At 44.0% G+C, this 144,179-nt stretch overlaps 1 protein-coding gene across 2 annotated transcripts; it reads right to left on the bottom strand.

The window, feature by feature from the left end:
* Positions 1-54,299: 54,299 nt before the first annotated feature.
* JAG2 (jagged canonical Notch ligand 2) lies at positions 54,300-122,818 on the bottom strand. 2 transcript variants are annotated; one of them, XM_063159803.1, is made up of 26 exons: positions 122,471-122,818; positions 121,861-122,184; positions 96,889-96,943; positions 90,054-90,308; positions 89,032-89,092; positions 78,299-78,429; positions 77,804-77,923; positions 75,785-75,898; positions 74,815-74,928; positions 74,140-74,253; positions 73,575-73,621; positions 73,128-73,301; positions 70,624-70,774; positions 70,189-70,353; positions 69,492-69,605; positions 68,362-68,475; positions 67,884-67,997; positions 66,857-66,973; positions 66,171-66,198; positions 65,230-65,315; positions 62,900-63,013; positions 62,597-62,712; positions 61,179-61,424; positions 60,614-60,745; positions 59,443-59,599; positions 54,300-56,609 (listed from the first exon to the last, which is right to left on the bottom strand). In XM_063159803.1, exons 1-26 carry the CDS (start codon positions 122,816-122,818, stop codon positions 56,137-56,139), a joined length of 3,984 nt encoding a protein of 1,327 aa, XP_063015873.1. In that variant the 3' UTR covers positions 54,300-56,136. The 2 variants fall into 2 exon arrangements, with proteins under 2 accessions (XP_063015873.1, XP_063015874.1); XM_063159804.1 differs by lacking the exon at positions 74,140-74,253 and having other exon boundaries at positions 122,471-122,552.
* Between the last annotated feature and the right edge of the window lie 21,361 nt (positions 122,819-144,179).

The following is a 144,179-nucleotide window of genomic DNA, read 5'->3' as shown; positions in this document are numbered from 1 at the left end:
TCAATAATCCTCTTAGGGTGAGAAAACTTCCTGGTGGTGTCCTCCTCTCTCCTCTGCCACACATGGGACTAAAACAGCTCCTCTGAATGAAGCACTGAGGTTTTTCATGATCCCTGGGAGGGCAGGAAGACAGCGTGATGGTTTTGAGGGTTGCTGGTGCCTGAAGGTAAAGGAGCTCTCAGTGTGTGCCTCTCACATGGGTTAGCAGGCAGATCTCCACTGGGCTGCAGGCAGCTCCTGTCTAGGCAAGAGCTTTATTAATAATCCCTCTTTTCTAGGAACATGCCCAATTTCTTATGTCAGTTGCCTCAGTGTGTTTGCAGTGAGAGAGAAACAATAAAAGGAATTTCTAAAATGCTCCTTCTCAAGAAAAAAACACTTCTCCTAGAAATGCAGCTACAAAAATTCTTCTTCATCTCTTCTGCACAAGTTTTTGTTTTGTTTTGTTTTGTTTTGTTTTTGCTGTTGCATGTCTGGGTCAGGCCTCCCATGGCGTGTGCTGCAGGATGTGCAGGATGTGGCCCAGGGCCCTCCTGTTTCCATGGCCCTGAGCTCACTCTTGTTCCAGTGATAATAACAACACTGCTAATAAGGATAATGACTGCAGAGCTGGAGCAGTATATCTGATGTTTTCACAGGTGATGTAACTTTTCTTGATATGGTGATGCCTCTCAAACCCCTTCAGCTATACTTTTTATTACACTCCATTTTCTTTTATCTTTTTTTTTTTTTTTTTCTCTAAATACATTTTTGATTCTGGTATAAAAACAGCTGATGCATTCATAGACAGGCAAGTTCCCACAAGCAATTAAATTTTGGGTGCAGCCATTGGTGTCCTATAAATGACATTTCTTTTGAGGTAGGGAGGAAACACAATGAAATATAAACTATTTCAACTTTAAAAACAACAACAATAAAAAAATTGAAGTAATTTCCTAGAAGAGAAAATAATTAAGAGCCAAATCACTGCTTTACGCGCAATATGAAGCCTTCATGGGTAGTAAAAATATCTACCAAAATGTCTTGAAAACCCTGCAAGGCTGAAGAGGCCATTAGCTGTGAGGCTGGAGGTGGCACCAGAGGAAAGATGGCACACATGCCTGGTCCTCTCCCAGTGACAAAGGACACTGTGGTGTTGCTATTGAGGCTGTTTGGAAACGTTTTAAGCCAAGGTGTGATATCAGGAGCAGCTCCACTAACTTAATCTCAAAATTAAGTTGCTACTCCAGACTGTGTCATGCTTGTGCATGGTGGGAGTTTGGTCTGTTTGCCCTGGAGTCACTCTGCAGTGTGCATTCCCCTTCCCTGCAGGAGCAGGTCCTGCAATGCACTGCCTGCTGCTGCTACAGGAGCAAGGGGAAAATTGCACTTGTGATTAATGCCTGAAGTTTTTATGGGTGTTCATAAGACATCACTTTCTGTGACCACAGGAATTCAAAGCTTAGTCAAGCTATTAGATCTGAAATGTTTTCACTGAGATATTTTGCTTTGAAAACAGAAACAAAGCAAAATCCTTATTCTTTCATCTTCTCCAAGAAATACGCTACTGAAGGAACTACAGGAAGGTGTAAAACAGAGCAGGTTCCTAGGTTCCCTTCCCATGCCAACACAGGGGCAATGCTGAAATCACCACTCTGGGCTGGCTCCATGTCATCTTGGGATGAAGGAGAGACACTTGGGAGCTGCAGCCTGCCAAGATGTCCACTGGGAAGGCTGCCCTTGGGTACACACCTCTGAGCCACCTCAGGGACACCATGGAGCTTTGCAGAGCTCCCAGGGGATGGCATCCTCTGCTTGGCTCCATTGTTAATGCTTGCAGGAAGCACTCGAGACAGTGTGGGCAGCGTGGGCTGGCACGGGAGGGAAGGCACAGCCACCATGAACGAGGCTGGAAGGTGCCCCAGCACGCCAGGCCTGGGCATGCTGCCGGGCCGGGGCTCACTGGGGCCATGGGGCTGGCTGGGAAAATCCATGGCATGTGCTGCAACCTCACATCAGGATGGACCAAAGCAGCTACACATTTAGCCCCCACCTTGTCTTGGAGGGGGACATCCAACAGCTTCACTTGGTGCTGTGCCCACCTACCAAAGTTTTGCCCAGCTCATTTGGGGTAGGACAGCAATCACAAGTGAAGAGAGGAAGCCACGTCCCTGCCTTGCTGCAGGACCCCGTCCCTTGGCCATCATGCCAGCCTCAGCAGCATGTGGGTGAGCATTGCTTGGATTTCACCCAGAGCAGCCAAATCCGTGCCCTGAGGGTGCCCATTCCTCCTGCCCTGTGTCTCTGAGTAACCCCACAGGAGTCAGGCACCGCAGTGTTGGCCGAGCTGCCGGCACCACCAGCACCATGGTGTGCTGGGCCTCTCCCATCACCCAGCAGCCATGGAGAGTGTGTTCCTGCTGTGAACATTGCTTGGATTTCACCCAGAGCAGCCAAATCCGTGCCCTGAGGGAGCCCATTCCTCCTGCCCTGTGTTCTCTGAGTAACCCCACAGGAATCAGGCACTGTGGTGTCAGCCTAGCTGCCAGCGCCACCACGCCATGGTGTGCAGGGCCTCTCCCAGCACCCAGCAGCCATGGAGAGTCTTCCTGCTGTGAACATTGGTTGGATTTCACCCAGAGCAGCCAAATCCATGCCCTGAGGGTGCCCATTCCCCCTGCCCCTTCTCCAGGCAGCTGAGTAACCCCACAGGAGTCAGGCACCACCAGCACCATGGTGTGCAGGGCCTCTCCCAGCACCCAGCAGCCATGGAGAGTGTGTTCCTGCTGGAGCCAAGAGCAAATACCAGAGGCATGAATCCTGCCCTAACAGCTCAGGGTTTGCAGAGCTAAATTAAAATGATAAAGGGCTGCAAGGCCGGGCAGGCTTGCTGGCACGGGGCTGGCGGCAGCAGCGGAGCCATCAGCTCCGCTGGGTTCGCGCCACCGAGGGTTTGAGCCAGGCAAGGGCTGCTCGTGCCCTCTCCTCTGCTGCTCCTGGTGTCTTGGGAAGGTGTTATCTGCCAGGACAGAGAGGGATTCACCTGGTGCTCAGCTCCCACCCTTGCCTGGAGCTTGGCTGAGCAGCTGTGGTGGGTTGAGCCCTGTTTCTGTACACACCCATTTGGAATACCCACTGTGGTCTGCACCAAGGGACACCAGTGCCATTTTTCTCTTCATCTTGCCTTTTTCTTCAGCTTTTGATGTTGAAGGTTCAGGCTGTTGTTGTGAAGGGCAAAGCATTTAAGGGATTTGCCTTTTTCCAACACCCACTACTGCACTGACTGGAGGGATTCAGCTCATCCTCCCTTGGTTTAGGAAAGCTTCAAGATTCACCTCTTCCCTGCAATCTAACCCAATTTTGACCCATGCAGAGGTCCTACCCTTACACACTGTGTCTCTGGTCCACCTGGAGAGACCCTTTCCCTTTCCTTGGCTTCCACAGCCAGAGGCTGTGGAAATTTGATGGTTTTCCCCAACTTAAACTGATAGGTTGCTGCATGTGCAAATACTTGTGTCCACACAAAATTTCCTCAAAGTAGTCCCAAGGATAAGAAACCCTCCACAGATCTGATTGTACCTTACCACCAGTGCTCTTCTTTCCCACAAGAGCTCCCCTCCCTTCTTGCCATCTACATCCATTTGTGTGTTTAGGTAATCAGGAGTAAATGCCATAGGAAGCATGTTCATATGGAATAATCCTGTGATCCCGGAACAACTCTCTTTGCTGCCTGTCTGTAGGAATAAATGCTGTTAAAATGCAAATGATTTCCAAAGGGCCTGAATTTTTACTCATTTTGTATCAGGATCCTTTGCTGTTCTTAGAAATCTTTTGCCTTTCCAACATCCAGCAAGATGTCACAGGAACACAAAAGCCCAAGATACACACATTTATGTTTCCTGCAGCTCACTGGCTGTTACAGTTCCCTGAGACATTCTCTCTGCTCTTCCTCCTCAGGGACATAGCTGAGCTGCTTCAAGGACAAATATTCCAATTATAGACAATGCAGGGAGCTCTCAGAGGCAGGTGTTAACATTCAGCTTACTGCTCCAGCTTCTCCAGTGCCTCTTTCGAGGTTTCCAGGCAGCAGATGCAATCCCCTCTGCTTCCCTTCACAGCTCTCTCTGTTCTCTGAGTTCACATCACTGTTGTCTCCTGGTAAAATGGGAAACATCTGAATGGCACCTCTGCAACAGCAGAGCAGGGATGGAGGCATGACAGGTGTGTGGAGCACCCTGAGTTCACAGGAGAGCACAAGTGGTCACCCCAAAAGCCACCACCAGATGAACCAAGGGTAGGGTTGCAAAGCTGATGGCTGAGGGGAGCAGCCAGGGGACTTGCTCTTCTTCCCCACTCAGCTGTTGGAGACATCCCTGCCTCACCCACCTCCCCCTCTGCACAGAGGAGTTGGAATACCATGGATACATCACTTGTACACACAGGACAGCAGTGGGATCTGTATCAAGCACTCTTGCAATGAACGTTCCATTCCATCTTCTCTTATCCTAAACTACCCTTTCTCAGTGGAAGAAGAGAGAAAATAAAAATGGTGTTAAAGAAAACCAACCTTTTTTTCATGGACCATGGAATCCTGAGGATTAGTTCCTCTGTAATAACTGCTCCTGTAAATAGGTACCAGGTGAAAGCACCTACATTCATTGGTAATATTCTGTTCTGCCATATTTTTCAGTTAATTTTTTCCATCACCAGGGATAGCAGTGTCAGAATTGAATGGACAAAATACCTGGTAGGGAATGGGGCATGAGGAAAACCAAATCCCAGTTTTAATGCTGTGACCTCAGGCAAATCTCTTATCTGCCCCACTGTTTATGCTTGCACACTTCATGTGTCTTTTCTGTCCAGACTACAGGTGCTTTGGGACAAGCACCATCTCCCAAAATTTGTTTGCAGCAATTCCCCTGGGAGGGCAAAGAAGAACATAATAAGTGCTTAGTGTACCATAAAATTATTTAGTAAATAATAGGCAGTTGTGAGTCACTGCCCTGTAACTCCACGTCTGGTTCTTGGTGAGTATTTTTATACACAACTAAGAGACATAAGGGCTTACACCCTATCTTCAAAAGGAGGAACCTAAGGGTCTTGACTCACATGGAGTTAAAAATGCAGTGGCTGAGGCAGGCAGATATCCTGCCTCCCTGGATGGGGAACATGAAGAGGACAGCTGGGACCAGTCCCTGACTTCAGCTGTCCCACTGTGTAGTGGCAACCACGAGTCCCTGAGCTCCCATTACCTCAATCTTTTTAGTCCCTTCTGAAAACAGCCTCATTTCTTGACACTTAAAATCTACTGGTCTTTTGGCACTAAAATATCTGTTTATTTTGTTGTGTTTGTTTTGCTTGGTTATTTTTTCTGGCCTCTGAGCAGGATTTTCTCATCTGTATGATATAGTTTCATGATATAGAAAGGTTTGTTGAGGAGCAGCTGTGAATGGGTCTGCAGACCACTTGAGAAGCATCCAGCTGTGGGGACAGTTTCATCTGTGGTCACCTTATGAGTGATGTGTCCCACTGCCCCTTCCTTTCTTCACCTGTTGTTCAACTTCATTCAGACTTTGTGATAGCTTGGTGAAAAGTATTGGGTAACCCTGGCAAATGCACACCACAGGAAATGAGATTTTTTTACTGAAGGGCCATTTCCATACCTGGTAATGTTGGTGGGTCTCAAGCTCATGCTGGCTGGTCTCTTCCAGTGGCTGTTTCAGCAGTGCAAGTACAACTGCTGCCAGGTGGGCATATCGATTTTCCAGCTGGGGCAATTTCCAGTTTAATGAATTACTACTAAAGTGAGAAGAAAGAAGGTTTCTCCCACTCATTGCAATCACTCAGGGCTGGTAGCCTGAGGTGGGATAAGGTGGATTTGTCTTGGTGAACATGAAGATCTGGTAAGTGTGGCAGCTGGATCAGCCAGATGTTTCACCAGGTTCTGAGGACTGTTTGGAGGGGTGAGATGTGGAACCAGCATGTTCTTTCTCTCATCAAAGAGCTTTGCATGTATCCCCGCAGATAAGGGAGCAATCTGAAGTGTTTTCATGTGATAATCTTGTCTGACTGATTAAAGCAACCTCCAGATTTTGTGTCCTGTATCAAAATGAGAATGTCTGTGCAATCGTGCCAGCAGGAGGACAAATTAGAAATTGGAGATGCACAGAAACATATGTTACAGTGAAAAAATTGGGGATATTCAGAAGGGGGCTGTGTCCAGGAGAAAGCAAGCAATCAGACCCATTCCTTATCCTCCACATATCCATGCCACCAAAGCAGCACCACAACCTGACTGGCAGGGGTCTGCTTCTATATTGTCACCCCAGAAAAACCCTTTGCAGACAAAACTGGCCATCATGTCCCAGGCCATCAAGTGCCTTTCATTGAGGCAAAAATGGCAGGGCTGTTCATCCTGGGTCTCTGTGCATTCCTCCTGCCACTTCTCCTTAAAAGGCATCACCCACCTGGCCCGATTATGAACATGAACTCAGCAGCCCCACACTCACCCTTGCATAGCAACTGCTGGATAGTGACAGATTTTCAGGGAATTGGTGGTTATCTGATACATAGTTGAGCAGCCACGTTCAAGGCTATAATTGATCCTTGCTCTCTTTTCTTTGTCACAAGCCCACCTGCTAACTGCAGCTCTTTCCATCAGGTTGTCCTCTAAAAAAACCAAGGGATTAATCTTGTGGCGTAGCTCAAGTTACACAGGAGTTATTTGGCAGAATAATATCTGTGCGCTGAGCTAAAGAACCAACCTGGGAGTAAAAAAAGTCAAACAAAGCTGTTCTCTTAATGTTTAAAACCTAGAGAGATGGTGTAACAGGCAACACAGAGGGCAGATTTGCATTTTTATTTTCATTTTGAAGGGGTTCTCTTGTGCTGTGACATGTGCTCCAGGCTAATGCTGCTTTACCTTAAACTGCTCCCCTCGGGTGAATTCTAACAGCTAGCAGCTCTCATGTTATTCCAGCTGTAGGCAGAATGTGTGGCACTGTGCTTTTTATTTGAAAAAGAAAGTCACACTGGTGGAAATAAATGAGACTGGAATCACTGATACTATGGATTATTTGCAGCTTGGGAAGTACATGAGGTTGAAAAAATACCTCATTTATGGGCAGGTCACTGTGGAGGTTAAGACCTGAAATGGAGTCATTAGCTGTGTTCTATAGCTATGTTTGGTAATGTTTCTTAAATTATTCTTTCTACAGAGATAAAATCACTGCTTTCTTTTCTCCCTTTTCTGGTTTTATGATCGCAGAATACATTAACATATATTCATTTTTTGCACTTTTATAGTTGCCTTCACATGTTTGTGAACACAAATGAATTTAGCACAGAGGCACTTGGACACAGACAAGGTTTCACCAGCTTAAAGGTGAGGAAAAAGACCTGGGGGCAAATAGCAGGGAAGCAGAAAGTGGCTGGAGGCAGCTGAGAATGCCAAGGGGAATCCAACATGCTTCACAAAACTGCCACCTGGATCTGCTGGTCACCAGCACACGACCCTGAACTCGGACATCAGCGCAGGGGAAATTCCTTGGGGAAGAAAGGACCATGGAGCCATGGCCTGGGAGTTGTAATTACTGCTTGCTTGACTGCCAGTTCTGCCAAACACTGATGTCAGGACAACACAGTGAAGGGGGAAATCCCCCTGGCCATGGTGCCACCTCGTGCCTCTGTGTCCCCATGTGCAGAATCCCTCTTTTCACAGGTCTGTCTGAGCATCTCAGGGAATTCTCATGAGGAGAACAAGCCTGCAATGACAGTGACCCATCTCCATCACAGGAATAGTGCTTTTAGAAGAAGAAAGTGCTTTTTTTCTGACAGCTCTACCAACAAATTCACTGCCAAAAGAACTGTTTGTTGCACAGGAATTGCAAACATTAAAGCCTGACCTCAGCCACGATTACATGGGACACTGCTGCAGTTGATATCACCTCAGCTCATGGCAATTGGGAGGTAAATTAAACCTCTGTTTGCAGAAGGGGCTGTGCATTCATATGCCCCAATAAGCCAGGGGCATATCGATTTTCCAGCTGGGGTAATTTCCAGTTTAATGAATTACTACTAAAGTGAGGAGAAAAAAGGTTTCTCCCACTCATTGCAATCACGCAGGAGCGCTGGGGCTCAGCTGGCCAGCCAGAATCTGTGAGATGCTGTTAAACAGAGCAGATCTCCAGTTATACAGGGAACTTCTCCAGATTTTGAGCATTATTGCAGGGCAGCTTCTCTCAGGACAAAGCAGAAAGGTGCATGGCCTGAAACCCCAGACTGAACATCTTATCAAACCACCTCCAGTCCACACCTCCCTGCAATGGCACATGGAAAGAGCTGTGCACAGAGCTTCTTGGAAGGGGCAGAGTGACTGGACAGGCTTTAGGTAGCAGAGCACCCCATGGCATTAAATTCCACATGGCATTAATTCCTTAGCCTCAGTTTGTGAATTATTTGGGGTTTTATCTATGCTTCTGTTCTTCCCTTCCCCCCACCTCCCAAGTTTATAAAGTAATTTATGCGTGTGTGGAGAGATTGACATTTAATAGAATGTTGGAAAAATGGAATTAAAAATTTCAGGAAGGAAAATCAGTTGGAAAATTACATTTGATCTTTTAATTGAGACAAATAGGGAGAAATGAAGAGATGTCAAGGGATGATATAGGGCTGACAGGGAAGTGGAGATAGAGGCACTTAAATGTCACATGAAGTTCTACAGATTTGTTTTAATTTGAAAAAGAAGAAAATACTAGAACTTTCTTCAAGTTTTAGATAATTTTCTGGTAAGTTTAATACCTGGTTTGGCTTTATGGCTTTTTTTAGACAATGCACCAGGGCTCCAGATAAAATATGTTTCTGATCCATGTGTTGGGTTCCCCTTTTGTCATTGGAACATCTGTCAGATCACAGAACACATCTGCTCCCTGGTCAGTGACAAATCTGCTCATAGCTGCTAGAAGATTGTTCTGGCTTAAAACATTCTCTCACCTTTCATGAAGTATTCAACTACATGCTGGGAAGGTTTAGAGAAATAATGTCTATAATTTTACGAAATCTGGTTTGTACTTTTCTGCTTAAAATGCCCTTTTTGCTCTAAATTTTGAATATATGTGAAAAGTTTTGGATTTTCCTAAACATAGCATTCCTTAAAAAAAATAAATCTCCTTTTCTGACAAGTGGAGAGTTGTGATGTTCTACTTTTTTTCTTTCAAATTACGTCATGTCTTTTTTTTTATTCCTCCTTCTGTCCTTGTGAGCCCAGTAACATGCAGTTATTGGAAAGTCACAGATGACAGGGCTTGTCACCCTCTTTCTCTCTCTCAGATTTAGATGTCCAGTGAAAGCTAAGCTCAGCCTTTGGCCCCTTCCTAGAGAGCGTGGGATAAACTGCCAGCTGGGTCTCCCTCTGCCCTCTGTAAATGGAGCCCAGAGGAGCAGCCTGGGTGAGTACCTGACTCTCAAATGGCTGAAATTGTGTCAGATGATTTGCACCCAGAGTGACTGAAGAGAAACAAGACACGGGCAAACAGATGATTTCAAGAAAGCTGAAAAGAAAATGCAGATTATCACAAAATCTATGTGATGTTGAGTGACAAGTGAAGAACAAAGGGAATTGGAATGAAGAGTAAAAAGGGTAAAGATAAGGAAGAGAATTGCAATTTCGAGTGCTTTAATAGATCAATATCAATAGCTTAAATTATTGATGTTTTTTGGTAAAAAATTCATGATTTCTCACAAGTCTACCTTCGTCATTATAGGATTTGTTTCTAGTTTTTCCCAATTTCTATATTGCAAAATAAATGAAACCCCTGCATCTACCAAAATAGATTCTGGCATTACTAACAGCTTCCTCTGTCTTTCTCTGCTTCTCCTTTCCAGCTTCAGCTGTTGTCATCTGCCTTCACACACGCTTTGTGCTGCTCCCCCTGGTTCCAGATGGCCAGAGGAAGACAGACAGATATCCCAGTGCAGGCACTATGGAGCAGCCCCAGCAGCCTGGAGAAGAGGCAATCCATTATTCCCTTTCTGGGATCATCCTATTGTGTGTGTCCTGACTATGCAGGACATGGTGTAGCTGGCAGAATGACCCTTATATAAGTGATTATATAGATAAACCTGTCCAGCTGCTGATTCCTGCCGCATGGAGTGTGGCCCTGTGTTCTTCCATCTTCCCAGAGCTTCTCTCCAGGACACACATTGCAAACCCTCCATTTCAACCATTCTGACTGGAGACAGGATGGCCTCAGTGTTCATTTCATCTGCAATAATAGGTAAAAAATATTAATGTTGGAGGGTCATCTCATGGGGCCCAATGAAGACCTGCTCCCAAATACTATGGAGCATGGACACAGTCAATTTTTGTCGTTTGGTGCCCATGACTCATCACACTCAGAGCCAAGAATTTCTTCCCAATATCTATTCTAAACCTGCCCTCTGTCAGTTTCAAGCTATATATCCCTTTCAAGCTATTATCCCACTACACACCCTGTAAAAAGTCCCTCTCCAGCCTTCTTGTATCTCCCTTTAGGCACTGTAAGGCTGCTGTCATTGCAACCACTGCTTCAGTGGTTCCCATTCTTGCTTTTCCTAAGGCTGTAGTAGATTTTCAGGAAGTTGCATTATCTGAAAGGGTCACTGGATGAAAGGTTCAACTTGTAAATGCATATTCAAATCTGGAAGACTGAGTGCAAAGCAGACCCCTAGACTTGTAAGGGGAAATGAGCAGGATATACATGATTTCAGGCTGCAACAAAAAATCCAATCCCTGTCAGCATTATGACTTGCCATCCTTCATAGTACTATGAATTTGGAAGCTGAAAGAAAAATAGGGAACTTTGGAAGTTCTCTAGTAGCTATTACGGGAAGTGGTATAGCTCTATTCAAATAAATGTGTCCCACTTCCAACATTCTAATGTATTTTGTCATTTTTCTGGAAGAGGAGAGAGAATATAATGGAAATTAGGTTTCATTTTCCATTATTCATTTCTAGCAGTTCTAGTAATATCTGCAGAAAACCTGCTAATCCCAGCTACACACCCACAGGGAGACTCATATTAGAAGCATGACTTAAAATATTTCCAGCCAGCCCACAGGTTATATTAGCATTATGATACCTCCTACAGATGCTAAGATTGGGCACATTGGGGTAGTCCTTGAACAAACATATGCTGAGAAATGGTGTTTGTGCCACACCACTGGCAGAGCCAGTGCCCAGGAGAGTGTAAAGGTGGGCAAGGATTAAGAAGCAGTGCCCAAACTGGAGTCAGACTCCTTAGAGTTGAAGATAAAACCCAGTCCTAAATGCACTTCTCCTCTGGTACACTGGGCCAAGTTGCCTACTCTCTTACATTCATAAATGCTTTACGTCAGTCAGCCATAAAGAGCTTTACCCATATCTTCTTCCCTTTGAAATGGATATAAACCCAAATACCAGTGGATCCCTGCAAAGGCTCTTTGGCCATTTCTGCTGGCTTTGTAACTTCTGATGTCCCGCTGAGATCAGCCATGACCAATCTGATTTGGTGCTAACACGCAGCGTTGCCATGACTCTTCCTCTTGCAAACTCTTTTCTTCTTTTCCCAAAGTCAAATATGGAAAAGCTGTGACAGCAGCATGAGCAAAAGGATATTGGAAGTAATCCTCTTCATTCAGCCTGCATGCAAGATTTAGTGGCGCAGTAGCATTGCAAGGATGATTTCCACGCATCTGATAACACGGTGACACCCTGTAATAAAACATATACCTTCTGTTTCATTTTATCCATTTAAGCCCTTTGAGCAACCAGCAGTTGTTGAGTTCCCCACTCCTGCTATTAATAGTCGGGGCAGACCACTCTGCCTACTTAGATTTATTACATTTTAACTAATCTTGATTGAAGTCTTCACATGTAAGGGCTCCAGGGCAGTCACTCACCAGGGTTACACACAACACACACACACACAGAGTTAGCCCTGAAATTAGCTCATTGGATGTCACATAATAACCATTTAATGTGAAAAAAGCAGGTTTTGGTTTCCCCTTTTTCATATGAAACCTGGACAAGTAAACAGAAGGATTCCTTCTTTCACCATGATGGATGTATTCTGGACTTTTACCCATGCAAAAATCCCTCTGAAGTCTGTGGGGAGATTTCCCTGAGCAGGGAAACTTATGCAACTCCACAAGTTTTGCCTGTAGTGGGTAGCCATGATTCAAAAGATATCACAAACAGGGAAGCAGAGAAATTCCTCCCCATTATTTTTTGCTGAATATTTTCTATGATTGATTTTATGTTGTGGGATTTGCTAATGACATGTGAAAACCTGCTCAGGGGAAAATTTGTGGTGCAGTTTCTCAGCTGCAAGATGAGATCAAACAAGCCCATGTACATATTGTACAAGGATGATGAATTGATGCTTTCCCCATGGCAAAGGAGGTTTGGAGGCTGCCGTGTCCCTCTGTCCCTCCTTCCTCCCCCAGGACAGCACAAGCAAGCTGAGTACCTGGCTGAGAAAGGACACCTGAATGCACACTGAACACTTTGCTTTAAATGCAGCTTTGCAGTTCCTTTCCTGTAGACAAAATATTTTATTGAATGTTCATGTTTCAGTTTCTATTACTCCAGTAAAAAGTCATTCATGCTCATTTTCTAGGTGATAGACCAGTTTTAAATGTTTTTCCGAGAAGCATCCGAAACCTGAAATTAAAATTAAAATAAAATAAATAAAATAAAATAAAATAAAATAAAATAAAATAAAATAAAATAAAATAAAATAAAATAAAATAAAATAAAATAAAATAAAATAAAATAAAATAAAATAAAATAAAATACTTCCCATTCTGGTCAGGAACATCACCATTCTTAGATTCAAACCACCACTAGTCTTTCCAGGAACTGAATTTGCTGGTGAAGAGGCAACACACCAGCAATGCACCCTGACTGCTCACAGCCCTCTCTAAGTGAGCTAGGCAATCTTGGGAGCTCCTGCCCCAGGAGAATAGGCTGCCAACCTTTAAAAACCATCAAGATGCAGATTATTTTGCCTGAAGCTGATTTTCTCTGGATGTCTGCTGCAACTGGTACTGGGGGCAGGCATGGATGCAGCAGCATCGAGGCTGGGTTAGTAAATGCTCCTATTGCAAGAACAGGATGAATCTCTTGGGTTTTTAAAGATTGGCTTCAAAGTGCAGCTGGTGATCTGCAGCTCAGGCAGGGCAGTGGGTTTGTCCCAGCTGAGAGTTGCCTGGGGAAGGTGCAGTGGGTATGCACTGAGAAATTGCACAGCGCAGGGAGGTCCAGCAGTGGGGCTGGAGGCAGTCAGCTCCTGGAAAAGGCTCTGTACAGGAAATCTGATGGGTTCAGAACACATGGAGCTTCCTGACCACACACAAACCTCCTCCACCTTTGTGCACAGCCGGTCTGAGGCATGCAGGGTGCATTCAATGCATTCACCACGTGCTGCATGTACAGCCTGAAGGTGACCAAGGCTGGCCTGTGGGATCTGGGGTGCTGTCAGCACTCTGCAGGCTCCTGTGGGAGAGTGCATGTGAACTGCAGAGACATTCCCATGTGCTCCTGGAAGCTGTGAAGAAACTTGGCTGTTGCCAAAATTCTGCATTTCGGGGAGGAGTGGCAAGAGGCTGATAAGAAACTCTTTTCTTGAGAGTTCAGCAAAAATACCAGGGGGAATGATAACCAGGGAGGGGTTTGTTCTGTCTGAGGTTTGGCAATGACTTTTGGGTCAAACCCAAAACCCACTAGTCTGACTTTCAACCCATAAAGCCCTCCTACTGTGTGGGGCCAGGACAGAGGTGACAACTTGTTTCCTCTTGCTTTCTGCCTCTGGCACACCAGGGTTTCTGGCTTTTCACTGGAAGCCTTTTAGGTGTTGTGCACAGCCCTGATCCTGCACTGCATGGTGGTGACATGCAGAGGCATCACTGGAGAGCTGAGTGATGCTCACAGGATTGGTGGGGCTGGACTGGATGGCCCCAAAGGTCTTCCCACCCTGCTTTGGGTGGTATCTTCTGCTTTGAACAACTGCTCTGACCCACAAGCTGAAGGATGATCATTCATGCTGCTCAGATGTGGGAAACAGGTACAAATGTCACCCTTTTACTGATCTTTCTGTCCCTGGTAGTGCCTCTGCCTGCCTGGTCAGAGAACAAGCCTTTCATGTAAAGCTGGTAACTGGTGAGATTTGTTGTCAAGAACAAAGCAGAAGGGAGATGTGGGAATCAGTGTTAGATGTGGAAAGGTGATGTGGACACTGCTTCAGTGCTTGCATGGGTGCTTTAAATAGAGCAAACTCTGTGTTTCAGTGATGTCTGCTGGGAGTAGCCCAGTGTGTTTGGTTTGTGACACTGGCACACACCACATATAGCTAAAGGGACCTCTGCATACCCACTTGAATCATAAAAACATCTGCTGCAGGGGATTTGCATCTAATGTCTTTCTTGGCACAAACAGGACCTCCCCACCCCCAGCATCCAAATAATCCATCCCCTATCAGCTTTTGCCATAACATGTAATGCAGATCAGCATTCCCATCAGGGAAACCTGAACACTTTTATAAGCACTTTCATAAAGAGGTGTTTCTCTGTGCCCACATAAAGCAGAATCTGGAATAAAAGAGACAATACAGTCATGAATCCATCCATCCACTGCCAGCAATGTATTTGGGAAATTTTCTGCCTTTTTCTGTCTCACCTATTGCAAAACTCTGTATCTTATCAGTTGTTCTAAACAGTGTCCAGATTTCCTTTGTAAATAATTTTTAATTCACAGCCATCACTTTGTGACTGTTAATGACACTCTTCACAAGATATTTTTGCAGTCACCAGCAGCTTGATATATGTATATATTCCAGTGAAAAAAATAATGGAGCAGCCAAGCAAAACACAAATATTAAAATGTTGTTTTAGGACTATTGAGGCACAACAGGAATGGAAGAAAGTTTTGGTGGGAGGAAGAGAGAAATCTCAGTTGACATTTTGGAGCAAAGACCTGAGCCATGACTGTGATTTCTGCTGTTTTCTTCCAGCTGGGAAACCCTCTCCTTTTCCCTGGGTGCAGATTTTCCTTAAACATTGTGTCTGCAATGTGTTTTCCTAGGGTTTTGCACAGAAGGCAGGAGCCCATGGAGCAGTGCAGGGGGGCAGCTGCTGTTGCTGCACCCCTTCCCCAGCTGATGGGGTGCCCTGGTTTGGGATGGAGAACTTACCCCCATCCCAGCCTGCAGGGGCTTCCAGCAGTGCTGAACCCACAGGAGAACCAGACCTTGCCAAGGGCTGAGGGCAGCAAAATCCCTCCCTGAAGTTCATTCCTGGGCTGACCTCAGCATGAAGTTGGCCCATAGCAAGGAAATGTGTGTGGGAGAGCAGGCAGGGAAGGGAGGTAGGAAGGGGAGATGATGGGATGGAATATCCATGATCATCAAAAGCCTGAAGGAAAAGCTCCAGGGGTAAGCAGTGGCTACTGGGGCAGGACTGAATCCTCCAAATGCTGAGGGAAAGCTTTTGCAATCCTAGAGAAAGAGCAATCAAGACCTGGCAGAAGTGTTTGTTCAAGCTGTACTTCTTTGATGCTGCTGTGGCCAAAGTACATTGAAAAGAAAAACCCTGTTTAAAAGAAAATAAAGAGCTTAACAGAGCGTATCAATTATACAATGACAATACTTATAAAACCATCTGCTGGTCTCTGGATCCTCACTTAGTCATGAGCAATTGCCTGGTGCATTTAATTTCTAAGGGGCAAGAAGTTCCCTGCAGAAACCAAACTCAGAGCTACTTGTTGGGAGAAGCTTCTGTGAAGTGAAGCAACATCCCAGTTGTTGAAACCCCTGCTGCAAGCCAGCACATCAAGGAAAAAGAGCATTTCCCTCAGCTTTTCCTCCAGGGAAACATTTTGGAGGAAGCCTTCACCATGAAGCCAGCGCGTGCCCCCAGCTCTGGCCCACTCTTTTTAAACGTCACCCCAGGCTTTGCAGCAGGCTTGGGTAGGCTCAGCCAAGCCTGGCATGACAGGAATTCCTTAAAAAATGATCTGCATGCTCCCCTTGAGCCTCCTCATGCTTGTGCTCCCCCCGCCCTGGGGAGGCAGGAGGACTTTGTGAGGCTGCCCTGGTCCAGCCAGACTCGGAGCAGCCCCACGGGGGTGATTGATGGGCACTGTGCTGCTGAGAGCACTGAAAATAATCCATCCCAACACATGTTTCCCAGCACCTGGCAGCCAACCAGAAGACAAGCACTAGCATTTCCTAAATACTGGAAAAACGACTGTCATTGCAGATGCCTCGCTAAATATAACCTGGGTGATGTGGCAGCCTGTGAGAGGCTGGAGAGGGGCAGCTACCCAGGACATGGTAAGCTCTGGTCCCATCTGAGCCCTGGCTGCCATCCCTGCACTGCAAGATCTCCAGCACTGCTTGTGGAACAGGCTTTGAAGCCACAGACCTGATGGGGAAGTGTCACTCAAAGCACAGGTGCCAAGAAGATACTGGAAAGTAGAAATACAGAGCTCTCTGAGCAAAGCAGGCTCTTGCTGTCCATGGGTGGGAGGGATGATTTAGGATGTCCCTCCGTGTTTTGGTCTCTCTGGGAGGGGTTTTTCCTCCTTGGGACCATGGGGTCCTCCATGGTGCCTGCACAGGACACAGGCAAGGCTCTACATGAAGCACACACACAGCTTGCACACCTCAAGTTTCCTGGCTCTTGTGAGTGTTTTCACAGAGAAAACTGCTATCCAGTGATGAAACATAGTGTTTAATTTTTAAAGGAGGTGGGGATTATCCTCCTCAGTGAGCCCCTCTCCCCTTTGCCCCCTGGCCTCACCACAAGGATTAATTTTCCAGCAGAGTCCAGTGGTTCCTTGGGTGACTGCCCAGCATCAGTGCTGGGAGCTCTCTGTATTGTGTTACAGGACAAGCCAAGGGGTAGTGCTTGCTGCCTGTGTTTGCTTTAGCAGCTTGCTGGGCCACCAGATGCATCCAAACACATGGTTCTGACTCTGATATCTAGGTCTCATTTTCCCAAGCTGGCTTTTGTAGGAGGGAGTAGAGTTGAAGGGGCCTCTTGGGTCATTTGTGAAATCTGGGCTCTGGGACAAGCCCTGGTCAAGGTGTTTCATGCTTCTGAGACTCAGAAGTATCACTTTAACAGCCAAAATGTTAAATAACATTTAGGTTTATGCTTCTAAGACAGAAGAGTTTGTTTGCAGAAGCTTCATTTGCTCTCAGCCTGCTGTCATCCCCCAGCAAGAAGTGTCAGCCCTGAGCTGCTCAGCTGCAGACACAGCCCTAAGGAGCTGTGCCATGAACCCTACCAGGTGAGAGCAGAAATCAGAATTTTAAATGAATTGTACTTTTCTTTGCTGATTACTCCCTCCATGGGGCTCAGGAGTGACAAGAAAGGTGGTGGAGGAGAGCATTCCAGTCTGAGAGCACAGAAAGCCCCAGTGAGGAGGAGTTTCTAGCTAAGAGGTGAAACACTGGGGGAGGCTGCAGAGCAAAGTGGTCATTGCAAAATGTCCCATCTGCCTTCATCTACCTCACAGCAGCAATGGGAAAACGCAAAAGCATCCTGACCCTGCTTTCACCTGACTTACTCAGGTCTCCAGCAGGGTTTATCTCCTGTTACCTGTGCTTGATAAAGCTCCTGTCATGACATCCTTCTAGAGATGTGCTGGCAGTGTTCTAACATGTGGAAAATGCCACAAACAAGGAAAAAAAATCTAAAAGTGTTTTCCTGGTTTTGTACTCTAGGAAATTATGGAAATATCTTTGGCCTCAGTTTAATTTCAGCAATGCAGAAGGAACGTCTCAGTGGGAGATTTGTTTTTCTGGATTTGGCCTTGTCACAGAATCACAGAACCTGAGCTGTGTGAAGCTGCAAGTCACCTTTTCACAGCTCTAATTAATGAGCAGAATTAAAAAAAAAAAAAAAAAAAAAAAAGAAAGGAAAAAGAGCAGAATAGAATGAAAATGTAAACTCTGGACTATGTCCTTTCTATATGTTTGCAGAGTGTGTGCTAGAGCAAGCTCAGGGATCCTGAAAAGTTTATCATCACACAGTTAACAAAGGAAGGCAACTGCAGAAGTCCATCTCAAATCCATCACCTAATATACTGGCAGAGGGTAATTTTGGAAATCATTATCTGGAGCTGCCATCTTTTAGATGCAGCTCCCCATATGCAGTTCTGTCCACTCTTTGGAAATTCTCATTTCTCCCTTTTTTAAATGATTCAGGCTTCAGCCCATAGAGATGAACAATTAATTTCCAAGCCAAGGGGCACAGGGTTTGAGACTTGCAGGTGTTCCCTCTAACAGGAGCTGTCATAGGAACGGTTCCTACAGCAGAGTAGGTAAACAAACGGATATAGAACACAGTCCTGCAAAGGACAGCTGCTGAGAAAAGCTGGAAGGGCAGAAGTGTCATTTAAACAAAAATAGCTAATTTGGGATCTCCTGTACAGGATCCTTATGAGTTGCCAGTGTTTGACCATATTTGAGCATATGGTGATGGCTGATCCATTTTTGTCTCCAGCACTATCTGTACAACCCAGAATGCAGTGTGTGAATTTTTTGATGCAATGAAATGGGCAGAAGCAATCTCAATACAGGGATGTGCAGCTTCAGAAGCACCTCCTGAACTTTTGGATTTCCTTTTTTGCTGAGTGCTTCCCAACAGCCTGGCTGTCTGTGCCCACCTGTTGCCTCTGCTCTTATGTTTCCATTGTAAGTGCTTTGGGATGGGAAGGGTTATCTTCATGTGGGGCACTTGTGCAGGGTCTCAAAGCACTGACCTGATATTTAATGGTCTCCTATAGCACTATGGGAAGATTTAGGGGTTTTTTGGTTCGATAAACCTGAAAAGCTCTGTCTGTAGATATGTAGGAAGCCCTGTGCTCACACACAGGTGCAGACTGCCTGGTGTGGCATTTTGTGACCCCTGGAAGATGGGAAGCCTTGGGGTGTGACCAGCAGGCAGGGAGCTGGATATGGGGGCTGCTGAGGCACCTGCACCCCAGCTGGGGGAAGGGACACAACCTGTCCACAGTGCCTGTCCCAGGGCTCAGCTGTGTGTCCATCCCTGGAGCTTGGTGTGGTGCTCCTGGCAGGGTCTCATGGCATGGGGCAGCAAGGGGCTGTGGTGTGTGGAAGCAGCAGCTCCTGATCCAGAGGGGAGAGTAGGGGTTTGGGAGTGAAGAACTCAGCTGAAGTGTGAGTGATGGAGTTTTGTCCTCTTCCCAGCACTCCACAGGGTAAATCACCCTCCCAGGGCCTTGCTCCCACACTCACGTTTGTCCTGCCATCCTCCACCTCATCTCCTGCCTGTGTCCTGCAGAGCTGTTTGTGTTTCACACCCCTGTTTAGGGCATGTGGTGGAGTTGGACTGGATCCTTGCGGGTCCCTTTCAACTCAGGAGACTCTATGATAGAGCAGTGAGTGCAGACATGGGTTCCTCAGGCCTGCTTTCTGGTTCTTCCCTGCCTCCTGCACAGCTGTCCTGCAGGCAATGGGACCAAAAATCTCCAGTCAAATCAGCTGATCTGGGACTTCATCACTGCTAATCTCATATCCTAGAAGAAGATTTCCCAGGATTCCCCCTCCCTCACTTCAGCATGCTTGAGGATGTTCTCAGGTGGTTTTGGGGAGCAGCCCTCCATGACTGAGACTCAGCTCTGGGTCCCTCTGCTTCAGCTCCCCTCCAGTGGGATGCTGGCTCCCAAAAGGCATCAGAGGGCATGAAGAAAAATCAGCAGACAAAAAAGCTCCCTTTACCTTCATACTCATCCTCAGAAGGCCCATTCTGTGTCTTCCCTTGCGTTCAGGTTTTAGCAAAGTTAACAGGCACCTCAGGAGCCATTAGGATTTTAATATTCATCCACTTTCCTAATTGTTTGCTTCCCAGTGCCTTCTCTTCCTGCCAGGAGATGGAAATGTTCCTTGCCTAGAGCCAGATTCCTCCAGCTCCCTGACTAATTTCCCTACAAATTTTGCAGCCAAAGCAGTTGGCTGGTAGACCTGTTCAACACCTTAATTGTACCTAGGGTGAAATTCATCTCCCTAGCTCCAGGTGCCTCCATCTATCTGGTTACCATCTAACCTGCTGTTGTCTTTTTAGAATCAATGGCTTCAAGAAGGATCTATCTCATGCCGAAATTGGTGCCCAAAATAATTCCAGCCATCCTTTAGTCTGTGTTACAGGGCTGTGGAGGGAGCTCTGATAGGACAGCAGTGGTGTGAACATCTGAAATGCTGTGAGGTGGATCCTACTCTCATGCCACAATCACAGACACTCTCATGTTCTCAGGTAATTAAAACTGCTTAAAAAGAATATAAGGATTTATGGAAAATCCCCAGCTGCATTAAGAAAAGTCATCAAAGGATCTGTCTTCTTTCTCATTGCTCTGATTGAAGAGTTCTTATTTCCTCCTAATTCCAAACATCCTCTTGAACCTCCCAGCTCCACTGGCAGCCCCAAGAAATTTATGGAGTCTCTGTATCCATTTTCTGGGGCTATGCACACAGATTGTTATCTTATCTGTAATGAAGTGTCCTTTTCTCTAGCAGAACTGCAGGTTTGCATGCCTGAAACAGCAGCTGTTCTGGTCTGTAGCCATGAATTCAGGGCAGGCTGATGAGCTGTACCTGCGCTTTGCACACCCATGTCCACACCAGGACAAACACAGGCAAAAAGGGCGTCAAAGAACCTCAGAATGCTTTGGATTGAAGGGAACCTTAAAGTTCATCCAGCTCCAACCCCCCTGCCATGGGCAGGGACAGCTTTCACCAGAGCAGATTGCTCAAAACCCCATCCAACCTGGCCTTGAGCTCTTCCATGGATGGGGCAGCCACAGCTGCTCTGGGCAACCTGTGCCAGGGCCTCAGCACCCTCACAGGGAAGAATTTCTTTCCAATATCTAATCTAAATCTGCCCTCTGTCAGCTTAAGGCCATTCTCCCTCGTTCCCCTTTTCCTATCATTCCATATTCAAATTTCTCCTGACAGCCTCTACAGGTGGGGAGGAGAGAAAATTTCACTTGTCGTGAATCCTGCATTTTCAGTCTTCTCAGTGTCTATAAAACCTTGCAGAGTCTTTAAATTAGTGGGACTTTGACACATGTTAAAAGTCAGCCACTTAGTGGACCTCCCTCCTGAATGAGACACTAAACACCTGGGCCCTTTGAATGGAGCATTAGTGTTTATTTTAGGTATTCAGGTTATGCTCTTGCTATATGTATGTCCAATGGACTGGAGGCTGTGAGCCTGCAGATGCACATGGGCACAGACACACAGCTGGACCCCAAAGTATCAATTACAGCACCAAAAAGAAAGTTTGATATCTGCTAAGACACTCAGCTGAAGAAGAAAAAAATAAAAGAAAATAAAAGAAAATGGGAAAAAAGGAGAAAAGAAAAGAAAAAAAAGGAAAAAAAAACAACGTAAGCACAGAAGTGGCTAGAGAACTGTCCAGAAGTAATAAGTGAAGTTTTTAAGCTAAGTTTGAAGACTAGCTGCAGCTTGCCACACAGGAAAAAACAGAAGACAAAAGCACCATTATGCTGTCTTAAAAATGTAAGAGTACAGCACACACATTCCCTGACAAGGTCATTAAACATGGGTTCAGAGACCCACAGCAGCATATGCTGGGCACAATGGGTGTTTACTCTCTGACTGAGCAAGGTGCTGGTATGCATAGGGGTTACTGTCACCTGAAGAATATAGTTTTTGGCCCCATGTGGATCATAACTGCTTGGTTTGGTTAGTGCACAGAAATGCAGCTAAACCCTCCCCCTTCAGATATCTAATTTGTTTGGAATGACAGGCATGTCCTGACTAAAAATTAATTCTGCCAGGTGATATAACTTGTTTGAATTCGCAGGAATTTGCCATTTGGAAAAAGGAAAAAGGAAAGACATTTAATTAGGGATGGAGCTAAAGCAGCTAATTTGATCTTTCTATGGAAAAAAAAATAAAACAACCAACTAAATTACAGGTTAAATATGAAGACTGTGTGCTCTGGGTGAAGCATGCTCCCTGCTTGAAGGTATGCTTTGATGAGGCTTCTCCAGCTAAGAAATGCAGCACACATTTCTGTGAAGCAATAACTTTATCTTGCTGTTTGTTGTCTTCCTGCCTGCCTCTGAGCAGATGGGCCAGCCATGCCAGGTGTTTATCCAGGGGGCTTCACTCTGGCACTTTGTGGCATGTGGCACAGCACCCACAAGGAGGGGAAAGGCAAAGCTGGCTGCTGCGTCAGGAGGAGCCCAGCTGCCTCTCCAGAGCTCCCCACCCATGCACTGCCTCAGCTCAGCCTGTCCCCTCGCCTTCCCAGGGGATGGGGACTCCCTACTCCCCTTCCTTTTCCCTGGAGCTGGGCAATCCCTTTTACCCACAGTGTTTTATCACTCCAAAATGCTGTGGCACAGCTCCTGAGACAGAAATGGTGCGGTGGGGAGTTGGAGGCAGGTGGGCACAGCGCCACCATGGTCAGGGCTGGCCCAAGCTTGGCCATGAGACCACTGCCCACAGCTTTGCTGTGCCCTGGAGAGCCTCAGGACAGCCTTGGAGCAGCATCTGTGTTTGCCACATCCTCAAGGATATCTCAGCCCCTGCCCAGGTGCAGAATGAGACTTGCAGATTGGTTTGACCTCCGGCCCACAGAAACCCAGGAAAATTTCCTGTTGACTTCCAGCACCACAGATCATTAATAGCACCAAGGACATATCCCAGCAGCAGTGGCTTTTGGGCTTCCTCCTCCTCAGGAAGGTCTAGGACTCCATTGCTACTTCTGCCTCCCCTGGGACACCCACTCCAGGAGCATGATTCAAGAGAGCTTCGTCACCCGTCACATCAGAGTGCTTCAAATGCAGATGGCTTCAGACTCACTTCCCCTGGCCATGACAAGATGGTCTAGACCACTAAAACCACATTTTCTGGAAGTAGATTCTCAGATGGAGTCACTTCCTGACGGGGGTCTTTGTCTTTTATCAGGAGTAGCGAAATCAGAAAAAAAATCTAATTATTTACTGGAGGGAGATTTTTTATTTAAATCTTTTCTCTTTTCTTATTAGTGTTCTTCCAGTTTATTACTCATCTGTGGCTTTTTTACAAGTTGTCTTTCAGGTGAGGCGCAGTGAAGTGGTGTTACATTCCATACATGTAGGGGCTTAGCTGCCGTTTCGTTGTGTATTCAACCCTGTAATTAAGACTCAGATGGAAGACTTTATGCCTCTAAAGCAAAGAAATTCTAGGTTTCTTGGCAAAACATTTGGCTGAGTACATAGAGAGCACCTTAAGTACTTAAATGGTCTCTACGTGAGGAAACCTGATGCCAGAAATGATGTACCTTAAAGGCAGGCTGTTGGGAAAAGGCAAACAAACCAGCGCTAAAACGCTTGATGGCTCAAGGTACATTCTTCCTGAGTATTATTTTTTTCTTGGAAGATGCTCTTTGAGAGGAACTGTATTCCCAACAATGACTTGTTGCTGGCACCGGGTTGATGTGAGCCACATAAGGAGTGGGAGTCAGCAAAAAGCACCCGGCTGCTTTTCAATAAATTATGAGGGACTCGACCGTCGCCTTCAAGCAAATCAGTGCAGGGCTGCTGTGGAGTGCCAAGAGCAGGAACACTCATGGGAGGCAGCCAGCATCTTCCCCAGGGCATGTCCGTGCATGGCTGCAGTGCCTGGTCCCTTCAAGGGGAAGGAGGAGGGCCATGGGACTGCAGGATGAGTGCATGGCAGGGTGGGTGCTTCAGTGTGGGGCGTTGGTACAGGAGGACTTTACCCAGAGAAAACCCCCACAGGGAAAAGGGGAACCGTGTCTCCTTCAGCCCAAAGCTCTGCACCGGACAGCCAAGGTCTGTGCTCCTGTCTGGGGATGGGCTGGGGCAGTCCCAGGGGGGAGGAGATGCTCTGTACACAGTGGTGTTTTCCACCTGGGCGTGCACTCATCATCTTCCGCTGCCTCTCCTCTCTGTGTGCCACCCTGCAGCCTTCCTGCATCCCCCAGGGCCTGCTGATGGGCAAACCACTGCTGGAAGAAAGGCTTTGGAGAGGGGTCAGCAGAGCAGCCCCGTGACCCACCTCTCCAGTTAACCTGCTCTTTTACTTGTTGTCTCCTGCTGGAAGGCAGTGCCACTCAGTGCACACTGAGAAGCTGGAATTGATAGGTGGAAAGAAGGACACAGTCACTGGACTCAGGAATATCACCCACCTTGTGCTCAGACTCCTGGGTAGAGCAACATGGGCTCACAGCCTTAGAAGCCACCACTGGGGCAATAAAAGGCAGCAATAATATTAATGCTAACGGTAATGGTGTCTGATTCACACAGATCTTCCAGCAGTTGGTTTCAAAATACTATAAAAAGGGATCAATAACTTTGTTTTACAAGATGGAGAAACAGTGGCAGACAGCAGTGACCTTGTCACTGTCATCCAGCTGGCTGCCACAGAGCCAGAAGCAGAATTAAATTCTTAGCCCACGCTTTCCTCAGCCTAAAACCAACTCAGCTTTGCCAATTTGACTTTTCACAGTGCCATTCTAAAATCTGGCAGAGAAAGATCCATGTATCTTCCACTCACCTCCCCTGTGTTTGGAGCCTATAAAATGCTAAATGAAACAGCAAAACCAGAGCAATAAAGATTTCTATCAATGGGGACCTCCCACTGCACAAGGAATGTATTTAGTTTGACCTTCAAAAGTAAGCATTTTGTCAAAAGCCTGCCTGAGTTTTTAGGGGTATCTGTGCTTTCAAGGAGATGGTCTGCCTATCAGATGAGCCAGAATTTTTTGGGATGTGCAAATTACAACAGCTTTTTTTTTTTTTTTTTTTTTTTTTTGTTATTAAGCATCAGAGTAAATAAGTATAAGGCCTACATGGAGCATCTTGTTGGGGCATACAATGTATATGCTCCAGGGCGCAAATATTTTACACACCCTCCCCTTTGATTTTTTTTTTTTTAATGGAATATGCAAATCGTGCATGTTTCAGCTGGGATTGTCTCTCTTTGATCTGACTGTTCTCCATCCTGGAAATTCTTGCAGCAGGGATAAACTGAACTGAGCTGTGCAGCTAAAGGGAATTTCACTCTGTACTTTCTCCAAGCTTGTCAGGAGCAGCAAATCCACTGCAGAGACCTTGGAGGGTGGCAAGAGGTTCAAAATAAAGTCTCTGCAAAGGGAAGGCCAGGGAGCACTGCTCCAGGCCTTTGCAAAGGATGAGCAAAAGGGCTTGGATACCATCCATGTGAGGATTTACCAACAAATGGGGCAGTCACATGACAAAAAAGCCATGATTTCCTTTGAATTGCAATACCTGTTAGCAGCATGAGGTGGTGGAGGCACCGATAGCAGGTCACGATGTGCGGAGAGCAACATTTGACTCTCCTGCCCAAGCCAAGACCTACACCAGTCAAATCCCTGTCAGCACCTGCTCTGAGTGCTGTTATAAATGTGTTATGTTAATGGTTCAGTTTGCTGCCTTTGCACAATTGGCCCCACAGGGTCTTAAAAATAATTGAGGGTGTGAACTGTCCCATGACAGCACCTTCAGGTGTCCTACTAAGCAGGGCAGGAGCTGCTCCATCCCCAAGTGAGTCACGGGAAAATGGTTTTAGGAAGCACAGCAGGGGCAAAGGCTGGGCTGAGAGCCACCTGCACCCAGCCAGGAGGGCAGGCAGGGCTGCAGAGAGAGGTCAGCTGGAGCAAGGAGCAGTGCCTTGGCTACGCTGCCAAAACAGCTCCCGCCAGGGCTTGAATTACCGCCTTTGTGCAAACAGCGCTCGCCACCGCCACCAGCTCCGTCTGATGGAGCAGATAGGGCTGAAAGGAAAACACAGCAGCAGAGAAAGCAACATATGGTGATAGGGGTGGGTGTGCTGGGTGAAACCTGCTCCAGCACCCGCTGCAGCCAGGGGAAGTTTTGCCTCTGACCACAGCGACAGCAAAAGTGGAGCTCAGGGCACTGGACTGGACTGGACTGGACTGGACTGGAGGGGTGTTCTGGCACACAGAGAAATGTGTGATGAAGGGACATACCCATGGTCAGGATGACCATCCAGCAGTATTCCAGGCTGTGCTGCAGTGAAGTGACCAGGAATTTAGAAGTTTTCAGAGATAACCATTTGAGTTGTCTGCAGAAAAATCTACTTATACTGGGGAAATGAGGGAGGGAAGGAGGAAGGGAAGGAGGGAGGATGCCCTTCCTGAATTTGGAAAGCATTCCTGTTTATTTCTGCTTGCCTGTGGGGGAGAGGGAAGCTCAATGAATCATCCCAGCCACATAAAGAGCACAACTAAGATTTTACCTGAGCGAGAAGAAAGCTTTTTCATGGCTCATAAAGGCTTATTGATTTGTCCTTTTCTATTTATGTGCCTCTGCATTTCCAGGAGCACAAGTGGAAAGAAAACATCCCTGAAAAAAGCTCACAACACTATTAGCAAGGTCTGACCCTCAGCCCCTTGACAGAGATGTTGCCTCCAGCAATGGGTTTGGTCCATCCTCTGCTGACAAAAACAAACCAGCCCTGTCATGTGGAGTGCCTGGCGTGTGGAGCCCCTGGCCTGCAGCAGTGCCCTGTGCTCCCCAGTCTCTCCCCTGCACACATTTGCCTTTCAGGCAAGTGCAGGACATTGCCAGGGGTCAGCTGGGGGGTAGCCAAGAGTTTGGCCTGCAGTGTCTTGGGGCTTATCAATGGGCTGTTGTTCAGCTTGGGATTCCTGAGCTCCTTAGTCACATCTTTGCAGGTAACTATAAATCACCTTCTGCAGAACCTGGGGTTTTGCAATACTTGGCCCTCTGCAATTTTGCCTCTTCTGCAAATAACAAGAGAGGCCATTTTTGCTCTGCTTCAGACAGGCCTTCCAGTTACAGGCTCTGGGTTCACAAAAAATTACTTGGGCTGATTCTGCTTCCTTGCTGAAGTTATTAAATTTCATTAAAAGCAGCTAGAAATACATTAAGTTTGTCTATGCTCTTGCTTTTCCATATAAGGAAGAGTTGCCAGTGGGCTGGAAAATTGGCAAAAGCATCCATAAAAACATCACTAAACAGGCTCAGGGAAAGACTGGGACGAGATTGCATACCTGCCCAACAGTACATGGCTGATCCAGGCCTTTCCCCTCAGGTGGGCTCAGTGGTGGCTGCTGCTTGAAGCCCTCCTGAAGCCCCCAGTGCTGTGACACTGATCAGTGCTGCAGAAGCAGGTGAATTTTGGGGTCTCCTTTTCACCCCACATCAGATCCCATCCACCTCTATGGGTGATGGAGTCCCAGAGGGCAAACCCTGCATCCACACCCTTCCTCTGTACTTCACACTGTGCAGTTTCACAGGGCAGCAGCTTGGCTGGGAGCAGGCAAATGTGTGTCCCAGGCAGTTTCAGCAGATGGTTTAGGAGTGCTGTGGCCATGGTAGGGCTCTGCCAGGGACAGGGGCCCTGCCACCATTCCCACGTATGCTTTGGGACCGAGGGGATGTGCTGACCATCCATAGTGTCCAGCAGCCTTGGGTGACAGCAGTGCCACCCCATGTCTGTGGGGCTTGGATTTGGAGCAGCTCATGCAATAGCAAAGTATTCCCGCTCCCTCAGCACTGAGCAAATTAGGACAGAAACAAGTGTATGACAGACTTTAGCATTTACTGCCTCATTTTTCACACAGGCTACAAATTGGCTAAAACCATGGAAAAACCCCAGGCTACTGCAGCAAACCATCAGCATGGCTGTCATGTCCCTGTGCCTGCTCTGCCCTGCCCGTGGGAGCAGCTGCCGCAACGGCTGCTGAGGGGCTGGATTTATTTTTAAATTTTTTTTTTTTTTATTACGGGGATAGTTTTGACTTTTCCACTTTTCAGGTTCACTCACCCTCTCATCGTCGGTGTCTCTCCCTCTCTGAGCTCACTTAATAATGCATGACAAGGGCTCTCTCTGCCGCAGCAGCAATAATGCAGCGCGTCCCCGCTCCGTGCGGGGTCGGGTTTCTGCCGCTCGGGAATTCGACAGATGGAAACGCTGGGATTCTTTCCATGGCCCTCCTGCCTCCCAGGCCCCCAGGATAGCAGAAGATTATCGAGGGCATATCCCAGCATGGTCACAGGCATGGGAGAGGGAGGACCTGTGGCGAGGGTGGTGGGGAGGAAGAGGGGGTATGAGTCATTATTTTAATGAAATTGGTGAAGATGAGAACCTTTCCTATGCCTGGGAAGGCAGTGCACTCATAATCATATTGCTAATTAAATCAGTTTGGCTTCCTTAAACTGATTTTCTTTCACTCTCATGACTCAACTAATTTGAAAACTCAGACACAAGGCCCTCTCACCTCTGTCCCCAAAATGATGCTGGTGTTTCCTTTCCTTTGTTTTTCCTTCATCTTATCAGAAGCAGTCCTCTGTTCCAAGGGAGTGTGAAGATGATGTCCAATGTTTCAGCCAGCAGGGATGAGGCCATTATTAGAAGCTCTAATGCTTCTGCAGAACACTGTGCTGCCACCCTTGAGTCTCTGCTGCTTTTAGATATGCACTTCTGGAGATGCAGGGACTGGTCCATATGATCAGGTTCTTACCCTGACTATGCAGGGATGCTGCTTCCACATCAGCCCTTTTTGAGCCAGTTGCCCCACAGGTGCCAGCCTGATGCAGTAGAGGAGGAAAGGGAATTTCAGAAGCTGGTCTGATGCTAGAGCAATGTGTACCTTATTTCCCAACCTATAATCTGTGAGAGCTGGGGTCTTCAGATGATCAAAGACAGGACAGAAAAAGGTGCATTAGGAAAAGCAGAAATGAACATGAGGTCGCTGAAAAGAGGAGCAACTGGGAGGATGTCACAGCCAAAGTTAAAAAATATCAAAAAGCTCATTTGAGCAGGCTTGTCATACAAAAACAAAGCACTAATGACAATTTCATTGTCATATGTCTTTGTTTCTTTATACTGAGAAGTATGGGTGGGAGCAGCAGCATGCACAGAGCAGGGATATTGGGATTTAAGGATAAAGTGTCAGCACATGCTTGAGTATGCACTGGTGAGGCCATTCTGAAACATGGGTTGAAACCACACTCATCCTTCAGCCCTGAGGCTGCCTCCCATCACCTCTCACATTCATTGACACCAGGACATGATAGTTTCTGACTTCAGCCCCAATCCTTTCTATATGTGGAGAGACCTGGGCTTCTTTGTCCCCAGAAGTCATCTTTCCTTCCAAAAAACCAAAATCCCAGCTACCTTCTGGATTTCATCCCAGATGGAATAGCTGCTTGTTTCAGCAAGAGTCATCTGCACAGTAACAAAAATATTCATTTTAGATCAGGAAACATTGAAAAAGCCAAAGCTGGTTATACTTTGTGGTTATGTCAGCTGGCTGAAGCCATCTCACCAAAATAATGTTGCTGTCAGAAATAATTGCTGGGATATAGAAACACCAGTGGGTCAGAGTTTTGGGGACCATTCCACTGCTTCTGCAGCTGCTTTCAGTGGAGAAAAGGTTGAACAGGAACCCATTACTCAATGCCATGCAGTGCCAGTGCCTACCTGGGATGCCCAGTTATGGCTGAGAGAGCACAAGGACAGCAGGTTGCTGCCTAGGCTGGGTGCATTCCCTCAGCCTTCTGCAGCTGCAGCTCACATTTTACTGCCTAATTCTGCCCCACACAGCAACAAAGCTGCTGAACATGGGACTTAGACACATCCATAGCGTGAATTCATTCATTTTTGTCTTGGCCAGGACACACAGAATGCTCTGGCAGCCATAGGAGCTGAGCAGGCAGGAGCAGGAGCAATGATGCTGTGGACACTGGCATAGCTCTGGTGCTCCATGGCCAGCAAAGCTGGCAGGGGAAGGAGGATATGTGCTGAATTTTTGCATCCTCAGGTCCCAGTCAGTGCTTGGGGTGGCAGGGAAGATGTGGTGTGGCACAGCAGAGCTGCTTCAGTGCCTCTGGCTGGAGAGGGACAGCTGGCAGCTGGCAGGGACATCACCACGGGCACAGTGAGCCTCCCCTCAGCTCAGGGGACGAGAGGCAGGGTGTAACATGGAACATCAGGCAGCCATATCATCTAACTTTATCCCTTTATGAGGCCACTTTGCAGTCTCTGTCAGTCCTGGATGACAGGATATGTAGATGGAAGCCAGCATTTGCTCTGTGTCTCAGTTTGCCTGCTCCAGCCAGGCTTAAAGTGCCTTGAGAGCAGGGACAGAGACAGGTCCTGCACCAAAATATGTCACTGCTGGCTGACGCAATCCAGGCAAGAGACAAGGGGACTTAAGACAGCTCATGAAAAATATGCCATGAGAGTCTCCTTTAAACCTTGCCTTCAGGCTTCTGGACTTAAAAATAACACACACACCGTTGGCCATTTATGTTTAGCTCACTGGGGGCTTTCTTTCCTGCAGGAATGCAAGGATTAGATGGTCTCCTCTGCTTGTGCAGTGACTCCAGCAGCTCCCCTGAAGTGATCATGTTCTTCTCTCCTAAAGCCCGACTGGATTGGCAGCAGTGGTGCTACAGCAGATGCATGAATGAGATTCCAGCGCTCCCAGCACCGGCCTGGCGGGAAGGAGGGCACTGCTTGAAATAAATAGGGCAAGAGACCTTTCTTCTTTTAATGCCTTTATTAAAATCAGCTCAGGTGGGAAGAATCAACAGGTCACGCTCATGCTGCTGCTGCCGCTGCTTCCAGGAGTGGCACGGAGGAGGAGGAAAAGTGCAGCTTTGTCCGCTGGTCTGCAGACAGAGCTGGGGCTTCTGTCCTCACGAGAGCATCAGGAGATTTCCAGTGTTTCATTCAAGGTCCTCTTTCCTAGGTTAGGGTGAGGCGTAAAAAGGGTTTTAGCGGATACTGGATTCTGTTCCTCACGTTCTAGATATCACTTTGATCCCTCAATTCCGTGTTGGCTCGTTGTTTTTAGGGGCTTTTGCTAGGTTTGGCGAGGGGTTTCTTCATTTGCATGCCACCCTGATGTCCCCTCCTCTTCACCGTCCTGGGTGCCATCCTCCAGGAAGCAGCAGGGTGCCACTCCACCAAAATGGGGAATTCCCAACCATCAACAGCAGGTAGTTAAAGAAAAACTATTAACAACAGGTGATTACAACCAGCTAGAACTCTATTGTGGCAGCAACTGGCCTAAACTGTGAACTCTGCAACCTTTCAAAAAAATGGGCAACTTTTTTACTAATGACACTGCTGGGCAGGACAGGCCCCGGGCCAGCCTGGAACAGGGCCTGCCAGCCAAGGAAAGGCTCCCAGAGGAATGTGGGTGACATCCAGGTCTGTTTTGTAGGCAACAACCCCTCCTCATTGCCATGCCCCTGTTTCTGAGGGTCAGAGCCAGCTGCGTGGCTGAAATTGGGATGGGTTGCCAGCAGGTTTCAGTGCACTGAAGTGGGAATGATGGCAGGATGAAGCTGCAGAGTTTTGTTAATCAGGGAAGTGTTAGAGAGGCAGGTTTGATTAACAGGATGCAGCAAAATCATCAGAGTAGAGAGTGTAACACTGGCTGGAATATTGGCTGTGGCTGGGGGTGCTGGGGACACATAAACCTCAGTTTGCCCTCAGAGATGAGCTCCCCTCACTACATCAAAACAGCAAAACAAGCAACGGGCCCAGTGCTGGCTCTGCTCCAGTTTGCTTGATTAAGCATTTTTTAGTCATGTAACAATTTGGGGGTGGTGGGGAAGATAGAAATAAAAGAGGAGTTTTACTAGGAGAGGCCTAGAATGAGCATCCACACAACCTAAGAGCAGGTTTACATCTCAGAGCACACCTGAGGTGTGGGCTCTGCATCACAGCAGAAGGCAGCTTGGTCACAGGGAGACACACTTGTGTTTCCATCCCTCAGATGGAAACAGATGAGTGATGGAGCAGAGTAACAGACCAAGCCTGACTTGCCTGGAGATTCTCTTGTAAAAATCTTGTTCAGAAGGAGTTTCATTACCAGGGACAGTGAGGTTGGACCATGGCTGCCCTGCTGGGTGTTGATGTGCTTTCCCTGGGTGGTTCCAGCCCTCTGTCCTCCCTCAGGAACAGTCCAGAGGGATGTGGCAGCAGGCGCTGCTGAGCTCTGGTCTGTGCCCTTCAGAAGATGATTCACAGAGGATCTGGGGAAGTGGTTTGTGCCCAGATAACACAGCACTTCCCCATTTACCCCACATCAGCTCAGGGAATCAGTGCTGTCAGAGGCTGCTGAGATTGCCATGACTTTCTCCTGCAGTTTCAGGCCTTCCTAGTGCCTCCTTCTTGTGTCAGCTCACCCATTTTGTGGTCTAGTCAAAACTCCTTCACACTAGTGCCTCTTAACACACTTCACCTCCAACAGGTAGGAGCTGCTGCTGTTCCTTTGGGTCACAGGCCTCCTAAGGCACTGCTTTTGGAAGCTCTGTCACAATATCACTGCTACACATGGGGAATATCATCCTCCAGCTCAATGGGCTGCTTTGAGATAAGCAGCCTTCCTCCAAACTGCTCCAGCCTCCTATGATCTTTATGGAGCAATTTGTTATGTCAAGTGTAGGATGTAGCATGGGACACCAGGGCAGTGGTCCTTAAAATGTGCTTGTTGGAGAAGGAACATTTTGAGAAGGTGAGCTTGATGTGAGAGGAGCACATAGCTCAGATGTCAAATGCTGTGCTGAAGAAGTGTTTGGTGATGAAATAAAGATTGGTAAACTCTGTTGTGGTGGCTAGTTTGAGAGATCAAGTATTGCCTTCAGGCTAACTGTAAAAATGTGGAGAATCTAAAGGCACATGGGGCTGGGAAAAGAGAAAAGTGGTGGATCATCATTCATACCAATCTAATAGTGCTGGAAATAATTTGAAACAAATTAGAGGTGGAAAACAAAGAGGCAAATTAAAAAAAAAAAAAAAGAAGAAGATAGGAAAGAGCAACCTGTAGGTATTGCTAATATTTCTTGTCCTGTATGAGAGAAAAATTTTCCTTGTGGATAATTGGACTCTCCAGCCAAGTAAGAATGTGTAATTGTAATTAATGTGGAGAAGAAATTGTTGGTTGTCATCATTAGTGATAATATATTAGTACTGGATGTTCTGATGAGGGCCTTCTGTGGTCAAGTAAACATGCCTGCAAGGCTTAGCAATAGTCCCTTCCTTTGAGGGAGCACTTAATTACATCTAGAGAGACCTATTGCACCTTCAAACATGATAAATTACCATTGCTAAGCTTCTGACACTGGAGTTGCTTATCTGCTGAGCAGTGGTAGGGATCAGGAAACTCAGTTGGTGGTTCCTCAGTAAAGTAGAAATCATTGCCACCATCTGAGTCTTTCCTTAATGTGTTTTACTTCTACACACCTCCTCATCTCCTAGGTCTGAGCTGGCCAAATGACACACACGATTTTCTTCTCTTCCGACCTCCCAGCCCCTTGCCAAGGTGCAATTCCCAAGAGACAAAACACCAGGAGAAGGTCTACCACCATTGCTGACCCAGCTCTCAGGGTGAAAGGAGGTACCTCACCCAGCAGGTGTTCACAGGACTAAGCAACCCATGGGGATTCATGACAAAGCCTGTGTTCAACCATTTCATCTCAGGACAGCTGCAGAGGTATTTAGCAGAGAACTTTCACTGCTGCTGAGGGGAAGAGATTGCCTCTGCCTCATGAGTCCCTTGCAGAAGTCGGCTTGAGGAACAGCAGAAACCCCTGGTGATCCCTCTGTATGCAAATCAGCTCTTAATGGGAGAAAAAACAACTTCAGGGTGTTTTTTCTGGTCACCTTTCTGACTTGCCAAGTGTTACCCAGTGGTCCCTATTAAAACATTCCTGGGGAGCTGTTGGGGTGGCACTGTTCAGGCAGGCCAGGAAGAGTTCAGAGGAGGAAACCAGCTCTCCCCATGCAAATGAGCCCTCTGAGATAGCTGGAAAGCTCTTTCTTGTGGGCTTTGCTAAATTCCATGGTCTTACGGGTCCCTGTGTGCTCCTTTGTCCTGGCTGCCCACCTGGCATGACGTGGTGCTGTTTGTCCAGGATGCAGCATGGGCACCCAAATTAAATCAGCACAGACTCACTGGGCCTGTGAGAACAAGAGGTTCCTAAACCACCTTCAGCTGTACACCGAGTCACACAGGCATGGGTCTTGTTCGGGCTGTGTTTGCATTGGTTTCATAAAGTCGTAAAATCATTAAAGTTGGGAAAAACTTTTAACATCATCAAGTCCAACCACTAATCCAGCACTTCTAAGGCCACCACTAAAATGTCTCCAGCTGCCACATCTACATGTGTCCTAAATTCTTTCTGGGATGGTGACTCCACCACTTCCCTGGGCAGTCTGTTCCAATGCTCAACTGCCCTTAAAGTGAAGAAATTTCCCCTAATATCCAATCTAAACCTCCCCTATGGAACTTTGAGGCCATGTCCTCTCACACTATCCCTTGTCAAATGGGAGACGAGACTCTTCCCCCATCTACAACCTTTCAGGTAGTTGTAGGGAGCAATAATCTCCCCCTTTAGCCTTCTTTTCTTCAGGTGGAACAACTCCAGATTCCACAGCTGCTCCTCATCAGACTTGTGCTCCAGTTCCCAACTGCCTTAGCCCCGATGGCCTCACTGCCATATAAACATGATAAGGATCCCATGGTAAGTGTCTGTGTGATTACTTGAATATACAACAGTGGCACAAGAGGTCTGCCCCTAAAATCAAACCTGTTTACTTCAAGTAACTGTATAGACAAAAACAGAGGCACAGTCCTGAGCAGGTCTGGGGCTCTCTGCTTCAGTCTGCTGCTGGGTCACGCTATGAATTCATGCTATGAATTACCAGAAACCCCTGTGATCACTTAAAAGGAGAGTGATGATTTCCCTCAATGACTCAAGGGAAATCAGGCAAAGCCCCGTGAGTGGGGTCCTAATTCATCAAAGTCTTTCCCCACAGGTCAGCATATGATCTACCCTAAAATACCAATACCAGCCTGACAGTGATGTGTCTAATGTTGAGTAAGAACATTTTCCCAGCTCAGTGCCCATGCAAATGGACAGTCCATCTCTGAGAACTTCCCAGCCCTGCTTGTCCTGAGACAGCAGGAGCCGCAGTGACAGAGCTTGATCCATTTTGCCATTTTTTTTCCCCTGGAAGCCAAGCCAGCAAAGCCCACAGCACACTTGCAAAGCTGCAGAGAGCTTTCCTGGACTAGGTGGTCAGGCCATAGTGGTTTGGAGCTATTTGGGGTGTGCTGGACCACCCCAATGGTGCAGTCATAGCATCCCTGGAGGAGAAGGGAAGAGCTGATGGAGTGAAGAACATTTGCATGGCTGTAAGCCTCAGCTCCCCTGTGGCACCCAACTGCAAACTGCTGCTGTGTAATCTTAGCTGCTTTTTGTCATACTTTCCACATTGGTTCACATCCTGTTCTCTTTTCACTGAGGCTCTCCTCTCCCTGTCTCTTCCAAGCCTGATGCCCTGCCAGGCTGTTTCCCCTGGAAATCTCCCTGCCTGAGTCCCTGAGCCTGCACCCTGCCCGGGATGAGGGCACACCGTGATGTTTGTTTGCCATGGGGCATCAGGGCTTGCAGCTCTGGTTTGCTCCTGCTTGCCTGCACATTCCCTGCTGGGATAACAGTATTGTCTCAAGGAGTGGCTGCTCTAGGTATGGGATCAGGAAACTTGTTTGGTCATGCTGTAATCAGAGCAGGAACTCTCTTATCTGCTCTTATCACGCAGCGCTGCCGTGCAGCTTCCCCAGCACAGCGGATCCTCGGGGACCCTGCCAGCGTGGGACCAGGGACTCCAGCATCACTACCCAGAAATGGATCAGGCTCTCCTCCCTGTGCTGACAGCCGTGTTCTGCTTCCCTGAGGATCCCACGAAAGCATGGAGAGAAGGGAGAAGTGCAGGGGAAATCCTGTGCATTCATTGCAGCTCCAAATCTGAGGCCAGCTGCTCCCTTCAAGCAGCACATTATACAAAAACTGGACTTGGTCATGTTGTAAACCCCAGGGAAGGGGGTTTTGGCCACCCGTGAGCCTGCCCAGGGAGCATCAACACACCTTGGCATGAGGCACTTTATAGAGCACCCATCAGCCAGGATCTGCCTGTGCTGCCTTATCCTACAGCCAGCTTTCTTGTCATCTGCTGAGGAGTGAGCTTGGAGAAAGCTGAGCCAAAGTTTTGGACTGCTTGAAGGATCCAAGATAAGATAAAAACTTCATCACAGTGTTTTCTACCCCTCCAAATCCTGCCTGGTGCTGCCTGCCCAGTTTCTGATCAGGAGTGAGGGCAAGTGCCAGGTCTGCTCTGTACTCAGCCCTTGTCACAGAGGGTGGCCTCTGGTTCCAGGCAGTGGCAACCAGGAGCAGCTAATTAACCTTGGCCATATTTGAAATAATTGCTATTCAAAGCAGAGGCACACCAAGCTGGTTAATGCATACCCCACTTTGTCAGTTGTCTCCTGGTGCTCCTGGGCAGCCAGGCTTTGGTGGTGCTTCATCTGGACTCTCCTTTCCATCTGGAGGGGTTGTGAAGGTGGAAACTCCCACTCTGAGATATGCCCAGTGCTTCTCTGCTGTCAGCTCCATGCACATGTGACGTGATGAGGCAAGAAAATGAAAGAGGAGTGGGAATTTCTGGTGGTATTTGAGCAGAAGGAGAGGTTGGTCTTTAAAAACTCTGGGTTCAGGCTTGTTTCTGCACTGCCTCTTCAGAGGAAATGCTTCCAGATTTTTCCAAGCCTCTCAGAAAAAAAGCTGTTGAGCTCAGCAAATGTATTTCAGTGTTTTGCCTCAGACCTTTCTCACCATGAAAATACTGTGATATTCAAAAACACAGGGACAAGCCAGCAGTTGCAAGTGCTGGGTCCAAGTATGGATGAACTGACCCAAGACTGTTGCTGTCACAGCACCAACTTCATCTTCCTCCCTTTGGTACCCCTGGGGCTGCTGTGGCTGGCAGCATCTTTATGGACCTCCCCCAAATCAAAAAACAAACAGTTTTCCATCATCAGTGAGGACTGCTGTGATTTATTGCAGAATAATCAGAATAATCAGCAGAAAATGGGTGGAAGAACTGTCAGGTTGGGGAGAGGGGGTCACAGTGTCCTGGACAGAGACTGAAAACAAATGGGGCAGGAGGTTTTAGTGCAGAGCTGGGACATTGGAGCAGTACAGATGCAAGGAATAAGCCTTAGATTCAGCAAAGCAAGCTGCTGGCTTCAGGTTTGGGCTGCAGGATTGAACCCAGTAAAGCAAAAGAGAAAGAGAAGCACCACTGCTGGTTTGCCCCCCTCTCAGTGTGCTGCAAGGAGCATCAACAGCTAAGCAGCATCCCATGGGCTGGTCCTGCCTCTGAGGCATTGTCAGCATCCACAGGTCCATCTTGTCTATTATTTGACAATAAATCACAGCAGCCCTTCCCCTGGAAACTCTCTGTTTGTTCTTGGATTTAGGGGCAGAGGCACGCTGGGGGCTGGCCGGGCTGAGATTGAATGTGTTTGCTCAGTGCCTCCCCTTGTGGGACTGAATCCCTGTCAGCCCAGTGATGGATGCACTGCTGAGCCAGTGTATCTGATAACCACAATCATTAACCAAGTTGTTGGAGGGTCAGGGGTTGCAGGGCCAAACACCATCCCTGCTCCAGCTTTTATAAGGTTCCTTTGAGGCATTGTGTGTGAGCACAAGCCATGTGGGCAGGGAGAGCCACTGCCAAGCCCTGCCATGGTGGCTGAGCCACAGGGGGACGTGCTGAGCAAGGGCCAAGCTGTTTGCACAAAGGTGGGGAGACAATTGCAGGGCTTGGGTCGCTCAGGCACTGGGTCTGCCCTGTCTTTGGGAATGAAAGCAGAGTTTCACATCTTCCTTTGCTTTTCCTTTCTGCAGGAGGAGGAAGGGCACTGTGGTTGAACTGGCTTCCACTTCTCCACCGCCCTCCCCTCCTCGTTCTCTGGAAAAGGTCATTCATGGGCCTCTCTCCTCGCTTCATCAGGGCCTCCCTGCAATTTCTTTCTCTCACACACATGCCCAGGATCTTTTCTGGAGAATTGCCCTCCATTGACTTACATCTGGTGCACAAACACGTGCAGAGCCCAGGGAGGCAGTCGCTTTCCCAGGCAGATGTGTCCAAGTGTTAAAAAAATAATCAGCTGCAAGCTGGGATGCTCCCATTCATCCTGGAGGGCAAACTGCAGTGGAAAGAAAGGGATGTGCCTGTCCCCTGGCTCTTTATGGAGGGTCTGTTTCTTAAGAGGCTATTGAACCACATTCAATGCACCACTGAGGCATCTAAGAGGGGATTTAGGGACTTAAAATTTGCCTGTGGGCACCAATACATACTTTGTGAACAAATGACTGGGATCCTGAAAAGGTTATCAGGCTGACAAAAGAGGGGGAAGAAGCAATCAACTCACATAGGGGCAGAAAAGAGAGAATGAGAATAGGACAATTTGGCAGCAGGATGCTCAGGTGGGAAAGAAAAATCCCTGTGATGAAATTCCTGAGCAGAGACATGTGCTGCCCAGTAGCTTTGGGAAATACACTGGAAAAAGCGTGGAGGGAAAATGTGTGATATTAAGTACATCCACTTCAGTGACTAAAAATACTTTTGCTCATTCTTCAGTGTCACAAGAAGACATTTTTGTCATAGCTTATTTAGACAGCTGCCTGCAAATAATCAGGTTGAGTCCTAATCTGTCAGTAACATAAAAAAAAAGGAAAGGAAAAGAAAATGCCATTCCTTAAATAAATTCAAACTTTCTGTGGGAACATGTAGCTTTCAAACAAAAGTGACTTTGCAGGAAGTTGCACTGGCATTTTCTTGCCAAGGTCAAGATATTATCTTGATTATCAAGAAGAGCCTTCTTTTTTTTTTTTTTTGAAACAACTTTTCATTAATTTTTAATGCAGATTCTATTACAAACAGCAGTGTACTTCAGAAAACACTAAGCCTGGAATAAGGAGCATTGATTGTATTGATGGAAAATGTTCTTCTGACATCTGAAGTCCCACTTGTACCTTTCCAAGGAGATTTCAAACTTTTTTTTTTTTTTAATAATGCTTTGGTTTGGAAACAAGATTTCAAACTCCTATAAGTTTGAAAACCAAGTAAATTGTGTCCCTCTATATCATCAGCAAAGGAAATTCTTGTCCTGTATAATTTTACTCACTTCTCCCACAGACCTGTGAAGTGTGTCATCACTTCTGCTGCCAGGCAGAGGGACAAGGAGTGGCAGAGCTGAGAGAAGCCACTTGTGGGCTGGGAGGAATGGGAAAGCCTGAGAGAAAGAAACAAGCACCACCCACCCCCTTCATGGACATTCTTAAACTAAAAGGCCACAGGTATCCATACTGAGGACACAGGGCTGCAAATATGTGCATCCACTTGACTTATCATCAATATGATTGCAGGGAGAACTCCTTGGGGAACATGTGTGAGAAGAGTGGGAGGCAGGAGGGTGCAGAGACCCTGTGAGCATCCCTTGGTGCCTTCTCCAAGTTCTCTCCAAACAGTGCCCCAAACAGGCTCTTTGGGGTCTGGGCTCAGGCTCAGGAGGGCTGTGCCACAGATGTGTGGCTGTATTAGCCCTGCTGTTGGTGACCTCTGACAGGAGACAACCTGGCTGCCATCCCTGGGGAGTGCAGGCAGAAATGGAAGCAGAGGATGGCTGGAGAGTGAAGCAGGGGATATCAATTTTCATGGCACAACACAATAGGGAGGAAAGAACTCCTGAAAAGCAGAATATTCTGAGGAACTTTTCTTCAGCTGCTCCTGGAGTGGCTGCACTCCCAGAAATGCCAGACTGGCACTGGGAGGACTCACTGCAGGCTGACCAGTACAAACTGGAAGGAAGGAGACTCTGCAGAGAGGATAACAGCTGAAGGACCAGTGCAGGCACACAGGGGAGATCTGATTAGAGGGGATCCAAATTCCATGGAACACTTGCTAGACAGGTTCTCTCATTTGCACCTCCAGAATTTGAGGGCTTTCCATGAATACAGCATCTGCACACCACAATGTTTGTGGAAAGCAGTGCCCATGGGGGCTGGCCCACATCAGCAGCACAGAGCTGGGGTGCTGGGCATGCTCTGAGGTCAAAGGCAGGCTGGCCATCCCTCCCTCACAGCTGTCCCACACCCAAACCCCAGCCCAGGCCCAGGGAGCAAGCCTGGGAATGTTTCTGTGCATGGGCAGATGCCAAGCAGGTGCTCTCAGAAGTTCTCATTAACTCTCCATCAAGAACTCAGATTCTGGACAGAATGGGGAAGGTGGAGAAAGGACCTGCTCTAAAAGCTGGCCTTATGCAGTAAGTTTTTAACACATGTTCCTCTCCTGGGCCTTTCTGTCCTGCATAGAGAGCCCTTTAGCCCTGACTCACCAGCTGGATGGTGTCCCAGTGCCACTGCAGATGTGTGGGCTCCAAAGCCTCTGCACTCAACTCCCCATTTGGGAAACCACTCTGAGGTCACTTGGGAAACTTCACACTCTGAGGTTTCAAAGCTGTGTCTGACTCAGAGGTGCAGGAGCTGCTGCCACGAGCCTGGTTTGTGAGATGACTGCACACAGCATCTCTGACAGGAGAGCTGATTAATGCCACCCAGGCCATTGCTGAAGTGCTTGCTGAATCACCTCCATCCTTTACCCGAGAGAGGTATTTTTTTATTATTTATTACTCATAAGGAAGACAATTTTGTCATGTTTGTAAGCCATGGGCTGCTCTGTGGCATCCCAACAGCTTTGCAGGAGAAGGTTTCTTGGTCTCCTGTCCAGACTGAAAGCAACAAATATTAAATGTTTCTTTTTCTGAAAGCCAAAGGATTCACAGCAAGGTAAGTGTGAGTATTTCTGTGCAAAGGCTTTATATTTTAAAGGAGGAATGATTTGATAACCCAACAGACCCCATACAATGCCTCCTTTCAGTGACATTGTTTTGTGGGTTGGTGGATGAAATGGTGAAATGTTCTTCACTGGAACAAATGGTGAAATGTTCTTTCTTAGGATTCAGAGGATTCTTAAATTGTCACCTGAGACCCAACACTGCACAGAGGCAAAGAAAACACTTCCAACCGAGCTAACAATTCCCAGGAAGAATTTGTTTGGTGATTGTGAGCAAGGTCTCTCAGAATTCCTTGGAGTTATTGACTATGGCCTTGGGTTTCTCTTCGCAAGTTGTGGGTGGAGAGATTTTTTGGGGCTTTTGATTTTTTGGCCTTGAGATTTTTTTCCCTTTTTTTTTACTTGTTTGTTTTTTTGTTTATTGTCAGAATTTCAGGTGCATTCTGATGAGAAATCCAGCATGTGGCCTAAGTTTGAACTGAATAAAACTTCACAAAGGACCTGACAGAGGACTTTCTGTAGCAGGAAGGACAATTCAGTGAGGATCAATAATTGTGTCCAGGGAATAGAAATGGGAGATGAGCTGAGCTGCTATTTGTTCTGTCCTAGTGGATACCAGTACCTAGCCAGGGAGCAAGGGGGCTTTTCTCCCTGTCCCTGGTGCACATCACCAGTATTCCTGGCACTTCTCCACCCCAGGCAAAGCCAAAGGCACAGTGAGGTGAGTGCAGCACTTGGGTTTTGCTTGGGGTGGAAGGGAGCTGGAAGGTGTCTGCCTGCCCACTCTGCACACCAAAATTGAACACAGAATGAAGGCTGCATGGAATGCTTCCTTTTGGTGTTGAGCTAAGAAACACATGGAGAGGAGACCTCTTTCTCCAGTGAGCAGCACTGGCTGTCAAGTCCTACATCTTGAACTTTCTCACCCCAGTCTCCTCTCAGAGATTTAGGCCCTAAAAGCACTGCTATAACTGTGCACAAATAGTCAGATTCTAGATGGAGAGACATTGTTCCTCCAGCATTCAGATGCTGTTGGTGTTTTTATCCTTTTCCTTTCTGATGGCATTAGAAAAGCCCTCACAGTAATGCTTAGAGCCTGCTCCACCTTCAGTGTTGAGTCAATGCCTGTCCTTCCAGCATGGACTCAAAACACCACAGGCTGCTCCCCACAGCACTGCCTTCAAACCTGTCCTGGCTGGTCAGGGATAACGTCTGAGATGCCAACACCCATATCCAGAGCAGTGCTGGGCCCTGAGTTGTTTCTCTGCCCTCATGTTGTATTTTCATCACATTTATCAAGTCATGCCATCTCCCAACAGCACACGGGTTTTTTTTCAGGCTCCACATAGATAAAAAAACTATCTTTTCTTTCCATCTTTTGAAACCCATTGCTTGTTCTTTATTCATTTCCTTTTGCTGATTTAATCTGCTGCAGAAATGAGCCGTTGCATGGTGGCTCCTCTGAGCTCCTGGAGGAACCCTGCACTTGGGCACCATCCCACAGAAACCATCCTGGCTCCTTGTCCAGGGTGGCCACTGACCCTGGAGATGCCTGCCCAGCCCCTGCTGCCCATAGGATCTCAGCCACAGGAGGGTTTTACCCCAAAGTTTGGTGACAGGTCTGAGGAAAGGATGAACCATCCCGAGTTTTGGAAATCATTTGTGGGAGACCAGGTTTCTGGTGCTGATTGGCAGGGATATATGCTATCTATCATGGAGGTAAGAGGCAGAGGAGAAAGGCACACCTTAGGGGCTCATAGCCTCCTTAATTTTAGCAAAGAGGATTGAGAGACAGCCTGATACATATGCTTTGAAGAGGTGACTATATTCCCAGCTCTTCATGGGTCTGCAACATTGCCAAGGCAGAGAAGGAGAAGGATTTTTGAGCCAGAAGGAAAGCACATGAGTGAACAATGATGATGACCAGTTTGTGGGACAAAGAGAAAGAGGTGCTCCATCTCCCACTGCCTTCAGAGCAACAGGAGCTTCAGTGAAACAAGCTGCTGGGTTTGAGTGACTGAGCTCAGAGATCGGTGTAAATCCAGATTTAGCAATTGCTTCTGGCCATAAACACCACGACCCTGCTGGTTCTCACAGTTTACCAGTGGGAAAGGGCCGAATTTGGTAAACTCAGACATCCATGTCACGTACTATATTTATACAAACAGTGCAGCTCTCTCCTTGTAGGGGAGCAGCCCTGTCCCCATGTGGCAGCAGTCACTCATCAAAGGCCAGCAGCGAGTCTGGGATGGGGGGACAGTCCCTGGGAGCGTGGCTGGAAGCTGTCCACAGCTGTCTGTGGTGTGCTGGCATCCCAGCCTGGCCTCTCCACTCCCAAGGAAGCTCAAAAGCAGAGAGGGAGGGTTCTGTGCTCCCAGAAAGGCACTTGCAATAGGTCTGGTGTTGGCAGCATCCCGGAGCACCCAGCCAGGAGCCTAACACAGAGGGCAGTGCTGTTTCTGAAGGCAGTAGACAAACAGCATTCACATGGCTGTGACCAGATCTGATGTTGCTCTGCTTCATCTCGCATTGATATAAATGCAGTTCTTAGAAAACCCAGAGAAACCTAAGCTTTACCAGCCTACTGATCCCTGTAATAGCAAAAGAATCCAAATGAGGTAAAACCCTGCAAGAAATATAAACTTTATAACTCCCTAAACCCACTTTGATTCCAGACTGTTGCTCTTGCAAGACAGAAGAGATTTTCCAGGTTTTGTCTGGAATTCAGGTTCACCTCCTGTGCAGGAGTCCCAGGCACCAGCCCTCTCTGTTCCCTGCAGGTAATACACATGTGCAGACAGAAATGCTGCTAACTCACCTGAGTTTCAGCACTAGTTTTTTGTGAGACTCTTGGTATTAACCAGGCCTCCTCTGAAAGGATCTTGAGTGTGAAGAGTAATGCAGGAGCAGTGTGAAACCCACTGGGGAGAGTAACCAGAGCAGCAGCATTGCTATGGCCACGGAGATAAGGGGCAGCTCTCACACCACAGCTGATGAGTGACATGATTTCTAGCCCTTTCAATGCCTTCAAGTGTTTTCCTTCTTGACTCAAACTAGAAGTAGCACAACTTAAAAACAATGTCCCCTTGGAGGGGAGAAAGAAAAAAAAAAAAAGAAAAAGCGGCAATTTTTCCTTCTATTTTTAAGTCTCCCTTCACCACAATAGCTCCAATATTTCACTCCTGACTCAAAGGCAAGGTCCGAGGGAGCAGGATATGCTGTAGGGTATCTCTCTTGCCACACTATTCGTGTTATTTTCAAGTTCCTCTCTGCAGGGTTGATCTTGGCAGCAGATCACAGCGCCGGCGCTGCACAATGTAAACTGGAGCCATTGTTACTCCATCTCCCGCTCCTCATCGCTGCAACAACATTTCCCCACACGCCTCCCTGCAAATTGCTGCGTGTCCCATCCTGCTTCCCACCCCCCTCCAAAGGCCATTAGGCTGCTGCAGTTCAGCTATTCATCCAGCCCCCTCGGAGGCACTGAAATAAAGTGGTTTTTCTTTGGGGCAGGGTTTTGAGAGCTGGTCTCAGTGACAGCAGTGAGGGGCTGTGCTCTGGGCTGCCCAATGTTTCATGTCATGTGCACCAAGCAGGCAGAAGAGGGTGGTAGGGCAGAGGGCAGCTGTTAAAATGGCCTTAAATGGCTTCATTTTCTTCCATCACCTGCTGAAGGCACAGTTGTGGGTCTCGTACAGGGCTGAGGAGGGGATCCCTCTGCATGGGATCAGCCTATGGTGCTGTCTGAGGAGTGCACCAGGGCCTGGATTCATACAGCCAGGGGGCTTTGGCTGATGGAGCCAGAGCTGAGGATGAGGATTATCAAGGGTCTCAGTCTTCATCACTGGGTTCTGCTAAATGGCAGCTGTTTCTGGGATTTTTCCATACAGCTTTGAGGCCCTGATATACATAAACATGATGTAAATACGTGTGTGCATCTGTGCTCACTCTGCCAACAGCACAAAGCCAGAGGGCACTGCACAGAGCCAGCATGATGCTGAACCTCAGCTGACCCACATTGCTTCATGAGGGTGCTTGGCACCCTGGACCAGCAGCTGCAGCAGGAGGAGGCTCCACCAGCAAACCCAGCCCCAGCCCCATCCCCAGAGAGCTGTCCTAGTGGATACCAGTAGCTGGCCAGGGAGCAAGGGGGCTGACAGCCCCACTCTGCCCAGGCTGCCGGGGATGGCACCCAGGATGGGCTGGGAGCAGCGACAAACGTGACATCCATGGGAGTGCACCGCCAGCCTCAGCGAAACAGGATCAAGCCTTCAGTCACTTGGCAACCTGCTTTATCAACCTGAACTTGTATCTCTCTCTGCTGCTGTTTTTCCAAGGGCTATTCGTGGTTCAAAGCTGTAGACAATGCTGTTCCTTTCTTCACTCACTGCCACCTAGTTATCTTTGGCAGAGTGTGACTCTGGAGAGAAGCAATTTGAGAGAGGAAATACATTGGAGATGGAAATAGCATGGAAGATACAACAAGGACTTGACTTTCTTGTTTCTATCTTATTCAAGATTATGTTTCCTGACTGAATCCCTGAAGACATTTGAGTTGTTCTAAAAATTATGAAAGGAACAAAAGAAATTTTTTCATGCACATTGCAGAGAATCCAGAATGATTCTGCTGATTTCCAAAGTGTAGAAGTTGGGGAAATTGGGGTTGACATTTGGCCCTTGGCTAAAGCATGAAATATAGTGAAGGCCCAGGGGTCTGGAGGAAAGAAATGTGTGTCCCAATCAGATACATACATGGGAACATTTGTTTCAGCATCCCAGTCTGTAGTCCTTTGGAAAATTCCTCTTGGTCTCTGCAAACATTCTATTTCATAAAAATTCAGTAGATGGACAAAAAGTTATAGAAAAAGATAATTCTACAAATAATTCCATGACAGGATAGGATTTTGTTGAAAGGGATGACTGATGGAACCCAAAGCCACAGGTTTCAAACGTTGGGCATGATCCTGTTCCTTGGAAAGTTGCTGGATCAGCTCATCTGCATGGTGAGGAAGGTTTGTCTTCTCGTCCTGGGCTTACCCTGAGTTTCCTAACTTTAAACCAGAATTTGGCTCAGGAGCTCTCACACATTTCATCCACGTAAAGGTGCAGTTAAACAAGTGCACACACCCAGTACAATTTTTACAGCAAGGGTTTTGCAATCTGGACAAAACTTTCCTTGAAAGACTAAAGTTGTCCTCCCATGGGTGAATCTGATCAGATCGATTTGATATTGTGAAAAAAGGTATACATAGACATCAGTTATATGATAAGTTTGCAATGAATTAACAAAATTAATGAAGAATGAACAAAATAAAAAAAAAATACAGGAAAATTTAAAAAACAATAACCTTGAGGAAAAAAATTTTAAATCCTATTTTTCCTTATTTAGCTGACCTGTAGAAATTAAGGCTAACAGGTCACATACACCCCAGTGGGATGGTGGCTCTGCCTGGAGCAGTTCCCTGAGGATGGAGGGTGCTCAGGGAAGCATTCCATGGGCAGAGCTCCTGCCCTGTCCCACCTCCTGGGACACCTGTGCTGGCCAGGACAATAGAGGACAAAATGGCACCAGGACATGAACTCATCCCCTCCATACCATGGGGCTGTGTGTTGGAAAGCCTCACTGAGAGTTCCTCTGAAGAGATCCAGGGCTGCCCAAATGCCCAAACTGAAACTTTCTGTCTATTTTAATCTAATCCAGCATGATTGCAAAGCTTTTTTCCTGCCTGATCCCAAATGGATTTTCAGGCAGAGAGATTTATGAGAAGTAAACAGCTAGAGTTAAATAAACACTTGCAGGCCTCTGGCTATCCTGGCAGGGGACTAAAAAAAAAAAAAATAAAACCTGACGGCAAATATTAGCAACAGATTTTTAACAGGTGGAGGAATTATCGTATGTATCTAGGAAAGAAAACAAAACAGGCACTCCTAAATCACCAGTGCTGATTTAAACATGAGCTTTTAAATATAGTGTGTGAGCAGCAAATGAGTTCTAATTGAGGAGAGCTTGTAAACAAACAACAGCTTTCATCTGCAGCATCACACACAGGCCCTGTGCTGGGGCTGGACCATGATGCCACAGCCCAGGCCTGGCAGTGGAGAGGGGAATGAGCTCTGATGTCCTCAAGGAATGCCAAGGCATCCTGGAGCAATGAGGAACAAACCTGGGCTCACACTTGGCAGGATCTGGATGGGCAAAAGGAGCAGCTCAGTGAACCAGGAGTGCACCAGGATCCTGGCACTTCTCCTCATCCAGCGGCTGCAGGCACCCAGAACAACACCTGGAGCAGTCAGCCTGCCATGAGGGCCACTTTTAAAGCCGCCTCTGAGTGACCTCGTTTGTCTTGCAATAAGAGAAGTGAGGGCCCTTTCCAGCAGCTGTGTGGGCATCTGATCCGTGCCACAGTCACTCATCATTCCTGCTCTGCTCCAAGGTCCATCCAGCACCATGAGGAGTCTGAGGAGCAATGTGGGAGCTGGACAAAGGAGGGGATGTGCCTGGAGCAAGGCTGTGAGAGGCAGCTGTGGTCAGAAAGGAAAGGTCTGCTGCAGCAAAGCATGCACAGTTAATGCTCAGCCTGTGATGCAAGAGCGGGGGAGATGCAGCATGTCAGGAAACATCCACAGAGCGCAGATACAATCAGGCTGAAAACACACAGAGCATGCCAAGGAAGTAACCTTGGATGTCTGCTGGTATTTTTTCTCTGGAAAGCAACAACAGGATATTACAAAGGGACAGAAGCATGGACATGGTTGCCAGTTCTTACCAAGATACATAAATTACCTGCCCTGGAAATGAGCATGAAAGGGAAAAGTGTTTATGCCCATTCCCAGACCAGGGCTCCTTAAAAGGCCACTTGTAGCAGTGTCCCACTGAGCTGTCACAGCCAGCTGGAGGTTTTGACATCAGGGTGGTCACACTCAGCATCAGAGCTCAGCCTTTCCACTGGTGTGCAGGGAACAGGCCTTGGAAAATGCTCCCACTGCATGAGGGATGTCCTGCACCAGACACACGTGTGTGTGTGAGCAGGCATCTGCTGCTGGGAAGAAGCAGCTAGCCATATTCAGATTTTATTTCTATAAGTTTTAATCTCTCTGTGCTCTGAAAAACGATTAATGGCTCAGATGAGCTGAACCAGAAACTGGCAAATCAAAGCCACCCTTGTTTTGAAAACACATTGCCCACAAACCCCAGATTAGCACCGTGCCCCGCAGCAGGAGAAACACAAACCCCAGCAGAATATAGCACCCGCAGCTCCAAGCCTTAGTACCCAAATTTAGGCATGCAGAGGGAGCAGCTGAACCCCGAGCCTCACTGGGACCCATATAGACCACCAGAGTCCCTGGGAGCAGCAGGTGCTGGGGAGCACTGCGAATCAAAGCACTGCTTTGGGACACTAAATATAGAGCAAAATCCAAACAGCCAGGCTGGGAAATGTCTGCCATGTGCTGCCTGCACTGCCCTGTGCTGGGGGTCCCACACAGCCAGGATGCCCCTAGAAGGTGCTGCCTCCCTGCTCCCACCACCCCTGCCCACTAACAGGCTTGATCCAGGGTGACACGGTGCAAAGAGGGTTCTCCTCCTCACTTTTGCAGAGGATATTGCTGCACTTGAGATAACCTCACTGCTTTATCTGCACTGAAAGCGATGTCAGCAGACAGTCAGAACCCCCCTGGGGACCTGCCCTGTCCTAGGGCCTCGGGGCCATGCAGGAGGGATGTCCCTGTGCCACCATGCCAGGGAGCCTCACCAGGCTGAGGGTGGCATCCAGGCACATCCCAGTGGGCCAGGGAGCCCAGGCAGCACCCCTGCACTTCCCAGTGCATGTCTTGAGAGAGCAGAGCTCTTCACTGTTCAATTTTTTCTCTTCTTTCTTTTTTTGGTTATCATAGAATCACAGAATTTTTAGGTTGGAGAAGACCTTTAAGGTCATAGAGTCCAACCCATGTTCTAACGCTTCAACTAGATCATGGCACCAAGTGCCACATCATTTAATTAAAAAAAAAAAAAAAAAAAAAGGAAGAGAAACCGAGACTCAGCACACCTCACCACACTCACCTTTTAATGAGCCCAAGTGTTCAACTCCAGCAGTTTTACCTCCCATTGAGAAGCTGCTGCACTCACCATTTGTTTTCTTTTGGGAGGTGGGGATGAGAAAATGCAGCAGCCATTGAGCTGCAGTGCCCTGTGGAGGGACAGCCCTGCCTGGGGGAGTTTCAGCCCCACAGAAGGCAGAGCAGGACAGGGACACCAGCTCAGCCAGAAAAAGGGCTGTTTGCACATTCCCTGCCCAGGCTGAGTGGGGGTCCGGCACTGAGCAGCCCTTTCTCCCAGCCCTTTCCACCTCCTTGTAAGTAACACACGGGGATCTTGGAGTGGAGCCCAGCCATGCAGACACATCAGTAGGGGACCACCAAAGAGGGAAGCACTCAGACAAGCCACATGGCAAAAAGAGAAACAGATACAAACTGTCCCAGAATTTCTAACCCACAGAGAGGTCAGGCCTGGGGCCCACAGCTAAAAAAGATACAGAAGAGGGACAACCCCCTCTTCCCAACAGCTATCATGCACTATTTTGAAATGATGCTACACCTACATGTTTATTTGAAAAGAGATACACAAAACTAATCTTGAGCTGCTTTTCGCAGCACTTGCAGGTATCAGGATCTAGAAAAGCCCTGCCAGAGGATTCCTTCTGCTCCTAAAGCAATGAGCTGTCTGAAGCAGCTGTCACACGTGGGTAAGCTTTCCACAAGAGGCAGCCCAGTGATGAACCAGAGCTGATAGATAATGGTGGGGAGGAGCCTCTGGGCTGTGCTCCTCCAGCTTGAGCAGCCACAGGTCTGACAGGGCTGGGCACAGGGCAGTGGCCACCAGCCACCCACCCCTTCCTCCTCCTCCCTGCTGCCTCCCCAGCAGCAAACCACACATGGTGATGGTGGTGCAGCATTATTGTGGCCCTTTCAGCCTCACCTGGAAGGGTGAAGGGCTGGGGGTTCACCATGTGGGGACAGGCTGTGCCAGCTGTCACTTGTGGCACAGCTCCTCAGCAGCAGGGAAATTGAAGAGGGATGAACCAGTGCAGTGTGGTACCCATGTAACCCTCACCTCTAGATCTTACTGATGTAGCATTCCCGAAAACACAGTCTTCTTCCACACTCACTGAGGCCCACATCCTTTTCAGCCTCCTGGCTGCTGGGGAGGCTGCAGGGCTTGTTCCTCTACTGCCTGGTGTGCACAAATCCTTGTCATTGGCATATCCACCCACTCCAGCCCTGCCCCAGATAAACAGGATCACAATTCCCAGGCCCACTGTGGACCCCCACATCCCAGTGCTGCTCCTTGCAGACAGACATGGCAGAGAGAGCTTCTCAAGGGATCCCAGCACTCACAACACTGGGATTCAGACAGCTTTGCTCTAACAAGAACCACGAGCATGCAGAGCCAAGGCATGAAACAATCACCTCTTCTTCATCATCAGCCTTGAGGCCAACATGGATCAAAAAGAAACCATTGCACCAGGGATGGTCAAGAAAGGATGTGAGCAGAGTATAAAACAGTGCTGGCCTTTGTGGGGTGCCCACACATCAGATACTGGTCAGTTTGGTCAACCTGACTCTAAAGGGACAGAGAATAATTTAGAAGGGCACAGAGGTCATATAGGAAAACCAGCCAGAGACCTGGAACAGGCCTGCAAGTGGAAAGAGAACAGACTGTGAGTTTGAACTCCAAGACTTAGGGAGAAAGTGGTGTCTGCACTGTAGGCTCCCAAATGTTCTGGAGATGGAGAGGGAACAACTGCTTTCTGGTTTTACATCACTTTATTGAGGAGCAGGTTCACAACAAACAGAATGAAGTGCTTTTCCACCCAATTCATGGTGCAGTTGTGGAACTCAATGCCACATGATAAAAGAGCACAAAAAGGATAACATAATGCTACAGAGGAGAGATGCCTATCAAATATGACCCTGAACTACTAACTGAAAGAGCTGGATGGGTGTGAGAAGGGCTCATGCTGCAATTTGCTGCTGCCTTGCACTTTCTGTGTAAGCATCTTCCACTGGCCACTGCAGGACAGAGGATGCTACAGCAGATGGACCTTTGATGTGCACCAGTGCAGCTGTTGGCTGAGCACCTTCCACCCACAGGTGGGGCTGCACTAATGAGCAGGTGGGGTTATGCCCAGAGTTATGCCTGCAGGCTGATGGCCAAGCCTTCAAAGGCCTTCTGAGACCGCTGCCACAGCACTTTCCAAACCTGCTCCACTGCTCCTGCCCAGCCTCCTTTCACAGCCTATCAGCACAGCACATCTGCCACAGGGAGAATCCCCTCCAACCAAGCCTCCTTCAGATGGGTGGGAGAAAAGATAGGATAGCAGCTGAGAAAGACTCACAGCTTAACAAGTCTCTGCCTACCAACAGGGCTGAATGATTTGCCTTTGGCTGGCTTGCTGGTTCTTCTTTTTGCCAGAATATGTGAAAGCAACAGCCTCTCTTGGGAACCCAGAGGTCAGAAAACATGGTGCCTCCCTAATCATAGTCTTGTATCCTTACAGAATATCACATTTACACCTGCAAAGTGATCCTTCTGCCTTATCCACCACTGCAAACCAAGAAGTCTTAGTTTGACTTCAGCAAAGTACATTCATTCCTTGTGTCTCAGTGCTTATAAAGAGTAATATGGATGGAGTACAGTAATATGAGCAAAAACATGACATCTCCTCAATATTGCATAAGTTTTCCCTGTTTTTTTTTTTTCCCATCTAGAACAAAACCTGAAGCAGCTTTGTTGCCAGGGAAAAATAAACAGAGCTTTTCTTCTGAGCTTCTAAAGACTGGCTCATTGGTCCCTCAAGGCAGTTGATTTATGTACTCCTTTCATAAAGACAGTGCAAAGTATCCTTTGAGAAGGGTTTCTACAAAATGATGCTGGATGTCTGCAGGAAACCCCAGATTATTAACTTTGAAGCAGGACAGGTGGGTCTCTGTTCAGCTCATTTGTAATGTACACTGCCCTGTACATTGTCTGTTTCTTCTTGCTCTAGAAATAGTAAATACAATATAAAAAGGAGATTTGTATAAACCATCCAGATTTCCTAGATGGATGCAATCTAGCTTTTCCAAGGGAAAAGGTGACCCAATGAACCATGAAACCTAATGATTCTCATAAAACCCCCAAAACTTCCGACTTCAGAATATTGTCTATGACAATTAATCTATAAACTTTTGATTGCAAGCACATGTTTACAATCAAGTGGTTGAAGAAGAGACACTTTTGCACTTAGATTAGGTCTCTGTCACACTGAAAAATATACATAGTTTCATTTATACAACGCAAAAGCAAAGAGTTCCACATATTCATAGAAAAACAAGGATGGACTTGGGAAGGATTTAGTCATCTCTTAAGGGGACCTTTGTTCCTTTACTGTTTTCTAAGCCCATTCTATACCTCACCACCTGTGAGGTAAAGTAAGAACACAGGGCTAGTCAGAGACTGCTTTGCAGCACTGAACAGAGCAGGTCAGAGAGTCACATAATTTTTTCACAGCAAGAGCAATAATCTAAGCTTGATACAAACACCAGCCTTAGTGTTGAGGATAGAGGAAGAGCAAAGACAACCTCTACTCCCCTCAGACACAAGAAACCTCCTAAAGGTCACTACTAGGCTTCCCAGGACAGCTCACAAGCTACTTGGACTGTTGTTCTTCAGGCTCATCCTTTCTCCAGTGCATCCAAAGCACCAGGGCAGCCCACCAGCACTCAATGACAATGAGAGTTCAATTCAGTCACACACATCATATCTCTAAAACAAATTCCTCTGCAAATTTGTTACATGCTAACCCCATCCCTTTAAGTTTCCCCATATCTAGAAGTACAGCTGATGTCCTCTGCAGCTTTCAGGGCAGTGACTGAAATGCCTTCCAACCCTTAGCTTGTTCTTGGAAAGGTATGGGCAGAGTGAGTTGTTTTGCTGGATAAATTAACTTGCCATGCAAGCACAGTCTGATCTGAAGAGCAATAATTACGTGGCCTGCTGGAGAACAAACCAGACAACAGCAAATGGCCAAAAGAAAAATTGAGCTCAGCAGGTGTTTCAGGTTAACATCAGGTCTTGGAAAGAGCATCAGGGAAGAAAAATTAACCCAGAACTACTCATGGCTTAGAAAAATCACAAGAGTGCATTTATTAGTGTGCCTCATTATGTAGTTCTTGTAACAGAGAGGATTCTGGCAGCACCATAATGCTTAGCACATGTGCATCAGCAAGAAGTTGAGATGCAAGAGCAACATCTGTAAAAATAAATCAAGATGAAACAAAACTACTGAATAAGGTGAGATGAGGCATGTGGAGACATACAAGTAATTTAAGAGCAGCATAGAAATAAGATCTGCATAAAATTGATCAAGGTTAATTTGTGGAAGTCAGAAAGTTTACTTTTTGTTTGTTTATCCTCCTAAACTTATTAATCGTGTTTCACGTATCTCAGTGCACATAACTCACTCATCACATCAAGGAGGCGTCAAATCATTCTTGGTTTTGGCACGGAAAGAGCACTACAAAATTGAACATTTGCCTGTGTTTTTTTTTTTGAGAATCCACAGAGGAACAACTCCTGGACATGGGATCAGTCCCTTTGTTTAAACAGTGGGTGATGACCACTGGTGTGCCCCCTTGCTACTTCAGTACTGGCAAGAAGCAGAATTAGCACCTTTGGGAGCAGTCAGACAGCTCATGACCAGATGACAGAACAGCAGTGACCTTATTCCAAACATATATAAACTTATTTCTTCTTTTGAGAAAGGTAACAGAATTAGATTTTGAGGACTGAGTTAGCTGAGAGTTGTTTCTGTAACAATGAAGACAAGCAAATACTCCAAGAAAAAGCAATAAAAAGTAGCTGTATGATGACTAAAATAAAACCTTTGCTAGAATCTAGAATTCTTTCTCAAATGCTGATAGCTACTAGGAAAAATTAATCTTTTATATTCCATATTATCTTACAGGAATTCATCTTTTAATTTGTAAAATATCATATACAAAGGAATTGTTAGAGAAACAGGAATAGACCTCAACTGAGATTGGAGCATGACATGTAAAAACTCAGAATGGCTGCACAGTAGAGAAAGGAATTACTTCAAAATCCAACTCAGTTGGGCAAGGACACCTCCTCAGGCCCCTGCACGCTCAGCCAGCCCTCTTCTCACCCAGGAGGCCAAGCCCTGCTCAGAGAAGGCTTCACTGAGCAGCCAGGAGGAGAATCACTGCAGAACAGGCACGTGGAACACACAGAGCATCCCGAGCTGGGTGGGACCCACAGGGATCATCCACAATTCCACTGCTGGCAGCCAAACACAGCCCTGTGCTCTGCAGGGAGAGCTGGAGGTGTCCCTGAGGCCCAGGGGACAGCACCTCCTCCACAGGCTGGCTGCGGCTCAGGAAATGTTGGAGATCAGTGCTGCACACTCGGGTTATGGGAAATACTGGGAATTAAACCTGGACTTTCACTCCTCCTCTCTTTAGCCTGGTCACATCTGAGCTCCAAGCGCTTAGAAAGCAAACAACAATCTGAAGTATCTTACACACAATGAGGGAATCATTTTATTAGATTATGGAAGACAGCAGCATTACAGTACAAAAAGTTACAAGAGTAGCAGAAAAAAAGTGTTTTTGGTTTAAATACTCAGGATTATACTGGGGAACATGAGAAGGATAGTACCCTTTTCTAAACTAACTCCTAACCAGGTTATCAAAATAAGTTTTGAATATTTAGCACAAGTAAAAAAGTTACAACAAACATCATTATAAAATGCTTTAATAAATAGTTTCTTTTCTGAAAGGTTTTTTTTTTTTAAGAACATGTCAAAAAAATGTACTAAAACAGATGATCCTGCAAAGCAAATCCTGCATTCCTGTATAAAATAACTGGTTTCAAAACATTCATGTTTACATTGTTCGTGGGCCAGAGTTTACACTCTCAGACATCCGTTCCTCTCATTGGTAGGGTAACTAGGTGTATGTAGTGTTATGCTTCTTCAGTAATTAAAATAAACTTATAGTCTGCCCAGATAACAGCAATAATAAAAGCCTTAAAAAAAAAAAAAAAAGCATAAGCCTTCCAAAACATTTAACCATTTCTACTGAGGTACTCCCATCCTCTGAGCTTGCCAGCCTTTTTCCTTTAGAGCGAAAGATGAATAAAGCACAACAGAAACAAGACTGAGGAAAATATTGTTCCCTTCATTAGGCCTGTATTTAAACGCAAAAAAAGTAATACCACATGTAATTAACATATTCACAAAAGAAAAAACAATGCCTCTCTATGTTGGTACTGTACAGTAGATGCACCCGTTAGTGTTCTTGAGATGGGCTGAACATGGGGATAAACAAACATTTCTGGATCTATTTACACGTAAGTGGTTATGCTCCTATGTAAATACAAATGACCAACAGATTCCTAACATTGATTGTATTAACATCATTTTCTAATCTGGACATAATACCAAAAAAAAGTCTTATAAACTGCCATAGAACCTCCTTTTCTGCAACATAAATTAAAAGGAATGACATGTAAAAAAAAAAAAAAAAAAAGACCAAAATATTTAACTTATTAAATCAAATATACAGAGTGATTCATTTAATATGTACATATTTACAAAAAAGCACTTTCACTATTAGAAAATAAACTGTGTCAGTTGGGGAACCTAGAGTTCTCACAATTTTACTATATTGATATGGCAGTCTTTGACAGTTGCTATAGAAAAAGTTTAATCTCAAGGCACTTGTCACATGCTTCAATACTGCAATTCTAAAGTAATTCAACAGAAATAAAAAGGCCACTTTTAAACCACAGTTGAAAGATCTCTATAATTTTTTTTTTGTTCCTATTACAAAGTGTGTAAGGCAAATTTGGAAAAAATCTTACAGAAGCTACTAACGTAACAAGTGCAGTGAGCTGCCATTAATAGAGATTCAAAGTCAAGAAAGCAGTTTAAAGTTCACACAATTTCCTCAACCAGGAGGTTTTAAAGCCACCATTAAATTAGAGCAAGTAATAAAAAGAAATACATTCTGTAAACAGTGTACAGTCTTTTGTAATAAACTTTACACATATTGAAAATACAACCTCTCCTCTGCCACACAGCGAGTGTATTATAAGTAAACTTTACAAAAATAGCAACTATCAAAGATTACTCATTTTTTTTCATCTGACAGTCATTGAATAATTTATACAAGGCTAAAGAAACAAAATAAATTTTATTTATTATTTTTATTTATTTTTTTTACGCAAAATAAAGAAACTATGAACATTTGACTCCAGATATTTTTAGTCCTTGATGCAAAGTGGAGATGTCAATTTTTCCCCTCCCCAGCAAGCGCAGGCGCAGTCTGCCTACATCCCAAATACAGGTTAGTCTCTACTGCCTTCAAAGTTTGATGCATTCACATTTTTTACAGATCTGTTGTCCATTTTGCCTATTTGGTGGGATTTCTTTACTGGACTGCTCTCTGATGTGTCAGACACCTTTGTCGGCAAAGGCTTTGCGAGTTTGTGAGAGAGGAATTTGTCCATTTCCTCATCTCTTTCCTCCTCTTCATCCTCCTCTTCCTCATACTCTACATACTCCTCCACCGCATCACAAGTTCTCTTTTGAGGAGATATGAAGTTTTTGCATTCATAACGAATGTCTTTGTTACTGTAAGATCTGTCTATAGGATTTCTTATGGGATTTAAAGGTGCCCACTGGTTATTGGCACCCTCTTCTCTGGGAGGACGGCTTCTCTCTCTCTCTTTTCTCCTCTTCCGAGTCCACCACACGCAGATGATGATACAAGTCAGCCACACAATGCTAAACACCGCACAAAGAATTGGAACCAAATAATCTGGAGGGCAAATGGAAAGAAATAAAAGTCTTGTGTTAACAGAACAAGATATATAGCACTGGACATTTGCAAGAGAAGGAGCCATACTTGGCTACAGGTGATCACCTGAACCATTTTTAGGAGAAAAGAATTAAGATGTTTTTACAGCACAATAACTACCTGAATGTACCAGGTCCATTTGAAAGTGCTCTTTACTAGTTTAGTTTTACATGATTAATGATGAGGGAGGAAAGCTCCATTTGAGATCTATTGTCCCCTCCAACAGACAAACTGGTTTTCTTAAGTAGCATCTTTCTCTAGCATCTATGCAAAGTTGTCTGAGAAAACCTGAGTAATCCTGCTAATTTCTGCTAAGAAAAACCTTATCCTAGCAGCAGGCAGACAATGGAGTACTGTGCACCTAGAAGTACTGGCACTTGCACCTGCATTTATCATCAGAAAGAACAGTCCTTTACCATCAGTGTCTACAGACATTTATGTATCAATAATCTCCAAAAACATCCAGGTTAGGGCTATGTAACCGAACTGGTCATGAATTCTTCAGCAAACTCCTGTTCTACCTCAGGAAGAAATACCAGAATATTTGCCCTAGGGAGAAGAGTCTTCACTGCTCCATGAACAAACAAAAGTTGTTGAGGCAATTGCTTTTCTCCATTCTCTCAATCCAAATCTCACTATAGTGCTCTCCCACATAGACACAGATTATTTCTCTAGGAAAATATTTCTGAAAATTTTATGCATATTTGGATTTCTTCTGCCCCCCTTCCTCAAGAGCTGTACAGCTAGGAGAGTAAAACAGCTTTTTTCTGTTCTTGATAAGCAAAAACTCACACATGGTAAGGGGCAACAACAGATGAGGTGCTTTGTTTTTGTAGAGAGAAACAGGGCTGTTCAACAGCTCTGCAGACAAATGCTGTCAACCCACCACTCCAATGCCTCATCCAAACAAATTCCCTCAGCAGTTTTACGATATCTGCTTACAGAATAACCTGGAAATGACTATACAAAAACAACCAATGTTTCAACACCACAGTCCTCCCCTCCAGTGTTCAAATGCCTTCTGAGCACATTCTTATGTAGAATGTGACACATTCTCAAACATTTCCTTTTGCTACAGGAAGGTGAGTACACTGCCAACATGGCTGGGGATCCCTCAAGGGATGTCAAAATTGTATTTTAACAGTTATGGGAAGGGTTGCACTCACATGAGTAACTGCTATTCTCTCCTGATTTTTCATAAGCAACCTAACATTAAATCATGAATGGGAGAAATACTTCAAAGAAAAAGAAGCTCTTTATTACAGCTTCTCCAAGATTAGAACACAAAGCTTGCATTCTCACTGCTATCACATCTATTATTTCATCATATGACCATAGATCCAAGTTCACTTAATAACAGGTTCTTTATACAGAATTTTTGGCATACAGATTCTAAATTCAGACTACTTTTTCTTAAAGCTAGAGAAGCCAATGAAGCATCTAAATTATCAGCTCCACCTAGACACTTGAGCACTCCACAGAAATGAGATTCTCGACACATAGGGCTCTCAAGCACATTTTCTGATAGCTTTTCACCCACCTTGACCAATTAAGGGGCAGCAGTAAAACAAATAAAAACCAAAACCAGGTTATAAACCAAACCAAAAATAACAACTTCACTTAAGAACTACGGGCCAGTGGTCAATACTGAACACCCATATTAAAATGAGGAGTCTGGAAACCATTTTGCAAGAGAACCCAAATTAAATCACTATTTTGGGAGACTCTTTAAATCTCATTGAGGTGGGAGGCAAAGTAATCTGTAGCCCTTTAGCCCTAGAATTTAATAAGCAATCAGAAAAGCCAGAGGGCTGAGGCATGCCAAAATCCCAGCTCAAATCCTTATCTCCTACACAACTGCTGTTTAAGGCAAGCACACTCCTTCAGGAGAGCCGAGGAAACAGTGCATTTGCCAAGACTTTAACAGATGAAAGGCATTTCCTAGAAGGAAAATGCAAGGGAAGTGGAACCAGGCAATTGTTTAGGCTATGGATGGAAGATCTTCCAGAAGATTATGTTGGGGAGGTCTAGGAAAAAGCTGGGAGAGCCTCCTACCATTGTAAGATTTTCACTCTGGGGCTTGGTTGAACTTGAGCCTACCAGCGGTCTTCCACAAGCCCATCTCCTGCCTCCCCAGGCAGGAACACAGGCATGCAAAACCTGCAACAACTCAGTTTGGCACAGCTCTTGGAGATAAAGCTCTCCAATCACACCATATCCTCCTGAAGAGGAATGAATGCTACATTTCAAACCAGCTGTGCACTAGTGAGAAACACATGTTGAAAAAGAGAGCAAAGTTTTACATCATGGCCAAGTATTGGAAGAAACTAGACATCTTTAACTCTGGTTGAGGTAAATAAATAGCACATGAGCACTTCAGAAGAGATTGGGATCACACCACACCTTCTCTCTCCCTGAAATTTTCATTTCCTCACAGCCTCAGTGCAGCAGCATCAAGGGCTGAGGCTGGTTTAAGGTTAATGTAGGAGAATTGGACAGGCTTGGAACTGCACACAACAACTCCTGATCTTATGAAAGGTGTGCTTGGGCTGGAAGCCAAAGCCAAAACCATGGCAAGAGTATCTGAGCATGTCACTTAGGGATGAGGTCAAGTTTAAATGAGCACACAGGCACAGAATCTTGATCTCAAAGGCGCTTTCTCTTCAGTTAGTAACAGCAACTAAAAACACAACTCAGTGGATAATTTTCTCCAATATGTAAAGAAAGATAAGAAAAGTCTGAGAGCAGGGGAACAAAAAACACACCACAGAGGAGGTATGCACTGGAACCTTACCTGATGATGAATTCCCAACAACGATGGTCTCCACTTTGACCTCAGTTACTGCCAGCATGACCGTGCTGTTCTGTCGCTTGGTGATGGCATTGACTATTGTGTTAGCAGCATTCTGAATGAGGCTGTTATCTTGTTCATCTCGGTGTGGGACAAAGGACTAAAGGGAGTGAAGGGGGAAAGCAACAAGTTATTGCAGTCACCTAACCATGGAAATGTACTTTTAAAATCTAGCAATATCTTAATTGAGTTCACTCAATTTGCCTGACAGTAGCTACAAACAGTTCTGTAAAAGCTTACCACAGCAACAGCATGGCTGGCTCTACCCAAACTGCAGATGCAGTGTCAGACTTGGTGGGTAGCACACCTACTAGTTAATTTAATATACCTCAAAGCATAAGCAGTGACTTCCATGTTACTCAAACTGATGAGCTAAACTTAGTCATAGTTTGGAGCAGTTCAAGACATGTGGATTATCTAGATAGAAGCTTGGACTAATAACAGTCTGCTCTATTTATACCATACACTCTGGTCCCTGCATCATGGCTCAGCATGTTCTTTACAGTACTAGCAGAGACATACAGTCCAGCTTCTGCCTGGATAAACATTTACCATGAAGATTAACTCTTTCTTGAAAACTAAGCTATACACAGGCATGGAAAGATTGAGCTGTAAATGCATCTAAAATAAGTCTTTAGTTCATTAGGGCAAAAGTTACTTTCATCTACTTGACTTGCACCTTCTTTCACTTCTCACTTAGTACCTTGTGTTTAAAGAACGTCCCTGAAGCAGTCATACACTAAATGCACAGCAGAAACCTCTTCACAAGAACAATCCAGCCACCTGTAAGCATATCTCCTTACTGAGAAGGTCAAGAGCCCAAGATTTCTGACAGAACAAGTAGGCACCTGTTCACTAATTTGGGCTGAACTGGTCCTTAAAGTAATTTATCATGAGCTTGTAGTAGCCATCTGTCATTAACAAAACCTGCAGTTTCAGCTCTCTGGCAGTGTAGGAAATTGTGAGATCATAAAATTGCTTTGCAGACAAGACTAGGCCACAGATTGGTCCACCTGCATTCAAGTGAAACAAGCTTGAACAACGTCTTCCCCAGTAAAAACTAATAAGAAAACATTTATATATATATATATATACACACAGATCTCATACTTACAATAGCAACTTCCACTGCATTCTCTGTGGAGTAAGATGGATCACACAATATTATCAGAGTTCTGTCCCTAGAAACAGTCCTTGTAGCTGGTAAATACCGGATTTCAGAACAGATATTTTCTGTTGTAGTGCCCTGTTAGAAGCAAGGGAGATTGTGGGATTTTAGTTCAAGTAAAAAATAGCACGTAAAAATAAGGATCTTCAGAGTTCTTACAGTTGCTAAGAACTGATGAAGACAGCAAAGAAGGGAGCAAGAAAGGGCAGAAAAGTGAAGAACAGGGTTTTGACTGAAGGGCAAAAAACTGAGCTTGCTTAATATGTTAGTACAGTCTGAGCTTGAAATGTGAATAGTTCTTCAAGACTCAAGAAGATGGAATATTCAGTACAAACCCAAATTTCGCCTCACCCTTTAGAAAAAGCTCAATTAAAAGCAACAGGAGTCTAGTAATAAAATTTCCAAGCTTATAATAGCAAGGGTTCATACTAGAAACCTTAATCTTGCATGCTGTGACATAGAATAGATCCCTACATATATTGCCACACTTCATTAAGAATTCCATTCTCACCTGGGGGACTTTGTCTCCATTAAAAATTAAAGTAATTCTAGCACAGTCATTGTCCAAGTACCCAGAATTAGGCAGACACTTGATATTGATAGGCAGAGGTTCAGAGGCACTGCATTCTCCCCAGTCTGTGCATGGTGGCTGAAAGCATTTCATATACTTCTCCTGGCATTCTTGACCCATGGGACACTGGTTATTGGAATTATCCCAGTATTTGTGTAACAGACAAGGCTTTTTTCCACACCACACCTAGGAAATAAAAAGAATGAAGCACTGTTACAGGTAGTTGCTCTCGTGCATCAAATCCAAATCAACAATTCACACAGAAAAATATCTCTTTTGATACTGCTGTAGTTCCATTAGCAGATGGATCTGCTCTTCCACAAAATGAGGATATTTAGTACAGACACAAGAGTAAAAATCTGTGTAAAGATAATATGAGAAACCACTGACTGGGCATATCTCCTTGAAGTTTATAGATTTGTCCCACTTAACTGAGTTATACAGAAATTAAAGCATTTATTCTAATTTAGTCCTCTAGGCTTCTACAATATAGAAAGAGCAATATCAACATGAAGATTAATTTCCTCGATATTCACAACTGAGACCCTGCCAGAGAATGCAGAATATGTTGAGAGCTGATGCACACTGGTGATAAGCACAACCACTCCAACCATGCTCCCAAATGGTAACAGTTTGCTGGTACCCACAAATTACTGGGGTGCAGCAATTTCCCAACACAGCTCCATTCCAGGAACTGGACTTGGATGATCCCTGGGGATCCCTTCAAACTCAAGATATTCTACAATTCCACAAAGCTTTTAAGAGCCTACATAGTACTGCACAGCTACTAGCACAATTGTCTGCAAGTGTTCCATTACACATGGAAGAAATCAAATACCACACATGGATGAGTTGAATTTAAGGCACATGTTCAAACTGCATTTAGGTCTTTTCCTCAGTCACAAAACCACTAGGATCTAGTTCACACTAAACATACAAAGGTTGAAAGCTCTCAATTCATAAAGCTAATGAAGAACAATACAAAAAGGCAGTTAATACTCAGTGAAAAATTTCTTCCTACATGTCCCCCACCTATGGAACTCACTCAATTTCACAGAATTAGGAGTTCTAAAACTGTGTTTGCAAAGCTTCAGCAGTGTGATTTATTTATTCTTTATTCCAGCTCATATTTTATTTTCTACAAGTGGTCTAGAGAGCCTGTTCTAGCAGGTTGACAGCAGGACAGTAACTCATGATACTAAGGACAATCCATAACTGCTTTTACAGGAAGCAACTTAAAAAAAAAAAAAAAAACCAAAAAAAAAAACAAGGGAAATTTAGAGGAGACAAAGACTAACTTGTGCATCAAGAACAATGAGTTTGTTTTAGCTTTTAAGAAAATAGGCCAAAATGCCTACCTTGGTGCAGTCAATACGTCCATCCAAACAGTGGCAGCTGTTGCACTCCTGCTCCCACCGGCTGCCATGGGGAAAGGTCATTCCTTTAAGCCAGCAAGGCTTTCCAATTCCAATCACTAAAGAGAAAAAACAACCCAAAAAGCACATTCAGACACTTCAAGTTATATAATAAATACTATACAAATTTAAATTAAAAATATTAGCTACTATTCCTTACATATCAGACTATTGTATAAACTTTATACTGGCTACATTGTGCTCTATTGTGTTTTGGGTAAAGGTTGATAGCAGATATCAGAATACCTTCTTGGCATCTAGGACCAATTCTTCCAGGAGGACAAGTGCATCGGTATCCATTTATTTCATCTATACAGGTGGCACCATACCCACAAGGAGAAGACTGGCATTCATCAATATCTGGACAGAAAATAGGTAAAACTCAGTGACAAGGACACAGGACATTGTAATTAATAATTTACTGAGGTGTAATCTAACAGTACCTCCTTTTCTTTAAAAGCAGGGGACAGTGTGGCTACAGAATTAATGTTGTAATTGAACAGTCCTGCCATTTCAGCAATACCCTGCAACAGATTTCTCATAATTGCACTCTAATTGAAGTTCTGGTAATCAAAACAGCAGTCATATGCTGACTGATCTCACAGAGCAGAGGTGTTGGACAGCTGAAGGTGTTAATGCCTTGTCCACATTCAGCTACAGAACAAGTCCCACATCCTGTTCTGGCACTAATCTCAGACATTTAGGCTTCACACAAAAAAAAGCATGTGTTTTCATGAAGTTATCAGAGTGCAAGAGCTGAACAATGATCTTGCTCAACAATGCTCAAAGAAGTGACTTGCTGTAATACAAGTGACCAAAAGGCAGAAGAGTAACAGTTTAGTTTGTAACACACGTTTGATGAACATTAATGACCTTGAAATAGTGAGTAGATTAATTTAATACATAGATACTTAGCATAAAGCCCTCTTTAAAAAACCTTCAGACTCAGAGGCTTAGCCACAGAAACCAATGGAAAAAGGCAGGGAAGCATGGTCCATTCAGTGGACAGCAATGTGTCATTTGTTATCCTGGGGAAGTGACCAATACTGATTTATGCAACAGAAACCAGCACATCAAGTTGTGAGCTACAGGCACCAACTGCTTCATTTTCAACCAGAAACATCTCTCTTCCAAAGCATCTTTTGAAAGTTTTCTTCCATTGAGTATGAATGCCCTTTCCAACCCCAGAGAAAACTGTTTAAACACCAGTTCTGGTCCAATACATGGTATCAGCTCATTTTAAAGTACAGGACTTTGAAAATGAACATGAAAAATGGCAATAGTGAGATTGCTACACTTGTAGGCAATGTACAACAATCCAACAGATATGGGAGGGCTTTTGGTTCTATTTTAACTTCCTTCAAAAGTGATCTAAACTTCTAAGATCTTCTAACTAAGATCTAAACTTCAACAGGGTTCAATTACTCTTTCCTCCTGTCTTCACACTATATAAGTTTAAGATTCTCCAGCCTCTGTATGCTGAAAAAGGTGATTTAACTCTGTTTTTGAATCAGTCACAAAAGGCATTTTTTCTCAAAGCTACTCCTTCCATCTATACCAGTCTAAACAAGTAAAAAAATGTCTGCAGCTCCATTACAAATGCAAAGTATTTGTATTTGTGACATCCTAGCCTTAAGGGGAAAAGGAGCAGGCAAGGAGAATTCAATATCCTTTTCTGGGTATCTGGATTTAGACACACAATGATTGCCATGCCTGGTTCTGAACTGAGACAACACTGAGCTGATGCTTCCACAAGTGCTGCCTTCCACCCAGAAGTGCTGGCTTGTTTGCTCTATGCCAGAATGAGAATGAACTTGAAAGCACATCATCATACTGAAGGAGTGGAAGGACCAAGCCCAGAAGCCTTGAGGCTACAGAATATACAAAGTCTGAGCTTCCAAAGCAGAAAGTAAAAAAAAAAATAAAAAAGGTATATATCCATTAAAGTTAAAATGATAAAATTCCTTTAAAAAGACAAAACCAAAACTATGCAAAAAACCAACCAAACAACAAAAATCCCCCACCAGCTTGCTCTACAACACTTCAAGATACTTCAGGGTCTGTTTTTCTCCTTCTTTTTGGCCTCTACCCTTCAGAATAATTGCAGTGTAACAGGTTTGTTTTCTAGCCTTGAAAGACCTTTATCATACTTCTGTTATTCATGTGCCAGCACTACACTCAATGTTTTTGTTTCCATTTGGAATGTCTCAGTGCATTCTGGTTTCTTACATTAGGTGGAACACATTCAGATATATGACATCTTTACCAACAAGATATTTATCAACAGAGAAATATTTAAAATTTAAGTTTCTATGAAGCCAGCACCCCAGAAACCTCAGAATTATCCAGGAAAATCTAGCAATCAAGTCTTTAAGCATGATTTAAGCCAACTCATTTCAGTGCCAATTAATGAAATGAGTAACAGACCATAACCTGCTATTATTTACAAGGTATCAATACCTGGCTAACAGGTGGCTTCTGCTTCATTATTTGGAATTCAGCTGAGCTAATGCAAAAAGGCTCACCAGGTGTTCTTTCCAATTTGTGCACAGTGGCACAACCAGCCAGGTACTTACTGATTCTGCAGTCAGGACCAGCAAAGCCAGGGGCGCATTCACATCGGAACCAGTTCACTCCATCGACACAGATCCCTCCGTTGTAACTGTGAATAAAAAAGGTGCTTAAAAAGCCATCTACACTGCTCCACTGGTCAATTAAAGCTCTGTTAATTAAAGTTTCTGCTGCTCTTTAGGGGGACAATGTATTTCTGTCAAGAGCAAAAGCATAAAGCTAGATAAACAATATTGCTTAGCAAGTCTGCAGCTAAACAGCAACATCCTACAGATGCATGAGGAAGCACATGCACAGAATTCAGAGAGGTAGAACAGCACTTTCAAGGGAATACAAAGAAAGTCCAAGGCTTTCTAAATTTGGTTGCTTTTTTAATACATGAAGCACAGATGATGGCATCAGAGCAGATAACTGAGAAAGATAAGGCAGATTGTTTCATCCACATCAGTTTTTTCCCTCTTCAATCATAAATAGCAGCCTCTGTATTTAAAATATTCCCATTTCTCTCCCAAAAATTCAGTTTTGTTTTTAAAAATGTTTATACATAGTAATTGGTCCAACAGGACATTTTTATATTATTTAAAATTATTTACAGTAAACTAACAGGTTTTGATTTCTCATTTTTTACTCTACCCAATTACAAATGCTTCAAATGTTATTGCATGTGATTCACTTCCTATCATTGTAATTTATTGGTCAGTTCCACCATGGAGACTACACTAAAATACTTTATTTGTTCATACATGAATCAACTCAGCTTGTTTTGTGGTCTTTGGTGCTGTCAAGGAATATGGCACAGCAAAAAAAAAATGGTTATAAGATATTTTACAGAGGCTGGCTTCAATTATTTTAGAGTAAAATTAGTTCCAATCTGTAATGTAAATCCATATTACTGTGCTCATTTGTATTTTCACAATAGGTACAGGACTGGAGTTCATGTACTTACCATGGATGAGGGTTGCAGTCATTGGTATCTAGAAAAAAGAATATTGGCTAGTGTAAATAGTGGCACAATTTATTTTCTAAAATATAACACTATAGTTCAGAAGCCACTATATTTGATAAATAAAGAAATAGACAGAAATGAGTGTTTTCTTCCACACTTGAAAAAAAAAAAGTTCAATTATCATATCAACAGTAGGCAGCATAAAAACAGAACTCAAATTTAGAGTTTCCCTCCCACTCCCAAAGTCACACCTTGGGGGAAAAAATAAAAATCGAGGTTGCAGGCTTTACTCCACCTAGCCAATTCATTGTCTTGGTATGCCAAAGTACTTAACTGCTATCCTCAGAGAAAACAGCTTATACACTACTGCCTGCCTTCCAGATACTCTTCATTATTAAAATTATTATTTCTGTGAGGATTTTTTCTGCTCTGCACACATTTCCAAAATTATAATTTTTATAGAATGTCGAGAGTCTTATTTTGGCAGAGACTGGATGCAAAAAGCAGCACAACAAACTCTCCATTCATTACTCGAGCATCGTCTTCTTTACCTACCTCCCACTCTGAATGATTCAGATATTTTGGCACATGAACCCCATAAACTTGCTTTGTTTCAGTTAACAGCTCTCTGCCAGACACTCCCAATATCCCAGGGGGATGCAGGGGAAGAAGGAGAAAAGCCTCACTCTGTGTGCATGTGCGTCCTTCCCATCCTTCCTTGCAGATGCACGAGAAGGAATCCCCGCTGCCAACACACGTTCCGCCATTCATGCAAGGGTTCAGAATACAGCTGCTGTTTTTAGCTTTGAAAACAGAAAAAGTGCCTGTTAGCCCAGAAAACAAAGAGTACCTATCATCTGGGTATGTCAGTGTCACAGTCCTAAACAGCATTTAAGTCAACAGTTAAAAACTTTCAAAAAACCTTCAGAAATACTCAATCACATGACAGTCTCTCACCCACCTTCACCATGGTCCCAATTCAATTGTTTAACTGAACCATGAAATTTTAATAAGAAGGAATTACCTCCTTTCTGCCCCATTTGTGTAAGCATTCTTCAAGTACTGCTAAATTATTACTTTGGCAGTGAGTTACCCAGGCTGTGAGGTGTTCTTTGCAATAAAATACAAGTACTTAAAGCTCAGGTTTTGGTTAAAAGCTGCAATTGTATCTAAAAAAGTAGAAAAACTCCATTAAATGATCTTCATTCGACTTTCTGATCATAATGGAAGTTTCATTTTCAGAAAGATGCACCACAGATACTACATTCAGTCTCCAAAGGGAAAAAAAAAAATCAAGTAGTTCCCTACAGCAGGCATTAACTCTGCAAATCCCTCAGGAAGAACTGCTTAATTTTTCCTGGTATACCTGCTTATACACCTCACGGTCACAAACCTGGGGACTCTGCAATAAATTCCCAGGAAAATCTTTATATAGGGCCTCTAAAGACCAAGAGAAAAGTCAATACACAAGTCCAAGTTTTATAAAACTGCTTAGGAAAGAAGCTATGGAAAAGACCATATAAGAAGCCAGAGAAGAACTGCTTCCTAAAAATCAGTATCATGTCAGGTGAGTGGAAGAAATTATTTAAATTTCAGTCACCACCCAACTGGAACAGCTTTGAACTGGCCAGCCTGAACAGTGTGTCTGTTTACTAAACAGTTGTTTAAATAAACATTTCTCTGCTTCATATGTAGAAAATTTTAAAAGCTTACCAGTGTTGCAAGTACTTCCTATCCACTCTGGAGGACATGAGCAGCGGAATGTGTCCCCATCATCATAGCACGTCCCACCATTACTGCAAGTGTTCGCATCACACTGGTATTCACCTACACAGCACAACAAAGCAGTTTTAATTTCCACTGGTCTTGCTGAAGGTACTTTTAAATCACAAAATTAAAGAGACTTTGTATTTAAATGCACCAGTATCAGAAACACATTGTTCTGCTCACTGTATTACAATAAACAACCCAAAGAATGGAAGCTAAGGACATCTCTCACAAAACTGTTTCACTGCATGAAGGAATACATTTTTTAAATGTTCCATTTTGTGACTGGGAAACTGGAAGGGGTAAGGAAAGTGCACCTATTTTTTCCACTGTGATTGTTTTATTTTAAATTTCAGGAACTCCAGTCCCACGAGAAGAAAATAAATCTTTGGGTACTCTAAAGATCAAAGCAAGGAACACTTACGTGAGTGACAAGTTTTGCCTTTCCAGTCATTCTTGCACTCACAATAGAAGTCATTTACCAAATCAATGCATCGGCCACCGTTGTGACATGGGTTAGGAGAACAGTCATTGAAATCTAAAAAAAATCCAGTTATTCAAATTAGATGATCTAGCTCAGCCAAGGCCATGAGAAAACAGAAAAAAAAATCTCTTTATAAAGAAAATACATTTTGTACTACCTAGGAAGACAGCAATCCTCATTATTATGAGGTTATCTTTATACAAGCACGGAAAATACTTTGATTTAATACAGAACAACATGAATTATGACTTTCTGACAGCTTAGGAACATTCAGTATGGCTTCCCAGTAAAGCACCAAAAGTAGCTTGGTTTTTACAAACAGCTGTATTCTGAACTTCAGAAAGAGCTTTCTACTAGGGACCACAAAGTCCTGAAAAGGAGCCCCAGCACAGGACATGCTGGGAGATGAGAGAGCCAGCTAAGGCTCCTTTGTTCTGTTTTAAAATACAGATTTACAGCCATTAGAGGCGGCTTAACCACATACATACATATGTGCACACATTAGACATACTTACACAATTATGGATTTTAGAGAAAGCTCCTTTCACTTGAAATAAACATTTTAATAGGGGGAACATAACTATTCCAGAACAAACTTCATCTAGACCACACAAAAGGCTCTTCTGACAGCAATAGCTGCCAAAAGCTGCTCAGAAAGTATTTCACATCTTAATTGATGCATGTCCTGTAATAAGTCTCAGCAAGTCCTTGCCATCATGTTTTAGAACAGGCTTCGTTCAGAGCAGAAAAAGAAACAACTGCAGTTTCCTCTGAGGTGTCTTAACCATGAACTGGCCCAGTTCACTTCCTGGCCAGCACTCTTGCCTGTCCCCAGGACAAAAAGTTTTCTCCTCCTGAAATAAATGCTGAACTATACCAAAGAATCAGATTCTGCTCCTAGTAAAGGAGCTGAGGCTTTTAGAGCAGCTACCTAAAGGTATTTCTGAAAATGCTTCTGCAAATAAAACAATTATGGAACAGAGAAACTACCCCATTATTAAGCACATGCCAACCATCTCTGTTACAACAAGGCCGCATCATTTGGCCCTGCAACACTGAGCAGTACTCACTTGTGTCACACAGCTCTCCTTCCCAGCCACTTGAGCAGAAACATCTAAATGAATCAACTTCATCAATGCATGTCCCACCATTCTTGCAAGGTTTCCCAAGACAGTCATTGATATCTGCAACAAAAAGTCAACAATTATTGCTCAAAGCTGTTTTCACCTACTCAGAGGATTGATCTACATTTTTGTCTCTAGGAAAAGCAGCACAGAGTTATTGCTGCATTTGTACATGCAAAAAAAAAAAAAAAAGTTCAAACATCTGTTTTCAAGCCTGATAGGGTTTCTGGCTGTATTGTCTCACATATAACAAGTCAAGTCCAACCAGAGCATTACACTTACCTGGCAAGAATATTCAGGGGTTTAAAAACACCCAGACCAGCAATACAAGTTCTGCTCCCCTCTTTGTGTTCTCATTTTGGAGAAATCTGTAGCTTGTAAGATTGTGCATAAAGGCAGTGGCTACAAACACATTTACACTGAAGCTGGACTAAAACCAGTTTTCTATCACAGAGGAAATGCAAACCACTACTCTACAAAGACTGCTACCAGAAGAAACAATTTCAAGCAGTACATCTGAAACAGCACCTTCTGCAACTTTACTGACATCTAAATGTTTTATTTTATGTTGTAAACCTTCATAACACTAACTTTCAAATAAATTTATAGCAAAAAGAATAATCTTTTACGAGCTCCTACTTACTTTCATGACAGTATGTTCCAGTAAAGCCTCTGTCACAGGCACAAGTGAAATTCCCTCCTGGCTGACTAATGCACCGTCCATGAGGCCCACAAACATTGGATGAAATGAAACGGATTCCTTCCTGGGTAGCATTAGTGAAGACTTCTATTGTACAGCTGTCTATTACTGAAAAAGAAGTGAGGTCTTTAGACTAATGATCTCTATCACCAACCAGATTTTAGTTTTAAAAGAAGTTTTACAAGAATTAAAACTAATTATGATTTTATAAGTCACCATCAAGCTCTTCATAAATGAAGAGCACTTCCTCTCACTGCCTCACTATTTTATGAAGTCTAAGTGAGTGAAATAAAACCATTTCTGCATTATACTATTCCCCAAAATGCCTTTTTTTAAATGTACCACCACCAAGACAGATTTATGGACAACAGCAGTTACCTTTACAAGAATTGTTCTTGCAGTGGTCCTTGAGATGAGAACAATTTTTTCCATCATAGTCATCAGGGCAGGCACAGTAATAATCTCCTCCCAGATCATAACATTTAGCCCCATTCTGGCAAGGGTTAGGCTCACAGAGATCAATATCCATCTGTAAGAGAGAGACCACAGTTAGCAGCAGCTGCTTCATTTCCCAGGAGTAAGCAGCATTATCTGCTTTGCCAGAGACACAGATGAATGTACAAGGAACCTCAAGTTTTAAGGTTTATGAATCATAAATATTGCATTCCACCCTGCAAGACAGAAACTTCAGCTTACTTTAGTCTATCCTAATACAAAGCATGTCTGACACTGCTAAAAAAGTACTCCTTTGGAGGAGGCTGAATAAGCACATTTGCAATAACTCAGTGAATAATTACTTAAGCCATTAGGAGACACCTTACTGCAACTTCTCAGGATCATTATAAGTCACTTGTCTGTCCTTCACACCCACATACCAAGTGCCACAAGGCAAGTTAAACACAAGTGCACTTGTCAGCTTTCTGTCTGCAAGAGACTTAAAATGCACAGAACCTGAATAAAATCCCATCCCCTAGAGCAAATTCTCTTCCCATCTCAATTAACACATAGAATTTATTATAAAACCACACAGCTTGGAAGGGACCTCTAGAGGTCAGCTACTCCCCACCTCCTGCTCTAAGTAGGTCTAGTTAGACTCAGCTTCTCAAGGCCTTATTTTAAAAAGTACCATCACTACACCACTTTACACAGTTACATGAAATGCACTTTGAAATCTGACCATCTGATCCAGAGAGCAAAATTTAAACTTTGCCTTCATAATACAACATTTAACATGAACATTGCTGTGGCAAAACCATTCTGCTGCTTTCTCCTTTAGACTGACACACAAGATCACTGATTCGTGATGCCCTAAATTGGTCTCAAAATCCACAAGGCAGCCTCAAAAGGGACATTTTTACATCACATATCTTTCCTCCAAAATATTTTTCTTTAGGACTACTTTTCTCCCCCTCCAGTTAGTTTTTCCTTCTTCACATCTCTCTCTTGGGAGAAAGATAATTTCATGTCTGTAAAGTTGAAAAGCTAAGGCCAATAGAGGTTTTAATCCCTATTTTTAGCAGTTCAGTACCTAAATAGGAGAAAAATGCCAAACTAGCCAAAGGAGAAGGAACACAAATGGTGTTAAGTATTTAATTCAGAGAAGCACATACAATTCCAGTCACAACAGAAAATTTTTAGCAAACCATTTCGTGCTCCCACACAACATTCAAAGCAAGCTATAAAAATATAGCTATGGTCTGAGAAAGATTCTCAGATCTCCTCTATCAGATGTCTCCATTTGTTTCCTTCCATTAGTGTAAATTTCCCCTTCCCAATGCAAGTTCAGTAGCTGGTACTTTAGCATCTGGAATCAATGGTAGATATTTCCTGCAGCACACAAGGCAAGCAGCCAACTCCCCCCTATTATTCAAGCACATTTGCTAAAACTTTAATTACACAGTATTGTATGAATCAGCCCAGAGTACAGCACTGAAGTTATGATCCTTATGCAGAAACAGTTTATGAGCTATTAGGTGCTGCACCAGTTTGATTAAACTGGTTGGTATCTAAATTTTGACTAAAATGAGGGCCCTACTTCTTTAATAATGCAAATAACATAGAATAAAATTAGTTCAGTGTTTAAGAGAGATCACTCCAATATCCTCTACAAAAAATTTCTGGAGCTAATCCAACAAAATTCTAGCCTAGTGCCTCCACTTGATACTAAGCATAACATCCAGATGAATGTGACTATCAGCAAAAGCCAGAAAGTGAATACTTCATGCAAAATAATTTTACCCTGAAAAGCCTAATGTCCTCCCAAGAAAAGAGGAATATCTTTACCATGAATTACTTCAGGAATTACCACTAAGACTTCAATATTTCAGATCTGAGTCCTTAAGCACTAGAACTCCATGTTCCTATAATGATCTCAGACAGAGTTCTGAGAGCTAATACTTGTCTATCTGCCTGCCTTTAGTAATTATGTTAATCATCACCATTATATATAATACAAATAATTGATATATAATTATTCTACTCCTGCCAATAGCAGTAGGATTAGTTGAAGGGTAATTCAATTATGTGCCTCAGCATTATTAGGATGAGAACCTAAAGCACTCCAGTGTAACAAAAGGATAAAAGGTCCTGAAAATTGCAAAAGAAAACATTTCAAGCTTAAGGAATACTTGCACAGCCTTAAAGCCCTTAGGAAGGCCAACACCTACATACAACAACTTGCAGTTTATCAGGCTGCAAATTCAAGTGTTCCAGCTACTATGACAGCGCTGCACAACAAATTTGCTTATTCAGAGTATCAGGTAACAGCTACGGCAGGCAGTGACGCTCCAGCTCTGGGTTACTCCCATTTAAACCCAGAGATATATTTCTTTCAGGAATTCAGTCCATGACAAGCATTGCAGTAATGTCTGCACTGGCCTCACCTCGCAGAAGACTCCTGAGAATCCCTGGGAACACAGGCAAGTGAATCCATTCACCAGGTCTTTGCAGCGGCCCCCGTTCTGGCAGGGATTGCTCTCACACTCGTTGGTTTCTATCTCACAGTTTTTTCCTGTGAAACCACGAGGGCACAAGCAGTGGTATCCGTTCACTTCATCCTTCACAGAGCAGGGAAAAGAAGCAAAAAGAAGGATATGTTTATTGACAAAATTGGCACACAAAAATGCAAGTTACTTCTGTATTCTGGATTTGTGAACAGCAGTAGCACCACAGAATTTTATTATGTGAAATGGGTGCAAGACTCTACAAGTACAGTGTTACATCTTTAACATTTGAACTTATTTAACCAAACTTTAATTGCAAACTATAAAACTCATAACCAGTCAGACAAAGATTAATTTTCAACATGGAATGTATTGAACAAGAGTTACCTTGCAAGTCCCTCCATGCTGGCACTGTCCATGACAGTCATTTATATCTATGGATAAAATATGCAAAGCATTAGAATTTAGACTGCAAGACTAAGCTGTAAAGTATAGGTTTAGCATAAAAATGGAGAACAAGTGATTTTCAAAAAGGCTTCTTTTCTACATGTTCCAATGGAAAGGAAAGATTCTTGATGTCTTAAAAAGATCCTTATTTTTTGAGAATAACCAATAGAAAACAACATTCTATACTTCTACTAGATGACATATCAATATAATTTAATATAAAACATTTCAGCCTTAAAGTATTTTAAATGGAATCAGTATATATTATTCTGAAACATGTAAGAGTCAAAATATTTATTAAAGTGTATCTCTAAGATCACTTTAATACCAATTACCTTTCAAAATACATTTTCAAACACTATTTTCAATTTACATTGCTATAAGTTAGAAAAATCCTGAGAACAGGTATTTTTTCTTGTTAAAGTACGTAAACTATCACTTATAATATTTTTTTCTAAAGAACAAAGCATCCTACTGTCAACATACATACTAAAGAAATACTAACTGATATGACAATTTACTCCTGTCCATCCTGGAATGCAGTCACAGTAATATCCACCAATGAGATTTTTGCAAGAGTAAGCATTAACACAGGGTTTCCCCTCACACTCATTAGCATCTGTGAAAGAAGAGAAAATAAAGAATAGAATAAAGAACAAACCCAGAAACAGATTACCACAGCACCAAGCAAAGTGTCCATGCAATCCCAGCATCAGAAGCTCACATTAAACATTGGTAGGGCACTAAAACCATTTACATACCACAGGATTTTAATGCACGCTTGCCCATAGTAGCACATGCATGTTATCTTACTCTTCCCTTGGCCAAACTCAAAAAGACAATTTGTTAGTCAGGGAAAATCCCTCTCTGGCCTCCACAAGCTTAGTCACTGTTCTGCCACCATGGAAAAGGAGTTACCATCACCAGTGCTGCATTTTGCAACAGAAAAGTTATGGGGCATTCTAAAAGACCTATTACAAGTAAGCTTAAATTGGGGCTTAAATATTTACAGATCCACTTGAAACTTCTGGCTTTGAGATCTGCTAAAGAGAAGCTAAAATACCAATAACAACACACATATTCTACATTTTCTTCAACAAAACCCATGCCAGAAACACACAGAGTTATTAATTGTTTAGGAATAATCTCCAGTGGTCTCCAAAGCTGTAGAATTACTTACCAAGCTGGCAAGTTGCTCCAATCCACTGCTGTGGACAGATGCACTCGAAGGCATTGACACCATCAATGCAGGTCCCTCCCTGAGCACAGGGGTTCGAGGCACACTCATCAATATCTGCAAAGGCAAAGGGGGACTCCATCACACAGCCCAAAGCTTGGCTTCACAGGCTCTGCTTCAAAGTTAGCTTGAGATGAAGGGGGAGAACGTGCAAAGAAGCCTAGGCACAGACTAACACAGCTAACCCAATTTTTTAGTTAGGATTTCTCACATTTTTGTGACAGAAAAGATGAGCAAACATCTTCAAACAAGAATCAGATAACCTAATAACCTACCTATGATTTGCATGATCATTGAAAGTCATGTCTTTAGATTGTGACACATATTTAGCTAGTTTTGGTTCAGTGGTTGGTAATTTTCAGGGTTTTGGTTTGGTTTTTGGGGTTGGTTTTTTTTTTTTTTTGAGGACAGTTGCTGTTTGAAAACAGGTAAGCCACCTGTGTTCAAATTACAGGCAACATGCAAACCTAATGCAGCCCCACAATACATTTCAACCACTTCTCTGTCCTCTGAACCAGACACTTAAGCATTTAAGTGTGCAAATCTACTTTTCTGTGATTAAAGAAAGGGAGAACCTTTGACCTTCACATTTATATTTCTCAAAATGAAACTATTCTGTATTTTGCTTCAGACTGGCTAAGTCAGGAATTGACAAACAAGCTTTGGCAAAAGGCATTTCTTTGGATAGAGTCCAGCTATTCTTCTGATAACTTTTTGATAACAAATCTCAACTGCATTGAGTCAATACTGTGGGCTGCACAGAACCCTCCTCTTTTCACTCTGCCAATGCTCAGCTGTTAAAAGACAGGGAAAGTGAAAGACTACCACCAAATTCCACACCCACAGAGCATGTTATCACCAAGCATCAACCCTTCCAACCCAACAGGTCAGTCACCAGCAAACCCATACCCACCAATAGCACATGTTGGTCCACTCCACCCCGATGGGCAGTGACACTTGAAGCCTGACGAAATTTCGTGACAAATTCCACCATTAGCACAGGGATTAGATACACAAGCATGCTCAGCTGGGGAGAAAGGAGGAAAGAAATTCTTGCTAAATACTCTTCCAGTACCAATTAAGGAGAACTTGCAGTTAAAAGTTGCATTGGGTAAAAGTAACCTAGATAAATAACAGTGGAGAGATACCAGTACAGAAGTTTGGAGCCTTCCTCTTCCACCTGCAGAGAGTTAAGATTCCCAGGATGAAAATGAAGCAGGATTTCACTGAAGATGTATCATCCTTCCCACCTAATGACTTGAAGGCCTAAGCACAGATAGCTCACTCTATTTCAATTCCAGTTAAGTTCCCCACTGACACTCTGCTTCTAGCCATGCACTTCCACCTCCAGAGCACTCCAGCACTTCTTTTAAATTCAGTGAGGAAAAACAGACCTGTATGCAGAGGTCTGTTGCAGAGGTCTGAGCTGTAGTAGTTTAAGGTCTGTTTAGCTTCATTCTAGCACTGCTCTTGGAAACAGCAGGGAATAGAAGTGCTCACAGGCAGTGATGCTGCTTGTCACTCCATGTAGGGCTGTAACAGTACAGAGGCTCCACAAAACCATCAGGTCGAGGAGGGACAAGCTTTTTGTAACTTCTTTTTGGTAACTTCCCCTCTCAGAAGCCAAGGAAGTCTTTTTGTACCAGTACCTAATGCAGCTCACACACCAACCTACTGTTAAAAATCACTGTAGATCTCAACAAGTATATGGCTCCCTTTTCACTGTCTCCTCACTAAAAAAACAAGTTACTCCCCCACAGCTTTCAGGACAGGCTATGGCAAGATTTCCTCCATTTTAGCCTAAACTTACATCATGATCTACCAGCTGAAGCAAAATTTAAGTTTTGATGGTATCTTTAATACCACATAGAGCTCTAGGAAGTTCAAAGATTTGTATCCTGATTAACTCCAAAAACCTTCTGCTTATAATAGTTTAGTGAACTTAAGGCCAAGCAATGAAGTGGAAAAAAAAAGGTTCTTTCCACCTAAAATTTTAACTATCAAGAACAGCAAAATTCATAGTGAGAAGCTGTGAACATCACATTTCAAAAAAGGATTAAACAATGCATCATGACAAAGAAAAAGAGCACCCAACTAACCACTATATGAAGCAAAATATGAAAGAACTAGAAACTGCACACTGTCCATTTATCTCCAAAGTGAGAATAACCAAGAAAAGTCTCCAGAGACCAAAACTGTCCCTAGAACATGAACATTTTGGTCTTTGTGTAACACAGTAACACATACACAGATAGAAAAAAGCAACATGCTATCTTTGTATGTGGTTGAGATAGGAAGCAGTTTTTCAAGACACAGATCTGTTAAAGGCAAAGCCATACTTCCTCATAAATGTGGTCTAAATGCTCTCCTCCATTTTGCCAATAGGCACAAGGAAGACACTTTTTGTTCAGACTGCTCAAGGTGACTCTGTAAGAGAGTTTGAGCACATTTCCATAGGAGTTAACATTTCATTACTAATCTAAATATATTAGAAGTCCCACATTAAAAGATTGAGTTTCAGTTGATTAAAAAGCATAGTCAACACATTCAGCAAACTAAAAATGGGGCCAAAGCTCCACATCAGAGTAGGAGCTGAGGTGTCCATCACCACCACCTTTCTTAGTCCCCAGCTTGGAAAAGATGCATGCCTGCCAGCAAGGCAGAAGACAAGAAAATGGGCAGCAGGGAGTAAGGCAACAGGTTAGACACATGGCTTTCCCTATTGCATGAGACTACAGCCCAACTGCATATTTGGATTAAGGAAGAGAAGTCAAAGGGAAGAAATAGTCTCAGTCTTATCTAAAGGGAAACTGGTGCAGCATCTCTGTTGTGTTTGGTGATATTTTGAACAGCCATGCTCAGGCCCCAGAAAGGAGAGGCAATGCAGCAGTGCTGGGGCAGTGCAGGTGTCCCAGGGAGGTGTGCCACGTACCGATCTCGCAGTTCTTGCCCGAGTAGCCGTCGGGGCAGGCGCAGCGATACTCGTCCGGCTCCGTGTTCATGCAGGTGCCGCCGTTCAGGCACGGGTGGTGATTCCCACAGTAATTCAGATCTGCACAGAGAACAGGCTCAGTCAGCAGGGAACACACATCACACCATTCCAGACACACAGATGCCTTTCTGGCTCGAACATCCTTCACCCACATCATCCCCATATTCCAGTGCCTAGCCTGTGATCTGGTAACTATCCACAGAACAGGGAAAAATGAACAAGAGACAATTGCAGGAGTTAGAAGAGTCAGGACAATTCCGAGCCTTTTGTCTTGAACTTCCTATATTTCTGATGCCTAGGCACCATCTGCCACACAAGAATTAAGGCACAGAAACACTCGGGTAGTTGCACACTGGCAGAAAAGAAAAGGGGTTAATGAGTTATCAGTTAATCATGCAATTTAACTTATTTTTCCTGTACATTAATGTTAAGTACCTTTGTTACAGAGCAGGCCACCCCAGTTGGTTTCACAATTACACTGCCATGGTTCATTACAGCTCCCATGAGCACAGCCTGGGTAGCGGACACACTCATCACAGAACTGTCCTTGCCAACCATAATGACACCTAAGATGTAAGTTCACATGTTAAAAGTTAGCAACATGATGCTTCATCATCAGCATTACATGTATTTACAACACTACACTTACCATTCTCAAGAACAAGGCCAACTGGTCAATGTGCAACAGATAACAACACTTTATCCTGTTTAGAAGGGACACAACTAGTCCTGTTGAACATCCTTTATGGGAACTCATCCTGCTCAGATGGGTTACACACAATGGCAACAAACACCACCAAGCACTACACGTTATGAGAACTGGACATGAATTAGTTGGTCTTTCACAAGAAGTCCCATCTTCACATAATCATCTCACACTAGGACAAAACTTGTGATTGATACAAGAAAGCTGAAATTGATTTTCAGGAGACTGCTGGCTTACTGCATTGAGCACCACAGTGTTTTTCTGTAAAGAGAGATTTCAAGATAATAGCCAATTTGCTATAGAGTGCTACAGCCTTAAAAGGCCAGGGCAGCCAGAAAAGCAGCAGTCTTGATAATTTTCTCAATGCCTGGTTTCTCAAGAAAACCTTTTTTCACAGATTTATTCTATTATATACTCAGTGTTCTCTACTGGCACTATGGAAAAAGTACTTTTTGGAGAAAGGAGGAGTGAGAACAGAAACAAAAGCCATTAATAATTCATTTGGTTTAGAGTTGAAATTTCCCCACAAGATTTCTTCTGAGACTGGTATCTTTATGTTAATCTGCATCAGAACTCCATTAAAAGAAGCAACTGTTTATGCTACAGGGGGGAAGGGCATAGGGTAATGATTTTTAAAAACATATTTATATTTCACATATATTTAAATTACCAAGAAATATTAAGCTTGCTCTTTTGGGCCAACAAAAGAAATGCTCTGTCTGTTAAGAGTGTATTTCTTATACAGAATTCAAAAAACATACTAGCAATAAAGAGATCACATTGAATGAGAGTTGAGCACATGCACAACAGTGCAGTCCTATTGCCTAGAGGAAAAAAAAATTAGAAATGAAACTACATTTTTTAGATTTGACATGACCATTTTATTTTCCACATAATTTATTTTATGCTCTTTTATACTATTTAAATCAAGTCTTTGGGGGGGCAGTGAGAGAAGACAAGGAAGAGAAGTGTAAATGAGGAGTCTTGGTTCCTTGTGAATCAATCCCCTTCCACTGTTTCAGTATCCTGGATCAATCCCCAGAGGAGCAGAACAAGCTGTGATGGAAGTACAGTATTTAAACCCTTACTGTTTGCATTGGAAGTAAGGACTCTAGATGCAGAATCTCTGCAAGACCATTCTTTTCATACAAGTTCTAGAGCTACTTTGAGCTCCTGTCCCAGTACCTGCTCCTGCCCTGAAAAGCTCCAAGATCTCAGCTGAGAACCCAGCCCAGAGGCCTTGATGCTCCTCTGAGCAGGGCTGGCAGAAGCCTGGAGAACACTCACATTTTAGAAGCCTCTTTCTTTGGCTGCAGCAGCAGCAAGAGGAAACAAATACTGCTCTTGCTAAATTTGATCTCTTCCTTCCTCCTCAAGGACAGAAAAATCTTTTCAGAGGATGGTAATAATAAAAAAAGCACTGCAACTTACTTTACTGGCCCCGACCCAAATCTTCATCCATGCCAAACCTGGCACTACTGCCAGTGATTCACCATGACTATCCCAGCCAGAGCCAACTCCCCACCCACATACAACAAGCATTTTCAAGAGCTGAAAGTCTGCATCACAAAGCAAATAATCACAGTAACTCAATTTATTCTCCATAGCCCATGGATAACAAGTTTCTTTGTTTGACAGTGCAGCAGTGCTTAAGAATGCAAAGAAAAATACAGCCACCTTCGAGAACTTGAAGGCATCTTAAGCACCTACTTGAGTTTCTAGCTATGCTTGGTGACATTAAAGTTACTTCAGCAGAAAAAAAGTTGCTGCTTTTTCATGATATTCAACACAGTCAAAGTTTACTGTTAGAGTTACCACCATGCCTGAGGGAAATGATTTCTAGAGGCTAAAAGCAGTCCAAAAGAACATAATGTTTACAAGTCAAAAGGTTACTATGTGGTAAGCTGATCAGCCTTCAGTATACAAGGAAGAGTAAATTAGGATTTCCTCTTGAACAGGAAGTCTGGTCGCATCCTACATTAACAGGTGCTAGAGCAGCATTAATTCCACTTCCTTCTGAAAAGTTAGAGCTGATATGGATCTCAGCCCACCCCAAGAGCAAGATGGGATCAATAAAGGTAAACCTACCCAGAAATTGGTATGTTCTATGTCATTTATGGGTATGAACGTGTCATTTATGACAAAAATATCAAGAAAAAAAAACAGATAAAATTATTAATGATTTACTATGAGAAGTCCAAATGGTACAAACACAAATTCAACATCATTTAGGAAAAAAAAACAAACAAAAAAATTCAAACCAGAATTCCTTTTCAAGTACCAACTACTTGTGCAAAAGCCAAAAGGAAACAGTCAGTGCAGCTAATAGTGGGCTAAAGTTACTTCTTCCCTGCCCTCCCATCCCAGTCAAGAATCAACTAAAAAGCAATTCTAAATTCTTCACATCTGACAAAATAAGAAAGCCAAATATAGAGAATCTATAAGGATTCTCATTGTTCAACAGACAAAGAAAATTCTTATTGGAATCAAGATTCTACTTCCTTTGTCCTTCCCCTCTGCTGACTTCATCAGCTCAAAGTTGTCTTCACAGTCCAGCACACGCAAAACAAAAATCAGACCTGGCTTAATCTTAGCCCTTGCTGGGTTATTAGCAGTACAAAGAAGCTACCATAAATAGATTGTTACAGTTTAGTAACTTCCTGATGGAAGGCTGAAGCACAGGCATCTGCTCCCAGACTAAAGCATCCCCTTGGGTCACAACAGAGTGTAATTGGGAGAGAAGAACAATTGTTGGTTATCTCAAAACCAACAACTTGGAGAAGAGATCTGGTAATTCTACAGGCACACTTCACAGCATCCATTTTCCTTAGATGAGAGTCTGGAGGCAAAAGAAAAATGAGAATTCAAACAAAAGGCTGGAGGTGGGGGTGGGCAGGAGTTAACATGAGCAAAAATTCTAGACAACCCTTCAATAGGCAGATCAGAAAAACTGCAACTGTGCAGAAAAAATACTACTGTCATTGTCAAGCAGAAAAAGCCACAATAATTCAGCTCAGTGGGGCTTCAAACAGCTAAATTTCAGGAGAAAGGACTTTCTACAGTAAATTTCAGTGCATTTAAAGAGGTAAATTTGACATCAGGGAATCCTACAAAAGCACTCATCACTACACACAGTTCAAAGTCAGAACTTTGAACACACAGTTCACAGTCACATCTGTACTCAGAGGTGGGGAAAGTGGGGAAAAAAAGCATGAAACAGAACATTTGGTGTTTTTATTTTTCCTGGGGTCATTCAAAACCAAAACTTATCAAGTCTAATAGAGAATTTTTCTATAGAAATATGCTTTCCTTATGTTCTTCTCAAAGAGATCTAATTAAGGAAAAAGCTGACAGTGGCCTTTGCTTTCCTTTGAGGAAGTTTGTTTTAACAACAACTCTTATTTAGTAAGAGCTAGGTTGAAACTGAACGTTTCCAAATCAGATGGAACTAACTAGATAGGAATAACTAGACCTCCTTGGGGAAAGAGGGGACTACATGACCCTGGAGATGTTGTCCAGACTCCATAAATTTATGTCAAATCCTACAGTGGCAATTATAGAAGTGATATGGAAAGGTGAAGAGATGTACTCAGATTCTGAAGGTCTGTGAACCACGGCTCCTCAGCACCTTGAATGATTAACTCCTCCTCATCCAAAAGGAGGATGCTTCTGCCACCACAGCAGAAAATCCGGGTGCCCTCAGTGGTCAGCTTAAACTCAGCTCTTCTGTACTATCTTCATATGTGGTTTATTCTCCTGGTTATTTGAGAATCCTGATCCTTCTGTGCAGAAAGTTCAACTGAGAAACTTTGTATTGCACACCTCATCCCATGACTAATCTATGCTTGTTAACCTTAAAAAAAAAGCTCTGTAAATTCTGTTCTACACCTACTTACAGAGTTTTGTCAGCACTTCATGCAGAAATACACCTGAACCACCAAACTGAAGTCTATTCCTGAAGTCATTGCAAGAATATGGGGCCTAAAAATAAATTTTAAAAAAATCTTAGGGAGGATGTAGGCAATGTGGTTCAAACCATTAAATATCACAGGTTACACCTCACTGATATGTTGCTCATCATACAAAGAGTGAAGACAACATCATTGTGAGGTATTCTTACACCTTTTGATAAGCAGACTTTTTGGAAGGAGCCTCTTCCCAATCATGTTTCAAGTGGAAGCTGGGGCCAAAAAACTCAATACAGGAAAACAAAGCAAAAACAGTGACATTAAGAGCAGAAGCAAAATGCATCATTCAGGGGTGGGGGAGAAATAGCCCTCTTAAATAGAAAACCACTAAATTTTCTAGTGACGTGAACAGGATGGTGTTGCATAGGCCAGAACAATAGCTTTATATTAGTTATTTACTTAAAATAACCATAAGAAAGTCTGTTTAAACTTTTAGGAGATTACTTGTTGCACAGCAGGCAGCAATATTGCCCAGCTGTTAGATCCTACAACTCTGAGCATCTGGATTCAATGTTAATAAGCAGTACAGTACTCATTCACTAAAACTTGTCACAAAAACACTTTGCCCACTTTCCTACCTTCAAAATAGGCAAGATAATTTTGTGAATAGCAAAGGAAAACATACTCATTAATGAGCTCAAATAATTTAATTACCTGAAAGCTTGTTATCTTTTCCTCTCACCCCCAGCCTTCTTATCACACCAAAAGATACAAACCTTTCCCTACAAACATTTTTCTCCTCTAATAAAGGAAGTTATTGAAAGCTAACAGTCTCACTCCAGTACTTTGTAGAACTCCAGTATTTTGAGAACAAGTTAAAAGAGGGGATGGTTCAAAAGTTTTTAGCCAAAACATCGCTCAGTTAAGTTACATAAGTGGCTCTAAGGGTGTGCCTGTATTTGCATTGGTTCACACCAGGAACATGCTTTTTACGTGAACTGCCCGATCATTCCTGTTGCTGGTGTGTTAGTTCACATCACAGAGCTGTTCTGGAACAAAGGAATTGGATTCCTCTTAGGTTAAACTAAGGTAACATCAGACAATGTATGCCAGGAGCACACCCAATGTGTTCCAGCTGCAAACAGGCACTCAGGCCACAAGAACAGACTAGAGAGTCTAAAATTAAAAGTCCTGAAGTGTTTGGAGTGTGATATTGAGTTCTCTGCACTGCTTTGATCTGCTGTTCTAGTTCAGCTGCTCTCCTCCACACTGCTGCAGACACAAGTTCAAGCACTACATGTTTTTCCTTCCTGCACACCCACTCACCTCTCCTGGATGCAGATCCACCTTTAGGATATGTTCTATACCCTCCAACCCACTCATGCAGAGCATGCCTCAGTTCCTTGACCAATAAAGAAGCAAAACATGAGATTCTTTATGTAACTTAAGGTGTCTACTTGTGAAAGGCTTGCCAACATTCCCTAAGGGCTCACCATTAGGACATAAAAGAAAAAAAAAAAAGCACACTAGTTGTAACACCAGGCAGGAGAACTCAACATGTGCAAAGACACAGCAATGGTAAGACTTTTACAAGATCTTGGAGACCTGAAGTTGTGATAGGATATCTTACACCAAAAAGGAGACAGGAGATGTCCCAGTCATGGTACCAAGTGCAGGGCCAAACAGCAGCCTCACACTTTTTAGGGATCATGGGCAGTGCAGCATTGCTGGAATTGAGCTGGTCAGATGCCAAAGCAGCTAAGCACACTGCTCCAACCAAGTTTTTTTTCTAGTTTACTGCTCAGAGCAGCCTATGAGATTTCTAATAATTCCATTCAGGAACACCAGTGAAAGATCCCCATCTCTTACCTTCTCCCAATTGTTAGAAGCTGGAATTTTATTTCCTTTTTCTTTCAGCTCTATAGGACCTTCTGCTAGTCCTCTACAGTCTTTCAATAACAACCTGTTTTGAAAAGCCTCACCAGATCACTTTATACCCAAGAAGGAATTTACAAGAATCCAGATGTTGGGTTTTTTTTTTAATAAAATGTTTAGACATAGTTCCCCAGGATTGATGTTAAACATGTTATCCACCCAACTATTACAAACCACAAGTGAGACATCAGTGATATTGGATAGCCTCTGAGAAGTCTAAGATTTAACAAAGACTCACTAGAACACTTTTTACACCACCAATACTCCAGGTAGTTGTAGCTCATTTTGCAGCTCCAGCTTTTCTGCATCTCTAAAGAAAGTACTGGATAACAGCTGAGCAGGGTGTGTAAAGTGACAGATGAAGGGAGCAAAATCACTTGGGAGATGCCTACAGCCTTTGCAGGCACTGCAGGACTGCTGAAGGGGAACACAAGGACTACAAAAGGCATGGCATGGGCAGAAAGCTTGAGAAAACTTTTTCCATGGGGCAAAGATAAGGTACATGTTCTAGAACTATCTGTGACAGTTTTAGTTTTACAGTTTTGGTGATTTTATGTTTGTTTGGTTTTGTTTAAACAAGTCAGTTCAAACCACACAAACCTTAATTTATATTAAAAGTTCTTTTAAAAATAGTACCCTTGCTTGGTCCACCTTGCACAGAATTCACATTAGAGTACTATTAATGACCCCATTTCTAATTCATTTCAGTTAGTCTGCACACTCTAAAGAAGTTTTCATATCAGTTGTGGAAAGTAAGACTGGCATTTCCCAGGACAAAACCTGGCTCTTACCATGGCTGCAGAACACAAGCTGAGCAGTGTTAGGGATTCAACTTCTCTTGTTTTGTTTTCAGATGAGAAACCAACATTCAAAGGCAATAAGAAAAGTAGAAAGACTTCTGAAAATGCCACATCCTGGCAGGGCTATGACAATGTAAGCCAGATATGAGGCCTATCTGGACCTCAACCAAAGCCATAGCACTCTGGATAACAAGGAAGTGAAAGATTGAGCTGTTAAGCCTAGTGACAGCTTATGAGTGGTACCAAACATACCCAGGTCAGCAGTTTTAATCAAGGAAAGAGACTGTCACTGGTGGTTTCTTTACATTCAACTCTGCTAATTTCATGAGGTCATTGAACCCAAGCCAGATATGAGCCATTAGATCAAACTTCATTATCCTCTAGACAGCTTAATGGGATTTAACAAAGTACTTTAAATGATGCAAAAACATACAAAGAGTATCAGCATCAAGGCTCTGCAATGTTGTGTCTTTGATAATCCCTCCTATTTCTTTGGCCTGGTGAAGTCAATAAAAAAGAAAGACCATTTATCCTGCCACTACAGACCAAAGTTTATTGTCTTTCTTTATGCACTGTGGTAAAGACTGGTTTGTTTTCTCTTTGGGATGGTGGCATTCTTCCATCCTTGCAACATCAGCTAAGTTGCTTTTGATTTCCTCAAGGGTGTATTTTTTCATCTTTATTCAGGAAACTTTTATTTTTGCTGAATTGCCTCTACAATGACAAAAATACAACACCTAGACCCAGCCACACCACAAAATCATTTCCTACATCAGGTCATTTTGAGATTTCTGGTCATCCCTAGTTATTTTCCATTTGATGGAAACAAAGAAGAAATGGAAAAGCATTTCAACACTGTAACTTTGTCAAAGCATATGGGTACATGAACTTGACCAACAGATAATGCACACCCAGAACCAGTGACACAGCCTCTATTAACAGTCTCAGGTCATTCAGCTACTTCTGATTGTAGTGTAACTTTTAATCAAAGAATTACTCTAAATTACACTGGAACATAAAAGATGGAGGACACATCTTTTCTTGAGACCTTGGTTGAAGCCTTGGAACCTCTAAGTTAACTCCACATTTATGCAAGTTGAAGATGGAAGCCATTTTCCAGCTTTTCTATTTACTAATAGCACTGTAAGTTTTGGCAATGAAGTAGCTTTTGGCACCAGCTGGTTCCCAACTACCTCACACCCATATTTTTTCTCACATTTTCATTTTCTTTCTGAATTAAAAAAGGACATTGTTTTCACCTGTTAAATTACAGTGGCAGCTGTCCAGAAACCAGGATGAAGGAATCTAGATTAAAATTCAATAGCACCAAACATAGCAGTTTCTTTTAAATAACAGCTTCCTTTGTACAGCTGAAGATAAAGGTCATGTCTGTAAGCCTTGTTTATTTTTAGGCCAGCATCATTTTTCTACAGAAAATATTATCCATTTTGGTTAAAAGCAACATTTCCAATATAGTCTAATAACTATGACAGAGTACTATTTAAAAACACAATTTAAAGCCTGTGTGTGAACACACTCAAGCTACCAAATCACCATTAAAAATATAGCTAAGACCTTTCTGCAATATTACAAAGAGTAGCCACACAGAGAAAAGCCATTGTTTTCCTTCAGTTTGCTGATCACAGCTCTGACTTGAGCAGACAGGCATCAAGAAATGAGATAAACTGCACACAATAATCCACTATTCCTTCCCTCTGTGCTTTCTTCCAGGTGAGAGAATCACCCATGACAATAGCAAGATACCTGGACAGAGTCCTTCAGTAGATTCAGGGTTATTTTTGTGGGCTCAGTTTAACTGGGTGGATTGCAGGGGAACACCTGGATTTACAACCCCAAATGCTTCTTCCCATCAGCTCCAGGCTGCAAGGAAAGGCTTTGCCATGTGAGATCACCTGTTGACAGCCCCCTTGAAAAGGTAACAGCACCCAGGTTTTATATTCCCTTCTTGAAACCTCCCTCCTCCTTCTCCAGCTTCTGCCTTCTCACATCCAGCTGGTATCACAGAGAAAAGGAAGTTAAAAAGGAAACTACACCAACCCCCATTAAAAAAAAAACAAAACAAAAAAAAAAAAAAAAAAAAAAACCAAAAAAAAAAAAACGCAACCAAAAGTACTGCTTTGTACTTGTTTAAATCTGTTTCTTTTACATATTTAGTCAAAGACTTCTTGCATTCAAAAAGCAAATATTCACAGGCTCCTAGGATGCTACTTTGACACCTACAGGACACCAGAAACCCCTACATGAATCAAGATTCATTAAAATAGGCTCAAGGGGAACAAATGCATTCTTGGAAGGCTCAAGGGAAGGAGTGTTTCTTCTTCAGGCAGAAATGATACTGGTCCAGCTCTCAACAACAATCTCTACTTCTAACAAAAAATGCCCAACAGCAGTAGGAGCACCCAATAGTTGAAATCACAAGGAAGATACTTAGTGAAATTGAAAAATGACAAATAACTTTATATATAAATATTCTTACACAAAAGGGAACCCATCATTTAAACATCTTCCTTGAAAAAAAAATTTAAGCCATTTTTATAGCTTGAGAAGTGAAACCACACACAAACTGAAGTCCTGCACTTGAAATTTACACTTCTCAGTCAGACCAGAGGGCTACAACACAACAAACCTTCCAAGAAGTCAGCAGCATCTGATGCAAGTTTCAGGGCAGTAAGAAACCACTCTGTGCTGCAAGGATTTAAGGTTTGCTTTGTTATCTGCCATCCCCCAGTGTTAAAAACATGAGGTTCTGCAGCAGGATGAGACTTGTCTTCGTGTCACCTACCACAGTTCATGAACTGGCAGCTCAAGCCCAGCTAAGCTGGACTATCTGCATCCCATTTCTGCCACTTCTGTGGAGGCTGCAGTAGCCAGAGGGATGAAGCCAAATTGCCTTAAACTGTCACAGCTTGTCACAAAGTGGTATTTGTCAGCTCTCAGGGGTTCTGGCAGCCACAGCTCAGTTTCGCATCGTTCCAATCAAGCAGGTTCAACACAGCTCAATCAGGAACCACCATGTGAATCCACCCTTACAATGGTGCATACCACTCTAACCACAAATAAACTCAACTTCACACAGGATCCCAAACTTGCAAGTGGACCTGTCCCATTTCTTCAACAGCCAGAGTAAAAATAACACCCACTTCCCCTTGACCTACTACATTGAATGCCTGAACCTTTACAGGAAAACAATCAACTGCCCTTGCTATCACAGCCTGCTTCAGCTGCACCACAAAGTTAAGGGAACATTTCACTCTGTTCTCTCACATTTAGGGACCAAAAAAATTTACCTGGCGGAGAAAGTTTAGGCTGGGGTTGCTACTGTGTCTCTATTTTACCAAACCTCTTTTGTTCTTGAAACAGCAACATTTATATTTTGGCCATCAAAATGTAATTGAGTGCTCTAGGACTGTGAGCATTTGCTCCTCTAACAGTCCAAAGAGCAAGCTTTCCCTTTCCATTTGAGAGGAACAAATATATAGAGATTAAACATCCTAAAGATTTTGAAAATAATAATAAAAATATTGATTTTCTCATTCAATAAGTTTTGAACTACATGAAGCAAATCTGTTTAGTCCTATAGAGGCAAAAAATAGCATAGCATCACAAAACAGTTCAGAGTATATGCAGTTCTTAGACACAAGACCTCTACTTCAAATCCATTTCTATCCATGTTCTTGTACAGAATTTTTCCATTTCAAAGTAGACTTATTGAGAAGTAGCAATATACAACGAGGATACTTGAGAGATCAGTGCTTCCCCCCCCCCCCCAAAAAAAGATACTCAAGCATGCAGACTTACTTGCATTCCCCAGGTACACTGCAGCCCCCATGGAGCAAATTACATCCTTGTTTACACACAGCTGTAGACACAAAAAGATCTGGGCATCAGTCTGGGCAGCCAGGTATCCATTAGTGCAGCAGCAATCTGGAGCTCCTCAGGCAGGGCTCCTGTCATTTAGCCTGTCTGTTATGTGTGCAAAGCAGATTGCCTTTGCCATGTTCCAATAGTTGTTCCTTCCAGACAGTTATTTCACAGAACACAGCAGCATTACAGCCAAAAAGCTTTGCAGCAGGAGTGTCAGCACTCAAACTTTTATGAAATGCAGCTGTTTTTAAAACCTGGGGTAAGACTGGTATTATGCTGGAAATCCCAAACTTTAAGTGATACCTGACCTTGAGTAAGCTGTAAAAACAGTCCTTCCCATCATTAACAAGCATTTTATTGAAAAGGAACAGAAAACAAAACCAAAAAGCCCTCAGCAGAAAGAAGACTATATCAAATAATTTTAGCCCTAATTACTGAAGGTAAAATGCAGAGCTATTTGATTGAGTGGTACATTAAAAGACACAACTACACTTTAATTTCTGTTCCCATTAAGAGCTATCAAAAAGCTTTCAGCTTTGCACACTTTTCACTTAAAATTGTTTCATTTGCAGAAACAGTGTTATGGGTGCATTGTTACAGCATTGAAGTCTACTGTGTAAGTGATGATATCACTTCAATAAAATCTTACATTAACAGATGTAATGCATCATTTTGCTTTGAAAGAACACCACCATTGAATAAAGTCAATTAGTAAATGGATGTTTCCCTGAATACTAGATTTGTTCAGGTATATTCACAGCATACATCAGAAGCACTGTATCCTGTGCTCCACTTTTCACTGAGAATGTTTAAATTAAAGATTTGTATTGATAGGACGAAGCCTGTAAGTCCTAAAATTAATATGCTACAGTACTGACACCACAGAAGTACCTACTGCAGTTTACACCTATTCTACCTACACCAGGGCTAATCCAAGACAAAACAAACATATTTACCTTGTTTGCATTCTTCTCCCATCCAACCTTCCATGCAGGCTTTGTTTCCATTTTGATCACAAGTGTAGTGACCAACAAAGTCATCTCGAGGGCCACAGAACTTGTTGCACAGAGCACTGTAGTAATTTTCATCACATTTCACCCTTATTTGCACTTCAAAGTGAGCAACAGGACCATTGATCTGCAGGGTCTTCCATCGATCTTCTGGGTTGATCATGCCAGCATGTGCCACTCGCTCTATCAACAAGTTTTCACCTTTTTGGAAAGAAAGGTAAATTCAACAGGGGGTTAAGTTTGACAGCACACAAGGACATATGGAATCCAATCAGAAGTACTCAACTGGTTAAGGGAAAACCAAGCAAAGAAAATGTTAAGATGATAAAGATCTACTGTATAACTGAATTTTCCTTTGCCTTGCAAAGTTCATTACAGGAAGGCCAATTTAAAAAAGTGTCCCAAAGGAAATATTAAAAAACCCTGGAACATAATCCATAGGAAATAGCTTATTTTTCAAGGCAGCCAAACATACCACACCCACATGCTGACAACTAGCAGCTTTATCTTGATCTGAGGCTCTTCTTGCCTCCTTTTTGTTCTTATAAAATTGCAAGATCTGCATAATTTCATAGCTGAGATAAAGTTCTCTGCTGTGAGCTTAATTTAAAAAAATAAAGCAAACCACAATCTATTAAATTTGCTGCAAAATTACTGAGCATTAGTGAATGCTCCTTTAGGCTTGCATTATATACATAAACTAGCTTGTTCCCATTTTATTATTCACTTTAAAATAAAGGCAAAACATCTTTAACAACCATGCCATAGAACACTAGACAGCTAATGTTTGACATTTTGAGAAGAAATAAACAAGTGAACTCAGGATTGTCAAGGGCCATTCTCAGCTCTGCATCCTCCTTATCCTCAGCCCCAGGGGAACTCCTGATAACTGTGATCCCTGTTGCAGCACACTCTGTGAGCATCCTGCCTTGTCCCCATGGAAAGCAGCAGCTCTGCTACTGCCAGGCTCCTCTCACTGAGGCCAAACCTGCACAAAGAATTACACATCCCAGGGGAAAAGAGGATTCTAGGCTGTAACACTACAGAAACTGCCAACACTAAGTATTGTCATTTACATAAATATCCATTTTGTATCTTTATCCATGTAATTCTTTGTATAGAAGCTTCAATACCAGGAGGTGAGACAATTATAGCCAGTACAATGAAATGACAAAATTGCTTCAGCAAATATTAAGAATAAGCAAAGCTTGGGGATTGAGGTAAAGGCAGACAGTGAGCAACTCCAGTGGCAGGAGTTTTCGAATGGGTTCACCATTCAAATCTGGTACCACCCTGCTGTAGAGCTTTTCTGGGTGACTGCAAATTGCATCTGAACTACAAATGCTATTCAAGGATGAGAAAAAGTTACACAAGCTTCACTTGAACATATTAATTTCATACACATTTATGAAATAGCTGTAATATTGCCAGCTTAGAGCTTCAGCACTCATTTTCTTTATTTAAAGACTCTGTAAAATACATGTTAAAAGAAATGAATAATCAAAAACTTGCACACAGCAAGAGGCTGAGATGATAGTGAGATAAAGCCTGAATTTCAAATTATTAACAGTATAGAACAAGCCAAGCTGGTAGCAAGCATTTCTAAGCTATTACCTTTAGCAAACTCATTTTACCTACCCAGTTGCTTTCTAGAACTCATTAACCTCATATGTTTAGAAAACAAAACCCAAGGAGTGACTGTTTCTCAACCAGAACATTATTGACAGTTTAGAGGAATCCTGTGCATTTCTTAGTAAAGTGTTTTCAGCTGCTCCAATATTAAGAGAAAAGAATAATTACAGAAGTATCAGACTCTCCAAAGTATCTTCCCTTCTTGGCATCTTTTCCAAGCTTGTTTCTATAAAAATGCTTCCTCTTGAAATTAAAAAACATTGAACTTAAAAAGAATCCCTTTTAACTAAGCATTGAAAGGTACTCCAGTTTTTAAGATCTCACAGTATCTCTCTGCTTTATTATTAAAAGTGGTATTGCAATGTATAAGCTGTAAGTCATGCTTGCTTGGACTAGACTGCATGAAACATTTTATGGCTGGCCAAGACACACTGAAGCCTATCCCCCTTCTTTAACTCCCATTCCTGTGCAGAAGCTGCTCTGTCATCCAGCAGCATGTGCAAGATAGAAAAGGCTGCCTGCATTTTATTTTTGATCAACAGAATATTTACCACACCAGTCACCACTACAAGTTGAATTATTAGATAGAATCACAGAATTTTTTAGGTTGGAAAAGACCTTTAAGGTCATCAAAGCCCAACCATTAACCCAGGACTGCCAAGGCTAACACTAAACCATGTCCCCAAATGCCACATCCACACGTGTTTCAAATACCCCCAGGGATGGTGACACCACCACTTCCCCAGGCAGATCTCAGCATCCTTTAATAATCTTGTTTTCCTCCATTGACTATGGAGAAACTATAAAGGAAAACATGCTGAATCACTGGATGGTCAAGGAAAATTGAACCAAATACACATTGTGGAGCTGCTTCTCTGCTGTAAAAGCAACATAGGCTCCTTATAAACAGCTGCAGCATCCACTGCTGTGAAAGCATTTCCTCTAAGTGCATCAGATGGACTGAAGAACAGATCCTGAGATTAAAGAAGTGGCTCATATAATAAAATTCTTATCAGGCATCTTCAGGCTAATGGAGATTCATCAGACCCAGTTAACTGGAACAAGCATTACAGCTACTGCAAATATACCTATGCAGAACAGACCTCTTGATACCAGGGGTCAAGAACAAGGGAAATAACCCAAGAGTGCTCTTTTTATCTTTTTGAACACTCCAACTTTATCTTCACAAGCTCCTCTGAAAAGGAATGTATTCAGAGTCTTAAGGGTTTTTCCTCAAGCTTGTATCAGTACAGGTAGGGTTTAACAGCCTAAATAAGCAAGCCAGGTAATTTACCCTGAGCCACAAAAGGCATGAGGGAAGCAGCTCCAAATCATTTCATTTCTAATGCTAAATTCTTAAGTATCAGAGTAAGTATGAGAGTTCTGTTTAACTTCAAATTTAACACTGATCCTTGTTAGAAGGTGCATCTTCCTGAGAGATCTGTAAACACTGGGAGGAACATGTTTGTCAAGGTTTCTCCTTCCTCCCCCACAATACCAGAGCGTGTCTGAAGAGATCCAGCCTCTCACACCTAACTGTTTTGATGAGACAAGTTTGCTCCCTGCATCTGACTCTGCCATAGAAGTTCACCTAAGAGGTTCACACTTCTTATTTTAGCTCTCAGTAAAGGCACAACTGAATTTCTCTGTTTATTGGTCAAAAAAGCATCATTCATTACTCAAATTTACATACACACAAACAGCCCGCAAGCAATTTCCTTGATTAACAGGTTTTCTACAAGCCTCTCTAGAAAAGCAGATACTGGTACAGATGTTTGCATAAAAGGAGATAATGCCTAAAAGCTATTTCTTTAATTAATATTCCCAGAGAACCTGATTTTTGGAATAGAAAGCCTTGTCTGAAGAGTATTTAACTGTGCAGTACACAAATAAGAACACTGCCCATCAGCACCCCAACCCTTTGCAGAGGTCAGACATTCCCAACAGGGCTGTACAAAAGGGGATGCTGGCAGTTGTTTGTAAGGGAACACAGTGACATCACATCAGCTTCACACCCAAAGGAGCAGGAGGTGCCCCTCTCAGGAAGCACATTCTCTTCAGCAATATCTTTTGAGCACTATGGACAGACGAGTCTCCTACAGGTTAATGGGAAGGACCAAAGCAACCACTGCATGCCTGCAGCAGACACAGAGTCAAATGGAAAGTTACTTCCCATGTGAAGATGCCAGCTTGCCTTGTCAAGGCAGGGCTGGGTTGGGCATTGCCCAGAGCTCTGCTGAAGTCTGCCAGGTCAAGTGACTTACCTGGGAAGTGGAGCTGCTGTGACAGATGACAGTGAGCAGGCCCTCTGCAGTGACTTTGTATCTAAGCCAGCTTCCTCTCCCACTCTTCCACCCTCCCAAAGCAAACAAGTGGTAACGCTACACTGCCACAAGGTTACCCCTGAGCCAACCCTGCTGCACACAGGAGGAGAAAAACACACCAGCAGTTCAGGAACTGGGGGTGAAAGACCCTCTAGGAATTTGTACAGGGGAAACATTTGCTGTGGCAGACTTGCTCTTGAGATGGTACTTTACAGGTCAGCTCTGAGTCCCCCTCCCCTCACTGAGTGCAAGAAGAATGCAGGATGCTTGGACACAGGGAGGGAACAATGACAAATGCTCTAGAACCCTCAAGTTGTTCAGTGAAAGCCTCTCTGGGTTTTAGGGGAGGTTTTTTGTTTGCTTGTTGTCTTGTTTGGGTTTTGTTGTTTACTTTTGTAGTTGCTGTTGTTTTGGTTTTTAATACCCACTTTAGAATCCAAGCTGGAGCACAGACCCTACTTTTAACTTTCAGCCTTACTCATCCCCATTAAAGGAAAGCAAAACCTGACTCTAGAACTAATTAATCAGTTTATAAACAGACTCTGGCAATTACTTTGATTAATCTATCTTACAGTAGCAACAGAAGATCCATGTAATCTGATCCCCAGATCAGCACAGCACTCAGGATTGACAGGGAGTTAAGCTTTCCACAGACATTCACTTCACCCCTCCAGGACCAGATATGGTCTTTTCTCTGGAGGAGCTGCTGTATTCCCTTTAACATGTGAATTTTTAGTGATCTGTGCCTGTTTGGCAGTTGGGTGGTGCTTGCAAAAATACATCTTTGAATTGAAGCATCTTTGTGTCTCGACAGATTCACAAGGCAAAACCTACTGCCAAGATCCTTCAAAAAAGAGAAAACCTTCAGCATTAAGGAATTCTTCCTAGGAATCCTATATGCAAATCTAAATTGAAGCACAGCTAAGAAACACATCTCTATCACAAAATCAGAAAACTGACTACAGAAACATTAAACCAAGACAAGCACTTCGCTAGTCTTCTGCCAAATTACAGGCCAAGAAAGCCTTCCTAAATTCACCTGACAAGCCTTCAAGCTTTCAGCTGCAATACAGCTTTGCAGTACCTCTCTCTGGCAGCCTAAATTAAAGGGAAGTTCACTTTCCATCAGCAGTTTCTCATAGAGCTAAACTGTAATCTGACACTTATATACTCTCCCACAGTTCATAGAAACTGTTAATTTAAGGAGATGGCACACTGGGCCTCCAGAAAACACTCTATATCCTGTTGGCCTCAAGTTCAGGGAAAAAAAAAATGCAAGTAAAGAGATTTGTCAGAGCTTGTTAAACTAAAAAGCATAACAAAGACCTAACACAAGCCTGAGATGACTGTCTTCTTATCAAGTGTATTCAAAAGAAATCTGGGGTTTAAAGCTACAGATTTGCAAGAGGATTCAGCAAATTCTAAGAAATTAACAATACTATTATTTATTACAAAGCTAAATAAAAAATTAAATCCAGCACTTGAATGCATACAGATGATTTACAGGATAGGCTGTCTCTATGTTCAGTCCTTTCTACAACATCTCATGACTTGATTTGCCCTCTGTAACAAGACATGAATATTCTAATATTTGCTGTACTAGCTGTACCCAGATAAATTATTCCCAAGCTGGAAACCATTTATATTAATTAACACCACATAGTATATTTTAAACAAAGCATTCAAGAGGATTCCTCCAATCTGTTACTATGTAGGATGTCTAAATTTATTCAAGATTTGGGCTCAGTCTGCTCAGCACACAAGATCTCATTTTGAATACCACACCCAGCTTTAGGAAGTGCCATTCAAGAAGGCTGTGGACAAGCTCAACTGAAGGGCTGCAGCAACATTAATCAGAGATGTAAAGAAAACACAGCCAATAGACAAAGGCCAAAGGAGCTGTTAAACAAGACAAGTTTAACTCCAACAGAAAAAGGGTTCAGGTAGCAGTTAAACTAAATACTTATCATTACTAATACAGAATCTGATGATGATTTGGGACATATGTAACCTTTTCACTATCTTAATGCTCAAACACCTTCCCCTACACTGATCCCAATTGAAATGAAACAGTCCATCAATAACCACAATGCAAGCCTGAGGTTCATGTCTATCTTGTAGCCAGAAGTATTGGTTATTTTAGGACATATTTGTAAACCATTTACAGAGTGTAGGTTCAAGCTGGAGTCCTGCTTTAGCAGCATTCTGGCAATCAGCACCTTGATCTGACTTTGAAATATTTATAAAATAATCTTGCTTTCACTTCAGATCAATAACCCTGCCTTGACAATGAGTATTACCTTGCATTTTCAGTCTGCAAATGCTAAGCTCCAGTACTTGAGAAGAAACAGAGAAGGGATCATACCATTATTTAGAACAATTTCAACAAAAACATCAAGTACTTTTCTTATGGGGAGCAAGAACGTTTAATTGCTCACATGATCATGGAAATTATTGCATAGCTTGATCACAAGCAGACTGAGGAGAATTTGAAGTGCAACTCTACAGATTATCTTCCTTTTTCTAAAAAATAAAGGGTCTACCATGATCTGTAAACATTTTTAGAACTAATTATCAAGAGTCATTGTAATTACATCCTTTTTTACAACTGTCCTTCTTTTTCCTATACTGCAATAATTTTTCACAGTTCCTAACCCAATACTCACTGTTTGGATTTGTACATGCCCTTTACTCTGACATCAGCTTTGCCTAGAGCTGATCTGGAGGGATGGCTGATTGCAGCAGGATACAATTTCCCCCCTCCCCAGTCTGCACACATACAGCACAGAATAAGTACAAACTCCAAGCTTTACATAAATACTCACCAGCTTTTGTATCATTATCCCAATCCCATGCTTCTAATATTAATGTGAACGACCTCTGAAAAAAAACAAGACACCAATTAGACAGTAATAAAAAACTGTTATAAGCAGACAAACTGATTTGAAATAAGCAGATATTACTGCTACAAGAAAGCCAACTGAAAGCAGTACCAAATTTCACTTCTCTCTTGTCATGTGAAAGCCCTTGAAAGCATCTTCTCAAAAGCATGAAATATAACAGCATTAAACATTGTGGGACAAGCCATGCTACCAGCAAAACAAAAAAACATTCCATGCACAAACACACACATATTGAGGACTGAATTATTATTACTCTCCTCCCACTGCATCTAATTCTCAGCTTTGCTTAGCCACAGAAATGCTCTTCAGAAGGAGCCCTAAAAGGTTTAAATGAAATGAGGTTCTGAACCTTGGGAAACAGCTGGGATATTTAAGAATTAAACAACTGAACCACCTCCCCTAAAATGGAATGAGAGCCATTCTTTAGAAAGCACATGAAAGACTAAGTCTGTACCAGATCTGTTTTACAGAAAAACATATCAAAAGAAGAAATACACAATTCACCCTGCATCCATCAAAAATTTAGACTTCTTTCTCATGAAAGGGTAGCATAAAAAACAGAACTACAAAAGACACAGGAGAAACAATTATTACAGTAAGCACACCTGGCACTGTACTTTTCCCTGAGGAAAGAAAAAACCCATGATTTCAGACAGTTCTTAAATGATTTAGAAAAAACAAGAAGCCTTTACTTCACTAAACCAAGGCTTCAGGCATTTTTCTTGGTTTATGATCAAAAACGTAGGACAGATGTTAATATTCAAATACTAAACTTATTTAGAAAAAAGTTATGCATACAGGTAAATTTTAACTGCTTTGAGTTGAACAAGAATAGCTGTCAAACCATTCAGCTTTGATAGTTTCCAAGTGCTACAAGTAACATTGAGAGCCTCACATACATTCAAAATCAAGGTAAAACCATCAAGAACAGAAAAGAGTCATTGCAGCACTATCCTAAAATCCTCCTATACACATCTTCATACAGAGCCAAGCCCTGATGTGTGCACAGTTCACAGCCTAATGCTCTATAAATCTACATGGGTATGGGGACATTCAGCCAAGAAATTGCAAGAACCCTCTTTGGAAGAGGATTCTGTAAGAATTCAGCCATCTTTCACAGGGTCATTAGGACTATTTTAGTGCTACATCAAGAGATGTGTGTTTTAATTTTGAGATAGCTCCTTATGTGCTTTACACACCCCTCAGCTCCACACCAAGGAGGGTTGATCATAACACTGAAACCTCCCCATTTTAGAGCAGCAGCAGCAATAGGATCAGTGCAGCACCCCAAGCAGAAGGGCTCCCTGTTTGAGGTCCTCCATGACTGCAGCACAATCATTCTACTCAGAACTAATGCACTTAAGTGTTTATTTTCCACTGCTCAGTTACATTAACATACAAACCACAACTCAGCCTTAGAAAACAAGTCTTTCTACTGTGTTTTAAGCTTCAGACATATACTAGGGAAGATAATTTTACATCACTGAAACAGAAACAGGTTTAGTGGTGATTATTTAGATTAGACTAAAGAAAGGAAGGAGAAAGGGAGCTCAGCAGTGACCATACTGGACAGAGACATACTTGAGCTTGCACTGCCCTTGGAAATGGAGAACTGAGAGAGATCAGTTGAGAAAGCAAAGGGCAAAAGAAAGCAAAAGACAGCACAGCTCAACTCCATCCAACTTCTAAAGATAAACACTAGCAGAACATTTTAGTAGCTTCACCCTCCAAATCCCTGCACTCCCCAGTCTCAGCACTTAGGAAAGCAGACAGGATTCTACTGTACTCTGAAAACATTACCTGCAACCCCTCTTCCTAATTGCTACCTGAAAAAAAACACCCACAGATTGAATAGTTGAAAAAATAAGTTCTATATAATACTGCCCTAACATCATCTTCTGGCAACAGCATGTCTCCTTATGTTGTATCAAAATTATTAACTAATCCAAAATTCTGCAAATCAATACAAAGTCCAAAGTTATCCACATCTTCCACTTTTAACTACTCACCTTCTAACATTTCCCTCAGTTTTCCTTGTTCCATTGATTTGTATTGGAAGTATAGACCAGTGCTCAAGTGCTTCCAAGATGTCCATTTACTTATGTAAGGGCTGGTCTTTCCTACTGCAAATTGGCTGTTACATCTGACTGCCCACAAAAGGCAGCAAAAATTTAACATGGATGTGCTGTCTTAAGAAACAGACCAGTCATCTATGCTTTCCCATCATACCATTTGAAAGCAGAGTTGTATCTGTACTCAGGATGCTAAGGAATTTTGATGGGTAAAGAGCTGCATGCAATGCACTGTTTCAGCACGATTGTGCTGGACAGTGTGAATGAGGATAAATAAGCATTTTAAGACGCTTAAGACAAGAAATCCCACAGCTCTGCTGGCAAACCTCATGGTCTAAGTTGGCACAGTCTCTGGAGCAGAAAATACTGCTTTATGATCTAACAAAAACTTAATAGCACATCATGAGCAGCTATGGCTCTGGTGCAGAGCTGCTCCTCCAAAATGTGGAGGAGCCCACACAGCTCATGCTGCCTCCTCGTGGCTTTGCAAGCCCCAGGTCCCACAGGCCTGGTCCCCAGCATTTGCTTTGACCTTCTTCCCAACTGGTCAAGAACCACAGCCCAGCTGTAATAAGTTTAAAGAACCTACACAGCAAAGAGAAGACAAAGCCTTTTAAATCCTTTCACTTCCCTGTGCCTACTTTTATGGGTGACCAGGCTGGCACTTGGCTGTTCACACATGAGCAAGAATTTGGGGTGTAAGCTTTCAGGAAGGCTTGCAGTCACACTTGCAGGAGATTAGAGATGTTAATCAAATGACATTACACAGTATTGATAGACAAATCTGTATTTACTGGACTGTCAGTTTCAGCTGGGACAGTTCTCAGTTGTGCAACTTCTGCTCTCTGCTGAGTTTACACAGCCACCCATTAAAAGCCCCAAACAGACACAGCAAGAATGCAACTGTAAAACTGATTTTTATGGCTATTTTACCTGTGGAGAAGATAGTTAAGGTTACCAACCCAACCTGTCACCCTTCCTCATCTCCAGCTGGCCAATAACTTGAAAGAGGAATTCCTCCCTGTGGTAGTGCAATGGATCATCACATAACTACTGCACCTCAAAAGAGAAAACTGGTCCTTAACCCACTTGTTCAAAAAACTCAGTCTTCCCACTACCACATGTACCAAGTCTTGCACTAGATCTGCTTACATGTCTTTGAATTTTGCACTTCACTGTAAAACAACAGCTGAAAACTTACAAAAAAGAATCTGTGTTACTAAATATGTTCATAAAATGCAGCACTGAGAGCTTCCCAGTTATGGCTCAATTATCAGAAACACATTTTACTACCAAAATGATTTATTAGTGGAAATTTTAACATACATACATTCACCCTGAGTGTAAACCTACCTAATAACCAGAATAAGAACAGAAGTTTAATAACACTAATGGATATAAGTTTTAAAGGATATTTTCAGCTTCACACTGGCCATACTCATTTTATGAAAACTCTACCATCAGCTGACATTAGTCACATCTGCACTCTTCTACAGCAAGTCTTAACACAAACTAACCAACACATCCACTGACACCAGCTGCAAGTAACTCCTCTATAGCAGACACATTGACACCTGATATCTTTCTTAAATTGTGCTTACAGAAATCAGCAACTGAACTTGCATTAATTTAGCTCTTGTCCAGAACCTAAGGAGTACCTATACAGCAAATATTTAACCCCTCACATCATCCAGCAGTGTCTTGGCTTTTTGATGTATCTTAAATATGAATAGACCTGCTTGAAAGTTATTTAAGAACATGTTTTCCACAGAGATGTAAGTGTGCTCAAGTTCATGCATAAATCTAACAAAAAACACTACAAAAGTATCCTAAAAATGTCCCAAAATCATGAGCCTGACACATAATACACACACACCACCACACCTTCTGCTTTAACTTGCACACAACTCTTGCTGTAGGCTAATAGAACAGCAGGACATGTATATTCCAGTCTGCTCTGATCTCTACAAAAAGCTTTGTGAAGTATTATCTGTTGCTCATTTCAACCAGTACTAGCAAAATATTTAGAAAATATTGTTAAAGTGGCCATGGCACTGATTTGAGGGGGAGGGGATGGGGGTATGGAACATACAGCACTGGAAACAGACTTGATTCTACTGACTCTGGTGATTAAGTTTATTTCTTAAAAGAATTAAACACACAATATCATCATTTGTGCTCATCACATCAAAACTCAGAAGATGTTAAAGGCTACAAGTCAGAAGAGCATCAGTGCACTTCTGCAGGAGAGCAGAGCTTATGCAAGAGCCACTCCGTAGGAGTTAGCTAAACAGATATGCCAAGTAGCTTGGAAAGATACAAATTAAGTCTGTTGATCCTGGTGATGCTGCCTCAGTTGTGTTTTTTTTTTCCTCAGGATTGGTGTTGACACAAGCAACTTCAAAGCATTATTCCTCTGTTTACACTAAACAAAACACTCCCCATACTATCCCAGAGACCTCCTTTCTGGGGAGGGGGGAAACAAGACCTGTAATATTGGTTTGGCACTGTCTTTTCATGAACTGTTACTATCACCTTGGTATCTGCAAATCAACATTCAAAAGGTAGGGGCTTTTTCTGGCAAACCAGTCACGTCAGAATTTTCATCCCAAGAGAGATGATCAATCTGATGGCAGCATTTTCAGTCAGGTATAGAACTTAAGAGTCTCCAACCCACAATGTGAAAAATGCCAAAGGTGAAGCGTGAGATGAAATCAATACTTGAAGTTTTCTGCATCAATAACATTCTACTGTCACTTTTATGCTAACAGGCAAGAAGTTATTAACTTCACATAAATAAAAGGACTGATTGGATTGTCTACACAGCAAAATTATTTAGGAACCAGCTATGAAGCAGAAAAAAGTGTTGCTCCTAAACAAATCCCAAGCCCACCTTATCTTCCTGATCTGCAGTCACACAGTAAATGCAGGGTCTCACCTCCAGAAAATACTGTTTCTTTTCAAACCTCAATGGAAACATTTGTACTCAAACATTTCAACTGCCCAAACACTGGATAGCCTAGTCTTACTGCAGGTTAATTTCTGTGACTTCTGGAACAAGCCACCACCAATATCTCTCACAGCCAAGACCATTAAGTCTTGATCAGCACAGTCAATTCTCACACTTGCTTTCATAAGAAACTTTGAGCCAAGTGAGACAAGCACAGGTCTAAGGGCTTGCCCCCTCTTTTTTTTTTTTTTTTTTGTTTCAGCACCTCTCCCCTCCCCCAGGCAGCCTGCTTGCCATGGAAAAAGCTGACTTCAAGGCAAGCATATTCCATTTCCTTCCCCAGGAACTCTGCAGCAAGTTCATACAACTTCCTCATGAATAACCCAGAGGTGGAAAATGAATAAGGAAAAAAATGAAGAAAAATTCTGAGATGATCTAGGACTCATAGTCAATCCAAGTCTAAGGGATGCAGGTTTATCTTTTAGAAACAGACATTATAAAGCCATAATAGGGACCTTTACTGAAGGAGTAAATCATCCCCATTTGGGGTGAACATGGGGGTTGGGGGACAGGGTAGAGGGCTTTTTCTGAAACTTGAAGGATATTTCAGCCACTTGCATGCAAGAAGCTTGTTTGCTGAATTCAGAGACCATCCGCCACCCAAAATCAGAAAGATGATCATCCTTTACATCTTCATTTTTCTTTTAAGGAGTGAGCATAGTGAGTCCTAAACCTTCCCATTGCAAATCAGGGCCAAACAACCCCATTTTATTAGGAGTGGAAAGCTGGGTTAGAGTCCTTCAAACATCAGCAGCAGATAGCAGAAAGCAGTTGAGCAAGTTCAAGTTTTCTATTTGAGAGCAATTAGTGCAGTTATACTCCTCTTGGCCCAGTCACAAAAGCAAGATGATGTTTACAAACTCTGGAGCCCTACTGTTGTGTGAGGGGAACTCTTTGTGAATTAGCCCCACCTGACAATCTTTAGGAAGTCTGCAAAACCAGGGAGGGCTGAGAGGGGCTATTTTTTGCCATGGTTAACAGACAACAGGCTGATATCACCTCCCACATGAGTCTGAACACTCATTCCACTCCTCCACCAAACTAAGCAAAACCTAAGCTGGAGGAGTGTGTGTGTGTGTGTGTGTGTGTGTGCATGTGGGGGTGGCAGAGGGAAATCTAGACTATTAAGATAATTTCATTGCAAAAAGAGCACAAATAAAAACAACAGGTGAATAAGAGTCAGTCCTGGAGTTAATATATTAAGTTTAACACCCAGGTAGAGACTCACTTCAGGTAAAGAAAATTACCCAGCAACTAGGTGGAGGTAATCCTATCAACAACCAGCTGCATGCATCTGAAAGATAAAACAACTTGAAGGAGGAACGCAAAGGGGTATTACAACATCTATTTGGCAGTGCCTAGTGTTTTACAAAACAGGAGCAGTGTGCTTCTCTCCAGGGTGATCAAACCACCAGGATCCTGACATATCTTACCAGAGAACACATTTGTAGTAAGATCTTTAGAAGTCTGAATATACTCTGATCCTCCTGCAGTGGCAGAATGCAGCAGGAGTTTCCCAGTGTGAAGGGGGTCTTTATATACCAAGGAACATCAAACATTTTGGCTGTGGAACTCTTAAAATCATCTCAGGTCACATACAAGCTTTAGCTAATGCCTGTAGGAAACAGAACCATTTTCACAAAAGCCCAAAATGCCATGACAGACTGGAGCTCCTCAAGGCAGGACATTAATGCAGTCACCTCAGACCACATAAAAGCAAAGTGAGAGCCCTCAGGAGATCCATCTGCATATGGGAAACTAAACCATGGGAATAAAGACTCCACAGCTTTCCTGTAACTTAGCACCCTAGACAGAAACTCAAAGCACATCTCAGCCAAGTCAACCTTGTGACAAATGGCAAGTCAGAGATGGCACATTTGGTTCAGCACTGGCCCTGACCTCTGATAGCACCTGTCAGAGAGCTGCTGCAGCCAGGGCAGCAGCATCCCTGAGGAAAAAGGAAACAGGCACCCCAGGAACAGTTTTCACAGCACCAGAAACAAGAAATCAGCTTCTCATTTAAAAAACCTGCAGGAGATGTGACCAGGCAGCAGTCATGGGAGGATTTCATCTGAAGAGGAGCTCATCTGCTGACTCCTCTCAGCTCCTGGAAGAGCCCCTCCCTGTTTTAAAGCAGTGCCTTTCACCATTACACACATAGCAGTAATGCTAGTCCAAGGGAACAGCAGTAATGCTTGCCTCTGCTTTTTATAGCTGTCTGCTGTTCATCCCCACCCTATCCATCCCCCATCCCCTGATTCCAGCATGTACACATCTCTGCTGTGTTCAGGGAGATTAAGTTCCAACTATGAAGTCTGAGCTGCCAACTGTGGCCACTTAAATTTCAGCAAACACCATAGGATTGACTTAGAAGTCATCTGTTTGCCATATACTTTCAGAACAACAAAAAAGACGCCATCAGTGAAAAATCAGCTACTCAGGACTCCATGATAACTTGCCTTTCTTGAGATTTTCCAGCAAGAAACAAGAATATCAATGTTTAATACCAACCCATGCTATAAGCTGTCAGTTTTCTTGAAACACTTCTATTGTACTGCAAATGCCTTCTGCCTATGCCACTCCTAGGCACCTCCTCTGTGACACAAGTCTCAACAAAAGTATTGGCTCATAAAAATAATCAATACATGAAGGAGAAAAGATGATTTTTCCCAAATGAATAAGCAAGTTTAATGCTTATGAAAAAATAACTAATTTCATCTTAGATGAATGACCAGTAACTTAATTCTAGTTACTAGAACAATTTAATTCTAGGTGGTCTTTCAAAAACTTCTTATCCTCATCTCTTTCCATGGTGTCTTTCACAATTCTTGTTGAATTCTGCTTTAGTAGGAGTACAGCATTGCAAATCTCATTTTAACTTCCAACCTTGTTGAATGTAAACTAATTTTCATAGAGCCCATCACAATCCTGGCTTAATGACACCTGTGACCTTGTTCTTCTGTGCAAATGTGTACTGATAAGCAAGGTTTCACTAAATAGATCTTTTGATAACCATAACCAGCTAGTCCTTCAATCCACCAAAGCCATGCAGCTTCTCCCAGCTAAGCGAGTTCCCTTCACAAACTCAAGTTCTTTGATCACAGAAAGAGATCTACCTCCCACTCTTTTCTGTGTCTTGACTACTTAGTATTTAGAAGTCTGTTGAAAAGAGCACCTTGGATAGGAAAAGAAGTTAGAGAAAAACAAAAATCTTCTAGGAGGGGGATTGTAGTACAGAGAAATGCACAAAGAAGTAACAAAGAATCAAGTTATTTCCATGAAAAAAAATGAAAGAATTGGCCAAAACTCCTCAGCCTGGAAAAGACACAACAGGAGTATGTGACCAAAGCTGAAATGCTTCAAATAGGCACCAGGGATGGGTCAGGAATAGATAATCTATTTCCATGGTCTTGGCAAGAACTAAAAGATAAGAAAGGAAGCTAACAGGAGTCATGGCCAGAAGCAATGAAGTCAGAGAAGACTTTTAGGCAGAACTTGGCAAAATCTACACACAGGTGGCCCAAGGGAAAAGTGGTTTTAAGAGTTTTGTGGGTCCAAGGGCAAACTGGCACAAATACTTTGGAGAGAGCAACCACAACTATTTCTGGAGGCTCTCATGTTGAAAACAAAGCTAGGGACAATGACAAGCAGTTTTCTATATTCTTGCCCTTGACATCCTATGAACATTGTTTTACATTCCCTGAACTCCAGTTCCAGTACAGGTGTGGTTTTGAAGCAATCATTTCACTTTTTCTGATGGCTGACATTAAAACAAGACAGTGCTAAAATTAATAAAACAATTACACTGTGCAACCTTGCACACTTGCCTGAGCCATTACCATCTATCCAGGATAATCAAAATTGTGACCAAGCAGTGCTTGAGGGAGAAAAGGAAGCCAGGAGACACAAAGCACAATTCTAAATCAAATTTATAATTTTATCTTGGAACTTCTATTTGAAAACCATGACAGAAAAAGACATAATAGAAAAATCTAATCATGATTCTCCTTTCTGCAACATTGAAATGTCACATGAAATAGAAGAAATGCAGAAATCACCAACCTATGCATGCTATTCAGTCAGGTACCTGTTGCAGTGAATGCAACAAATGCTATTCAGATAAAAGAGACAAGCTGAGCTAAATCTACTAACTCAGAGATCTTATTATTTAGAATAAAGGTTTAGAAGACTGTAGGCTTCTGAAACTTCCCCTGAGGAAATGGTAATCCAGACAGCCTTTTAATAGTGATTAAGTCAGGTGACACAAAGCAGAACATACTGTCATTCAAGGCAAGACAACAGAAATGCTCAAATACAGCAAGCACTTACTGCACTACAAGAAGATTGACAAGTGTCAAGTGAAAATAAAGCTTAATGATTTCATAGCAATTTTCACACAAAAATTCATCAGCACACTTGTGACAAAAAATCCTGGTTTAACTATAAGAAAAAAAAAAAACACTGCTTGTTTTGGAGAAGACTGGTATACCAAGGTTTACACAGAAAAATAACTGAAATAACTTCATAATTCCTCTCCAAACTTTAGCTATTCTATTGACACTAGCCAAAACCAATCCCTACAGGCTTCCACATGGCACAGATGAAGGGTAGTGCTATTCCTAATTAACCTTCCTCCACTGAGAAAGTGATTCTGCACTGTCTACGTGTGTCACTGAGCCAAGTGTCACACCAGCCACACATGTTATTCCATACCAGCTGAAGAGTAAGCAAGAAATACTTCCCCCATTAAAAGCTGGGCCTCTCAGCCACTCAGGAACCAGCCTAAGGAACAAAACAGCATCTTTATTCTCCAGAGAGAAATAGGGGAAGAATAGAATAGAAAAGGCAAAGATTGGTTTAGCATGACTGGCACAGAAGGCAAGAGCATCCTAGACAGTCTGGAAATTACAGCTAAAAATTGTTAGGAGTTAAAAGATGAAAGGGAATAAAAAGTAAAAAACACTCAAAGACTTGCTGCAGGACTTCCCTTACTTCATTGAACCACCCCAAATACAACACTATTCTCCATAAAACACAGCTTAAAATCACACATGGAATCCTTCTCATTACACAAGACCCCAGACAAACCAATCTCTTCAGAGCAAACCAGGTTAATTAGCCAGATTTCCAAAAGATGCTTCCAGATACTCTGCCTGGACCCCTGTAGCACTCCTGATAAATGGAAACAGTAGATACATCCTTTTAGCCATTTGGGTGGGCCTCAATATCTGCGTGCCTGGCAGTTGCTACAGGCTCAGCCCAGGCCTCAGACAACACAAATTTGGAATTTGAGCAGAGATCTGAATCCTTAGTGACCTCAGGAACTGCATTTTAGACCAAAATAAACAGGAGTAGAGAATCAGGAATTAAGACATTACAGGTCTTCGGGAGCCATATCTATATACAGGTAAACCAACTGCTGGTAATGTTTCTCATTTGAACTTTTTCACACTCTCCAGTAAGGCAAAAATGCCTTTAAATTTTTTGTCAAGTAAGCACATAAGACCTTCTCCTGCAGGTCTCCAACAAGTCCTGACAAAAGACTTGCAGAAACTCAATAACCTTTGAAAGCTCTGTGAAGCTGCTTTTCTCCCAGGTAAAGGAAGCCCAACTCACCAATTCTATTCCAACCTCCTCAGATCTGCTGGGCAGAAGCCTAGCCTCCCATAAAAAGCTTTAGGCATGTGGAAAACAGCCTCAAAAAAGAAGAGCTTGTCCCAGCCCCAGCAGCAGTGCTCTGTTTATACATGGCCACTGTGAAAGAAAAATCAACACCATAGAGAAGAATGACATGTACACAAGGTAAAATCCCGCTGAAAACAGTCTTAAACCACCCTGCTCATCACTTTGCTTTGTTTCAAGTAGTTGATAAGAGCTAATGATGAGCACAGAATACAAAACAATTATAGAAGAATCACTAGTCATTCTTCCTACAGGCACAGCTCCCCTCTGCTAATTTACCCAAGATATCTATATATACTAAACCTCTGTGTAGTCTGATTAAAAGTTAAATATTTGGGTATCCTTTGATATGGGTGTTACTGTGCCTGTCCCAGTGTGGTTTCTCAAAAGTATATTGGATTATAAAATAGCATTAGCAGGATATTCCTTTACACCTTAGAAGAAATTAAGTAGAGAAGGCAGCCAATTACCAACACTATGTTAAGTATAACAGCTACCAACCAGAGCAATAGGATTTGGTATGGAACACTGCAATCATATAAAAGGAAGAGACAACATCCTAGTAGCCTACTGATAACAGTCAAACAAATATCACAGTTTATATTCTGCCTCTCTCAAACAGGAGCGCCTAGTTAACATCTCCCAGTTGCATTTCTCTTTTTGAGAGTTCTAGAGCAAAAGCAGCAGAAAGGAAAATGAAATTAACCCCACGTGCATCAATCCTGAAAACACACTTGAACCTTAAATAACACCTTCCATCCTATTCAGGGAGAACACAAGGTGTTGATTTTTGAGATTAGAAACGAAAATAAATCAGAAATTATATACAAGATCAGAGTAGCAATTCCAGCAGATGTTTGCTAGTATCCAGTTTTAGTGGACCAAAAAAACAAAAAATCAGAATCCACTGGTTTAGATAGAGGATCACAGGATTAAGTATCAACCCACATTTTGCCCAATCATTATGTTACAGAAACTAATCCAGCTACATCTTAAGATACTTTCATGACATCATAGCTCATGAGTTCCAGTCCTTTCCACCACAGCTGGAGCTGGCACTGGGACTTTCCAGAAATCCATCCAGTTAATCCAATAGCATAGAACAGAAGAAAGTATTGATGAAATTAAGGAACAAAGAAAACAGACTTTTAGATAAAGAGACATGTACAAGAACAGTACCAGGCAGACACTTGGGGATCATCTGAACATCACTCCATTAGATTTAAGAGGAAGCTTTCAGCCTTGCTACCACCTTTGAACTGCGTCAGACAAACTTGATATTAACCAAGTATCCACGTCCTACTCTTTTCCTAAAGTTTTGGAAGAAGTCCAAGATAAATTAAGCCCATTATACACACACTTTCTCGTTGCATTAATGAAAGCATTGCTAGATTGTCTCTTTTGAAGTGGATGTAACAACCATGAAGACCCATTAACGGTTAGTGCAAGACTTGTTTTATGCTAATATTTAGAATTCAAAGATGAACTAGTAATTAATACTGCTCTTCCCCTCCCCTCTGCACTCCATGTGGCATGGATATTAGTGTCCTCTGGGCACTTGAAGCCATGCATCATTATAATTTCAACTTGAAGTCAAGAGGGAATTAAACTAACTATGTAATAACATACTTTAATTATTGTTCTAAACACAGAACACCTGCATGCACTCTCTTTTGTATTGGAAATATGCATACTAAGAAGGTAAGCAAATATATAAAAAACCCAGATATGCCCCCAAGTTCTATGTATGCAAAGACCCCAGGAAGACAGAGTAGTATTTTAATCTTAACCCTTTTAAATAACATTAGCTGCTAATAGCACTGCAATCTTTTCCTTCATTTTTGAAAAAGCAAATGCCCACAAAACCAAATGCAGCTAATGAGCTCTAGATGTCTTGCCTTTGGAAGAGGAGAGGCCCATGCTCAACCACTGTTCCCAAGGGAGCAGAGATTGTGGCACTGTTTTTAAGTCCTCAATTCCCTCATCAGTCCTACCCAACTGAGTCACCTCCAGAGCTCCTTGGGCAGCAGCAGCCACAGCTGAAAGGGGACACCAAACAAAGACTCCACTGGCCACAGTGGTGGCAGCAGCTGGTGGCTCAAACCCTCATGCAACTCTAAACAAAATCCATTCTTTTCCTCCCATGGCTTTGGTTCTCAGCACAGGCATCACCACAGGCCTTCTCAACAATAAAACCACAAATTCTGTGTTTCTGTTTGTCTCTCTTTTATTGTTACATTGAGTCACACAAAAGCTTCAGTCAACTTGAACTTCACATTTCCACAAGAGACTTATCAAACAGTGTAGAACAGCTCATGGCTAGAAGTGTCATTAATGCAAAGAAAGGGACAACACACCTAAGCTGTCCTTCATTTCAGCCCCCAGCAAAACACCAGCTCAGTTGTCAGCTTCTGCACATGCTAAAGAGGCTGGTAGGGAAGCAATCAGAAATGAAACACCTTATTTTAGTTCTCTGCAAATTTACAGGAATAAGTTGAGCAGAAAAATAAGAGTCACCACTCCAAGAGTGGGTGCAAGTTCTTTCATGTAGATCACACACACAAGGAACTTGAATAAAGGATTAAACAGGGATTATGCACACAGTTAAATATACAAGGTAGAGTCAGAGTTTAGCTGTGAAAAAACTAAGTTCATAAACACATTCCTGAGACATGCTTCAATCATATCTCAGCAGCAGGGCTGAATCTTCTGAGCAATGCTTTGTGGCTACAGTAAATCTTTATCACATTTGCAGCACCAACCACTACACTGGATTTAATTACTATTAAAAATTAATTGCTTACAGCGGCAAAGAGACAAAGCATAAAATAACCTATGTAGCTCATAATTCCAAGCTATTTGAATATACAACAACAAAGACATGATCAATCCCAACAAAGCAGCATCAGAACTTCAATATTCAATCATCTCTTTCAGATTCCTGTAAACTGGAGGGGATCTGATATAGCTTTACTTTATTACAAATCAGAGAAAAACCACAAATGGGAACACCTTTGGAAGGAAAACTTTGTAACAATGGTAGAAAAGCACATGAAGCAGCCTTTGAAAGTAAGCACAGGCCCTGCAAATTTACTCTAAGCATGCAAATTCAGAACACTCGTCTATTTTTTCCCCTTCTCCTCCCACTAACATGGATCTGGGAGCTATGAAAGGGAGATTATGTCAGCAAGTCTTCAAATTTATTTCATTTCTGACCCCCAGTTGCTCCTCTGGTGGGTAACAATGTTATAGCTTTCCTCATAAGCATGAGTATCAATAGAGAACACAACAAAGCCATGGAAAGTAGGCCAACATTAAAAAAAGCCAGAGTAATTTTGTAAGTCCAAAGCTGGAGCCATAAATCAAAAATATGTCCCAATGACTACTTTACAATTTCAGCACTTCATTTGCCACTGACTCCCTGCTGTTCCAACTTTCTCCACATTCCTTGGCAAGCTGAAGATTCACAGAGTACCAAATCTTCACAATCCATCCTAATGGCTTAGGGACAAACAAATTATCACTGGTAGCAAGCTGCCACAAGCCAAGACTATCTTTCCTGTCAGCCAAAGCTTATTTTGTTAACCTACATCTGCAGTGATCTGGGAGTAGATATAAGCAGCTTGAGAAGCTCTGGTGATACACAACATTTGTACTTCTGCCTGAGCCTGTGACAATTAACATTCTGACAGCCCTCAGACCAAGCCCAGGACACACAGTGTTAGATAAAGGGAATCTGAATTCTGCAAATTAACCTCTGAAGAATTGCCACCAGCTGGGTTTGGGCAACCACTTGACCTTCACTCTTCTAGAACAAGAGATGTGCGGTTTATAGCTTGGCAGTTTCCCCAGAACCCTGAAGTTATCACAGCTGAACAGCAAACATCAGAAGGCACTGCAGGAGCACTAAATATCTGACAGCCAACACCTTACACGTCTGTGCAAGTCCAAACACTTCATTTTCCCCACTTCCTTCCCTTCCTCACTTTCTGATAGGAGAAAGCACCAATATGTGTGGATGAATCATGGAAAAATACTGTTCTACAAAGGTGCCCAACAGCCAAACACAACACTAAAATATTCTGGGCCTATGTATAAACATAAGATTTAAACAACAGTTTATAACCAACACAGGGGTGCTATCAGGTCATTGTGGTGTACAAAACCAGTCATACTGAGGGGCTGCACATGGATATACCTGCCCTTAACAGTCTAAGGACGCATGGTGTGACTTGTAGACTTTGCTGATTACATCTACCCAGTTACAGCAGAAATTCCATGCTGTGACACAACAAAAATCATGTCATTGATAAGAGAGTCAGAACTGTCAAAATCACCACTATTAAAAAAAAAAAAAAAAAGAAAGAAACAGCAGCTAAAACTATTAAGCAGTAGCACAGGTTGCCAGACAAGTGCTGTTAAAATTGTCCTCAGTCAGTAGGAAGAACACTAAATAGTATCAAAAATTGCACACTCTAAAATGCTTCTACTTCAGTAAATTAACTGAAGATCAATAATTAAGCGATTTAAATATTTCTCAACTTACTGCTTAGAGCATATGTCAATCATGTCTTCCAAGTATGAACAAGTTCCCTAATTAGATCTTAAGTTCTCCAGCTGGAATCCAGGACCTATTACATTAAAAGTATAGATTCTGTCTCTGCAAAGTAGACTGTTGAACTTTGCAATGCTATAAACAGCATCATACATATTCAGGAAAAGGGAAAAAAAGCAAGAAAAAAAGGAAGAACCCTGTTTGATGCTTTAGTTAAGTGTTAGCTCATACAATAATTCTCTCCAATTTGCATGAAGGGGTAAGGATATTTTTCCACCCACCATAGGATACTGCATCAGTATTAAGATTCACTAAGAGTCTGAAAATGTAAAATTTATCCAGTTTGAACGTTAAATGCTTAAAGTTATTTAAGATGGTATGTTCACAGTATTAGAAAGTACTGGAGAGACTAGAGACACAGTGGAATATGTGGAACTAGAAAAAGCACTGTAACAATAATAATCAAATTGTAACATACTAAACAAAGCCCGCCAGAACACATCCTGCTGGAAGCAAGACACATATAATCAGGAATTTCAAGCCCAAAGCAGGATGTAAACAGATTGCAGTTTGTGTACTAATACTCCAGCCTTATCTCAGATTTAAAAATTTAAACCCAACTGAAAAAAAAAAAGAAAAAAAAAACAACTTCAGAGAATGAGCACCTGTGCATCTGTCCTAGGGGCATATAATTGGTTACTCAAGGACTATTAGGCTGTTTCTTAGCAACCTCTGCAAGCTCTAATCAAGTAAGACTAAGATTGTCATTTAGCCTTGAAATGCCTTGTCCCTTCCATCTAATGTAGCTTCCTACTGAGGAGCAAACAGTCATTGCAACCAGAGATAAAATCCAGGCTTACTACATGATTCAGAGCTCTTGTTATCAGAAGATCCTTATGTTATATATGCTTTTTACACTTTGCTTAGCATCTGAAACAGTAATAATAAAATAAATATTTCATTTTTCTCCTTTATATACAAATTAAAGGCTAGTTACAACTATGAAGAAAACCCTTGGGAATGGTTTAACAAATGAGCATAAGGTATAGCTCAACTCTTAAACAACATTTTATAACTGTAAATCATTCCCCTAATAAAATAACAGGGAAAATGGTTAATAGCAAGAACAGTGGTAGTGACATTTCAGTTAAATAGCAAGCATTTCTCTCAAAGCTCAATAGTATTTAAGTCTTTGGTGATGCTGAAATGTGTCTACTATGTTGCACACACTGGACTTCTAAAATTAACTATCTTCAAGCACAGTCTGGCCATCAGACCAGAAAAAATAAAAAAAAAGCAAAAGCATTGGAGTAATCAAAAAATAAACTCATCTGTTCAGTCCTAGTCTAGCACTGCTGCTTGTCTGCAGTATCAATGGGCACATGACAGACTGTTGAAGACAGCACTCAATCATTTAGAGTATTTTTCCTGTACAGTAAGCAAAGGCACCAAAGAGTGGTTACATCAGGGATGGCCACCCCTCCCTGACTCTGGTGATCTACACCAGAGCCATCACAGCATTCTCCCCAGCTCTGTCCCTCCCAACAGGTCTGCTCAGGTGCACAGAGGGGAAGGAGCAGCTCCCAGGGGGGCTGCCCACCCCAAGGGAGACAGAAGGTGAGTGGTGTCTAACATGAACAGGCAGAGAGGCTCTCACCAACCCACACTGGTTCATGCCCCAGCCCTGAGAGCAGGGACAGGGTGGGGAGGTCAGGCTGCACCTCCTGTGAGCAGCTCCAAAGCACTGAATGGACACAGCACATGCCTCCAGCAGTCACCTCTGACCGGAGACTGACCCGTTTTAGACACCCACTGACCAAAGCCAGAGCAGATTTCTAGCAAAAAGCCCATCAGAGGTTTAGCACAGTGCAGGAGAGGGAGGGAATGGTGGAATTACTGCCAAGGAACAGCAGCAACTCTCCTTCAGGTAAGCAAATGGATAAGCCTCAAGGAGAGAGAAGCACTGCCAGTATATCCTTACTGCTCACTCCTTGAAGCAGCCTCTCTCCTTCCCAGCTGATGCTCTCAAGCTCCTTCCAGACCAGAGAATTACTGAGCTAGAACTGCAGAGGAACAAGGGAAAGCAAATGGGTGTGCTGGCAGAAAAGGCAGGGTCACTTTCTGATGATGTCTCCTCTTCATGTTGAGCAGGGCTGAAACAGAGCAGGCAACAAGCAGGACCCACAGAGAGTTGACAAAACACTGGGCCTGTTTTCAGAAGAGCAGGGAGGGAAGATCTCTGGCACACAGTCACCTAAAGCTCCTGCAGATGACTGAGTATACAGTGTGATCATAGCTGCTTTATGAACTTAGGGGAGTTTTTAAAGTACACCCATAGCATGTATTTCAGAGCCAACACAAAGCAACACCTAGAGGAAAAACAAGCAAAGGAGTCAGACTGCACAAAAAAAGATGAATTCCACTCATCTCATCTACATGAAGTGACTCAAAGGCATTACTCAACAGAGGTGGCCACAGGGCACAAAAGTAATTTTCAAAGTTAAAAAACAAAATCATGATTTACCTTACACATCTGTCTCAAATCTCCCTTCATACAAGAAAATATTTGTGACAAAAATACATATTAACAAATATATTAAAAATTCATGAGACCATTTCTGGCCTCATGAAAAGGTAGTTGTTCTACATTATTAATTGTTTGACAAAAGCTTAATTTTTTGCAGCTTTTGCACTGAAAAACACTAAACCTGCAACAGTTTCTAAAGCAAGCTGCATTTGCGAAAGAAATACAAGCAGTAGCTTCAAACACAGAGAGCAGCTTCTGCCACACAGAGCCTCTCAACATCTACACTCACATTTGAGCTTCACAGGATCATTCAAGCCACCTAAAATACAGTGGGAACACAGTCTAATTAGGCCAAATATCACAATTCTGATATAACACAAACCAATTACAATTTCACCCCAACTACATTCAAGATAAACCCGACTGTTTAAAGATTAAAGCCACAAGTGGTTATGTCTCCAGCAGATTTTTTAAATTGAGAAAACAGCATTTGTAACATCTTTAAACAGCCCAGACACAAAGCCTGTACTGCACTGCAGTGAATCAAACACGCTCTGCTTCTACCTCACATCCTCTCGTGTAAGAGTAATCCTGACTGCTTTAATACCTATTCCATTTTCAGGCAAAGATTTAATGCCCACACCAGCTGTGTGGCTGGGAGTGTAGCATTTCACAGATAGGCTGCCTGGAGCACCTTCTGGAATAAAGATTAGAAAGCTGACAAGAGGTGCACAAGCACACTGTCAGTGTGTCAGGCTGGGAGGTGAGGGACTCCATCTGCAAGTTTTGACTTCAGCCTCAGTGTTTCCAATAAATAAGCACATGTTTATTTAAGGAAACTTTCAAGGAGTATAAATAGAAGTGTTCTTTACTATCTGACCATCTCTGTGACATTCAAAAAACCCCCAGAACTTCAAGGTATAAAGTTTAAATAGTTAGCAGAATATTGTCCTTTGAGGCATATTTATTTCAAAGACATAAGAAATTCTAGATTTAGTGACATGAATGCATGAAAGATTAAGAGTGCAAAGAGCACTTCTGCTTAAAATTAGAAGACAGATTTCCTATAGTTACATGAAACTTAAGGCTTTAGACTTTCTATTCTGGGCAAGCTGCAAATAGTTGCTGGCACACACAGCATGCCAATAATAAATCCCTTTTTCAAAGAGTGGTTCTGAAGTGGTCACCATTAAGGCCTTGGTTCTTTTTTAGAGGTGACACCTGCAGCTGCTATTGAAATCAACTGGAGTTGTCACTTCCCAGCATTGCTGAAGTCACTCTCTAAAACATCATCCCATTACCTTCTTTTAAGAAAGAGCAACACAAAACCTGAAAACTACCTTTTGCATTTGTGTCATTTGAAACCAAATGGATATAATTTTTATAATAAACCATTTCCTCAACCTTTTGTTTCTGATCAAAAAGGCTTCAAGGCAAATGAAGTACTGAGCAGGTGAAAGCATATAAATTCCATTAGGTACCTCCCCAGAAGTGAGAAAACATGGATCTATGTTTTCTGATTCACAGTGTATTTGTTCATGATTTGCAACAAGCAGGGGAAGGCTTTATGAGCACAAGGACTTCAGGTGTTTTGAGAAGATTTGAAATATTTTAGCATGGCAGTTCCACAGGAGTCCCAGAGCCTGCTGACAAGCAGACAGAGGTAGGAAGCATGCACCAAGTTTGGGGAGGGAAAGTCAAAGCAAAGCCTTCTATCTGGGGAAAAAAGGCTACTGATAAGTAAGACATTAAACATTTATGTAGATCATGAATATACAGCTATCAACTAGACTATTTTTTCCATCCTGATTTCCTGAGCTAACCAGATGTGATGCATGCACATCACAGCCTATCACAACCAGGTGAATTTTACATTTTGGCATAAGGTCTTCCTCTCACTTCTAATTCCCTGCCCTCAGGTCTTGCTTGGAACTGTGCTTTTGCAAGCAGTTTCCTTAAGAATGAGTTTTAATGGAGCACAGAACAACTAATTACAGGTAAATCTTGCTGTGTATCTCTCCTGATTGTAACCTTTTTCATAAGAAAAAACGTACCTCCTGCTCCCCTGGTACAGCCATGCCCAAGTTCTTCCAGTGCTAAATGGCCTAACTTTAACCTGCCTAATTTAAGCATATCTGTCCTGCTGGGTTGTCATCCAAGATGACAGGATGCATGTTTACTCTATCAGGGAGCAGAGAGTAATCTAATCCAGGATATTTTCATTACAAAGCCTCAAGATCCTGATCAGAGAGCACTGATGGCTGTGTTGAGACAGGAGGTAGACCAACTGTGGGTCTACCAGCCAAACAAAAATAGACAATAGCATTTCCTACAGCCAGGCTATCTGGTTCCCTAGAGGCACCAAGGATCCCAGATAATGAGCTTGAAGGCTAGATGTCTTCCAGGGCCCTAACCACCTTCATCTCTCAAATTAAAAGCACTGGGAGAGCTTGATGCAGAGTCCTACAGTTAACCACACATGAGGAAGTACCAGGCAGAATGCTGTACCCATTAAGCAATAAAAGCTTCAAGGTCAAGTATTCCTGCTCAGGTTTTGGCAGGGGAAGGGGCAGGTTGCTTTCTAAGAAATTTAACATTTACTGCTGCAGCCAAGCTATCCTCTCAATAGCTTTACATATTTGATGGTTCACACTCCTGTGTATGTTTTAGATCAAGACTCAACCCCTCCGGGTATTTGGATGAGAACCACACATGGACTGCACACAGATGAAACTCACACACAGCCTGGACTTTAAAATTATTGACATATTTTATTTACCTGAGAGTTTACATTACTTCAGAAGGTTACAGAGTGGTGCTACGGTCACACTCTAAATAGGAAAAAACACTAAGTGCCAAAAAAAAAAAAAAATCAATTAGTTTCTAAATTCTATCAGGGAAGGCACCCTTTATCCAAGGAATTTGCAAGGGCTGCCTGAACCTCTACCACCTCTCCTCCACATTGGTTACAGAGTCCTAGCTAAGCACCAAGGAAAAGGAGAGGTGAAAATGCTTGTTTCTGCTTATCTCCAGGACCCTGAACACTGAAGTTCACCTGGGGAGCTCAGAGTATGAGTGCCCATGGGTGTGCTGTCAGTCACAGCAGGATCTCAAAAACACAGGGGCTGAGAGGAGCCAATGGTGCATACTGCAATACATGATTTCAGCATCCTCAACTAGTCAGAACAATTCCTCTATGTGACTAATTAACTGAAGTCATGGATGCCATACCAGCATTTACGGTACAGGAAAAACTCTGAATTCCCTGAGGGAAAGAACAGGGTGGAGGGAGAAACCACACACAACTCCATTTCATGGCATCTTGCAAAGGAGTACAAGAAATGGTTCCACATAACCCATCCCACAGAACAACCAACTTTAAAACACCATCTTCAGAAGCAACCTTCACTTAACCCCAAATCTAAAATTCTGCCAATGGCTACTGATAAATATTAATGTGCCAGGTATTTGTGAAGCTTCAGTGTCTGAACAAACAACTTTGTGCTAGGGGTAAAAAAAAAAAGCTCAAGACTAACAAGCCTAAACTGTAACTGATCAGAATCAACTTCAAAGCTACTTGAATTCTTCTGTCTCCTTTGTTTTAAAGTTGCACATAAATTTTAATTGCATCATTTGTTTGTTAACAATCTCAAACAAGCATTAAGCTTCAAGTTTTACAGCAGGAGGCAAAGAAAAAAATGTGAGGTAGGTGGGTGAAGAAGACAGCTGTATTGTTCTAGCTGTTCCTCAGCCTCTCCCACTGCCAGATTTCTGTGGATGATGTATCCCAAGGTAGCAATTTTAAGAACTTTCTGGCAGTATCCCAAGCTCCCTCTTGCAAATCAGAGATCAGACTAATGATATTAAAAAAAAGAAGGACAGGAAATAGGAATAAGCTGGATAACTGACACTGTTTCAAACACTGGAAGTCACTGAACTCTGGTACTGCAGCTTTACAGAAAAGACAGTTGTCCAAACTAAAAGATTTACCTCATAAAACTAAAAAGGAAAAAAACAGTAAAACAAAACAAATCACTTTTCAAGAAATTAGTTGCTTTACAGCTACTGCTAGCTTGGGACACTGTGGTATCACACAGACTTTAGAAACTCTCTCCCACCCTGAGCAATTTATACATTACTGCATTAGTGTCTAAGTGAGGAAGTTACCACTCAGGTGAGGTTCACTAAAAACTCTGCATATACTCATGTTGGTTTTCCTTACCATGAAGCTCAAAAATTACAGCTAGAACTACTGAAATAAATCCTCTTCCCAACGCCAAAGCAAATTTGTTTCATAAGTGAAGGACACAATTTCCAATGCTCTTTACTCTTGCTCCTTGCCATCACATTAAAGAAACAGTAACTTCATTACAGTTGTACAGCAAAAATAAAAGTCATAGGAAAAGACTATGCCCATATTATTGTTTCTCAGTGGCAAACTCCAACAGAGAAAGAATATTATTTAAGAGTAATTTAGAAATTACCCCAGGGAGTTGAAACCTAACTCAGGAACTCAATCTACTTCAAAACCCCCTCATGATAAACCAGCACTACAATTAAGCCTCTCCTTGCAAAGCCTACACAGCTTATGCACAGCTCTGACAAAAATGCTGTGTGCCCCATCAACAGACTGAACAGAGTTCAAGACCTAACTACAACATACAGGAGGGACCTCTTTCCATAGGTGTATCCACAGGCTGTTGTAAGTAAAACTACTCCACAGCTTATTTTTAGAACCCGGGGTGGGCTGGGAGAGTATTCAGTAAACCGTCCAAAAATCAGCTAACCACCCACTAGACTGCAGTGGCACTGTTTAAATAAATTACAGCCCACTCTGCAACAGCTGCAGGGGAAAAATGGTGGAAAAAAGAAATACCCTGAGTATTTCAATTCCCTCAAAATGCTGGAGCCAACGGTACAAGAAACAGGAGCAGACAGGGCAGTGTGGGCTGGGGACACTGAGTTAATTCACCTGCAAGAGGCAGGTCAAACAAGCCTTACTTGGGACTGGGTGAGCACAGAACAATATCCGGCAGCTGCAAGGTAAGAATGTGCTTATTCCAACAGAGAAAAATTCAAACAAGGCTGGGCTTAGGGACCTGCAGTGCAAGGATTATCAAACTCTCCTTGTGTTTCAAGTAGCAATACTAGAAACTGGCAAAATAAAAGCGTGAGTTAAATTACCTTTACTTCCTCATGCAGATAACATACAAAGTTTGAGGTGCTAACGTTACTGAAATCTCCTGCTGAAGAGTTTACGATTTCATCAAGTCTGTATTAAACGGCCAATAAAGAGGAGAAAGAATCTTAATTTTCTCTTTGATCTTATAACTTAAGAACACAATTCTAAATACCCTGGGTTTATGGTATCGACTATCCCCATTAACAGGAACATTTCCAAGTTCAAGAGGGCACAGGACCAACAAAGGCCATCAAAACACCCCAACCTGGCAACCAGAACTCAAGTGCCTCTGCATGGAAAAATTTATCCGTTTTACCTTCTTTATTTTAAACATTTAACTGCAGCAAACTCAGTCCTAAATTTGCGAGGCACGAGCATCAGAGGTTGGAGGGTCCCTGGTAGCACAGAAAGTGAAATGATTTATGTAGACCGGCTTCCTTTAGCTTGAAATGCAAATGAAGCGTTTTTGTCTCCATTCCTAGCAGGCATTCTCCAAGTAACCGAGATCCTGCCAGCTACAGTCTGAGAGGTCAGCAAGGGCCATTTCATCTCTTAGTCACCAGGTGCCAAACGCACCCCGCAGGTACCGAGGCTTCCGATACGCATCTCCGCACCGCGCCGGGGCACTGCACCATCCCCATTCCTCAGCACCTCGCAACTTGCCAGCTTCCACCCCGTGGCCCACTTGGACGGGCTGAGGGCAACAGCTGTGAAACTCCCTGCAGGATCCTACCTGCCTGCAGCCGGGCAGGGAGCCCAGCCTTCCCTCCCTCCCTGCCTGCGGCCGCTCCCAGCGCCGGGCGCTGTCCGCACCCAGCTCCCCCAAAAGCAGGAGGATGCAATGCATGCAGGCTGCAAGGACAACAGCAGCGCTGCCTGCAGCCCTCCATCCCTAAAGGCGTTCAGAGCCAGGCTGGACGGGGCTTTGAGCCACGCGGGCTAGCAGAGCTGTCCCTGCGCACGGCAGCGGGGCTGGAACGGGATGGTCCCTGAGGTCCCTGCCGACCCACATCGGTCGGTGCCCTAAGCTCCCTTCCAGCCCACACTGTTCGGTCCCTCAGGTCCCTTCCGACCCGCACCGCTCTGCGTGCGGCGCGCAAGGCGGCGCGGCCTGAGGGGACAGCGCGCTGCTGTGGGGGCGACACGCTGAAAGCCCCGAGCGGCGGAGCGGAAGGCAGAGCGGCGCGGGGACGGCCGCGGGGTCCCGCACGGGCGGGCGGGCACACCGAGCCCGGCGGGCACACCGAGCCCCTCAAGCACACCGAGCCCCTCAAGCACACCGAGCCCCTCAAGCACACCGAGCCCCTCAAGCACACCGAGCCCCTCAAGCACAGCGGCGGTGTCGGGGCTCGAGGCGGGCTCGGCCCGGCCCAGGTGCGGGGGCTCCGCCCCGCGCAGGTGCTAGGACCCCCCGGCGCGCGCCCCGCCCCGCCCCCGCCCGCGCCCCGGCCCGCGCGCTGCGCCCGCCGCCAGCGCCCCCTGCCGGCGCAGCCCCGCAGCGAGCCCAGCGCGCCACGGCCGCGCCGTCGGGCTCCGCTGCGGGCGGGGACGGGGGGGCTCTCCCCGGTATTGTGATTTGCCTGCCTCCAGCCTCTGGGGCCCGGCCACCACCGCACGCGGCTCTTCCCGCAGCCAGCCCGGAGCTCCCGCAGCACCCGCGGTGGCTCCTGCCGCGCAGCCGCCCCCGCTCCCCGCGCCGCCGGCCGTGCCCCGCAGCCCCGGGAAGCGGCGGCCGCGCCCAAGGCAGCGCCCCGGCAGCTGGCCCCGCTCAATAACGGGGGAGCGGGAGCGGCGCCGACGGGAGCAGACGCGGGGGAACGGCACACAAAAAAAAGGCTGATAACGAGAACGCGATAAAAGACCTACCGGCCACGCGAACTGGAAGGGAATAACAATCCTGCCCGTCTCGGGAGTTCTGCCTTGGTGCGAGTATTTGTTGCTGTTCAAATAGAAAATATTTCCACCGAGAACGGGGGTAGATCCGAATCCGTAGTTGCAGGGTCCGACCGGGGTGATCTTGGCCTGATATTCCTTGAGGCAGACTTTCACGTAAGTGTCGCACTCGTCCCGAGAGCAGTCCAGGTTCTCGGGGCTTTTCATGCCATCGCAGCATTCCCCATTGAACAACTCGCCGTTTACATTCCTCACCGAGTTAAGCTGCAGCTCGAAATAGCCCGTGGACCGGGACACCTAAAAATAAAAACCGAAGGGGAGACAGCCTCGTTACTACCGCGGCCGGGGGCAGCACCAGCAGCGCGGTGCTGCGGGTCCCCGGCTCCCCACGACAACTTTCGCCGGCTGCGGGTTGAACCCCGCCGGGGCAATATACATATGTGTACATATATATACATAAATACACGTACACAGCGCTATAGACAGAAATACAAATAAGAAACGAGCAAGGTGCAAAGGGAGCAGGCAGAAGGCAGCCGCGGCCCCCGCGGCCGGAGCGCAGCCCCCCGCGCCCCGTCCCTACCTGCACGCAGGAGGCGAGGAGCAGCGCCAGGCCGAGCGCGGCGGCGCGGGGGACCCGGCTCGGCCAGCCGGCGCCCCGCATGCCTCCTGCTCCCGCTGCTGCTCCGCGCCGCCGCCGCCTCAGAGGAGCCCGCCGAGCCCACCGGCCACGGACCGGCGGCCGCTCGCGGCATGGGCGGCGGGGGAGCCGCCCGCAGCGCGCCGGGGGGCGCAGGGCATGGGCTGCCGGCGGGGCCGCCCGGAGCGCTCCGCCGCCGCTCCCCTCCCGCGGGCTCCGCTCGCCCTCTGTGCGCCTCGGCTCCGCGGACACCCAACAAGTAGGTGCCGGAGTGACAGCTTCATTACCCATTCGCCGCCGCGGCCGCCGCCTTCATATTAATGAGGGGGACGGCCCGGCCCCGCGGCCGGCGGGTGGGGCCAGCGCCGCTCCCGCCGCGGCTCTTAAAGGGCGGCGGGCGGCTCTCGCTCCGCCCTGCGCTGACCGCAGCAGGGCCCGCCAGGTGCTGGAGGGGGATGAGAGATGCGGGACACCCGCGGGGTGGACACCGAGCCCACGGTGTTGGAGGAATAGCCACGGGATGCGTAGAGGAGGCGTAGGGTGGGTGCACCTCTGCTTGTAAGGGAGCAGGCGATGTGTGCGCCCACGCTAGGGTGGAACTGCCCAGGGAGTGTGCAGACAGGCATGGAAGGGCACATACAGCCAGGGAATGCTTGGGGTGGGAGTACCCCAATAATGCAGGAATTGGCACTCCTGTGCAGGAGTGCTTGGGGGGAATTGCCTACAGCTGTGCAGGAGTGCTCAGGGTGGGATCACCAACAGCTTTAAAGGAGTGCTCAGGGGAGATCGCCTTCAGCTGTGAGGAGTGCTCAGGGGAGATCGCCTTCAGCTGTGAGGAGTGCTCAGGGGAGATCACCTTCAGCTGTGCAGGAGTGCTCAGGGGAGATCACCTTCAGCTGTGCAGGAGTGCTTAGAGGGGATCACCTACAGCTGTGGAGGAACACTGTGCACTCAGTCACAGACGATGGCAATGACTGGCTGTGCCTCCAGGGATGCAGGGGCATGGTATGTGCAGATGTAGCCATGGAGGAGAACAGAGCATGGGATCATCCATGCCAGTGAAAGAGCACGCACAGTGTGTGTAGCCACAGCTGTGGAGTGTGTGGGGTGGACGCTCCCACGCGTGGATCCAGAGGAACACTGGGGCTGGCGACACCCACGGCCCCAGAGGCGTGTGTGGGGTGCACGCACCCACAGCTGTGCAGAACCGCACACGGCTGTGGCACAGCGCACGGGGTGTGAGCACCCACCCTCGTGGGGAGGCACAAAGCCTGCGTGAACCCACAGCCCCGCAGGAGCTCACACGGGAGGGCTTGTGGAGTGACATGTGCTGCACACAGAACAGATGGCCAAGTGCTGGATCATGTCCTCCTCCAGCGGTGGCTCAAGCAAACATGAGGGTAACTGCGTGGAGATTTCTCCTTTAGTTTAAGCACCCTGTGATTTTGATCCCCGCTGACAACTATGAAAGCTATACATGCAGACAACTGCATGCTATGGATACAGTATCAAAGCCCAGATCTGCATTTAGGACCCAAGTTTTCCTACTGTTTCTCTCCCTCCCCCCTCTCCCCGTTTAACTCTTTCGTACTGCTCATCCACTGGAGTGGACAATTGGAGAACAAACAGCTCAGAAATCAAAGGGCTGTCAAGTTTCCCCGTGCAGAAAAGCTTTCAGAGAGCCTCCCCCTGCCTTTTCAGCGCCCCGCTGCCCCCGTCCCTCCAGCAGCCAGCCGGCACGCTGCTCCTCTGCTATTCATGGCCAGCGTGCAGCTGCAGCTACTCTCCTAGGCTGACACAGCAGCAGCTGCTATGTGTGTGCCAGCTGGCTAGCCGCTCTCCAAAATCCTCTTGTCCGCCCCGCTCCCCTTGCTTTCCTGCTTCCCCACCTACAGACCTGCTTCGCCTTCCCCACCACGTCTCCCACTTGCCACAATCTGCTCCAGTTTCCTACCTTCCCCACTGTCCTGAGCCTACCCCTCTGCTGTCCTGGTTCACCTTACTTGCTCTCTAGGAAGCATCCCTTACTTTCCCTCTCATCCCTCTGGAGCTCAAACAGGAGCTCTCTGAAGTGGAGAGGTGAATATTGCTTTTAATTATTTTTATGTGCCCTCTCTTTGAAACTGTGCCTCCCCAGATAACTGCATTCAAGCATTTTTTTGGTTAAGATAACCTCTGGGATAACCACCTTTAGAAGGCGGCAGGGGGAAAGTGAGAAGAGCTGAGGGAGGGTTGTTATGCTGGGTTGAAGTCTCCTATTAAAGTTGCTGCATTTTGTTAATCAGAAACTCCACCAAGCCATGTTCTTTGCCCAGCTGAGCTGCTCGCTGGCTTCCAAATGGACAGGCAAATGCTTTTTAGTTTTTTAATTACTCTTTCTGGTGGCTGAAAAGAAGGAGTTTCTTAGATGAGCTTTCTGCCTAAAGATTATTTTGTGGTGGATGGCAGCCAAAATATTTTGCAAGACAAGTATTTTGTTTGCATGTATCATGATAAACAAACATAAAACCTCACAATCTACCTTCAGCACTATGTGGTCAATATGCCTGTGGAGGAAGACATATACTTTTATCACCAAGCTAAGCAAATGTAATACAGAAGAAAGATGATCCAGTAGTTACAGCATATGCTCAGTCTCTACAGAGCCAAGCTCGGTTACCTGCTGTATCACAGAATTTCTTTGTTACTTTGAGCACACTGTGTGCTCTTTTTTTTTGCTTTGGTTTTGCCTTTGTAAATATTCCACGCTACTCAGAAACTCTGGTGCCATTTTAAAATGCCTTTTCTCACTGTAACCCGACTTCACAGGAGCAGAGAGGGAAGGTGCAGCTATTTCCGGCCATTCTCTCTGCTTGGGGAAATTTTCATTTTATTCTTCTTGGTGCTGCAGCCCTGTTTTCAGCCTGAACTTCTTAGTTCTCTTGCTGTGGTTATTATTTTTTGAGTGCTGTGGAATTTTACTCTATTCTCCTTTGGGCAGGGAAAGCTGTTTTATTGCAGTTATGTAAAGGTAGTGATGGTTTTCAGGTAATGCAGCAAGAATATTTCTTAGCAAATGAACTTTGAGCTTTTAGAAAAGCCTAGTGGCCAGACCAGGAGGTGAATTCTGAGCACGGCTGGGAGGGGACATCCCTTGCAGCTTGGAGAATGTGCATCAGATGTGAGTGTGTGACCAGCCCTGGAGGAGGGCAGTCCAGCCTCTGGAACTGTCCCTCCCTTCCCACCGGGGCTGCCTCCTTCCAGCTTTTGGAGAGAGATGAAGTTCGGTGCCTTGCTCACTTCCAGCAGGCCAGGAGTGCAGTGGCAGGATTTGCCCCTTTTCCCCCAGCATTTCCCGGGCTCTGGGCTGCCCTGCTCCTCCTGCTGCAGGACAGCTCCCAGCGCCGGGCTTCCCCCGCAGGAGGCGGCTGCCTCCATAACTCATTCCCAATCAGCTGCACGCTCCCGGGGCTGCCAAGTGTAAGCCAGTGTCTCCTCTTACACACACACCTGCAGCCCAGGCTGCTGTCACCCAACCCGCCGCCTCCCTCGGCCATCCTGCATCTGCCCTGCGCCAGCAGCCATCCTTTCTCCAGTGGGGGAGGCCAAGGCCTCTCCTTCCCCTCTGCGGGGTCATTGTCCCCTCGCCTTCCCCAGAGAAGGTCCCTGTGCCTTTGTGTTGGGTCACAGGGCTGTCCATGCAGTCCCATGCCTGCAGGCACCTGCCTACTGCTCATGGAGTTGATATAAATTTCCCTATGCTGAGCACAAGCTTTGAGGTGCTGTTCTTTTGCTCCCTCCTCACCAAAACAAAGGCTGCCAAGATCCAGATTAAAACAAAACAAACAGCATAAGTATCCTCCCATTGCTCGTCCCTTGCTTCTTCCTGCTGCCGCTCCTTTTCCTTTCTCTGGCAACTCCTGATGGTGGTAGCAAGGGGGAACCAGGGGCTGTGCATGACAGAGGGGTGGAAGTAAGGCTGAGAAAACTCATGGTTGACTTCAACAGGAGTTTGAGCGTGCAGCCAGCAGTTACTCATCCTGCACAGGGGACAGGACTGGAGAACATTGGTCCCTCTGGCAGGGGAGGGATGCACTCACTGCCAGCCCCAGGCAGGGTGGAGTCCCAGCAACCCACACCTCCTCCTTCCCAGCCCTCTGGGCCAGGATTTTAGCTTTTGTGCTCTAGACCTGCACTTGTGCTAAGGTTATGCCTGCATGCAAATCCTTTGGAATATGCTCATTAAATAATTTGCATAAAATGTCCCTGGAGGATCTCAGCAGCTAGGAAGTGGTGGGGTTTGTCCATATGCCTTAGAGGTACAGGAATGCCATTTATCTGTATGCACAGGGACATGGACATACATCTCACTTACCCAGGCCAGAATGTCTCCACTTGGGAAAGTTTAAGGCAAGAAGATCACTTTGGATGCTATCCATCTGAAAATTGGCCAGAAAGGCTACAGCTGCCTGTCCTTGAGAGCAAGGCATTGCAAGACAGAACCAGCTGTGAAGAATTAATTTCTCTCCTTCCTTTTCCATGTGAAGCCTTGTGTGTCAGGGTTAAGGATATGGATGGAGAATACTGCTGAGGAACAGAGATAGAGGATAACCACCAGAGAAGAATTTTCTTTTTCTCTTCTTTGTGTAACTTGACCGGAGCAAGGTATTTTGAGTTTTGCTCTGGGCTTGGCAGACAAGGACATGTCCTGTCCCTTGACTTTGACTGAAGGCTCCTGTTTGGTTTGTATGTCTTGTGTAATGTCATTAATAAGGGTGTACATGCATGTGCTTGCTCTTCATGGAAGCAAACCAGATCTAAAGATGCAAAGATGTTGATTTAAAATATTATCCAGTATAAGCCCTGGGAGTGGTTTCTCTTAGTTGGGATTGAGCTGCCTGTACAGCCCAAGACAAGACCAGGTGGAGAAGGCAGAAGGTAGTGCTTATATTTGTCCTCCTTCATGACTACTACTATGAAAGTAAAGTTATGCCTGATGGAAGTTGTGCCAGGGGAGGAGCTGAGATCTTGGCAGCACCCTTTGCTATTTCAGTGGTTGCCCAGCTCTGATCTGGCACTGGTCTCTGTGGGCTTTAGAGCAGAAAAGAGGTGGTTTCCTATCGTTTTCACTTTGCAGCCTGGTGTACTTTCTGCTTTTGGGGCTGGTCTTCTGTCAGAGAAGCATATGCTGAGTCTGGCCCAAGAAGACAGTTGGACACAGTTTGTGCAGCTCTGGGTACTAAAGGCCACCAACATTGATAAAGTGAAGGAGAACCGCTGAGCACAGCCTTTGAGAGTTACTCCCAGCTTATCACCACCTGTGTGTGAGCCCTGCTTAAAGTGGGAACACCTGGGGTGAGGGTGGAGGTGTTAACTGGTCACTTGGGAAAAAAAAAATAGAAAACCAGCTCAGCTCACTTCTGAGAAATAATCCATTCTATTGAAAGTGAAGTTCTTGCTCTCCTAGTGGTTTATCTTCATTGTGGGTTTTCAGAAAACAGCCCATCAGAGAAGCCTTTTCAAAACTGGCTGAACCATGCTGTGTCTGCTGCCCACATCCACCCTCTGCTCCTCAGGTTCACTGCAGCCATCCTCAAAGAAACACCTGCCCATGGCTTTCCTGGTGCATGAATCACAGAGAGCAAGGTCAGAAGGGATATCCAGAGACTGCCTAGTTTATCCCATTCCACAAGGAAGGAAAACCAGTGCCTGCTTCTTGCATAATAAGTGATTAAAAGACATCCTCAGATAGAAATTTCTTAGCTGTAATAGCCTGTTCTAATGGTTAACCATCAGAAAATGCATGCTGCTGCATTACTACCTTTTGATCCCACTTCTTGACCTTTTTGCAATGGATGTGGAGCTCAGCAAATTCCTTTCCTCTCTGCTGCTACCCTTTATGTATTTGAAGACTATTGGTGTCCTCTCTCTGATGTCTCTTTTCTACAATTGAAATAAAAATTAATTTCTGGGTCTTGCATGATTGTTGACCATATTTTTTTATACCTTTCATCATTTGTGTGGTCCTATTGCAGTCTCTCTGTCCCAGTTCCTCAATTAAAATCCAGTGCCCCAGATGGGACACAGAATTCCAGTGAGATCTTTGCAGCACTGGATGAGATGAGAGGAACACATCACAGGCCAGGCAGAAATCACTCCTGACTGTAAATGCCACATGATGCTTGCTTAATTCCTTGTTGTTTTTTTTTTTTTTGTTTTGTTTTTGTTTTTGGGTTTTTGTTTTTGTTTTTTTGGTTTTTTTTTTTGTTGTTTTTTTTTTTTTTTTATTGCCACACACAGTGTTGTTGACTTCAGTTTGGTTTTGCCATCTATTGAGCATCTTTTAGCCTTGGAGCTTTAGGAAAAATATCTAGGCGATCTAATGAATTTGTGTTAGCCATTACTCAATTCCTTGTTATTTTCCAGATGTTTCAACAACATTGCTTTAATCCAATTTTCTCTGGAAATTCCCATGGTGTTGGCTTGGGCCATGTTCTTAAGCTCCTCCCTTTTCCAAAAAGGAGTTATGTCTCACTTCTGCAGTATTCTGACACCTTGTTGGTGCCCTGTGGGATCCCAGAGAGCTGTTAACAGCCGTGAGATTGCTTTAACAAGCAGTCTAAGCACATTAGATGTAATCAAGGCAAGGGTTCTTTGCTTATTCTTTCTTTCTTCTAGACTGAGATGTTCTCTTGTCATCCATGGCACCATCTGAGCAATCTGGGTACAAGTGATCTTTTTACTGAAAGCTGTGGTGAAGGAAGGCAGGTGTTTTTCTTTCCTGTTGGGTATTTCTTATGATAGAAGGCCTTAATGTCCCTCATAATGTATTTTAGGTTTTCTTGATGTGCTCTCAAACCTGTTGGCTTGTATTTCTTTTTTCATCTTGATTTTTCTTGTTTGGTCCCTACATTTTCAGCCTATACATTTACATTCCCATGCCAGTGAATCTCTTTTCCATTTTCTGAATAAACCATTTCTTTCTTAACAGGTCAATGAAGTGGTCATGTTTTAACAAAATAGTTTGTTCCTTACAAAAGCTGTTTTCCCTGCTCTGCTGGGATTGTTTGAATTGATGCCCTTACCATTGTTTCTTTAAGGTTCTGCAAACTTTCCTGAATTCTCTTTTCTCTGAGACTTATTATCAGTGCTGTAAGGTTTTTGAAATATGGTTTCTGGAAGTCCATTGTATTTATTTTGCTGTTTTCCTTTTTTCCTTTCCTATGGCTTGTGAACTATGTTGTTTCATGGTCATTTTCACCCAAGCTGCATTCCTCTTGCATGATATAAGTGGTTCCTCTCTTTGGAAAACTTAGTTCTCATTTTGATTATGTATCAAGATTTTAATCTCTTTTTATTAATTCCTTATGCTGTTTGTATGATTCTATCAGATGATCCCTTATCCTCTTCAGCAGCCCTCCAATGATATTCTAATGAGTAATGGTATTTCCCCTCACTAATAATGGCTCTGCCCAAGCACTTGATGCTTGTATTTACCTGCTCACTTCTCTAATCAGTCCTTGTGGATCCTGGTTTCATTAATCCAGCGGGTCAGGGCACAGAGATGCTCTTCCTGTCTTGCATTCCATGCCAGCTCTGATCACCAGCTCTTTTCCTTGGAACATCCATCCAGGTTCAAGCAAGCCAAAACCACCTGCACAGCCATGCATTCATTTCCAGGAATAGAGTTATAAGTAGCTGGTGCCACTCGTGACCAAAATATCTAGTGCTTTATGCATGGAAGGAATTTTCCCTTCCTCCTTTAATCCATGAATTAGCCTGACCAGTGCTAAGAAAACCACTCTGAATAGGCTGAGTCTAGACAGCAGCCAACACACCAGATCTCTGATTCCTGTGGAAAAATCATAGGAAATTACCCAAGATGCAGCTAGCAGTTTATCAAATTGAAACCTAATCTAGATTTTGACTAAGCCACCAGCATCTTTGACCTGTGGTGGGACCAGGGAGGTCTCATATCCCTCCCCTGTGTCTGGACCACTTGTCAGAACAGAAGCTCTCACTGACCAGAAGGTGCTGTTTTCCTGCTAAGAGGTGGCAGAATTCAGGAAAATGTAATAAAATGTTTGTGTCTGTGGAAAGGACATATTCAGCGAGTAGGGAAAAAAGCAGACATCTGTCTATGCAATAAATTGCTATGGTGCAATACATTGTGGTGTATTTGCATAGATAAAATGGTAATTTTCTCTTCATACAGTTAGTCCTTTCTCCACATTAGCCACGTGGCTGGGTTTGACCAGCTCACACCTTGTTAAACCTCAGTGTGAGCAAGATAGAGAGTATGGTAGACGAGGGAATTAAAAGTATGAGTTATTTAAAATTATGATTCCATCTTCTTTGAGAGCATCCTACTCACTGTCAGCAGAGCAGGGTTTGTGCACTCCTCACTGGTATTAGCCTCTTTCCCAGCAGCTGATAATGTTCATTATTTCTGATGACCTGGAAAACCTACCCAGCACTGGAGGAGGAGGAATTACTTTTTGCTAACATCCTCTGTCATGCAGAGACAGCTGTAAGACAATTTGTGCTAGAGCAGTCAGACCTAAGGAAATGCAGATCTGTACCTGATCTGCACTGCTGAGCATGACCTGGGGATGTCCCAGTGTGAGCATCCTGCCAGCCCAGCCTCAGCAGCAAAGAGGCACCAGAAAAGCTCTTCCAGTGCAAAGATCTGTTAGTGCACTTACACAGTGACACTGATTTAAAAAAGGAAAATTAAAAAAAAAAGAATGATAACTTTCTTATCAACAACACTCTTATCGATTTTCCCAGTTATTAATGAATTTATTTGAATTGCTCTTCAATGTGCAATTTGATCTGATTACATGTTCATACAATCCTCTGTTTCTCTCACTGACACCTCCAGCCATTTATGTTTTGCAAAATAAACTTTATAAAAGTTTTCTTTTTAGGTCTTCTTTATGGCTGAGATTGTCAGAGAAGAAATTGTCCTTATCACAGCTCTTAAACTAAAATATTTGTACCCCTGTCTGCATTCACACTGGGATCTCAGTCAGTCTCTGTTCCCTTCAGCCAGTGCCTTCCAGCACTTTCCGTAAGAAGGGGATGTGCAGGAGGGGATGTGCAGACCTCAAGCTTGCAGGAGACAGCTCAATTCATCCACTGGGATGGATCAGATTGCCATTCCCAATTCATCTATTTATGCCCCAATTAACCATTCAAATAAAATTTTTTATCACTGCTAGTTAAAAGCACACATAAATGGAGCTTCCTCTTCTGAACAGGAAACTTTGCTCCAAAACAGAATTCCTTCCTCCTGAAGCCAGGCAAAATAACCAAGAGGGGTGAGAGATGATTCATCTACTAGCACTCTCCATCAAAAACTGCAGCTAAAACAAGATTACTAAGAAGAAGAGTGCTATTAAAGGAGGAAACTGCTGCTGTAATTTTGTTAAGGAACACGAGATTATTTAAAAGCCTTTTAAAAAGTGTGTTTGTTCCGGGAGAGGAGGAGGGGAGGGAGGATTTTAGAGGAAGGGAGAAAGATTATTAGTCTTTCTTGCCTATAAAATTCATGTTGCTTCCCTTGGCCTAACCAGGGATTTCAGGAGCCATTGAAAGTCATTACTCCAGCCCTAATGAACAGGGGACAACCTGCACCTTAGCTTTGCAGAGGCTGAAAGCATAGGAAAAAAAGATTGTGATCTGTAGAGGATTTGGTGCACTGTACTGCACGTAATTACAGGTTAAGATTTTGTTTCCAGCAATATTTGCTCCTGGTGGTGACAATCTCTGGAATACTCACACAGCAGCAGTCTCATATTGCTCAGAGCTGCTGTATAAAACTCTCAGAGCCATGAACAAGTGAGCCTCAAAGCCTGTGCCTCACTTCCCTCACCCACAACCAGATTTGCACCTGCCCAGCACACAAACAGTGATGAAGGAGGGAGTGAAACAGGCTCCCACCACTTCCAGCAGCCTCTGCCGTGTTGTTCCCAGCAAACTGCACAGCACACACGTGGCAGTGCAGTGACCCCACAGCAGGGGCTGCAGGGACAGAGATTGGGGTGATTCTGTGGGGATGATGTGGTGCTGGCTGCCCACCTTAGCCAGGCACTGCTGCTGCTGGGTTTGGGCTGTCTGTGGTGCACAGGGTCTGCTACCAAGCAAAGCAGCACAACTGCCCCTGGGATTGAGGGCCAAACCTTGGCCTGGGAAGCTGGAGATCCTATTCTGCTTCTGAAAGGGGCTTCTTTGCATACCAAATGGGCAAACTGTGGGTATTGCTGAGAGAGCTAAGAAGAGGATTTGTGCAGATGCAGATCACTGGCCAGGAGCTACATGTAGACTCTCTAAAATGGGATTGTGCATAGAGAAAGCTGAGGGACTGAAGGGATGCATTAAACCAGGCACTGCAGCCACACAAAAAGCATTTTGTGTACAGTGTCAACTTACAGCCAGAGCTGTGCATTTTTATCAGGTTTTCAAGGTCAGACAGGAACTTGGTGGTCAGGATCTGGTCTGACCTCAACTGGTTTTCAGGCTTTCATTCTGTTTGCTTTTATTAAAAGAGAGGCTCTCCAGCAGGGCTCCCCAGGACTGGATCAGGACGGGCTGCTCACAGGGCAGAATGTGACCCAAGGGATGCCAGAAATATTGAGAAAACACTGCTGAGCAGCAGAAAGCTCCAGGAGCCAGCATGGGTTGTGTCTATGCATTTCTCCCTGGCAAGGGAAGGGTGCTGTGGAACAGAGCTGATACCTGTTTGTTCATTCTAAATTAATGGCATGTTTTAAATGCAGAGCTCCACTGAGTGGAATGGCATAAAACTTTGGCTTTGTGATGTGTCAGGTTGGGGGGGCTTGAGGAAACTGTGGCAATTCTGGACTTCAAAAAGAGAAATGTTAAACAAATGAACTTGGAATTGGAGAGAGGTTCCAGTAATGAACAATTTTGAATAAAAAGATTGAATTTATGCTGGAAAAAAGAAGTTCAGGATGTGGCTTGTTTTCTGTGGTTAATCCCTTCTAAATATTTAAGGAAGAAAAAAAGAGGGAATGGAAATAGTGCTTTGTTTAAAATTAGGATCAGAGGTTCTCCTAAACACATGAAGGAATACTTCAACATATTGTACCCCGGGATCCCTCCCCTCAAACAGGCTCACCCTACTCAATGCATCCTGGAAGAGTCAAAAATGAGCTTGCATTTTTTAAGTCTACATCTAGGATTTGTTAGCCTTCGAATTTGGGTTCAGCCCTCAAAGCATGTGTCTAAAGCATATGTCACCCACAAGCCATGTGGGCCTCATGCAAAGAAACGAGGAGTCAGACCTGCTGTCACTGAAATGTGCAAAATGACCTGGGGCTGGAGAGACACCCTCCAGCTGTGGCACCAGACCCCCTGCACACCTGGCACAGCCTCCCCTCACTGCCCTGCCCTGTGACACCTCTCTCTGCAGGCCAGCAATGTGCCCAAGGCCTCTGAAAGCCTTGATCCATCCAGCATGGACCAAAACACAGAGCTGGCTGCACGCCCGAATGCAGGGGGTTGTGGGTGTATTGTGTCTTTGCATACATTTCCAGGGAAAACATATTACACCTAGCTTTGGATGCCAAACTTCTCCAATTATGAGAGAGCAGTAATTCACCAAGGAGTCAGTATTCCTTCAATTTCCATTCCTTGCAAATGTTACTGAGAATCTGTTCTGAATGGAGGCAGATGAAAAATGCTACATGTTAATGCATATTCTGGGTTAGCTGTCTTTGTTAAATTAGAATGAATGCTGCTCATTTCCCATCTGGTCCTCTTTGACATTACTTCCAGAATATATTCACAGCTCTTATTTGTACAGTACAAATGGCTGGCTGTAGTACCAACTTTACCTTTTATAGGCTGCTAAAATGTTGGTGCCAGATCACAAAATAACGTTCTACTTCTAGGAAGCATCTGTGGGCATTGCTTGCTCCAACAGCTTTCTTTTTTTCTTCCTCTTATTTTCTTTAAGTGTAACCATGTATGTGAAGTGAGTTTGTTGTCAAACCAAGTGAAAGTTGACGGCTTGACAGCCCTAGAGCCTGCAATCTTCCTGGAGCAGCGAGGATGCAGCAGGCAGATCAAGCAAAGTGCTATCAGCCTTCTCATCTCTTCTGCACAGCCTTCCCCGAGGGCTGAAAGCACAGATATTTCTCCATCTGCAGCTGCTGGTTGGTGCCTTTGCTGACTGCTGTGGCCAGGGATTTTGTGTTCTGGATCCCTGCATGTTCCGGGTTGCCCTGAAAAATACCAATGCAACGGCAACTGAGCAGCCCTGAGCCAGCGCTGAATCCGGTGCTGCTGACCTGAGCTGGTTTTCTGATTATTCCTAAATCTTCCCATCCATGAGTGTTTGTTTCTGGCAGTTTCCTTAGCAGGCTCCCCGTTCCAGCAGCCTCCGCCCCTGCCCTTCTGTGCATTTCAGACCTACCTTGGTAAACAGAGTGTTGTGATCCGAAACGCCCACGTTGTTCTGCCTGGAGTGACCAAGGGCTGCAGCGTCGCGCTGGGAATTCTCACCATAGCAACTACCAGCATTGACAGAATTTGGTACTCATTAAATAGGCTGTTTGTTTACCTCTTGGGCAGCGAGAGTCGACTACAACCAGAGCTGAAACACTGCCAGCTGAACAATGCTGGGCTGCCATCACAACTTCACGTGTGGCACACATAATTACTGTGTTCTGTGAGTGAAACAGATACGGAAAGCCTGTGTGGGATGGGAGTGTTGAAGATGCAGGGTGACACGGTATTATTATCAGAAGATCAGCGAGTGTGCTTGTCAGACACTGCTACGTGCTCTCCATGGATCCAGCAAAAAGTGAGCCCTGAGTCACATCCCCTTGACAGATGAGCTAAATGATCATTCACAGGGGTCAGTACATGGAGTTACCAAGCAGCAAATGCACAGGGGGATAAATTATTGGTACACCAGCAGAAAATCCTGGAGCTTGCAGATAGAGGCTCAGTGCTCAGCCTCTCAGGGATCAAATGTGTGGGAGTGGTTTTTAAGATCGTTGTCAATGCCCAAAATGTAGAACCACCTAAGAGTGCAAAAGTGACTTTCAGAAAGCACATCTTGTGATCCATGCAACCATTTCAGTTCCGGCAGTGTGGCATCTGCCAGCCTCTGGGCAACCCTGTGCTTCCAGTGGGGCATCACCTGCTGCAGAGCTGCTGTCAGCTCTTCAGCAGGGATACTGGTGATACAGATAAAAGGAAGCACCACAGCTGAACCTCTTCTCCCACCACAAAGCTGCCCAGCCTCCATAGCAGTCTCTGTTGGGGTGATGGCTTTCAGCACCTTCACAGGGGTGCTGCTGCACACCCACCACTGCTCAGGCAGGAACAGGCTGATGCTCAGCCTCAGCACAAGATCTCCAAACTGTGGTGTCCCCCTGTCACAAAACCTTCAGGCAGCCCTCTAAAATCAACTAATGAGTTCTCAGCACAGCCAAATCCACTGAGAAGGAGCACATGAAGCCATGGCCAGAGCATGGACTGGGAGCATTGCACGCTGAGCACCCAGCATCCCATGGCACACAGCTGAAGTTTCTGTCCAGCACATGAGTGCATTGACCACTCTTCCACACCCCCTGCATGGCTCCAGTCTGGATAGAATTGCTGCTTGCCCCTGCCTGCTGCCAGAGCACCACTGAGGTCTGGGATGTTGCTGGCAGTGAGGACCCCACTCCAGGCAGCAGCTGTAGTGCATGGCTGTGAGATGCTGGGAGAGGAGAGAGAAGTCCTAGTGGCCATTCCTCATTTGGCATTCCCTCTAAAAGGAGCCAGGCTGCTGCTTGGGTCCCTGCCCCAGGCAGGGAGGGGGCAGGACATAGACTGAAGTCCCTTTCTGCAGTCACCTAATTAGAGCATTTCAGAAGAGGGACAGGTCCCAACACCATCCCCTCTGCCCCTTAGGGAGCACAAGAGGTGTCCGGTCACAGCTGGCACGCTCAGGACTTTGTGCAGGCAGGGACTTGTAGGAAGGGAGGGCAAAGGGGAGAAATACCTGTGAGACAAAGGTGAGCCTGGGAGCCAGTCCCCACAGCTCTGCTGCCTGCAAAAGGCTGAGGATTCTGCATGCTGTTATTAACACTTTTCCTCAGGTCATACCTTGAACTAACCTTTCTCCCTTCCTTAGGCAGTAATTTTTGCCTTTTTCCCCCCCTAACCTTATCACCTTGTAAACAGCCCTCCCTTCTGTGCAGGTGCTAACCCTTCTTTTCACTTATCTTGGGTAATTAACAAAATTAAACTCCATAAGTTGTGCTCAGATATACCTAGACTGGAACTGCTCCTTCTTTTCCAAACCCAAAGAAGAGATTTTAGAGCTCTAAACTTGCCTGTTTCCTCTAACCATGTGAGTTTGCCTGATGAGGGTCACTATACCTCTTTTCCAAACCCAGAAAAGGGATTTTAGAGCTCTAAATGTGCCTGTTTTCTCTAACCATGTAAGTTTGTCTGATGAAGGTCACTATACTTCCATAAAACTCTAGCCTTGCTTAACGGCAGGCAGAAGAAAGCCCTGTGCTCTTGTCCCTGTTCCCCCAAATCTTTCCACATCTGTTCAATTTTAAATGCACAGGGTTTTCCTTAGGGGTGCCTTGAGCACGGGGCTGGGGAGTTGTTTCCTCTCCCCACCTCCTGGCACAGTTACTTTTGTTTTGGCATCAGTGGCAGAAGGGATGGGGAACACCACTCCATCCCAGCCCGGTGTGGATGGTCTCCTGGGGACCCTCAGTGAGTTTGGCTCCTCATCTGAGTGTGCACAGTGGCAGCCAGGGAGTCTGAGCCCCACAGCTGCCTCCTCCCTGTCCAAAGCAGCAAGAAGAGAGCCCAGAAGGCAGTGGGGAATAAATTACACTGCAGCAATGGGTTCATCTACCAGGGCATTGGGAAGGTTCGTGCAGGCTGGGCCACCACAGCTCTGCTGCCACCACCCAGGGCACAGCTCTGAGCCCTGCTGATCTCACCCAGGCCCAGACTTTGATGTAGAGGGACAACTGTGATTCACTTGGGCATCACAGCTCAGTATTCCCCAGATGCTCGAATTTAGCTGGCATAGATCTCATTTTCCAAGGTGCCAGGCTCTCCTACTCCCTCTGCAATGAGGCCACAGCAGAAGCACCAAACTAAAGCCTCCAGTTTGGACAGAGAATGGGGAGAGCAGCAGCAGCATGCCCAGAGGGGAAAGGTTATGGCTCTGCTTTGAAGGGACAAGGATGGAGTGCAGGGAAGGCATGAGGATTAAGCAAATGCTAATGGGGAATGGGTGATCAGATCAGAGGGAGAGCTGCAGGCCCTTGCATGTGGGGACAGGCAGAATTGTGGGGCAGCTGCTGGCCATGGGGCTCTTCACCTCACAGAGGTGCTGCTGTTTGTTTCCAGGCTGCTCATGGCAGCCTGCTCTGTGCTGCTCTTGTTCCAGCCCTACCGCTTATTATGAACAGGCACGTTGCACATTTCAAAGTATTTTTCTACTGACTGTGATATAAGCAAGAGTATGACAAAAATGTGGTCATGAATATTTCAGGGTGATCATAGGAAGACCTTCAACAGCTAAAATTTCTTCAGTGTCAGACATTTGGTGGGGCTTGAAGATGCAGAGGTGTTAAAAGATGGTTCCCTGCCATTGAGATCTGCAAGGAGAGGGGTGATGGCATGTGTCAGGCTCTGATGGAATGGTAATTTCCCAGTTTCCCAGGAGACCTTTCAGTCATCCTTGTGTGGAGCTTCCTCAATACAGGGGAAAATTGCAGTCCCTTAGAAATTCATCCCATGGACAAAGGAGACTTGGAAGTTATATCTTTGCTCAACAAATAAGCAATATGCAAAATTATTAAATTAAACTTAAAAATAATTATGTGTCATGATTTAACCCAGGACAATTAGATTTTGTATATTAGCTAAGAGGAAAGATATTTTTCCACTGGAGTATTTATTTCTGCTTTCCAATGTCTATGATTTCTCATGAGCAGCAATTCTTCAACTGCACTTCCAAACATTGAGGGGAGCAATTGAGGACATTGTGGAGCTGAACACTGGAAGGAAACCAGAAGACTCTTTTTCTCAATCCATAGAGGTCTCTCAACCTGAGTCTTTGCTGAGCTCAAACCATCCCCAAACACCAGCAGTTGTTTCTGGTTATTGTCTTAGAATAACACCAGTGGCTTTCCTGGGGCCCTGTTCACAGCAGAGACTGCTTTGGGTTTCTCCAGGGGGAGGGAATGACCCAACCTGGTGCACATTAACCCTGCTAGAGCCTTCCTCCCTGCCCCTGTGCTGGGCTGCCAGACATCAGGAGCTGAGCCTCTCCCCCACTGTGCCCTGAGCTGTGGGACTGTGGGCACATCCACCTGCCCACTTGGGATATGCTCCTTCCCCCTGTGAAGCTGCATGTCCATGTTTTGGGGCTAAACTGAAGCTGGGCTTCACAGACAGCTAAGCCCAAACCAGACCTGAACCCCCAAATTTATCTGGGTTCAAACACCTGGGAGTCAACTGCTGTGAATGAGACAATAAGTTGCTTTGTTTCCCATTCCTGACTCATCCTCTTTTACTGCCTCACGTTTTCAGCAATGAATGAGTCCAACTGCCAGTTTGGAGAATTATTTTTGTGGCAGAGCGTGCCTGATGGAAGAGACAACCATTGCTATCCATTTCCATTAGCAGCCTGTCAATAGAAATTAAATTACATGAATAAGGCACTATCAGTGCCAACATCACTGCAGGAAAACATTAATTAATCCTCATTTACATTAGTCAGTGCTACCATCAAATAGACTCTTCTGTTGCTACCAAAGCCATTTCCACAAATGATTGTTGCTGTCTGATAAACAGATTCACAGAACCTCACTGACTCACTTGTTGGGCCCTCGCCATCGCATTCGGGGTCTGAAGGAAGCAAATGCTTTGTGGGATCCTTTCAAAGCCCAGGTTTGACATCAGGCCTTCAAACCAACACAGACACCAGAGAGGTGGAGCTTTGGGCTGCAAAGAAAATAAATCCCCAACTAACTTATAATACTCACAGGAAATTTATTTTTGTGAGGAGTTCAAGATGTGCCCATCACCAGTGTAAATAAACATCCCTGAGGGTCTGATGATCTTTCAGAGGGGGCTGCACAATAGAGGGAAGATGGATGGGACTGAGGGACTGATCCTTGCCTTCTGGCTCATGGAGGAAGGATGGAAAGCTGAACTCCCTTCTAAAAGAACATTTAAGTCAGACATGCCCTATTTAAACCACAGGATGTCTTTACTTGTGACTTTTTGAGCCTTGCTGAAATCCAGATTTGCGAACAGGCTCTGCCTTCGCTGCAGGCTGAAGGAACAGATATCAGAACTCCAGTGCCCTCTGAGAGGCTCCAAGGCTGGCTCTGCAGCCATCCCCACCTGCCAGCCTTCTGTCCCAGCTAAAGACAGCAAGGAGCAGTGCTGCTGCATCAGGAGAGCTGTCTTTTGCACACACCTTGTAGGAGATAAAACATGGTCCATGGTGAAATTCACAGCTGGGGCTGGAGAAGTGACATGAGTGTGACCATAAGGAGTCATCATCACCCCAAAGGCTTCTCCATAAAGCTCTCACCATTCCATACATCCATTGAGCTGGCACACCTGACTTCACCACCAAACAACACTGACATGGGTCTGCAGCATAAGCAATGCAAACCCTTGGCTTCCCTCTGGGTCTGCAAGCTGGGATGGTTCAGAAAGCACTTTGGAGAGGTACTGTGACCTGATTTGGGACTGTCAGCCCTGTTCCCAGATCTGAACATGGGACACAGCAATATTTCACTATTTCCAAGTCCTCCCATGACTGTGGAGGAAGCGCTGTGACCTGATGGAGCAGATCCTGCTCCAAAAGCTGTGCAGGTGTTGGCTCAGGCTGAGCCACACACAAGATAGAGTTGGTCACTACAGGTGCCTCTGCCTGTGGTGGAAATTAGAAATTATGACAGCAGTCTTGGTGGCAAAAAAAAGAGGGATGAAGAAGGATGAATGAGGAAGAAGCAAAGAAAATACCAGAACATCTCAAAATAATGGCAATAACTTTCTAAATAATTTGCACTGCAGGGCTTGCTTGCTGGCCACAGAGGTGACTGTGTTTCAGCATCACAAATAAGTTATTCTGCTTTGCTACAGGAGACAAAATGGCTTAATAGGAGGTGGGAATGGGTGGAAATGGAAATTACAATCAGCAGCAGCTTTTGCCAAGAGATAAGAAATGCCATTAGCATCTCTTCTCTGTGGCAGACTGCTGGGTCATGGGTGCTGCTCCTCCTCCCTCAGCATTCAGGAGAGCATTTCCCCCAGCCTCCAGCACTGCCAGGGACCTGATGGAAGCACAGACCTGCAAATTCACATCTCCATGGGAGAACTGTGCACTTGTGCTGGGGGTCTTTCTTTAAACCCATATGCAAAAGAAGAACTAGTACGGGCCTATATGCTGAAAAGCACAGTTTTGAGCTAATAATGGTGAATAGAGAAATATCAGAAAAATCAGCCTGAAATCTCTGGGTTATGATAGGATTTGAAATCCTTTTCAGTGCTTTGGCTATATAGTATTTGGCACAAACTGGTGGTTACTGTAATAAGTCTTTAAGTGTAGTTTAAGTGCCCTTCCACTTCTTTTCTTCCTTGTGTTCATCTTCCAAATGACTATATGGGGATGTATTAAGCAATAAACAGTAGAGTCCAGATAAAAAAAGCTTAGCTGGGATAAAGCTAAGGCAATATCCACACAGCCAGTGCATGCACAGGCAAAAGCAAGAGCAGGAAATGTAGGATGCACCTCAGGAACACAGCACATGAAAGCAAAATATACCCCATAACCCTCCTGAGATTTAGAGTGAGGAAATGGAGATGTAAACAGCATCTACTTCTTGGTGCTGTTCCAGCATGAGCAGTCCTGGGAGGACAGGGATGGGCAGCAGTTCCCACCCTGGGTAGGAGATGCTGAAATGGGGCTTTGAGGCCCTGCTGGTCTGTTGGAACCCAGGACATCCTCTGGCTGTGCTGAGCAGCCCAGACCCTGCCAGGGGGCTCAGAGACCCTGGCACAGAGCCCAAGATGCGCCTGTGGGTTTGATTATGACCCATGGAGCAAATTACCAATCTTAGATGAAGATCTCTGCAAGCCATGACAAATTAAGTAGAATGATAGTGAATTTATCATGGGGTGAAAAGGTAGATTTTGGGGTTTTTTAGAATGGGGATTCAGGGGGCAAGATGGAGGGATCTGGGTGTGTCCTGCCTTTCTCCTTCTTCTTCTTCTTGGCCTCCATCTTCTGCTGTGATGTTGGCACTTACAGATTGGTTTAGAGTAGAAGCTCACTGTCTAACACAGGTGATAGGTATTGGGAAGTAATTGTAAACATTGTACATGTAGTGTTTGGTATAAAGATGCAACACCACCTGGGGGCAGGCAAAATGCCCTGGACTGTCTTGCTGAGCGGACCTCAGCTGGACAGGAGAAAATATTTTATAGATAAGGAACAATAAACAACCTTGAGACTGAGAACTGAAAAGCTCTGACTCCTTCGAGCACTGGGCTGGGAAAAGAGGCTTTCTAACCTTTCTTGGGGTCACTCTGACCAGTGAGAGACCCTGAGATTGGTCCATGGAGGGGCTGCCTCCTGCAGAGCCCAGCCTGGCCCTGGATGTGGGCATGCAGGCATCAGCCTCCTGCTCCATCTCTTCTCCATCCCTCCATCTATGGGGAAGGAGTGGTTTTGAGCATGTTCCCCTGACCCTGATGCCTGAAAAGGTCTCTGTGGGAGATAATGGTGAGCAGCCCTTGAAGAAAGCTGAGTTAAATCTGACTCACAGTGATTGCTTGAAACGTGCTCCCCAGTCACCTGCTGCCTTGTACTGAGTGCCAGATTAATATAATGAACCCCTGATCCTTCACTTAATAGCTACACTGTGGCTCAAAAGCTGGGGACTCCTACACCATGTAAATTTGCCTGGATTTGATACGCCTACTGGTGACCTCCAGCCCTTTGAAAATGGTTTTGTTCCTTGGAATAGAATGGATTTATTCTTTTTTTTTTATTTCAGTGAGATAAATGGAACAGGAGTCAGGTCCCTAATGTTATGTTAAACTGCACTGAATTAGCTGAGGCAGAAAAATCTCAACTCAGGTAAAATGTCAGGTATTTAGGATTTTTAAATGCTTATCTCCAGCTTTCCTTGCATGAGCTGCTTTGTTTCTTTGTTTTTACACAGTAAGTAAGTTTTTCTTACTTTTCCAGATAATTAACCTTTCTGCTGCAAAGCCAAGGGTGAGGATGTGAGGGCTGATACTCCAGGGGGACAGGTAAAATTAGAATCATAGAATAACAGAACACTTTGTGTTGGAAGGGACCTTAAAGTTCATCCCATTCCACCCACCTCTGACATGGGTAGGGATATCTGATTAGGAATAATCAGACAAAAATAATGTGACACCAGGATTGACTGATAGTGCCAAAATCAGGGAAGAAATTACAGATAGTGTTACCTTGATGTGCTTAAAGAGCAGAGTTAAAGAAGTCAACTGCAGTATGTGCTGAGACATCAAAGCCAAAAATCACCTTCAAATTACTCATCACCTTAGAAAACACACTTCTTTTAATTGAAATCAATCTCCTTAACTAAACTCAAACACTTGTTTTCATCCAGCCCTGTTCCATCTGGCCAAGGCTGTATTCAGCAGCTGGGATGTCTCCCACATGGCCAGTACTCCTATGGCATGGTGAACAACTTTGTGTCTATGTACCAAGCACTCCCTGGTTTCTCCCACAGCCTGGGCAGCCAAACAGGGAGCTTGGCAAGGGGCAAACCCTGCTCTGTGCCAGTGACAGAGGTGACTTCCTTCTGTTTTGCTCCTGGGCAGAAGGTGAATCCAGCTGTAAGAGGAGGTGAGGCACTCTTCATGTGCTGCGTGCCATTTCCCTCCAGCTCTCAGTCTTTGCACTCCAGGAGGGGCTGGGGGCTCACTGGGAGCACACAGGGCTCTGGGGGGCTCTTTCAGTGACTGCTGAAGAAAGCAGGTGGTGGGTTAGATGAGGGAGAACAGATGGTCTAAGGAGGGTGTTCCTACACCAGGCTGGAGAAATCATCTCCTCCCTGCACCTCCCTCAAGCAAGCTGCACAAGCTGTGGCAAACTATTCACATGCACTTTTTTGGTGTATTCCTCTATTTTTTCTGTGCACAGTATGAGACATTCATTTATTTTACTGTGATGCATTGTCACCACAATTTAAGGCACCTGAGTGCCTTCCACATGAGGAACCAAGGAGAAGTCCTTGGACAGGAATGATCATTTTCTTCTTGCTCTCTTGTCTCTCTTGTCCCTTTGTGGGTCTGCTGAACAGGCATGTACAGGTGCACCTCAGGTGGAAAGGGAGGGGAGAAGTGGGAGATATCCACTGATTTGGCTGTGCTTCAGCAAGCTCTGCATTAATACATCAGATATTCTGCTGTATGCTGTATTCTGAATGCTCAGAGGCAGTGCAAAGTCTTTGTGTTCAAACCACAAAGTCTGCTTGGTGCTATGAAACATGGAACATTCAGAAGTACCTCAGGCTGAACACTCTTAGTAACTGGAAAGTACCAATTTTGACCTTAATGTCCTAGTTTCTCATTTTTTCAGCTTTCTAAAAGAGGTAATGTC

Source organism: Melospiza melodia, chromosome 6 (assembly GCF_035770615.1).
Source record: "Melospiza melodia melodia isolate bMelMel2 chromosome 6, bMelMel2.pri, whole genome shotgun sequence".
Classification (NCBI taxonomy): domain Eukaryota; kingdom Metazoa; phylum Chordata; class Aves; order Passeriformes; family Passerellidae; genus Melospiza; species Melospiza melodia.
This window is presented reverse-complemented; position numbering and strand designations above follow the sequence as displayed.

Excerpts from the sequence above, each read along its gene's own strand:
- JAG2 (XM_063159803.1), bottom strand. The coding sequence starts at position 122,818 with ATGGGTAATGAAGCTGTCACTCCGGCACCTACTTGTTGGGTGTCCGCG. Across the intron at positions 89,093-90,053 it reads GGGAGAAGAATGCAAACAAG|CTGTGTGTAAACAAGGATGT; the intron begins GTAAATATGTTT and ends TTGTGTCTACAG. Across the intron at positions 78,430-89,031 it reads AGTGTACCTGGGGAATGCAA|GTGTCATTATGGTTGGCAAG; the intron begins GTAAGTCTGCAT and ends CTTACATCTTAG.